Below are 121,896 nucleotides of genomic sequence, written 5' to 3'. Positions count from 1 at the left end.
ACTACCGAAAATGGCAGTAGTTCAAATATTATTCTATTATTTAACAGGAATATATTTACACATGAATTACATTCGATCTATCTATACAGGGTGTTTTCATATTAATTTATGTAGATTTTTTTAAAAGCCATCTATATACAAAACGACTATATTTTCAAAATGGCTGACATTAAATAAACGGTTTCCAACTGATTTGTGTTGTATTTAAGCAGTTACATCCACGTTGGAGCCATAAATAGCAGAGAATTATAAAATATGAGCTGTGGTCAACTACCAAACGATTGATTAATTCTCTTTGGATGCTACTAGTTCTGATTGCTGGCGTTTTTGGAATGAATTGCTTTTAGTAATGAAAATTTAAATCATTTAAAAATGATATTACATTTTCGATATATACTTATTCTGTTTCGACTCATCAATACATTTTTTTTTTTATATAAAATTAATGAGTAAAACACTAAAATATTAAGGAAATATAAAAGGTTTTTCATTTTTCAATTCAACTTTTATATTGAGGTAAATATTTGATTATTAAACATAAATATTTAAGAGCAGGTATGGCCTAGGTATAAAGGTGCATCTTAACTGATGATTGCGGTTTCAACCTAGGTAAGCACTACTGCATTTCGAATTCCTTAATTTGTTTTAAATTTATCCCGTGCCCGGCGGTGAAGGAAAACATCGTGAGGAAACCTGCATGTGTCTAATTTCAACGAAATTCTACCACATGTGTATCCGCTAACCCGCAATGGAGCAGCGTAGTGGAATTAGCTCCAAGTCTCCTCAAAGGGAGAGGAGGCCTTACCCCAGCAGTGGGGCATTTAGATGATGTTACTTTATTCTTACTATTATGTAAAATATGTTATTATTTTTGATTTAATCAAAATCAATATTAATATCAATGAAGATATAGTTGTATATCTCTTTTAATATGTCGAAGTTTGGTCGTTACAGAATTGGAATTTAGAGCGTTTATTCAAACTTTCATATAAGTTTGTTTCAAGTTATTACTTTGTTGAAACAACGAATGCTTAAGTTTCTCTTGTTCTAAGCCGTAAGTTTAACGAACTTCACTGGCCTAGCTTAATACGGGTCATTTAAATTTTTGATTTTATGTTTGTTGGAAACCGTTTTAAACAAACATTTTATTTAATATTGTCTTTATGTTCCACGAGAATCGTTTTAGAAACATATTCATTACCTAATGATTTATTTACAGTCTTCACAGTTTGCTTACAAATGAACAATGAAACATTTTTAATATCTATAAATAATTACGCGTGTTGTTTCGTTCGTCGATGTCTTTCAAGTCGTGTATCTTTTCGGATACGCGGTATCTGAAAGAACACGTATTTAGATCAAATGGAATGATTTATGGTAATGTCAATTTGAATAGTACTTTCGTACGGTCTGTTGTATGAGTTGTTCAAATTATCTATATTACATACTTTGAACGTTTTTTTCTTCTAACCGTATTCACTGGTGTTGCTTCGATACACAGCACGATTAGCCTCGTGCTGCACGGGTACCTGAATAGAAAGAAAATAAGGTTAGTTTTTTTTTTTTTTTTTAATAAAACTGCTTGTAGTAAAATATACAGTCCAAGACTGACACTCATTATTATATATATTTTTTTTAAATATTGCTTATTCATTCAATGTCAATTTAGAATTGTAGGCTTTAGCTTAATTGAAAATACATAATTATTTTTTTAAATGCAACAAAATTTTGTGTATATATATATATTTTTTTAGTTATGCATCGATAAATATATTGATATTATATGATTATATAATGTAAATGTTTTATGCGTCACAAACGTGATATTGTTTTAAATACTATTATAATATAAGTTGTTTAAAAAATAGCACGATCATCTTATACACAGACATTATGTCATTACAATTGTCATACAATATTTACTAAAAACCGTACAAAAATTTACAAATAGCTGAAAATTAACAAAATTCGAATCGAAACTATTATTACTCAAATCATATAAAACCTTACTCGCTTTCATGTTTCTATTACATAATGACAACTTTTCACGTTCGGTTGTGATTTTTGGTCGAGCCAGCCAGTGTATATATTCATAATACGTGACCGAAATCTAAGAGCGATCCCAAAGCGACTGCATACGAATGACTGTTATAATATTTCTTGAAGGAAGTCGTATTTATCGTGAAAATAACCATCAAGGAGTTGGTGTGTTTCAGTACAAGGTTATCAATTAGGCACAGGGGACATATTAACACCTCAAGTGAAATGGTCGGCACCATATTATCGCTGAAATAGATTATTTTATATGAATATGTATAAGGTGATTTAACCTGATAATGTCGGCCTAACCTTTGGCCAATCTCAAGAGAGACTCACTAACTACGCAAGACATATTACTGTAGTGTACAAGTGTTATACATCCTCATAATCCGATAGGACGGCGAATCCGACACGATCGGAAAAAGTTTAGGTGCAGGAACAACAACTTTAGATACATTGCAAAGTACAGGAGTGTGCACCCTTTCAGCTTATAGAATTTATGATTTTTCGACAGAAAATCTCTTGTCTGGTGTTTGAATCCACGATGAAGATTTACGGCCGAAGCAATGTTTTATAACTAGCAACAAAATCAATGAGATAGTCAAAGACATAATCCATAGGTACAATTAAAGAAGGTATGCGTTTTCATTGTAACTTTGGAAAAAAAAAGCAAAGGTAGACGAAGAAAACTCGTGTGGTCGACGTTGGAAGACGCGCAGAGCTAGTCAGTTCGCGACAATGACAAATGTGTTAAATCGATGAAAATAAAAATCTATGATCGTGATTTTACCGCAATTATAATACAGACAATTTGAAACGGTACTTTTGAATTGCATAATACTGCAAATCCTATTTAACCTACAAAAGAAAATGTTTCTATAGATAGAAAATCGTTTGAAAAGAGTCGCGGGCAGAACAGCTCGTGCAATAATAACACTCTAAAAAAACACAATACAGATTTATCGAATTAACGTAACCGAATATTTTCGATGTTCCAATTTCGAATTAAGAAATGAGAATAAAATTTTCGAGAGAGAATATTGTTTCATTGAGTTGAGCAAAAAATCAGATGACCTAAATACGACACAGGTCGCATTGAAGCCTCGTGGGTTATTTTTCTGTTATATAAGTCATGTCGTAAAGCTATGCCTTACGATCGTCTGCTTAAAGAGGAGGCAGTGTACATCGATTCAGCTATTTTTTTACGCAAACATTACTTAAACCCAATCGTTTTTTATGCTTTCAAATGTGCTTTGATAAACTCCTTTTGAGTTCCATTTTTTTTTTTAAATAGGCGATATATATTAGACGATAGAGTTAGAGAGATTTTAATAATACTTGAATCAATCATTAATTATAGTCTGCTACAATTATGTTACATGTCCTGTTTTATTTGAAATGAAATTCCATAATACGAAATATATATTTCGTAGTCCTTCTTATATTTGTAAATTTACTCACGTTTCTTGGTCCAGTAACTTATTCGAACGCAGTGAAGAGGCAAGTCCGAATTTACTCGGGTTGCTTGTGTGCCAAGCGTCACAGAACGCGTCCATAGCTGGTTCGCCCGTTGGATTCGCACCGTGCCACACCGCTTTTGTTGGCCTGTTTGAAACAATCGTTTTATATCATATTATTATAAAGAATCAGAATATATTTTCTAACACAGAAGTTTTTTCATGATTATTGCTATTGGAATTATTTTTTTACTCAGTGGTAGAGCTTTGTGCAAGCATATCTGAATAGATACAACCCACACATATTCTACCGCCAAACAACAATGCTCAGTATTGTTGTGTTCCGGTTTGAAGGGCGAATGAACAAGTGTAATCAGGATAATTTTTTTTAAAGTATAATATAATTTCTTTATAAAAATCTATTCGCTCGAAAATGAGTCAGAAATTATAGTAAATAAAAAAAGATATATTTTGAAATGAATAAAATTGTTCATAAATACATAATATCGATAACGATCGAAGGGTGAAACCACGACTGATTTTGTTCCAACTAGTTATTATAGTTTACGAGATATTAAATAAATATACGGTATACTCTCTGCTACAATGTTTATGTGGACAATAATTGATGCTTATATGTTTTTTTATGTTGACTGTGGTTTTAAATTATTTTCGTATCAAAAAAATATTTGTATCGATCTATCTACAAGTAAATTTACTAATATATTTGTTATAATCATTAATCAATGAATAATATAGTTATATTAATCGCATTTAACAGACAGCACCAAAATTAAAAAAGAAAGGGAATTTGGTACAAATAACACAATATTTGTAAATGTCGTAAATGTAGACGGAAGCATCACCCTATTTGAGGAATATGAATCTTTCAGCTATAAAAAATGAGATAAGTGATCACACCATCGAAATTGCAATACCTGGTTGATACCTGGACTATACCAGGATGAAAATCTTTGCTCGAGCCGTTAGAAGCAAATTTAAATAATAAACTTCTCAGGTAACTGTGCTGCAACCATATCGGAAATCATAAGGTCGTAAATGCTATTACTATAATAGAAATATTTATGAACCATTTTAAGGAATAACTAAGTGTCCTATTTATCCCTCCAATTATGCCTAAATTTTGTGTTCAGTTGTGTCCGTTATCCATTGAACTACTAACGACTACTTGTATGTTATCTGTATGTTGTAATAAAAGATAAATATATACCTAAAAGCTATCAATATTAACTTAAACAAAAAAGGAACACTTGGTCTGTGGAAATTAAAAATAAAAGTAATTTAAAATAAAAAAAATCTACTATTTTGCGTGATTGGCATACACAAATTGTTTAAAAAAAAAACCAATCCTATCTCTAACGGTGCTTATGTACATGAGCCTTTATATTATAGGAAGAGATAAACTGCAATCACAAAATAAACAATGAAATTTTAATAAATACAATATATCATTTCTATCCAACCGTTCTTTGTTATTCCACAACTAATTGAACACGTCACTGTACAACTTACCAATCTGGATCTGTCATCACGTTCTTGCCATTGAAGCTGTAAATCTTCGGCGCATGCGTGAACAGCGCACCTGATCCATCAAACATTTCACCCCAGGAATTGAACAACATGTCTCCTCTTATATTCATTACTGGCATTTCTCTATCCACCCAACTCACAATTGCGTCGATATTTTGAACCCTTAATAAAAATATACATAATACATTAAAAAATTAACATAATTTAACTAAATATCGTCGTGACGTCACGTGCTTGATATCCAAGTATTTTTGTTTTTATTTTTGATTACCTATTAAGCTGATTAAGAAACAAGCACATTTTAAATTTCCAATTTAGTACAAAAACATTTAAAGTTAGGTTGAGCGAGTATATAAATGTCTCTGATTCTTGTTGTATTGATATTACGAATACTTCGAAAGTTTCTACAAAACTAATTTCGAACAAAAATTAAAATAAGACCGTTGTATGAATTATTATAGAAAAAAAAACTACTATTATTTATATCACCAGTATAATTACGTAAAATGTTTTTACAATAAAGGTTGTAAAATAATTACTGTCGGACAGTAATACCGTCGTTTTAAGGACGATAAAACAAAAGGTCAAAACTAAGCCTTGGCATAAAAAAGTTAAAATAAATTAAAATCTTGAATTATATATGTAACTGAAATCATTTATACGAGATTTAAAGCAAGACCATGCCGTAGTAATATATAGTAAGATAAGACGGTAATATATTGAAATTTAGAATATATATTATAATACTTTAACGGGCATTTGAACTAAAACTTGTTACTAAAGCTACTAAAATGTACCGACTAAAAAACAAGTTAATGCAATATACACATTATATTATTAAAAAAAGTCTCTGTATTAAAATTTAAACAAAATAGCGGAAGGGGACTAACAACTGCGCTCTTTAAAAGGTTTCGTTCGGCGACTTCGGTTAAAACGTTTCAAGTAATTTTCGAGTAACTTCGAGGTTTTACATCGAGTACCATGAAAGTTCAAGTTGTCATTTCTATTGTGGGCTATCGCGAAATGGTTTTTACGGTGAAAATATATATACATAATATTCAAACTCAACCTGAAATGTAACTTTATATTATTATATAATTTTATATGTTCTTATGTTTAAATATTTAAGCGTAATGTAGTTCATTTGTTTTACTCTAAATAAATATTTACTAAGTTATATTCAAAATATATTTTTTAAAACTTTGTTGGTTAATATTCTATGTCAAGTTGACTTTAATCGTTTTGGGTGGTTTTTTATGTTGAATTTCAGAAGGTTTTATCATGTGATATTACTAACTTAGCTGTAATTAGCTTATATAATTTAGAAATGTATTTTTTTTTTATTTGATGTAATATTATATCTACTGTTGGTTGTCCGAATGAAAATAAATAATTAATAAATATCCAATATAAAAAAATCGAGTCGAAAGTCATAAGATTGAAAAATTTAGTTTATCTACATCTATAATGAATATCCTACATAATACTAGCAAAGTATCTATTTATTATATAAAATCTAAAAAATAAAAATTATCTTAAAAACCACTTAGAGATTTTCGTACTTATAAATTTTAAGCAAATAACTTTAAAATAACTCATGAGGGAACGAAATAATTTCACCGTTAGTAACATAGTTTACCCATTGACATGGGAACAACAAACAAACGTAATTCATTTCTACATTATATATGTAACTATTATATATATACATATATATACTATAAAATAAAAATTACCTCGAAGCAATAAATGCGTGAAAATTGCCCTCAAAGCCGGCTCTCTCAGCTTGTCTGTGACAATCGTAGTTCGTACTGCTTACTCCGTGTAAATCTCCCGTGTGAGGTTCATTTAATGCCACTAAACGTAACTGGTCAATAAAAAAAAACAATTATTAATAGGGCGAATGAGCCAGTGCAACTACAGGCACAAGAGACAGCAGAAGAAGAGGCAACATAATTCCCAAGGTTGGTGGCGCATTGGCCATATAATAAATGGTTAATATTTCCTATAACGCCAATACCTATGGGGCGCTGGTGACCACTTTCCATCAGTAGCCAATTTTCCCGTTTGCACCTATATCATTAAAGAAAAAGACCAATATTGTTTATGATTCTTTATGATGCAATTATGTTACATAGACTTAAATGATTTACATGAAATTCAAAATAATAAATAGTATATCATATAAATATAGAAATAACATTACACCCACATAACACTAAGTAGGCTTGGAATGGCAACTTTGATACACACTAAGATAATAATAAAAATTGCTGTATATATTACAGCGGTTGCAGTTGGTTGTTTTCACAATCATTCTTATCAAACACCAATGCCCAATTAAAAATACGATAATATTTCAATGTTAACAGTATCCTTTTAGACTTAATTTAGAGACTCAATTTGTTGGCCCAACACATTGGACCAACGTGAGGCTTTATAATACGTGGGAACAAAGTACTTATACTAACATGCTATTTAAATTAATATTTTATATATTGATAATCAAAAAAAAATAAGTTTAAAAAACTATCTCTAAAAAGTACAAAATATTTGATTAGACTGCAGTTAAAATAGCACGAGGTTGGGCACCATTTATAAATATTTTTATTATTAGTACGGATTAAACAAATATTTATATCAGATCAATAAGATTATACCAATATATAATGTGTAGTATTTCCATAAAATATATATTATTATTAACATTAAAAAAAATATATATATATTTTCTTACCACAGGACCTCCACCGCCAGAGTTCTTGTTATGAACTAGGCTAGACGTTTCTAGAATGCTCTGCAACGGCGTTAAGGTTGGACCTTTGCCGAGTGGACTCTGAACTTCCAGCAGCGATCCCATCTGTTTTGAAATAAAATTATGTATATTAATATGAATTAAGTAATGAATTTAGAACATATTTTTTCAATTATTATATTATTTCTTTTACTTAATATACAAAATATTTCCTTTAATGCGGTTGTCAAAGACAATATCTTTATTCAATATTAAATATATATAATTTTTTTAATGAATAAGTTCATGTTACACACGTATTAACTTGTTCAATATATTTATGACACCAGACGAAATACCAGATTTGAACCCGCTTCCTTCTATCGCGGTTACTTGATAAGGATAGAACAGGACAAATATATTTTTGTTATTTCATCATATATTTACCAATATTAAATGACAGACGAAAGAGCTCAGGCCCAGGTACAATGTCTTTACGGAATTTCCGAAGCATGGGAATGTACCAACTACTAATTCCTAGACTCCAAGCTGTTACTCAGTATTTTTAGCTAGAGACACTCAATAACCTTTTATAGGACTAAGCCGGCGTTTGAACTCAGTTTCTCGGGTTCTGCGGCCTTATAACGAGCAACTAAATCAACGAAGCAGTCAATTAAAAGTACAATAGGAGTAATAATAATCTTGTGTTATGATTGAGTTATAGAAATATTAAGACACATAACACACAAACACACTGCCACCAATTATGTGTATAAGTATAACAAGGAATTGTTAGTACGTATTTACAAATCAAGTAATTGTTTTCGGGTAAAGTACGCAATTTGCATTGCTTTCGCTTACCAAAATCACAAGGAAAAATATTATTTTCCTGTCAACTTAAAACCTCATTGCCATCACATTTTCGTTGAAACGTATCCTCAAAAGCTAAAGCGAATTTAAAATTTGAGATTCCCTATTCATAGCGTCGTATCCTCAAAATGAATTTTCTGTAACCAAAGCCGTAATAAAGAGAAACTTGGTAAAAATTACTATGGTATAACGTTTGAGGCTCTTTTAAAAGGAATCAAATAACACATTTTCTAAAGCATAACTTATTAATACAAGTACTTTATTTTTATATTTCCTTTGCAACTAATAATAACATTATAAGTAGATGTGCTTACGAAAATAATCTAAGAACATTCTCTAAGCTAGCCCTCTCTTTGCCCACTCAGGGTATCAGCTGCTCTATAAATATTCTATCACCATGCATCAATAAGATGGCCCAATGTTTAGAACGCGTATATCTTAACGGAGGACTACCGGTTCAAATAGAGTCAAGCAATGCTAAATTTTCTCGTGCTTAATTTGTGTTGATAAGTTCATCTCTTGCCCAGCGGTCAAGGAAAACTTATTGTAATTCGGATACATGTGTAATTAACTTAATTCACCAACCCGCATTGGAGACACGTGGTGGAATTAGCTCCAATTCATTCCGTCAAAGGGAAAGGCCTTAGTGTAGCACTGTGACATTAACAGGGTGTTTCTACAAACATCAATACTCAATATCTGATGTACCTGGTGTATCAAATTTTTGATCCTACATTTGGCTGTGAGTTGCTTGGTATAAGTAGTATATACATACTGCTCGGACACCCGCAAAAATAAATCCTTTAGTGTGGACGACGTAACGATAGAGTTAAATATGCGTGGTCACGAGTCTATTGAGAGTACGACGCGTCTTCCGCCGTTGATTATACGAGATTTTTTCTTTCTCTTTATTCCTATTAGATTATCCTTTTTCTACTATGATATTACACTATCATAACTCAATTGATCACATATATATCTTGGCATAGGACTTCACTTCTAAATATATATATAGTACATAATACGTTTTGTAATCAAAGTGTTGCTGTATGTTAATAACATTAAATCCTTTGCTACGATACCTTCAATGTTTCTTAATTTCCATCACTTACAACTCGACACTATTAGTGTTAATATTTTCCCTTAAGCATATTATCTTAATAGCGGTGAAACTATGAAAGGCACTATCGCGGTTAAATCTCGATTATATTCCACTAGATGCAATCGAGGCTTCGCGCAGGTAAAATAAATAAAAATAAACAAATTCGCTTTATTATTTAATTTTCATATACGTTGTGATTAATTATTATTATTATCAAACATTTATATTTTCTATTTAGGTGGGAAATTTTACAAATTTAGGCATTCCAATTAACATAACTTTCCAAGGTATTACGTATTCGGAAAGTTCCCTTTGTCAAACATGTCCACCCGTTGAACTACGAGTATCATGTCATTGAATTTCAGGGATTTACAATCGATATATGCCAATTTTACGAATTTTGTGGATATTAGTTGTCGAATAAAAATCATTATTTTTTAACGATCTATAGTTGTGGATACATCCGAGATAGCCCAGTGTTTAGAACGCGTACTCTTAACCGATGTTTGCGGGTTCAAATCCAGGCAAGCATCGCTAAATTTCATGTGCTTAATTTGTGTTTATAAATCATCTCGTGCTCGGCGGTGAAGGCATCGTGAGAAAACTTGAATGTGTCTAATTTCAACGAAATTCTGCCACATGTGAATCTACCAACACGCATTGGAGCAGCGTAGAGAGGAGGCCTTAGCCAAGCAGTAGGAAATTTACAGGCTGTACATGTGAATTACATTGTTGATAGGTTTCGACAGAGTCTTCGTAGACCTGCACGAAATTATTAACATATAAATTAATAGAGATAGAAATAAATATAATATTTACATAACGATCATAATATATCAGCTACTTCTCCAATACATCGTAACGTAAAATTAATAACAATCACGTAACAAACGCTCACGGCTCGTTTAGATAATAAACAATATTAATTAATGAAGCTTAGTTAACGAAAATGTTGCCATCGAAAAATATTTAATATTGAGATAATTAACTCAATTTTCCATGTTTCACCGGTATTCCAATTAACCGGCCACAATTGTGTATTATCTACATAGAAAACCACTGAAGCCGCGCGACGTTAGTGTAGGTACTAAAATTAATGTACATTACTCACAGCAACATATTGCCATCCCTTGTTGACTCGCAGGAGGAGAGCTTGCTCTCGTAATACATATGCCAAAGTTCCCCGAGGACTGTTTGTTCCCAACTATGCGGGACCAAAGAAAAAAATAACAGGTCTATATTTTGTAAGACAGTCTCGCTCATAAAGTTTATTACATGGATAGAAAAAATTTTGTTTGTTAGATAAATAACATATTAAAGATTGAAGATTAAGAAAATTTATAATCATATTTTAATGAAATCATTTTTATAATCTTTAATGTTATATTTATTACGTAAATAAACATTTATTGTATGAATAAAGTGTTTTACAGAAGAAATATTTATGTTTAAAACTCACTCACGAAGATCACTAATAAACGATCTTTTATAAATATATATATTTTTTTTTTATTATTATACTCACCCGTAGTAAAGATTCTGTTGATTTATACAGTATCGTACCGACGATAGTTCTTCCGTCATCTTCGTCATCGAATTCCATATTTTCAGAAAGGGGATCCAATGGGTCTCGAAAACCTGTATAATATGTTTTTAATTTTTGATAACTCATAAGATAACAAACTTGAATAAATAATACACATATATATATATATATTTCTAAGGACCTTGAAAGTTTCTTCGTCAAGTTGTTGACACACGAGCTAAACTATAAAGAATTTATAAACACGTATATTATTAAATAAGTAGAAAAGATTAAATACAAATTTTCTTGCCGGTTCTTCTCAGTAGAATCTAAAATACGAATCGATTTTATATTGTCGTTGAGAAACGACTATTCAAAGTATACGTAAGAGCCTACTTGAATGAAGTATTTTCGCATATAACATACATGTCACGTAACATACTGCTTATAGTACGAGATCCGGCTGCAGAATCAGTGTACCCTTTGAGTGTTTGCTAATAACCAAATTTTTACACATATTTATGATTAGGAGAATTTATATCTACCAGGTTGTCTGTCAATATGTGGCCGCTAGTATTTTTAATTAAATTATTAATAATTCTTATTGCGTCAAAAATTTCATTTACTTGTTTTTTCAATAAAATGTCGTTCACTTTACGGCAACACCTATACAGACTGAAAAATCATGCTTGCCGTTGCGCATCTGGCATCTCTTCGCAGCCAGGTTTACACAGGTATGATTTTGTTACGTTTATACATTCACAACGTATATTCATAATTTATATATCAAATTAAAGCTATTTTTTTTTCTATCAGAATAGGGGCCAACACCTAAATTTGCATCCAGAATGAGAAGCACAGATACAGAGTAAACACTATGAAAAAGTACTAATACTGGTACGTACATTCTAAGTCGGATAATGGTATTTTTTTCTAAGAAAAAGCAAAGATCCATTTACCAAAAGCCCAGAATAATCAATTATTTAAAAATTATTATCACAGTTGGGCAGTATCATTCTCCGTTCAAAGGATCGTAATTGCAATTAAATGCTTACGTTCTTGCAACTATTCCATTATTTGTACAGTAGCTATTTTTAATATTGATGTAAAATTTGAATGTAAGTAAAATATATTTTTTTAAATGAATATACTTCAAGCAATTTGGACAAAAGTGATGGAATTTAATTTAACTTATAATAAATATTCAGCATTCGTAAATAAAGACAGTTGAATAAAGCTACGGTCTTATTAGTTTTGTTCGAAACTTCGTACTTACCAAATTGTTGTTGCCTGAACTGCATCAAATTATTCAAGTTTCTCAGAATTTGTAACGAATCCCGCGGTTTGCCTATACAAAACAAACCTTCGTTAAAACTTTCTTTATGAAAAAGAATTGTGATCCAATCTCACGTATATCTTTAAGTAACAGTAATAATGAATACACATTTAAAACTATCATTATCTGATATTTATACTTTAAAACAAAAACATAACCACTTCGATGTATCATTTCAATGTAATAACAAAATAATATCACTCACCAGTGCCGGGCTCACGCCGGTTAATCCCTGGGCTATCGGTCAATGTGTCGCTTGGAAGTTCGTTAGTGTATGCACCTGGGGGCCCGGGCGGTCCCGGCGGCCCAGGTGGACCCGGCACGGGTAAATATTGCATGCTTGTAGTTGGCGGACCCGGTGCTCCCGGCGGTCCTCTCGGCCCGTCCTTCCCCGGCGGCCCCTGAGCCCCGTCATACCCACGATCGCCTTTCTCACCTTTTACCTTTCGAGAAATGAATAGCTATCGTAATTTATGTTCTTCCGCTATATAAACGTATTTTGATTTTAGATTTACCTTTTCGAGGTCCGTTGGCGTGATTCCAGAATCTCCCTTTTCACCTTTTGGCCCCGGAGGGCCCGGCTGACCTATGGCGCCCGGTGGACCCTATTAAGCCCAAAATATAAGACACTTTATTATTTTATATGGACTAAATGTTTTAATTTTATACCAATTAAATTTTAATAATTTATATGAGAACCTTGTTTTAATGAATATTATAAGTTTATGTTTCATATATTTTTACAATTGTAAAACTTTCGGAATGCTCATAATTTATTTTTGCTCGATTTGAAAACTCGAGATCGTCCTCCTTAAAAAACATTTATTAAATATTAAAATACTACTACACAATTATGAACAAAAATTTTAAATAATTACGAAAAAAGGCTGTTTTTAAAAATATATATTATATTTAGTCACATACCGTCCAGCCGGGCAGCCCTATGTCACCAGATAGTCCATTTGTACCAGGCAAACCAGGGGGACCGGGAAGACCTGGCGGCCCTCTTGGTCCAGGGGCCCCTGGATGACCTCGCTTTCCTCTGGGACCAGTTTCACCCTTATCGCCCTAGTAAGGTAAATTATAACAACTGAATGTCTTATACCAAACTAAAGCCAAATATCAAATAGAAGTAGTATTTGGCCGGATTTAAACTCATGATATATCAACCAGGCCATAGTAAAGTAAAGTAATATCCCACTGGTGGGCTAAAACCTCCTCTGCGTTTGAGTAGAAGGTGAGGAAATATAAATATTCCACCGCCTTGTTTCAATGTGTATTGGTGGACATACCAATGGCATATTTTTATCTGATAGTTATAAAATATAAAATAAAAATCACAAATCAAGCGCATGGAATTGTGCGAATTGAAGTCTTGACCTTCGGATTAGTCCCATCTATTATATCATCATCATCTTAATATAACTATACTGTATTACCTAATTGTTATTACTAGATATTATGACCACCATTATTTGAAAGACTATATTTCGAAACCAGATAATTATAAAATATTATTAGCAAAAATTCAAAATTTTCTTGCGGCAGTTTCTTATGAAAATCTCTGATGATATTAAAAAAATAGGTATGACTTATTTCGTTTCTGATATCATGAATAATGTTGCTAAAAATACAATATCAATGAACCTTAGTCATTATGGTAGCTTCTTCTCTTGATATTGCCACTGGTCCTGGCGGACCAGCCTCGCCTTTATCTCCTTTGGTGCCAGGTAGCCCTTGAGTTCCTTGGGTTCCAGGCAGCCCAGATGGTCCGATTTCCCCTCGATCGCCTGGCTTACCATCAGTGCCAGGAAAACCTTGAGGTCCTTCCATGCCTCGTAGGCCCTTTTCACCCTATTTCATAAGTGTTGTAATAAATTTCATATAAGAAATAAAGATATGATTTCAACTTTATTGAATTAATATAATGATAAAAAATGGTAAAATGTTTGTAAAACGAATTCTTCTAACTTTTTGAACAGGATATGCAGGTTTTTTTTTAAGTTGGAAAAGTGGCCAAAAAAAGAAATGTTCTACTTGCAATTTGGCCCTCCTACATTATATATAATATTCCACGTAATCAAGTTTAATTATGCAATTCTTTTTGCTCCAAATAAACAAGAGTAAAATAAATGACACACTATTTGTGTACAGATAAACTAAAACACACACTTATAGATTTCAAATTAAGAGGCCTCAAAATGTTTACCAATTTTTATAAGTTAGAAATATTTTTATAAAAAGGTCGTTTTTAAATAACACATGTAAACGAAAAATTTAAAAGTAATTTAATAGTCGTCTGTTCCAGATCAAAATATGCGATGGTAAAGCCTCCTCTTTATAAAGGATTTAGCCTATTTTAGCTACGAGCGGTAACGGGTTTTAAAACTTGATTGAAATATAATCCAAACCCCTAATAAATGACAAAAAAAAACCGTGTTATTTTATGAAAATAATGTTTTTTCACGTTACATTTATATGCGAACTCATTATTATGTATGGAAATTATCATTCCATTTCCCATCTCATCTCGCACCAGTTTTTAAATTGGAGGGAACAAGAAATTCTAGACGAAAAAATGTACCCAAACTGGTTTTCATATTTACATCGGCTTAGTAATTACCTTTTCACCCTTCTCTCCTCTATCGCCTTTCAACTTCGCGACGTCTCGTGGCCCTGAGAACGTAAGTCATTTATATTCTCAGTACATTATGGAAGACTCATAAAACAAAGGGTTATTAGTTATGCGAGTTCAGGCGGAATGGCAATACGTGTATTTTGTTACATATGTGCTTGTGTGAGGGTGCTTAACGTTGCGGTTACCAAAGTTTAATAAGGTGGAAGTAGAATAATGCGTATAAATTTTCCACTGCTGATCCAAGTCCTCATCTTTGAAAAGATTTGAGTGAAAATTCTCAAGATGTTTTCCTTCACCGCAGATAATGAATAATGTGATTAATTATAAACATAAATTAACCACAAGTGTATTTAGTGTATGAGTCCGCAATTTTCTGTGAAATTTCACGTGTTCTCGTCACTGAGCCATCTCCGTTGTCGAAATTTAATGCTTAGCTTATATTTATTGAAATTATAAATTATTACAAACGAAAGTTCATAACAAATGGATGTTCTTTGCGTCAGTTTGATGAATTAACTATTATAAATCTCACAAGCTGTTGCTCGAAGACAATGAATATTCAAATAATATATATATGTATTTTCAATATAGTTTGTCGTCTATCATTTTCAAAATGTATATTAATACTATAAATATTTCAATCAATTCATAATATTTTTTCAATGCAGAAACGAATCATACATTGATTGTTGATTGCAAAAACATCTTAGATTTAAGAGAAATTGCTAAAAGAAACTCGTCGAGTTATTTCTATATCATTTATTAAGATAATATATCAATTTACAAACGTAATAAATGGTTATATAACAGCCGTATTATTTTATTTATATAAAGAATAATATGATAAGATAGTAAATTGTAGCAATAATTAGCGAAGAGTAGAAAACAAAGCCTCGAAACTAATGTATTAATAATTCATGAATCTTGACCCCAATTCACGGCAAGTTTCTCGAAATTTCAACCGTATTTTATTATGTATGAAGTACTGTTTAGTTTGAGATTTTTTATAAGATGTGAGGTAAATAGTTAAGTTTGGGACTTGTTAGGGAAATAGACATCGAAACTTCAAGCAATCGCGGACGCTTTTTATATTTTATGTGGAGTCAATAAATTGACGATAAATAAATTTGTTAACTTGTGATGAAAAAAAAACGCAATCTTTACCTGTTTGAGAAATATCTGTTATTGAATTTTCAGCAATAGCCAGCACTGAAGTTCCGGGAGCACCTGGCAGTCCTCTAGCACCTAAAATAAAAGTGTCTTTAAAGTATATAATTATTATAAAGTGTTTTTAAAGACAAACAAAGTCATCTTCAATATTCCCGATATTTCGAATTTAATATAAAAGAGAAAAATTACGAATTTTATTCGAATAAAATTATCCATAATGTCGCAATACTAATAATGTTCTTAATAAAAAAAACGACGAGCGTAACTCGAAACTATAACATTAAATAATATTTGAACTGTATTTTTCGGAATTCGAAGGCACTGCAGAAATAATAAAGATTTGCCGAATCGTTGCCGTAAAGGCCTGAATACTTGCACGTTTCGCATAAATAAACGGTATAGTGAAACATAAAATTTGATGGCTGAGTTAGTTCGATACCCTTTTCGCCCTTTTCTGCGGGACGACCGTGCGCGCCAGGCAGGCCAGGTGTTCCATCCTTGCCCGTTTGGCCGCGTTCTCCTTTCGCGCCATGTGGTCCACGCATGCCCACATACCCCTAAAACATAGTTATAACCTAAGGTCGAACAAATAACATCACGTTACGAGGGTCGATTTGACGGTTATTGCGTTACTCAGTGTATTTTCCGCATTGCCACTTACTGAATGGAAACAGTTCGGAGCGCAGATTTTATTTTGAATTTGGAATGAGTTACGAGTTTTATAGGCTAGTGAAGATTGGTTCTCAGGTATTTTTATTAATAAAAAATAATGATCAAGCTATTTATTGCCATTTATATATCTTTATTAGAGTTATCTGTAGAAAAACACAACCACGTGAAGGAACGAATTGAATTCATAATATTAAATATCGAAGATGTAACTACTTTTAATGAGCGTGTATTTATAATATCTATTAATATATTTTAAACTAAAGCATAAACTGGATAATTAAGGTTAAAATAAGAAACATAATATTTATTTAAAATGGCTTTGAAAAGTAAAATCTAGAATATTTTTAGATTTTAAGTCGCCGCACTGATTTTGTATTTGACCTGGTATGCGGGTTTTTTATGACAATATATCATAATGAATAGAAAAAAATGTATGTTCCTAAGTGTGTGCTGCATAACAAATTAGCAATAAACATATTGTAGTAAAATTTACTCGTTCATTGTTTTTGGAGAATATAATTTAATTAACAGAGATATTATTTAGGTTAATTGATGTCATCCTCGTGACCGATTTCAGTCACGGTGTCGATTCTCAATTGAAAATTGCCAACTACGTCGTAAATATTTAAGTACTAAATTTTGTTAGCACAGGTAAGGTAGCACAGATAAACTCAATATTACCTCACTCATATATAATAGTCCAATGAGACATGGCCGGAGAGAGTTTAGGTCTGGGGTTTACGGCTTTACTTGTTTTCTGAGGCATTAGAGTTATTACTACCGACGTGTAATCTCCTAGCTGATCTAGCTGAGCATTTATTAACAGAAATCTGAAAAGGGACCTGAACCCAGAGCCTCGGGATTTGTACCCTTAAATCAACGAAACGAGAGGGTAGGTAATACAGAACTATCATCAAAATTTAATTTTCCATATAACCCTTATTATATAATCAGGAGCAACCAACGATCAGTCAAAAAGTCAGTGAAAAGTCAAACATTTGTTTAACAAATATCATTCTGGTGCAATTCGAAATTTAAATATGATATTTGAAATATCCCAAGTACTTTAATATAGAATTGACGTATATATTTTTTGCAAACTGGACCGAACAATATATTCTTTACTGAAATTATTTTTCGAATTGAGAATCGAATGACCATACAAATATTCATTAAAATATGAAAATCAAAAGAAACATTTGCAAAGTATCCGCAAATTTACAAAGTCAGACAAAAATATTCTGTTACGGAATTTCATCTGACTTACCCGTTCACCTTTATCGCCCTTAGCTCCGTGTAATCCTTTTTCACCTTTATTCCCGGGATAACCCCTTTCCCCTTGAGGCCCTGCGAGCCCCATTGGGCCTCTCTCGCCTGCGGGTCCAGAAATCCCACGATCGTTTGCGTATAATCCCGTTGATTCCTGTCAGAATTTTGTAATGAGAAATAGTTGGAAATTTATTGTGAATTTCGATTTGATGCTAGTAAAAGTTTACGATTTAAATGATATTTCGAATATATTTTGCAAATATTATTATAAGAAAATGTAGAAATATTTAACCTCCTTGTTTTATATTATTTTATAGCTATACCCTGTACAAGATAGCTTGATCTTTTTAACAGATGTAAATTTTTCTGATCGACATAACTTTGCAATGACGTACATATTATTTTGTTAATTTAATGATTTTAAAAATTGTAAAAATATTTTAAAGAAATACATATAATACAAAAGTTCCTAAAGATTTAAGTGTTATCCGAAAATTTCAATACTTTTTCTATATATTATTGTTTCAAAGTAAAATTTAAATAGAAACACTGATAATAATAATAGACGCTTGTACAATGTTACATCGGTCGGACGGTAGGGACGCGAATAACAGGCAGTAACTGCTTCAAATATCGATTACAAAAATCCTTATTAAAGATCATTGTTAAGTTATTATTACGAACATTTTGGTTGGGGTCTCTTTGGCTAGAGGTTGTCTTTTTAGAAAAATAAGTTAAAAAACAAATTGAATCCTAATTTGAATTACGCATTCCATCGTTCCATCGACTGTTATATTTTCTGTTTCTCATCACTAGCCCGTCTGTCAAAAAGATCAGTACAGGGTATAATGTCATATGTCACTCTCAAGAACAGTATACTTTTACTATGTAGAATAAAACCATCTACACGAGGTTTTATCTTATTACAGAAACAAAGACGAAGAAAAAATTTAAGCTTATTTTTCTGAAAAAAGTGTCAATTAAATATGACTTCTTTTTTTATATAGATAATGTAGGCAAATTATAAAGAGGGCCTCATCATTTTACACTGGCACTTTAAAAAATAGTAACCATCCCTTATTTCATCGCTGCTCCAACAACCTTAGGTTACACCCGTTCACTAATATTCCTATTTTCCTCCGATTAAGCACAAAGCTTATATTAGGGTTCGGAAAGACAATACCCTAAAGGGATTAGGATTTGAACTGCGAGTTTCACACCGTTACGTCATCCATTTAGCTTTAGACTGACTATATTGACTCTTTTTTAATTGTATTAAATCAAATACCTGATGGGCAAATCAGAAAAAGCATTTATTTTAATTTTCTACCCTCCTGTCTTTCGATAAGTATTATAAATATCAATTGGGCAAAATAAAATTAATTTGATTTAAGTGATTAAAACTCAAACAGAATAAGGACATCGTTGATTTCGTTTTTATTTCTCGAAATATAATATTCTTGACCTCGACTGTCGAGGTCAAGAATATTATATTTGGGAAACGAAGAAATAATTTCATTAAGTTTCAATTTTTTTGTATCAGATTTCAAAGTGTATATTGTAATGAAGAGATTTTATGATAAAGAAAATGAAAATGGCATGATAACTGATTACAAAGCAACTCATTTATTTAATCCTAAAAATCGTACAAGACCATATTTATTTTTTACATTATTCTTTAAGATGGAATTGAAAATTTAGGGGACGTCTCTTTTGAAAAGAATTGTTTGTAAGATCCTTTTTTGAGCATGAGAAGAAATCTTCGATCAACAATACGGCTAGATAGCGTGTCGTGTCAAAAACGACCGAGCAAATAACGTCTGACTTCGAACTGGGGTCTTATTTCAGTTTAGTTCACTTTAAATACTTTATTTAGATTAGTCTCTTTATAGTATAATTCATGCTGTGGATCTGTCAGTTAATTATGTTTCATCTCATTATAAATGGTCAAATCGAGTACGACCCAAATGCAAAAACTACAAGGATAGGTTATTGACTTTGTTTACTTTTTAAAGATAATTGTTTCTTTAAATTGATTGATAGTAGCTTTAATAATCATCTGAACAAATAACATATCATGCTTATAGGTACTTACGATTAGTGCAGATGCAACAGCCCCTGGGGGCCCCGGAGGTCCGGGTGGCCCTTGAAAGCCAGGTGTGCCATCAACACCTGGTTCTCCCTTTGGACCCATTTGTCCTTCAATCCCCGGTACGCCAGTATCACCTTTTTCTCCCCGGTCACCTTTAGGGCCTGGAGGTCCAACTGGACCCGGGTCTCCCATTTGTCCCTAAGGAGTAATTTTCATAAGTCAATAATTAAAAATATGTTGTAAATTAAACAATATATTATAACGTTAATTCTTATAACGTAATTATTTCTCAGCAAATATAATAAAAAATAAATAAAACACACAGGCATCACACTTACCGTTTTCCCTGGTACACCTGTTGTTCCATCAGCACCAGTAGGCCCCTGAGGTCCTGGGGGCCCTACTAATTCCGTCATAGACTCTAATATCCGGGATAGATCATTGACGCTGCACTGGCATTGAGAAGATAACGATACCTAAACCAGAAAATGTTATAAAAAATAAAGATAGTTTGTTGTAAAATTTCTGAGTCAGTGATACTATTAATTCTTTCAACGATTTATGTATTTGATATCGTTAAAATAATCAGAATATATAATTAAATCTTGTAAATAACGGATAACAATGAAACCAGCTACATTTCTGTGCGATACATAAAACATACATGTTCGTCTGTCCGGTCCTTTCCGGATGGGCTAATTTCTCCGAAACCCTAGCAAGACAATACAGTTTTAAAGGGTCACGTCATGTTATGTATTATGCGGAGGCGAATAAGCAGAGAGATTAAGTGTTCTTTATCTCTTGTGTTGATTTATTAAAATTAATTACTTTAGGCATGAAGGAAATTAGACTAATGATATGAGATACTAGTACCAACATTGGAAACTAAGATGTTATGTCTCTTTTTATTGTAGTTATACTGGCTCACTCTCCTTTCAAACCGGAACACGGCAATACTAAGTTATTGATGTTTGGCAGTAGAATATATGGGTGATTGGTATCTTTGGTACCCAGACGGAGATTAAGCCCTAACAAGTAAAAATCTACATTAAAAGTATTGCATAAGTGAGAACTCCAAATATTTATTCAGACATGCAATACTTATTATAAAATCAAGTAATCGATAATTTGGTGTTGTTTCATTATTTTACGCCTTGTTTTTGAATGGTTTGCGTTTAAAAGTATTTACAATGTAAATAATTCCGATTTTTTAACTAATTTCATTTCTTAAAATTGTACCATAATTATATAATTAAAAAAATTGAATATTACTTATGTGTATCTGTGTGCTGATGTATGTGTTGCAATGAACTAAACAATAATTTATTTATTCATTAAACAAAATTAATATAACGCGAATTGATGTCATTTCATAGAAATAAAGTGTTATTATATTGAGCCGCAGTATTAATCGTGATTATGACTTGATTATATATACATGTATGGAATTTGAACATTATTTTACTAATATAATAAATAAAAAAACATTATTATGTTTTCAATTACCTAATTACTATCGACAATATCATTATATTGTCATTTTCTTTGTGGTAGATCTTTGAGCAAGCCCGTCTGGGTAGGTACCGACCACTCATCAGATATTCTACCACCAAATAACAGTACTCTGTATTGTTGTGTTCCGGTTAGAAGGGTGAGTGAGCCAGTGTAATCACAGGTACGAGGGACGTAACATCTTAGTTCCCAAGGTTGGTGGCGCATCGGTGATGTAAGGAATGGTTTTAGCGCCTTTGTCTATGGGCGGTGGTGACCACTTACGATCAGGTGGCCCATATGCCATAAAAAAATATATATGATACGAGACTTGTTTTATACGTACGTATTTTATACAGTTGTTAATAGCACTTGCAAAGACCAGAAAACTTGCTCGTACGGTATTTAAAAGCGCGAATTATATCTGTATAATTGTTTATATCAAACAATGAAATAGGCATTGGAATGCATACTGATATTAGCATATAATTGTCTATAGAATATGAAACAGTAATAATAACAATTATTATGTCAGTAATACGAAGCGTTATCAATCGCTATGATTTACAAACGAACTAAATAATAAACAAATCAACACAACAGTTATAGGCAGAACAGTAGTGTGGAGCTAATACTTGTTGACTTCCAGGCTTATATTATATAAATATATAATTGTATTTAACTAACACAACTTTGTATTTTAAATGTTGGAATAGAGTAACTTCTATGCTTCTTGCCGGTTCTTCTCGGTAGAAAATTCCGAACCGGTGGTATCTCCACTTGATATAGTTTTGTTAAATGTCAATTTCAAAGTGCTATTTTGATTCTTTATTTTTAGATAATAAAAGTCGAATTCGAAATAAACATAATCTAGGCCTGCGCAATCTCAATTAAGCGCAATATTTTAATATGTATAGTAGGTACGTTTAATACTGTGTATATTATTGTATTAGAAAGAAGGTACCCTAGGTAGTCTCACATAATTTGACAAGGAATTAAAAATTGAACATTGTCATTGCCATTAGAACATTATCAAACTATTGAATTTACAAATGTGTCTACACTACTGTATGGGCGAATAATTCTTTACAAGGTAAATCGATTGTGATCATTATTTTTACGTTGGAAGTTTAAGGCGACGCTTCAAGCGTAGTATCGAGTATATTTCAAATATTTTGATGGAATTTTTGAAAATATTTTCAATGATTTTGATTTAATAAAACAGTGTTATTAAATATTTTGATGTCGTAGAAAATTGAACGATTAAATAATGTAATACTTACGATTTCATCTTTTCCTCCTTTATGGACGTCTGTAGAATATTGTTTTTATTAAAATCACTCGAAATATTATTAGTATTATGTACCAAATAAAAACCTTATTAAATATATTATTTAACTAATAATTTCATTGACACAGGTTAAGAATATATGTAGCCCAGTCAAGTTAGCCCAGAAAATTGGAACAAGGATGCCAAAATTCCAATAGATAACCTTGAACGTCTATTTTGACCTTTTGATTGTTGATTGTTGTTACTTAAACAATATTTACAAATCTTTGCACAAATATCAGGATAACGCGCACACAATTGTGTGTTATTTACTTATATTCCCATTCGCCTAAATAACTTAAGAGTTATTTGTGTTGGGAATGGGCGTGCCAATTTTCCAACGTATCAGAATCAAATATGCAACTGTTATAGCACTAAGCAACCTATTTACCGTCGAGCTGTTGATATATTAATTGGTTTTTAATAATTAATTTTACTTTAAATACTCACACGGTGATGAATGTGATATGACTGGTAATCTGTTTTCATCCGGATTTACCTGAAACAATTAAATATGTATTTTAAATGACAATAAAAATACTACTTCAACCATATTTAAAGAAATATTATCTGTTAAGGAAAAACTAATAAAATAATTACATACTGTATAATTAATAAAAGTCCTTTCTAAGAAACTTGTTTACACTTATTTGGCTTAAAAACTGGTACAATGCTGCAGGACAATCTTTTGGATGGTATATCTGTATATATGTTATTTTATTTCGTTTGTTATTATTATTTATGCATATTTTATAAGTTTAACTTTGTTAATAAATTTAATTAAACACCACAATACTGAGTATTCCTGCTTAGAATATCTGATGAGTGTGTGCTAGCCAGGCGGCCTTGCACTAGTCATAAATAAGAATTGTATCTTAATTTCTGATTAAGTTTCCTCGTGTGTATTTAATTGATATCTGATTTTCATGAAGTATTAAACTAAACAGGCAGGTAGGCGTTACGATCTGAAATGACTGTAATTATATCTAAATGTAGTCTTAGTTGGTAGAAAAAAAACCAAATTAATCGATAATAAAATTATAATAAATAATCGTTAACTTCATATTACGTTGAATAAATAATATCTCTAGCATAAATTTTAGTTATTCGTTAATGTATGTATATAAATAAAATTGATTGAAATACGTTTATTGAAGATGGCCTGATGAAATCAACTTTATATCGACTCAGGTTATAAATTAAAATTGAAGTAGAAACAGCAATTTTTTTCTTCTCTAAGAAAAAGGTTTAAGTTAATTTCAATATGCTGTCTCTGCTTGGAATACCTCATTCGACACATGCATGTTCCCGTACGATGTTTTCATTCGTTAAGTAACTATGTTAAAGAAAAATTAAATTCGTAAATAAAAACTCCACGGTTCTTTCCAAATGTAAACTCGTGAACTGTGGAGCTTACATTTGGCACTAAAAATGAATTTTCCATTAACTGATATTTGTTAATATAAAAAATTCTATTCGTATTTTACTTTTATTCTGATTAAAAATACATTATTGATTGACTATCATTGTCAAAAAATATTTTACAATATTGAAGTATGTAATTAATAAAAAAGTTGTGTAATGTTAAAATAATGTACCACAAAACTTTATTCTCTTAGCAGTACAAAATAAATAATTTATTAATAACGGTTTTAATTATAATTACGAGTGACGGCATGTAAGGTACAAAATAAACTTGTAAATTTTACAGTGCTTGGCATCGACTTCAAACTCTTTTGTCGTACATACAAAGCCTTTTAGTAATAATAATGTAATTAAATTATTTTCAACTTTATAGTGCATTTTGTGCTATTTATGAAGTGGGTGTATTTATATATTTAATTTTTCCATTTCTGTTCGAAACGAATCGAAAAATAAGCGTGGTCTTAAAAAACAGTTCTAAATAAAATGTAACTCAATAATACTTGCATCTGTATTTACGATATAAATGAAAATAACCCTATCCAAATCGATCCAGTCGTTTTCGATATTTACATAATAAACAATAATAAATATTAAAATATAATGTCAATTCTTAATTTGAAATTTCTATGAGGGATATGCTAGTAACTATTTAGTATAATTGAATTTAAGTATAACTTGAATATTTGATTGCAACATAAAGTAACACGCTGTATATTTCCCACAGCTGAGTTAAGGCTCCTCTCTCTTTAAAGCGAAGGTTTGTAGCTGTATCCAACAAGGTGCTCCAATAAGAGTTGGCGGATACACGCGTGAGAAGAATTTTATTATAATTAAAATTATGATGACTAAGTTTCCACACGATGTTTTCCTTTACTGCCTTAATTATACAAACAAATTAAGCACATGAAAATTAATTGGCGCACCCGCAATCATCGGTTGAAATTCGCGCTTAGCCATCTCGGCTGAAACGTGTCTGAAGAAAAAGTTCTAACTTAAGTTACTCGTGTTTTTAATTCGTTTCTTTGTTTATTCTAAAGAATAACGAAAATTTTATAATAACAATAAATCATATTATCGTAGTGTCTCAGTAACTCATCGGCATATTATCGTGGACACAATCTAACTAACGATAGTTTTTCGTGTTCTGGAACATTCATTTTTAGTGCCATAATTCGTTTTATATCCAATGATAAGTCAAAAGAAATTTGTTTTACAACCGTTTATAATTTATTCCGTCGTTGACAGAACTAAGTTAAACAAAAATGATTAAAAGTTATTTTTATTATTTCCTATTTGTAAACTTACAGAAATCACTTTCAAATTTCATTATTGTTATTGATTTTTATCGTAGTCTTTCATTCTTCTACCACAGTTAATAATAATATAAAATAAGTCTTTAATAAATAATTTGTTATTATAAATCAATATTTCGTTATTAATTTTTAACTTACAATAACATTTATAAAATATTATTGCCAAGATCTGTATCTTAACCGTAGGGTAAAGGCTCAAGGATCAAGATTAGTTAGCTAAATATTTTCTGTATCACTAAACGTTTATAGACGTCATACCAATTATATTACTAAAATAGTAAATAATAAATTCAAACTGTAGACAATAATTTTATCAGTGGTAAGGCAATGTGAAAGTCTGCTCAAATAGGTACGACACAGTCCTATACATATAATAAAATTGGAGTGTCTGTTTGTCTGTGTGTGTATGTAAACACGATACATGTACCAAAACATTTTTTTTTTTTCCATATTTTTGTCTGTCCGTCTGTTTGTTGCGGCTAATATCTGGAACGGCTGCACCGATTTTTAGGGGATTTTCACTGGCATATAGCTGATGTAGTAAGGACTAATTTAGGCAACAATAACTTTTTTGTTATATTCAAACGCGCACGCAGTCGCGGACACAGCTAGTCTTAATTATACAGTCATTCAGCAATACTTTGTAACAGTATGTGGGCTAAGAGAGTAAGTAACAATTGACACTATTTCATAGTTCCCAAAGTTTGTCAACCATTGACGGCATAATTATAGAACTATAGATAGATACATTATATAAAGACAGACTGGTTATTTTTGATGTAAGGACACAGTTTACAATTAATACATTGACAATTAATACACTCAGGCCAATTTTCATCTGACACAGGTATATTTCTTCAAGTTATTTTCCTTTACTGAGCACGAGATGAATCATTAACTCAAATGAATAACACATGAAAATTCAATTATGCTTGCGAAGGTTTGAACCCGCAACTATTGGGTTAGTTAAGGTTATTCACGTTTTTTAACCACTGGAGCATCTACGTTTTTCCTTATATTTAAATTGATTGTATTAGGTTTTCGTGTTTACGACAGAACACATTTCCATTTAGGATTGTCACCTTCGTTTAAAATTTTAATAATGCTGTAAACCGTTGACTACCTGTCAATTAACCGAGGTTTTGCGGTTTGGCAACCAACCGATCCTTTTATTGCTGTTTCACGTTAAGGCTTACATATAATTAAGTCAAAAAGGGACAGAAGAAGAAGGGTGAAGTTTATTTCTCTATGAAATATTAATGTTTATTTACATTTTTATGCAAATCTAAAAGGAAACATTTGCACAGTTTTTACGGAGGATAATTTTGCCTTCGTTCCTTGTAATTACTATGTAAAAGATTTTGTTGTTCTAAGGCCTTATTTTTTTACAATTGTTAACAATTATGTTTTATATCTTAATTAGTCGTTTGTTAAATTTTCATGTCTTTTATTTTAAGTGAGTACTTGAATTTATAATTTCAAAGTATTACATACCAATTATAACGCTAATGGACAAAATCTTGTGGAGCAGTGTGGTAGGTACCGTTGATGTATCGGCACGATCCCGCAGCCTCTCAGATCGTAAGGTAATAGTTAATATAATATTCAAAGTAATAGGTAAGGATCTCACATAACATTATTATATTCCTCTGTTCATGGAACAGCTACTTTAAGTAACTTTGAGTTGCTAGCTGATAAGGCAACCGATGCAGGGCATATCACATTTGGGTGCCTGTTATTTTCCGTCTTGCTTATTAGCGGATTTGCGATTTATTAAATTTGCGTACTATAAGAGCAGAATAATAGGAAGGTCAACTCTGATACTTGTGCATTATATCATGTATGTGATCGCTAGTATTCGAGGTTTGCTGTAAATTGTTCAGAAATATATACTGGCATATAAATGTAACTATTAGAGTATCCATTAGTGCGTACACGATCCACTTTCCATACTGATGGTGTTGGTTTCACAATTACATTTTCAAACGGACCGGATGAAAAATCTATTAAAAAAAATCTATTCGAATAAAGTAATTTCACAATTCATTCAAATTCCAAAATACCAAAGTTTAAACTTTAACCACAGTTACAAGTACGTTTCTTTCGTAACAACTGTCACGTTCGTTGTCATAAATATTTTTAATAGCTGCAAATTACTTTTACGACATTTTTCTCCATCATTTAAAAAAAGTATTTATAGCATAGAAACAACGAATTCTTTTCAAAAAGGCCTATTTCCATTTCCGTGACGGTGACAGTAGATTAATGAAATGAGACATGCAATGGAAGAACAAAAAATACGCCTTAAGAAAGTCACGACCAGACTTCGACGAAGTTTGTTTAGATATAAATAATTCATACAAGTGTTTTAGAACGAAAATTGCACACAATTATATATTTTATAAAAGCAATAGACGCATCATATCATGAGAAACGCTTCATTCATATTCGTCCTTGAGTATTGACACTTGACATTTGAAGTTATAGAGTATGTTCATGTCACAAAAAAAATCATAAAGAATATTATTATCCGTATTCAATTGATTTATTAATATCTAAGAGAGAGAATAAATACAATTTATTTATTAAATAAAAAAAAATCTGCATGCTCTTTGGTCTACCCGTACTCCAACATGTGGAATAAAACAAATAACTTATCCGAAGGTAGCGAGACTTAGCCCATCTGTGAGATATATACAGCTGCTACAAACATCAAACTATCCAGTGTAACTTCTTAAATAAAATCACAAGTAAACATCAAAAACATTTTCAAATCTAAAGTAATTTACCCTTACATCAGTAGACTGGAGTTAGTATATTGATTTCACGTAGAATATATAATTTAAATTGTTCTTAATTAAAATAATCACGTCATTTCATTGGTGGAAAAGAGTAACTACTGACTGTCTCATTGGCTCTTCTCAATAGAATTTTTATTCCCAGCCGTTTGCTTTACGGTTAATAATATTATAATAACGCTTGGTCTCAATCATTAAAAAGCAAAAGTAAAGATAGTTGGAATAAAATGTATAATTTTGTTACGCGTTAACTTCGTCTTTGTATAAGGTCATGCGAGTCCTCCGTTCATCTTAAAATCTCTTCTCATATATATTTTATTAATTGTGGGTTGAATCTTAGTGGTAGGGCTTAATGCAAGTTCGCCTGGGTAGGTACCATCAACTCATCGCGTATTCTATCACTCAAACAGCAATACTTAGTATTATTGTGGGTGCGAGTGTGAGGGTGATTGAACCAGCCAACCAACGTTGGCGCATTGGCGATATAAATAATTAGTAATGTACTTACAACGTAGTGGGCGATTATGATCATGTAACATCGGGTTGCCCATTTGCTCGATCTACTTATTTCATAAAAAATCCAATTTAATTTGTGTTTTACCTCTAAAATGGGTCCAATGTTTGGTACCCAAAGTTCAGATTTCTAAGTTTGGATTCCATTCTAGAACTACTGGTACTAGTGTCTTAGAAGCCCTTATCCTACATAACACAATGTACATACCTATTTGGTAAGTATGCTCGTAAATTCTCCAGGTATCTTTTTCCCCTGCTATGATTAAACCAGGAGAGTACCAGCGCATTTACTATTTCGGTATACTTGTTCAGGCTTTTTAGGAACAACGCCCTGTTATGTGATATTCATATTTACGTAACCTATGATTTACAACAAAGTTTTATTTTATTGTTAAGTCTCTTTTAATTTCAATTAATTTTGTTTTCAATTAAGTTTTATTCTTTTTTTTTCTTCTTATGTAACAATTTGATATAATATTATTTATAATCAAAGCGCCTTAAACACTTAAGGCTTTAATATTGTTTTAAACATTTAATTTAATATAAAAGTACAATAATACCCGTTAATATCCCATTGCTTAAGGGTTCAAGAAAGTTCCAGTTAAGGCTAAGGATTACGAGCTTAATCGAACTCTCAGCTGGAGTATGGATTGACGGATATACATTTCTTAGTCAAGAAACATCGAAGTTTCTTCTTAAATGTTCCCTTACCTTTCAATTGTGCTTATATATTATTAATTCTACGATGTTCAAAATTATTTGTAAATATAATATCGTATTTCTAAGAGTCAAAAAGGCCTAGTATTCTTCTAACGTCCCTTTATTAAGGATTGTAAGATAAATATGATGACAAAATAATTAAACAGATTTTCTCACCACCAAATACGATTCGATCCAAACACACAAAAAATATCCGTGATATTTGGTTAATAACCACGTGTTCAGTCCATTTCAACACGATAGTTTTAAACACGAAGGGTTCTGTACCATTATCTATAAAAACGGAAAAAAAATCAAGTTTGTTGTACGGGTGCCCCTTTAATTTTTTTTTAAATCTGCTTTTTAGTACTTGTTGTTATAGGGACAACAGAAATACATCATCTGTGAAAAATGCAACTGTCTAACTATCACGGATCATGAGATACAGCCTGGTGACAGACGGGCGGACAGCGGTGTCTTAGCGGAGTAATAGGGTCCCATTTTCCCCTTTGGGTACGGAATTCTATAAAAGACAGTGACATTATGTATGGTTGTACATTGGTAATTTATGTGAATGTATTTATATGTATGCCCTAGTTAAGGATTACAGCACAAAGCAATATCAATCCTTTATTGGCTAAGCATATCATAAAATTAAAAATTAAAGGTATACTTCAAATTGATATAAAATTGGAGCAGTTAATAAATCATCTAACAAATATTTACAAACTTATAAAAGTGATACAATCGAAGCATTTTATCGACGAAGAAACGAACATGGATTCCTTACTCAGAACATTATTATAAACGACATAAATATTTCCAATAATATAGTCGACTTATTTACCGTTACATGATTATCAAAATAACCCAATGCTAACGATTTTGGTCACGGAACTCGTTTCAGTTCGTCACGCTGATACTTATTAAATATTCATATGCAATGATTTTTAAGCATCAACGAAATTATGATTTATAATAGGAATATGCTCATAAATATTAATGTCCTCCCCCTAAAAGAAAAATAGTAACCCCTGTGTATGTGACTTAAGTTTCTGTAGCCTCACTGGCTAACTTGTATTCTTATTATTGTATCCCGGCTTGGAGGGTAGTGAGTGAGCAGAGAGTGAGAAGTAGCAATGTAAATACAGACATAAGTTACAAAGATTGGTCAAAACATATTTTTGCCCACCCTTTGGTACATGTATATGTTATACCCCTTCTGTCTGTATTTACATTGCTTCTTCTGTGTCACTGTCACTGTCTAGTATAGCCGGTCAGAAGTTATCAAAACATAATTCTGGCCAATCTTTGGAACAAATATGTTATGCCCCTTCTGTCTGTATTTATATTGCTTCTTCTGTGTCACTGTCACTGTCTAGTTTAGCCGGTGTGAATTCATAATTGCGGGAAGTACAAGCTGATTCTAAACTATTCATTCGATTATTTTAAAGAAAAACAACATAATATGTTGACATCGACAGTCTTATACTGTATATAATTCGACAGTGTCTATGGGCGACTGTAGCAATACGTAGCTCGTTTTGGCATGTCATACTAAAATAATTAAAAATGATGTATTAATCTTGTATTTTATCCACAAATTTCTCGGATAGTCGTTTCTGATTAAAAAGAAAATATTGTTAAAATTCAAGTCGTGAATAATTTTGTATATCTTTAATACAATCTCGAAGCAATTAGCGTCACTACCCGGCACACGCGATACGAACACAAAAAGATCTAAGGAAACACGCCTCAAAGTTTTTCGCCACTTTCAACTACACATTATAATATTATAACTACATCGTAGTAGTTAGCTTATGAGGCTGTAATCTCAAGGTTCTAGGTTCAAACCGTTCGAGCCGGTAAAAATATGAAGTCTTTCCGTCAGTAAATTCTCAGTAGAAGCCTGAAGGATACAAGCCTTCAGATTCAAATTGTCGTCCCATCGGATTATATATGTAATATAATATAAATTGTATCTGTGTGTGTATGTACCTATATGTATGTTTTCATTAATTCTATATTTTACTAATTTAGGTATAATATTTGTGAACAAATATATTTTTTTCTTTTAAAACAGCTTTGGAATTCGTCAAATTGACTTCTATAACTGACTTAGATTTGTCATTGTTGTTAATTAATGATTGAATCATAAATACCCAACTAGCTTCCGCCCACTTCTATCCCTACATGTGAGGCCAGATGTTGGTTTATTCCAAATTATAAGCAATGTCTATTCCAAATTTGTTCTGTAGTTATTGCGTGAAACAATAGCAAAGAAGCATCCATCCTCAGAAGCTTTCTCGTTTATAACATTAGTTTATACAGGATTAAGACTGTAACTTAGTAAATTTAATTGTTGTACTGGAACGAAGATCTTTTACGCGTCTCACAGTAGAGTGAACTGTCAGAAATGATCACGTAAGGAAAAGGTGTTATAATCCCTCCCGGCGACCTTCCCCTCTCTTTATCTTTCTATTTTATATAATATTGTTTAAACTAATTTTTTTTATTGCGATAACAATTTCGTCTCATTTAATTATTCTCAAACGCTGCCAATTTCATTTATTGTGTCTATTATTTAATACATTATATATATATATACATACATAGCGAAAGCTACTTCGTTCATTCAACTGGGTGTCCCACGAGACCACTAATTTTTTCAACGTTAAATATATTTAACAAAAATGAGAAACATAGATAAATAAAACTCGTACTATATAACATAACGAAGTAATTGAAAAAGTACTAAAAGTACCGACTTTCATAATTTATGAGTAATAAAATGTGTTTATTTTTCACTTTTACAACATTATTCATTAACATAAAAACTCAGTTATAAAAAGAGTAATAAAATGAAATGAAAACGAATTTTAAAAGACTAACGCTTTTAATAATTTCAGACAAAATAAAAAGCCTAAAATGTTTTATACGACCACGTTTGCCTGGTATGTAATTTCCATATTTGTATAAATTGCAATTGTGCAAGCCCGTCTGGATAGGTACCACCCACTCATTAGATATTCTAGCGCCAAACAGAATTACTCTGCCTTGTTGTATTCCGGTTTGAAGGGTGAGTGAGCTCATGTAACAACAGGCATAAGGCACAACATCTTAGTTCCCAAGGTTGGTAGCGAATTGGCGATGTAAGAAATGGTTAATATTTTTTACAGCGCCATTGTCTATGGACAGTGGTGACCACTTACCATCAGGTGGCCCATATGCTCGTTCGCCAAACTAAACTATAAAAAAATATACATTTTTGTATAATATATATATTATGTTTGTATAATCAAAATATACAAAATTAGATTAGTAAGAATTATTACAAGCTTCGGCGCCAGTTAATATTTAAAGGTAATGAGATTTATAGTTGAATCTACAATTTAATAATAATCACACAAGTTACATTGATAAAATATTGAGGATCCACCTTATTGAACTATATTAAACTATATTAAGAAATATATTTTTTGAAATTAAATTATTGAAATATCAATATATAATATTTTAATAATTTAATTATATATTTAAAGTAGTCAAGGTAATATAATAAATTATCAATAAAAGTATATTCTCAAGTTCGTTACTTTTAATTCTTTAAAAACCCAACCCATTTTACGGTATGCATACTAATTTTGCTTTTCGGATATGCAAATGAGGCCGGGAGAAAGTCTTGTTAAAGTGCTATACGTATTGACTTCGGCTTTACAGAACACGTATGACTTTTGATGTTGTTATATTATGTAAGGTTGTTTTTCAACTCCATGAACACGAGCACATGGGCCACTTGATGGTATGTGGTGACCACTGTCCATAGACATTGGCGATGTAATAATATGTTACGTCCCTTGTGCTCTTAGTTATAATGGCTAACTTTAGCTTGTTAAAGTATTGCTGTTAGACGGTAGAATGGCTTATGAATGGCTGCCTACCTAGATAGACATGCTCAAAACCTTAACCTCAAGCCAGTGCATGCTGTGGTTCTGTACTATTAAGGGCTCATAGACATATGTTCTCGTAGTTCTTAAGATATTACTGTAACAAAAACTTAATAAACCAAAAACATATCGATATCGACATTAACATCTTTTTAAATCTTTAGTGTAATATTATATAATAATATTGACTATGTTATTAAGGAGGTTAGTGCGGGCAGAACTCTCCAAACAATAGTATTCTTACGATCTTTAGAATTATTAATACATTGTCGCTATGATCGCGGTCTTGGTCCAATTTGGTTAATTTCGATGCGGTAATTCTTTGATCCGATTTTAGATATTATAGTACTAAGTATAAAAGTCACTAATTTTCTTATTTTTTTGTACGATCAATGGCATCTTAATCTGTTCAGTTTTTATTAATCAAGATATTACGTGTCACTGGAAAATTAAAAGATTTATTTGTAAAAATATTTTTGCTCGATTTTTGTTTGTTTATATCATAACTCTTCATTTCGTGCATTTATCGTTTGAAAATTATTATGATAACATATATGACATTATTATTCGCCATAAAAAATCGATTGTAGAACAGTCTATTATAATTCAGTAAATAAAAGTTAAACCCAATGTGTAGTGGTATAATTTTATTATATTATAAACACATATAGTAAAACTTAAAATTAAATCTTCAATAAAATAAGCTGAAGTATTGAAAATCTGACAAATAATAATTATAATAATACACAATCTTATATTAAGCCTGGTTTGGTCAAGATTTATTTTAGAATATAAAGTAAACAAGTTAAGACCAAATCCTAACACCTATTCCTATACGACGTAAGCCCGCAATAGAACAGTACAGCTCTATACATACCCACACTAAGACGTGGGTAAGGGTAGGGCTTAAGAGCTTTTATCGATTGATCACAAACAACAGATATTTCTCAGAAGTCAATACTCGGTCTGACTTCAAACTGTATAAATTTTACCTGAATGTAAAACGGTACTAGAATATTATCAAACACAAATTACTTTACAGCGAATTCATATAGCTTAATATTATAACTTGAATTTCCACTAAGCTTTGAATTTGTTGTTAAAATAATACCATAAGTAAAGTTTATAATTTTTGTAGATTTAACTCGGTAGCGTTCAATTTCGGAACCGGTAGTAGCTCTTGACGATTAAAACTTGCTATTATAAAATACACTGAATGTCTAAAAATCAAAATCAAAATATACTTTATTCAAGTAGGCTTTTACAAGCACTTTTGAATCGTCATTTAACAAACTATTTAAAGTAAAGTTACCACCGGTTCGGAATGTAGATTCTACCGAGAAGAACCGGCAAGAAACTCAGTAGTTACTCTTTTTCAACATCTAGAGAGAACAATATATTCATAAATTATTAAAATATTTTTGGCTGATCAATTGCAAACCTTTCACAAATTCTGAAGTCTATGAAAACTCGAACCAGTTTATGATGACGACAATAATTACACACAAACATATTAAATAAACATTAAACACATAAACGCCGCATACTTTATAATATAAATTTATTAATGAATTAAAAATTCGACATTGTTATTTCATATAAGAAGTCATTATGTACCTCACTCTGGAAATGATGATGTTTTATACGTGAATCCTTTAAATGTTATACTTAATAACGGATCGTATTTTGGCATTTGTGCGATGAGTTTAAGATTTTTTTTTTATGTGATATGGGGCAAACGAGCAGGGGGCTCACCTGATGGAAAGTGATTACCACCGCCCATGCACATCTGCAACACTGGGATGCTTGCAAGTGCGTTGACGTTGCTTTTTTTAATATCGACTAAATAGGTACTTATACTTTATCAAGAGCCGAGATGGCCCAGTGGTTAGAACGCGTGCATCTTAACCGATGATTTCGGGTTCAAACCCAGGCAGGCACCACTGAATTTTCATGTGCTTAATTTGTGTTTATAATTCATCTCGTGCTCGGCGGTGAAGGAAAACATCGTGAGGAAACCTGCATGTGTCTAATTTCAACGAAATTCTGCCACATGTGTATTCCACCAACCCGCATTGGAGCAGCGTGGTGGAATATGCTCCATACCTTCTCCTCAAAGGGAGAGGAGGCCTTAGCCCAGCAGTGGGAAATTTATAGGCTGTTTATGTATGTTATGTTTATGTATACTTTATCACTAATATATAAAAAAACAGTCTGTATTATGTGATATTATTGAAGATATGTTATGTTTTGTCAAAACATAAAATCGCAAAGACATGTGACAATTTTGTAACACTAACTACGGGTTGAAATATTATTTTTATAAACAATTTAAATAGCAGATTAAAACAGTTGTTCTAAACATATTCTGCTCTGAGTTGAATACAATATTGGGTACATTTTCGGCAAGAGTACCGCTTCAGCAAATCTTAGTAATTAGTATTCCACAAGTTTGACTAATGAAAATGCTTAAATGTTACGAAATTTGAATGGTTTAATTTAAATAATCATTTACATGCTTAGAATATAAAACAACTAGTTACTTTTAAAGCTGTAACGTTTAGGTATAACCTGAAACACGGCTGATGAAATTAAACGTTGCATCAGGTAGGCAACAATGTTACTTGTACTTATAAACAAACAAATATTGGACAACATCACATACATTACTCGGATCCCAATGTAAGTAGCAAAAGCACCTGTGTTATGGAAAATCAGAAGTAACGACGGTACCACAAACACCCAGACCTAAGACGACATAGAAAACTAATGAACTTTTTCTACATCGACTCGGCTGGGAATCGAACTCGGGACGTCGGAGTGCCGTACCCATGAAAACCGGTGTACACACTACTCGACCACGGAGGTCATCGTATGAGCTTTGTCTCTCATTCTATAGTATTAGTCAAACGCAGTTACAGTTACAAATAGTAAATTAATACTACCCGTTCCTTCTTGATCTTGTATATTTTACATACAAAAACCTTTAAAGGTTCCATTGTATCGTTAACATCAATATAATTAATTGCTAATAATATGAATTTATTTACATAATTGTATGGCTGTAATGCTATTTAGTGGTAGTTAAATAATATTATGAGTCCATTAATATAAATGTTATATGTTTCTCAAAGTGTATAGTTGTATTTTATTTATAATATAATAATTAATGTTATTTTAATGTGTCTGATGGTTTTACAATTTCAGTTTCTTAAACTAATTAAACCTAACTCTTATCATGTCTATATAATCTGAAACACGATGCAAGATGTAGTACTAAGTAAAAGTACGATGCAGTGGCTCTCAAATATATAGTTATTTATTATTTACTGTTGTTAACCTTAACGAGATATTTCCACTAAAAGCTCATACTAGTAAAATATTATACTCACAGCTCTATGAGTGACAAACGATGTCCTTCCTTGAAGTCTAGCGCTGATTTTCGCTGGTGTATCTTCATCTTCTCTCTTAGGATCGAACCAGCCGAAGGCTGCACCAACAACCAGAACAGCACCAAGTATCATCAGCGCTAAGAATCCGCCGATCGCAGCTTTAGTCGTTTGTGATATAACCATAGCCATACTGTTAGCACTTATCACCTTTTAATCATAATTAATCACAGGCTCACGCGTTGATACAATAAAACCTCCTTCTGTTTTTGTTAAATTATAAATTCTCACGAAGTTCGCTTCGTACATTTCAATTCCCACGTCATATTTTTTCTCCTATATTGGAGTCAAAGGGACTTTCACAGTTCGTCAGTTATTGGGTTATGAATTAGAACGTCAGTCGACCTAAGCTTTTTTTTTCCTATTATTAATAACGTAGGCTGATATTAATTTAACGGATTTAAGGATTGTTTCAGATTTGCTAATTATCCACTTAGTGGATATGTTTTAATTGAAAATAGACTTAATTTCGTATCAGAAAAAAAATAAAATCAAACGCACATTTACAGACAAGAAGAGCCGTTGCTCTACTTATCCGACCGCCATTATTATTACTCCTGGTGTAATCATTTTAAGATTCACAAATTTGTGACGTACATTTTATTTTGGAAACTAAAAATTAAAATCCCATACAAAATGAAAGTTATCCAAAATCTTAAAAAAATTTACAAATGGTAAATCTTGAAAATAAATTGGAGATATCTTGGACAAAAACTACGCATAGTATTATAACTGAAATCCGTTATTATTTTCATGTTAGTTTAATGGTAAGGATCGGTGAAATTTTTATTTAAATTTGGAACAAATACTCTCATACCCAAGATCCTAATCTTGGGTAACAATGTATTTAGTCTTATTCTAATTTAATTAAAAAAGTCGCCGAAAAAATAATTGAGCGTTGAAATAATTCATATTCTTGGCACTTCCTTTCTACTTATAGATGAGTAAATCCGCATAGTTATGCAAGAACAAATAGCAGTTGAAGCACAGTGATGGAGAGTTTTGTGTTTTGTTGCTTTATGATAAATTACGACGATAGCACAAGACAAGATTTTGCGCAAGCCCGTTTGGTTAGAGATCAATAACGAATCACATATTCTACCGGTGAACAGAAATACCTAAGTATTTCTGTTCACATTACTAAAATGTTATGTTCCGGTTTTAAGAGTGAATGAGTCAGTGTACTTCATTCTCAAAGGAGGTTTCAGATAAACCCATTCGCTCGTCCACCAACCAATTTTATAAAATAAAAATAAAAATATATGAAAATAAAATGAGCCAAGGGAATCATAACAATTCACCTATTTTCAAGATTCACACGAATAATTTTATAAAATTCAAATTAATATTTCGAACTAAACTTATCATTGTATCTATTGAACAAAAGGCCGTAATTTCAAATCGACGTTACTGCTGTTTATTTCGCTTAAAACTAGTAATACGCGAATTGTGGTATCTAATCGAAAATTCTCTACAGTAATTACATTCTGATATATTTACGAGAATAATAAGGTTTTGTGCATGATATATTTCTCCATTGTGATAAAACGTTATTGGATAAAAATAAATAATAAATAATAAATAACGATAAAATTTCCTATGGTTTATAAATGGGGAAAAAAGAAATTGCTACCTATTATTATTCAAAAGAATGATTACTGAACATCTTTACATAGTATAAAACAATGTCGCTTTCTCTGTCCCTATGTCCCTTTGTACGCTTAAATCTTTAAAACTACGCAATGGATTTTGATGCGGTTTTTTTTAATAGATAGAGTGATTCGAGAGGAAGGTTTTTGTATATAATACATAGACAATATATTTAAGTAACACTGATAATTTTAAAAGTTTCTAATGTGATGTCGTAAATTTATACATTTTTTTGCGCTTACATTGGAAACGCTGGCTGAACCCTACTAGATAGATCAAAATAATGTACTACAGAATTGTACACCTCAAAAATGTCTACAAAAAAGTCCGCGATGGTATATGTCTATCTCTTAAACATAGCCCACAATAACATTTTTTTGTCATTTATTTTTTACCACAAATATTGGCCAATTTTCGAAGCGATTTTAACCTATACAGCATTAATCCTTATCCAATTAGGTACCTTAAATAAATTGTGCATTCAATATAGATCAATATGGCCCTTTACAGCATATAATTTAAATGAATATTTTCGAAGATATTACAGTTTTAAAACGCAGGGACATAGCGGTTTGTATTTCCTAATGAGTGAAAACTGTGTGCGTTGTACCTATTTGTTATCACTATATAGTATAAAACAAAATTGTTCCCGCTGACTGTCTTTTCCTGTCTATGCTTAAATCTTTAAAACTATGCAACGGATTTTGATGCGGTTTTTTTTAATAGATAGAGTGATACGAGAGGAAGGTTTTTGTATATAATACATAGACAATATAGTTAAGTAACACTGATAATTTTAAAAGTTTCTAATGTGATGTCGTAAATTTATACATTTTTTTGCGCTTACATTGTAAACGCTGGCTGAACCCTACTAGATAGATCAAAATAATGTACTACAGAATTGTACACCTCAAAAATGTCTACAAAAAAGTCCGCGATGGTATATGTCTATCTCTTAAAGATAGCCCACAATAACATTTTTTTGTCATTTATTTTTTACCACAAATATTGGACAATTTTCGAAGCGATTTTAACCTATACAGCAATAATCCTTATCCAATTAGGTACCTTAAATAAATTGTGCATTCAATATAGATCAATATGGCCCTTTACAGCATGTAATTTAAATGAATATTTTCGAAGATATTACAGTTTTAAAAATTGCGGTACGTAGCGTTTGCGGTGGTACCGGCCGGCCGGTGCGGCGGGAGCGTGCTATAGGCGCGTCGGAGGCCACGGTTCTCCCTGTAGCACTTTGAATTTAGCAGCGATCGGACGCGGTTATTATCGGAGCTCTCTAGCGATTGAAATAACAATCCATACTTCCATACTAATATTATAAATGCGAAAGTAATTTTGTCTGTCTGACTGTCTGTCTCGCTTTCACGCCAAAACTACTGGACCGATTTAAATGAAATTTGGTACACAAATAGTCTAGAGCCTGAGAAAGGACATAGGCTTTTTATTTGGAAAAAGTGCTGTGAAGGGTTGAAAAGGGGGATGAAAGGTTGTAAGTTGTTGAAAGTATTGTCATGTTTAGAATTTTTAGAACTAGAAGCATAAAACTTATATTTTAGGCTGTACACTTATAAAATAACATAATATCATGACACCCACTCGGGAGGGAATTTTGGATATTCTACCCCTAAATGGGTGAAATAGGGGTTGAACGTTCGTATGGGTTTCTTTAAGTTAGAAACATGAAACTTTATTTTTGGGATACTGATTAAAAAGGAGTAGATACGTATTTAAGTGTTTCTAGATAATCTAACATTAAGGGGGTAAAATAAGGGTTGAAAGTTTTTATGGGAGTCAGCCATTTTTTAAGTAACAAACATGAAACTTTATTTTTGGGATACTGATTAAAAATGAGTAAATACGTATTTAAGTGTTTTTTGATATTCTACCAATAAGGGGATGAAATGAGGGTTGTAAGTTTTTATGGAAGTCGTCATTTTTTAAGCTAAACATATGAAACTTTATTTTTGGGATACTGATTAAAAATGAGTAAATACGTATTTAAGTGTTTTTTGATATTCTACCTCTAAGGGGTTTAATAGGGGTAGGACATTTTTTATATAGGTTAGTCTGGAAATCCGTCATTTTTTAAGTTAGAAGCATGAAACTTTATTTATGGGTTACTGGTTAAAAATGAGTAGATACGTATTTAAGCGTTTCTTAATATTTTACGCCTAAAGGGAAAAAGTAGGGGTTCACATTTCGTATACAGGTGTTAGTCTGGAAGTCCGTCATTTTTAAATTAGAAGCATGAAATTTTATTTTCGGGCTACCGACTAAAATGAGTTGATACGTATTTAAGCGTTTCTGGATATTTTACGCCAAAGTGGAGAAATAGAGTTTGACATTTCGTATATAGCATAGTTTGGAAGACCGTCATTTTTGAAGTTAGAAGCATAAAACTTTATTTTTGAGCTACTGATTAAAAATGAACAGATACGTATTTAAGCGTTTCTTGATATTTTAGACCTAAAGGGCAAAATAGTTGTTAACATTTCGTATTCAGGTTAGGTTAGTTAGTATATCATTTTGAAGTTAGAAGGTCGAAATTTTATTTTTGGGCTACCGATTAAATATGAGTTGATTCGCATTTAAGCGTTTCTGGATATTCTACCCTAAGGGTTGAAATTCACACCAATGTGGTATTCAAAGAGGTATTACATTAACGTAACATTTTAAGTTAATTTGTAAATATATTCATATTCTACGCGGGCAAAGCCGCGGGTAAAAGCTAGTTAGTTTATATTTCGATAATAAAAAAAAAATTTAATCATGTAAGATTATTTATTTTTCTTTAGATATTTCACCCTGAATACTTCATAACAGATAAATAAATATAGGTATTTTTAACTTATCAATAGAGTTGATTATAGACTATGTTTTTTTATGAATAGAAAAATCAACATTGAGAAAAATACTATATTATAATTTAAGCTCGCTTTAAAAATTTACTTAAAACTACATAATCACAGACGGATACATATTTCAATATTATTACGTTCTCTTGGACAAACAGACAAATAGAGTAAAATAATTTATAGGTATTATGTGCTCATGTATATTGGACATAAATTGAGCTGAAATAGCGCAGCGCTACAAACACATATGTATGTGCATACAATCTTACTACAATTGAATTTTCCTATGCTTAATTTGTGCTTATGATTCATCCCGTAATCGGTGCTCGAAGAAAACATTGTGAGAGAGCATGTAGTAGATAAAAAAACGCCACAAGTGCGACCAGATCACAGATAAACTTCCTCAAAAAGAGGAAAAGCCTTAGAGCCAATTTGCTACAAGGGAACTTAAACTTTAGGAAATATAAGTTATTATTTAAACCCTCAATTTACGATCAAAGCCAGGAGATTGATAATTCGAAAATATGTCATGATCACTAATGGTATATTAATAAAGTATACATAATATAATTTAAATCCCAAGAGCTTCATAAACATTGTCATTGACCAAGGACCAAAGGTGTAAGCTTACCTTCAAGTGACCTATTCATGATGTAAGCAAGCCGTAATAATACCATGTCAAACAAATTAATTTTGCCAAATACATGGAAAGATTATTACTTGATTGTAAGTGGTCGCCTGTGACTCTAGGCAGTCTTTTTAGCCCCATTCTTTTAACATGATAGAAAATTTACCCTTTATGTGGAACATTACAATCAACTTAATTTGTTAGGCTGTCTTGGCAGGTACCACCCACTATTTCACATATTGTACCGCCAAACAATACTTAGTATTTTTGTATTCCGAAAAGAAGGGTAAATGAACTATTTTAACTACAGGTAAATGGGACATTTGGTGGTGATTAGGCAATATAAAGGACATTTAATGTTTTTTATCAGCTTGCCTACTAATTTAAATTTCAAACAAATCTCTTATATGGTAAAAAAATTGATTGTGGTGATGTTAGTCTTAGTATAACTTTAACAAGAACGATATACTCGGTCACCTCTTATGATTCATACCATTGACTTGCTTTTATTTACTAAAGTACATAGAAGTCGTTTCATCGTTAAATACCGAAAGCTGCACTCAGATTTGACCCTGAATTTTTAATATAGGAGTTTAAATATAAATAAATATGAGATGTTACCATCAGTAAAAACATACACAGAAGTATATTCAGATATACTTGATTTGGATTGCATACATTATACGAAAATGTTGAATAAGAAGTAGGTATCCATACAAATTTATTACAGTCTGAATGTACGAGTACTGCTCAGCCCACTTTTTGCTTTCGAGTCTAGTGTGTTAAGTGGGATGATATGAGTGGAACGCGGTCGTGGAGTGAGAATTTTCTCGTCTCTAGTTAGCCATTGGGTTCTTTTATGAATACAAGCTATGTGTTCTGATTTTACACGTTAATAGTAAGTTTTTTTGAGGACTTGTTCTTAATAGACAGTAAATTTTACTGTGAAGGGTCAGATCCCAATTTTAACTTTATGAATAAAGTAGTTTATAACAAAGGAATACAATTTGAGGAAATCTGAATGTGACGGACAAATCTGCCATGTGTAACAAGTATTGGAGCAGCGTGGTGGAGTAAATTCCAAGCCTTCTCCCCAAAAAAGAAGATATTATAGCCCAGCAAAGGGATATATTTTTTTCATGTTAAAGATGGCAAACAAGCCGGAATCTCACCTGATGGAAAGTGATTACCACCGCCCATGGACATCTGCAATACCGGGTGTGCAGTTTTGCAGGTACGTTACCGGCCTTTAAGGAAGGTGCCCAAGTCGTATCGGTTCGGAAAAACCGCCGACGGAAGCTGGTTCCACAAAGTGGTTGTGCGAGGCAGAAAATGTCTTAAAAGTCGCGATATTGTGGATTTTTGGAAGCTTAGATGGTGCGAGTGAAACTTTGAATTTTTACGAGATATCCGAAGGTGAAATTCAGCAGCCGGGACTAATCCAAAAAATTTCTCGGAACATTCTCCGTGAAAAAATTGGTAGAAGATGCAGAGTGATCTAACATCTCCACGCAAACCCAAAGGCTCAAGTAAATCGGAAAGGGTTTGATCGTCGATAATTCGAGCCGCTCTGCGTTGAACACGGTCAAATGGAAGAAGCTGGTACTGGGGAGGACCCGTCCAGAGATGAGAGCAGTACTCCATGTGAGGCTGAATTTGCACCTTATATACTTTTAGGTGTTGAGCCGACGTGAAATACTGTCCTGCAATGCTGAGCACACCGAGCTTTTTTGATGCCAATTTAGCTTTACCTTCCAATGAAGAAGCTCACTGATATTTACAGGCTGTTATTATTAATTTACAATAAATACATTATATGGAGGAAAATATATAAACACATAGTTTCCTATTTTTTTCTTCTTTTTATTATTTATATTATAGTAACGCAGAATACAGTAAGAGTACCATGTACACAACTACATACATGATGATGGCTGACAGACTATCGTTAACCGTAACGGCTTACGATTCAGTCTCACAAGCTGTGCTAAAATATGTTTCATATAAAAAAACTAATGTTGTTATCATGTTTAATGAGACAAAATTTTCTGATAATAACTACTCTATCTTGTAATTGAAAATTGTTCGACATAATGGCTGTCAAAATTTATAACGATAAAACATTGTGAGCGGGTTAAGCTAATTAATCGCAATGCCTACGATAGTCATCACCGTTGGCCATCCTAATCGGCTTATGATAGATTGGCTTAATATGAACTTTCAAGAGGGGGGAATCCCCTGTTTTGAAAACGTAGAATATCATCTTCACTATCGAGCTTACGGAGTAACCATGAAAGTTACGTATTCGGACATTACATGCGGAACCAAAAATTGACTTCAATAAAATTTAATAACCCTTTTACAAAAGTATAGTTTATTCATTTATTTTTTATATACATTATTTACAACAAAAAAAACATGCACTTTAATTTCTTTATTCAATAAACTAGCATTATATTTACTTATTGACTAAGATCGGTTCGGAAAAGTAAATATCCTGCCCTCAGAAAAACCGGCGGAACAAACTCAGCGGAGTTTTGTATATGAGTCTTATAAATGATACCAGGTTAAGAATATCATTTTTAGCAGTAGTATTACTTGTACAGACAACTGTCTTTACCGTCTATACTAATATTATAAACTATAGCTATATAACTATAGCCGTCTCTTTGTCTGTCACTCTTACAACCAAACCAGCCAAACCATTGAGCGAAATTGTTCTAATTTGGTATGAAAGCATAATTTAACCTCATAGGCTACTTTTCATACCTAACACATGTTGAGTAAAATAACATCGATAAGCATAAAACTTTTATTACGTTTCATTGTATTGGTTGTTGTTGCTACCACTTATTATTCAGCAGAGAAATTTTATAAGAAAACTCGAAAAGTGTATTTTACCAAATAAGTATAATTTAAAGCAGTCTAGAGTCTGGAAGCTGAACTGTGTTTAAGCTGCGATGTCTCCGAGAGCCCGTGAAGTTCTAGAATCTGTGTTTAAACTGTTTCCGGCCGTGTCAAATTAGCTGTCCTATTTCATACTGAGAGTACGAAAATAGACAATGTTCATGTGTCATAGACACTCATATAGCATTTATTTGTAAATTTTGGTATATATTTTGTAAGAACAGTTTATATCTCATATCAAAGAGAGAATTCTATTTGAATGGACTTGGTAATTTTAACGTGGGTTGAATAAAAAATACGTAGGTACATCGTTATATAAATTATCACGCGTCGTACACAAAATCATTTCAAATTTTTAAAAATACACTCTGTTTCAATGGATTGAATTTAATTTAGATTTTTTACACAGTTAAATTAATTTTATTTATTTATGAACACTTTTAATGGACTAAGTGGTCGTGTTTCGTTTGTAACAGCGAAAATTGTCAATCATTTCGTATATACACTTTATAAAAATAAACGATGCTTGTTTTATCGAAAGGTGGCTGCAAATAATTTAATACATTTATCGAAAGGTCACCTTTCGATAAAACAATTTACACATTTATAAAAATCCTGACTGATAGATACGAGAGGGTTTCAAAATGTACTTATTTTTTTCATAAGATTTGTGAAAATCCTAAAACAACCATAGCTTGAAGTCAGCTTGTTTATCGTGACAAGCTGACACACTGAGGCAAGCTCAAGCTCAATACCTCACATGAATCTTTAAACCCACGTACTACTTCAATAATCACACAAACGTGGTAATATTATTCTATTGGCACTAAAATGAAATTGCTTTTGAAGGATGTAAAGTGTTATAAGACCTTACTATGTTGCATAACATAACATAATCAGCCTGTAAATTTCCCACTGCTGGGCTAAGGCCTCCTCTCCCGTTGAGGAGAAGGTATGGAACATATTCCACCACGCTGCTCCAATGCGGGTTGGTGGAATACACATGTGGCAGAATTTCGTTGAAATTAGACACATGTAGGTTTCCTCACGATGTTTTCCTTCACCGCCGAGCACGAGATGAATTATAAACACAAATTAAGCACATGAAAACTCAGTGGTGCCTGCCTGGGTTTGAACCCGAAATCATCGGTTAAGATGCACGCGTTCTAACCACTGGGCCATCTCGGCTCATATGTTGCAGGTTAGCATAAATTAAGATAGTAAAGAATATTTCATCTTCAAAATATTTTTACTCGTTTATCCAAAGTTATCTAATTATACAAGTAATAAAGAAAATTAAGTAAATCGTTTGAATGTCCTTTAAAACTTTAACCGTTAAAGTAATGGTAAATGGGAATGTTTTACTTTGAAGTAGTTTGGTCACAATCAATTACTTTCTAACAAACTTATTTTAAATACAATTATAAGGGAGAAAGCTAACGTATCGTGAGGGCTGACGCCATACGCCATACGGGCAGGGAGATACAAAAAGACATATTCGACCTACTTTTAGTTGTAATTTAGTTTTCGGTCATCACCGCATCTAACAGTTGTTCTGTTTACTAACCTCAGAACTTTGTAAATCTTAAATACTATTCATTTAGAAAATCCAATAGAAAATAATAAATATATATTACTGGAATATTTATTTAATAAAAAATAAATAAATAATAATAAATATTGGACAACATCACATACATTACTCTGATCCCAATGTAAATAGCTAAAGCACTTGTGTTATGGAAAATCAGAAGTAACGATGGTACCACAAACACCCAGACCCAAGACGACATAGAAAACAAATGAACTTTTTCTGCATAGACTCGAACCCGGGACCTCGGAGTGGCGTACCCATGAAAACCGGTGTACACACTACTCGACCACGGAGGTCGTTAAAACATCATGAAAAAAAAACTGTTTAAATAACACACAATATTATTTATTTATAGTATCTTTGACGCCTAATAAGTATAAAGCAATGTATATTTATTAATGCCCCATAAACAAGCAAAAGCAATAGCAACGCATCCCCTTGTTCCATAGGGGTTTGTTACCCTTATAAAACAAGGGGGTGTTATAAATATTATTGCACGCCCTCGAGACCACGAAGTCGATTCGATTAATTTTTTAATTTTTAATCTTCAAATTCATTTCACAAACCGTGAAATATCTTCACGATTCACGATTTGTTATCATCATGCTATTCTATTAATGTGTTTTATGGATGTGACGTTTTTTTATGGCGACAGTAGGTGTCACCTGATAACGAGTGACCACAAGCCCCACAGATATTAGAATTGTAAGAAATATTTACCATTCCTTACATCGCCAATGCGGCACCAACCTTGGAAACCAAGGTTGTCTTCTGTGCCTGTAGTTACGCTGAGTCACTCACCGTCAGTCATTGGTAGTAGAATATCTGAATATCTAATGTTATGCTTATGTTATGTTGGATTTGAACTGGTAACTTTTAGTTAAGATTCGGACTTTCTATCCATTAGACCATCGCGGCTATAACTTGCTTCCTTATCACTCTTTGTTTGGTAATATGACATATGAATAAACCTTTATAATTACATAGAGTATATCAATAGTCAAGACTTCCAGTATCCTGAGGTATACTACCTCCATCCTGCGTCTGTCTACATTTAAATAAAATAAAAGAGAAATCCACATTAAAAACACAACAGTCATTTTAAAAAGTGCTACTAATACTAATGAGTTAGAATTATAAATACTGTTTGCGAACAGTAGAAAACATGTTTGTACGTCAAAACAAATACGTACAAAGCGAGGTCGGAAAGGAAGGACAGCACTTGACGTGTATTGAATGTACAGGGAACTTGATAACCTAGATGTTATGAAAAGTTCTAATAAACAGCAACATGACATAGATATTCCTACACATTATACTACCAAGTATAATTGGTACTCCATTTTTAACGGTTTGATTGTGTAAAGGTTATTCAGAAATTGGCTATATTTAGGCACATATTATGTGAATGTGTGCGTCTTTTATTTTTACTCGTAAGAAATCCGTGCTTATAAAACATTAACACATTTTAATATTTTTAAGCGCGATTTTAACGGATTCGCCATTTACACGGGCGATCTTTTTTTTCTAAAGGGAATTGTTAACCTTGAATTGATATCTATATACACATATCAGTGACTTTAAAAAAATACAACATTAGCTTAGTCTCTTATTAACAGAAGCTATTGATACAATCAAAAATAAATATTACCGATATTTGCCTTTCTTCAAAAGAGTACAAATCTGTGTAATTTGCTTTTCTTAACCCTAAAAATGAGTCGTAAGTTATTTAAGTAATACAAATTAATATGAGCATATTATTTACTGAAAAAGCTATTTAATATATTTACATAATATCTATGAGAAAATAAGGAACGAAATTTGACTCCTACATAATTATATTGAAGGTTATTGCGTGAAATGAACGATTCATTTCTCGTTAACCAATCATAGCTTTTAAAAATACCTAATGATTAATATTCATAAAAATTCTGTATGAATTTCGCATAGATAATTAATATTTAGATGTATATTTTGCGCTCGTATAAAAACCACTTATGTCGTCACGCTTCGCCAAATTAATTAAAGAAATTATGATGTTTAATCCAATATTCTATAAATTTAAAGAATAGTTTTCATTTGTTTTTTTGTAAGTAAGGTATATTATGTTTAGTATTTATATAGTGATGGTGGTGTCGTCATGATCAATTTCGGTTAAGGCGGTTAGTCTCAAGGGAGACCAGCCAATTACGCAGGATATATAATATGTATCCAAACACATGGTCACTCCATTACCTCACTCTCATAATCTGACGGCGGATAACCTGGTACAAATACAAAGAGCTCAGACGCAGCACCAACTACAAGTGCTTACGAAAGTGTACTTACTTCCAACTTCTAGACTACGACTTTTCATTGGGCCGATCTGGGAGTTTTTTTTATTTTTTTTATTTTATGATCATAGGTCTACAATACAAGATGACATATATGCATATACTATATACAGTTCTAGTGTAGCTAGATAAGCTATGTAATTATCTACTTGTAGAATGTCTGTATAAACACAGCTGCTGTTGTTAAGGCAGTCTCAAACAATATTCAAATTTGAAATATAATATACGAGATTTGTAAAATGAAATATATTAAAATTTTAATATTCATTCGTTTGTAAACTAACTACTAAAATTAAATAGAACATAGATTTCAAGCAAAATTGGGTCAGACTTTTTTTTAATTTAATTTTTACTATAAAGTACATATTATGAAATTATGTTGAAAATATTTATTATCTAAAAATATATATTAACAGTATGAAAGTAAATATATAACTACATATATATATGTGATTGTGGTAAGTGAAAAGTTTTAAAAAGATCGATATTTGTTTAATAATTTCGGAATCAAAATCAACACGTCCTACATCGGGTTACATTCTATGACAGCTGTCTAGTTTCATCATACGTACAAAAAATAAATCCTCTATTAAGGAGGTGTAACATTACAATAATTAACCTATCTTGAGTGTTGTTGAGTTTGTTTGTCGAAATTGTTTAATGATTTTTCAAAAATAATGTAAATAAATAAATATATAAAAACATACATTATTTGAGTAAAAAGGAATTATAATAATAATATATGTATTAAACCAAAATTAAGTTACTTCGGGTATGCGTAACAACACTATTTCCATATCAAACGCCCATGAGATTGAAGTCGACCGAAGCTCTAAAATAAACCAGTTTAAAACAAATTAACCGTTACATGTAGAATATCTATCCTTTAATCTATCCCTGTTGGAAATGAACAAATGAATAAAACAACACAGTCGTTGAACGGACTTACGTTATCTCGAATTACTTTATTAGTAGTAGCTAGCACCTAGTGATGTAACGTTGACTTGTAATTCCGTCGGGTCGAGGTCAGACTTGCTTTATTGTGATTACATCTATTCCCAACTAGTAAATGTCGAACAAATCCTATCAGGATATATTGGACGTTTTAACATGTGTCTTGATCAGAATACATATTACCTTTTACACGTATTGTTGAATGAACTAATGAAGATGACGCAAATTAAATTTTGCCTTCTGATGAGTTTTACATTTAACAAACGTAAAAATAACTCATCTGTTCGATTGGGTTTATATGGTCTGAAGATGGTGCGAAAAAAAATATGGAACCTAATTTGACATGATAACGTTTAACCATCCAAAAAAGTTGTTACGTTTTCCAGCAACCAGAGAACAAAAAATACGCGTCAAAAATGTAACCATCGACGCTCTGGAGTATTTTTAAAGGTAAACTGGACGTGTATTTGTCTCCTAATTGGCGCGATGCACTATGCGATCAACACTAAAGCCCTACGGATTGCTTTGATCTTGATAAATATTTATATGAACTAGTAGAGTTTGTATGTTTTTTCAACTTACAAAGTTGTGTTTTTAGAATCTGCAGGAATATTCTATAAAATTGGTAAGAAAGAATTGAAAACATAAAAAAAATAAGATTCCGTATCCTCTGTATGCGTTGCATTCCATTATATCAAATATTAAGACACCATTCTTATAAGAAGACTTGTTCTATTCATTGTGTTTATTAATGGGTTGAGGTTGGCTCATTACAAGAAAAAAGTGTACAGTATCTCATTGAGCTACTGTAGTTGTATTTGAAAGTAAAGTGTGTGTGTGAGTTTGTGTGAGCTACAATGATCTAAAAATATTACAGCACTATCACAGCTAGAATGCTGTGTATAAAAATATATTCACATTATATGAGGATTACATAAAAATAGTCTATGAAATATATGGGGGGGGGGAGTGTAGACCTATAAGTAGTTATAGGTTGTTTAAGTTGTACTAATTGTGTTATATAAATATACTGTTGAAATCCTGAGAAGTGATTAGTGTAGAAACACGTAAAAAAAAAATGGTGATATTTTGATTGGTAACCTAACCAATTTTGTTAGCAACAATACAAACCAGTAATTATTCACACAAGAATCCTCTCATTTCAAAGACAAGGCTATCTGGCTACTCCACAACGCTTTTCAAAGCATTTTAGTGGCTTCTTCAGGATGATCGTTGTTCGTTAGATGAATTACAAACAAATTGGGCACATTAAAATTGAAAATATTTATTTTCCGGTTTTGAACTTGCAGACTTTTGCAAATCGTGCTATCTACTAGACCAACTTGGCTTAGTTGCTAATATTCGAATATATAAATGAACAAGCATATTGTACAATGAAGCCATAAACACTATTAGCACAGTGACGTAGCATTCCCGGAGTAATTTAACCGTCATTACTACATTTCTGAACAAGAAATAGGTTAGTGGACTCGTCCCATTATTACCGGACAACTTCCATTGACTTCAATTCGGCTTAATTTATGTTTATTCTACTCACTGGCTCGTTATTCTAGAGAATAGTTTATAAGGGTTTAAGTCTCGGGGCCCTGAATTTAAATCATGGGTCAGAACAACAAAAATATTGAGTTTTTGATTTGAACGTCTATTGGCGCGCCCTTAGTATTTTGTCATCATTCTTGCTTTCTGTGATGAATATGTGAATCTCTATGTATGTGTGAGTGTACAAAAGTTTTCATATGAGATGTTGAACAATAAATTTGGACCAATATATGTGCAAATATAACTTGGTGGTAGGGCTTTCGCCACTCATCAGATATTCTATCGCCAAATAACAGTACTCAGTACTGTTGTGTTCCGGTTTGAAGGGTGAGTGAGCCAGTGTAACTACAGGCACAAGGGCATGACATCATAGTTCACAAGGTTGGTGGTGCATAGGCAATGTAAGGAATGTGCTGTAAATGAGGTGTCATTATTGTAGATAAGGGTATTAAAAAGACAAGCTCTATTGGGACCGGATTCCTCTATGTGTATGGATATGTATATCCAGAAGATCAGACAAGAAGCTTCAATCATGTATTAGTAACAACGAATACTAACTTATAAGAAATTGGAACAACAAAGAATACGCCAAAATAGAAACAAGTGGTTTTATATACATATACAAAAGGTTAGTGTAATTTTTACACCAACAATAATATTGTGTATAAAATAATAGAATATACCGAGCAATTAATAAAAATAGGGTGTGACTGTACTGTGGGAGCCACTGCCATTAGGGAATGACATGAATACGCATTAAGTTTTTTCAATGAACGTAATTGTTAGATAAAATAATAGTATATTACAGTCAAACTGTTAATTCTAGTTTTTGAAACGCTGATCGAAGAAAATTACATAACAAATGTCACTTAAATCTAAAATGTAATTGGTACTCCTCTCTTCTCGAGGAGATTATATAGAGCTTGTATCTTGTATAATGCGTTGTTGGGTCCAAATGTGGTATAATTTAATCTGAAAATTGCAATCTTGTGAAATTTTTGAGTCACCAATATAATTATGTTTGTTGATGCGATGAAGTCTTTTTCAACAAATATAGTGTCATTGTTACTTATTTTGAAAACAGTATCTTAAAAGAAGGCATAAATTTGATACCTTTTTTTTGGCATAGCGAGCAACTTACTTAAGAAATTAACATAATATGGTCGACTTAGTAAATAAAATTAAACAGTAGTAAGTTCTGCCTGGAAATTTCTATTCCAATACATGGCTATGCATAAGTGTGACGGAGGGGGGGACATTGAGGAAAATTGACTCAGTACTAGAGCATTGTGCAAGACCGTCCGCGTAGGTATCACCCACTCATCAAAATATTAAATATTGTAAAACAGGCACAAATGAGTGTAATGGTGTAATCTATCGGCGGAGGTGGTCCATTTGCCAGAATGCCTAAATATTATCAATAAAATATGAAGACTAAAATCAATAAATGTAATTCAAATGTACATAATTAAATATCAATTACACAATCCTTTTAATCAAACTGTGTTACTACTCGCGATTACAAATCTTCGCCTGATCGCGTTGAAATGGCATTTTTGCGCCATAATTATTATACTCAATCGAAAATTGCTATCGACATGATAAACTCATGGTTGAGACAATTCATACTAGTTTTATTACGAGCGATCGTTGTTACGATCGGGACGCAATAATTTACTTTCTTATCCGTTAACCCGATCTGCTGAGTAAGATTCGATCCTACAAACTATAAGACGATGCTATATCTTGGGTAAAGGAATTCGAGACAAGCAGTGTTTGAATGATTGGACATTTTTTTTTTGTTTTAGGGTCAAATTTATAACTTGCTATAAAGAAACTATTAACTTTATCTATAGACAAGCTATAACCTGCCCCCCATGGTGAAAAATTAAGAGAAATGACCAAGTCACATATTTTGTCTATGATGTAGAGTTTGTGAAGTTAGGCCTTGTGTAGTGAGGGTGTGTAGAGTTTGTTGGCTCTACAAGAGATAGATAGAGCTGATAATGTTTTTGACAGAGCGAGTCATATGGTCTTGTCTTGGCAACATTTTATTGTGAAAATGTTTTTGTTGTCATGGATACATGATATCGGTGATGATATACGCGAATATCCCATATAATTTCCGATTTTGATTTTTTCGCTTCACTCTTTAAATGGTACTGTAAGCGGCTGGGATAAGGATCCTTCGCCTGTTAAATTGAAGAAGGCTTGAAGCTTATTTCACTAGGCGGCTCGAATAAGAAGACACACGTGTGACAGAATTTAATTCGTTATAGATTCCTTTACGATGTTTCCTTTTACCGTTTTAATGTATCACGCATATGAAAATTTTAATAGTAATTGTTGTGTGTGTGTGTTTGCTAGACATACTACATATTTCGATTTAATTATCTGTAAATATCTGTATATCTATTTATAAAAAAAGGTCACCCCGTCGTCTGTAGGCTTGGATCCTTTAAACTACGGAACGGATTTTAATACGGCTTTCATTAATAAATAATGTTTAGATGTATAAAACATGTATATTATATATAGAGAAAAACCTTTTTCTATTTGTTTTTCATACTAAAGGTTGATTATAGTTATATTAATAATAAAAAAATGTATTTATTTCGTCAATGAAACGCTTTGTTGTCGTTTATTTTACTTCATATAAATCCATATCATATCAACAAATAAACAATTGCGAAGTTTCGCATGCGTTGCCGAGCGTATGATAAATTAGTGCATGAATGCTATTCACAAATAATATCTAATACAGAAATACCCAATTCAGTCATTAGCCTCTCAAACTAGTGTCACTAAAAATATTTACGTTTATTATTTAAATGAACGTAAATTTAGAATTGATTCGTTTAGTAGACGAAACCTAATTGGTAGCACTTAAAACAACATTTAATGGAAATTAAAACGATACGATATAAAAATCGTTTCTTTGAAATCTCGTACTAAATGAATTTGACTATTTATACTTATATAACTTTATCTGACTGCAATTCTTTTAATTTTTTTAGCATTAGCAGCCTGTAAATTTCCCACTGCTGGGTTAAAGACCTCCTCTCCCTTTGAGGAGAAGGTTTGGAGCATATTCCACCACGCTGCTCCAATGCGGGTTGGCGGAATACACATGTGGCTGAATTTCGTTGAAATTAGACACATGCAGGTTTCCTCACGATGTTTTCCTTCACCGCCGAGCACGAGATGAATTATAAACATAAATTAAGCACATGAAAATTCAGTGGTGCCTGCCTGGGTTTGAACCCGAAATCATCGGTTAAGATGCACGCGTACTAACCACTGGGCCATCTCGGCTCCCACTGGGCCATCTCGGCATTCTTTTAATATTAATATATATTTTATTTACATTAAAGTACTCGCTTGTTATTGAAATATCGTTTTATTAAATGTTTAATAGAATAAATTAAATCATAAAACATATTCTTAATTTAAATATTTTGTTTTGTTCTGAATAAATAATTTTTATTACGTTACTCTTGTAAATAAATATAATTAAGGCCAATATCAAAATGTCATTATATCTGTTCGTAATAATTCATTTTGTAATTAATAAAATCAATTCTGTGTCTATATTAAATTAAAATTGGAGGCTTTGATTTTTCGCAATTATCTTTAATTGTAAGTTTCTGATGAAGAGAATGGGTTATGAACATAGATTCTGATTTCAGTTAAAGCAAACCGTAACACGTAAATTTGTTTATCACATTTTCCAATACCAATTGAGATTATTTGCTATTCCCTCACTCTCATACCTCGATTGGTCAACAATTCAACGCGACCGACGAGAGACGAGGTGAATGATGAACGGGTTTACGACGCACAGGACTTCAAACCTTGCCAACTTTCATCTGTTTTTCTATAAAAAAAAAAACTTTTTTTATAGAAAAAACGAATCCCTTTTTTGTCCTGATGTGGAGTTTCATCCCAGGTTTTTGGCTACGCATTCACATACGCTAGCTATTTGACGAACGAAGCAGTCGTGTAATTACAGGTACGAGAGCCATAACATGTTTGATCCCGTGGCTTGCGGCAAATTTCTGGTTGAGGATTTTTTTAGATCGATTTATAGCAGTGCCTTTATCTATAGGCGAATGTGACCACATAACTCATTTTTACTTGGTTTATTTGCCTTACAAAATCAATAATATTAAATTTTACATAGAAAACCTCCTTTTTGCGTAAAACTGTTAAATTTTCTTATCGTAAAACAAGATTTTAATGTCAAATTATACAGCAAATGAAAAACAACTTTATAAGGGTTACTGGGCCAAACTTACTTAAGTTATAACCGTTTTTTTATATTTCCACTTAATTCGTGTTAAATTCACATAAGTTATACTTAACCACTCTTTCAGACACTCGTATGCGTGTAAGTCGTTTATTTTAATCGTTTCCTAAGTCACTAAATATTAGGAAAACTGCCATACATTCTGTATTTTGTAATTTATTACAAGTTTTAGACCTGATGGGTCACTGATTAGAACAGGTTTTAATCGTGATTTATGGGTTAATGTTGTCGCTGATTTTCTTATCTATATATATTATTATCTTGAACTTAGTTGTTTTAAGTAATTACTAATAAAATATATAACCTTAAAATCTTCAGGTAAATAGTTGCACTCTATATTCTATCATTCTCATTGATCAGCTGAAGATATTTCAGGCGTAGTAGAATCATACTACGTCAATTGGAGTGTCAGCATTAGCAACATCCAAATATAAGGCTGTTAATAAGAATGTTCTGTCAGAAAAAAATCAATAGATTTTACCAATACCTAATACTGAGTTCGGACCTATAGTATACTGGGTAGTAGGAGTATGTGCAATCCTATCTGGATAGGTACCATCCACTGATAACATATTTTACCGCCAAGCAATACTTACTATTGCTGTGTTTCAGTTTGAAGTGTGAGTGAGCTAGTACTTAAAGGAAGTAACTAAATACTTAAAGGAAATAATATCTTAGTTCCCAAGGCACATTGGCAGTGTAAGGAATGATTTTTTTTTTTACGGTGCCATCGTCTGTATGTAGTGGTGATCACTTACCATTAGGTAGCCCATTTATCTGTACGCCGACCAATGTCATATCGAAAATTTCTGAAGTAGGTCAGTGTTAAATAAACACATTTATTTTAAAAGAACCGTTATAATATATACTTATCACTTAAATGGCCATCTCTAATTATAATCAGAGTATTCCAAATATATAGTTTAGTGTATACCTGTTGCAAAACTTTCCATGTTACGGGGAGAGTTTACATTGTGGATTATAATGAAAACAAAACATTCTTTAACATCCTGTTGAAGCACAGATAACAAATTATGCACCCCAACATTAACTCGCAAACAATGATTCGAATCCGTGGCAAAAAGTCGCCTCGTACGCAAAACAATGTATGGATAAAAAACAAAAATTGTCAAACACATTCAGTGTATTCCGACTACTGAGAAAGCGATTGATTTTAATTTATTTTACAACGCCAATGTGCCACCAATATTGGGAAATAAGATGTGTCTTACTGGCTAGTAGTTACACTGGCTTACTCACCCTTCAAATGGAAAACAACAATACTGGGTACGATTGTTTGGTGGTAGAATATAAGGTCTGATAAGTGGGTGGTACCTACCCAGACGGGCTTGCACAAAGCCGTACTAAGAAAATGTCTAGTGTAGTATCCCTTAAAGTTTTAAATCACCTCGAGTAATCAATTGAAACCAAAAAAATATATATATTACTAACAACTCAAAATAAAAATCGCTAAATATGTATTGATAATTTCATTTCAGAACTTAATTATTGCAAAATGTAAGAAAACCTTCTGATTTGAACGAAACTTGAATATGCAAAATAAATTGAGATCTAAAATAGCAATTTTTATGGTAAACGTGACCACAGATGGTTTACTCCGCTTTCTTAATAAAAATATTTAAGATTCCAGATTACGATTTTTAGAAGAAAAATCAAATTTATCTCGTAAAGGATCACCGTAATAGCACGGACCCTAATTGAATAACTTTTGAATAAAAATCATGTTACTGAATTTTATATGAAGTCTCCTTCGTGAGATTTATTCCGGATTTATTTAAAACGTATAAAATACTAACTGTTCATCTCGACTTTGTACGGTTTTTTACGTCGAAAGTCTTTATTTTTAAAGATTTCATCCCAAAGCATTTTATAACCCATTACTGAATAATTAAATTATACAACAAGTACTGAAATGTGAAAATTAAGGATCATATTATAGTATATGAAATAAAAGCAAACATCGCCGGGTCCCACTAAATCTAAAAACAATTCAAATGACGGTATAAGTATAAACAAATCATCAAGAGCCGAGATGGCCCAGTGGTCAGAACGCGTGCATCTTAATCGATGATTTCGGGTTCAAACCCAGGCAAGCACCACTGAATTTTCATTTGCATAATTTGTGTTTATAATTCATCTCGTACTCGGCGGTTAAGAAAAACATTGTGAGGAAACCTGCATGTGTCTAATTTCAAAGAAATTCTGCCACGTGTGTATTCCACCAATCCGCATTGGAGTAGCGTGGTAGAATATACTCCAAACCTTCTTCTCCTGGCTTTAGCTCAACAGTGGGAAATTTACAAGCAGTTAATGTTATGTTCAATCATCAACATCGGTCGAGTTATTTCGGAAGAGAAAAACGAACACACGCTCTCAAGAATTTAATGTAACTAAACGGAGTACACACAAGGAAAATAACAAAATCATAAAAGATTCATGGCTCAAATCAACATATGGTGATTCAAATGTAACATATTGTTATCTGTTCGTAATAAAAGTAATTTTCTTTCATGAATTTCGTTTGAATGTATGACGTAATATTACAAAAGTAACTCATTTATGTAGACTAATTTGTATGTAAATATACATGAAAAGATGTAACTATTACAAGTTTTGTAAGCTTAATTGTATGAAGCCAGCAAGTGGGTAGAACTTCAATGGCTACTCATTTCGGTTATTTAGTTTTTATTAGACTCTTATATTACGCGGCGTATTTCCTCGTTCATAAGGTGTCAGAAAAGTAAAGTTAAAGCCGGTAATTGCTCCTCTACTGTACGTTGACCTGATCTACTTTTAAGGAGAATGTTTTAAAAAAATAATCGCAATTATATTGGAGGACAAGAGGTCGTCATGTTAAAATTAACTTAATGGAAGTAAGAGATTTTAATGGTCGATGAATAAAACTGTAATCATTGAAATTATGAGAATACTAAACAATTTTCTTATGCCTCGATTGTTGTAGTCAGTTGTTTTTATTTATAAATAATTATTATGATTCATAACTACATTTTTATATAAAAAAAAAGTGTGACGTGTGATTTTATTTTTTTTCAAGTCCAATTAAAATTCGGACGAAACTCCGCTCCTGTGCCTCCAATTATGCGAGTAACAATGGATTTTTAATCGATTTTCAAATAACAAATATAGGCGTGTCACGATTTTTGATAACCGCTCTCATTTTTATATATATCGACTATAACGAACAAGCTCGAGTAATAACGGGAGGTTAATGATTAAAATACAAACATGGTTTTTCACAAGAGTTTTTTTTTTAAAACCTATATGGATGTTTGCGAAATTACTGGTGAAATATACTTACTATTGATGGGATACCTATCCATGAGGTGTCATTTGCCAGTCCGCTATTATTAATTTATAAACAAAAATCAGTGCAAATATCTTTTTCGGATTTCTTGACAGAAACACTGAATAATATACTATTGGTCCGACCTAGGATCCGAAACGAGGCGCTTGTTATTATATACTACTACACTAAGAAAAAAAAAACTCTCTGCATGTATTAAAATCGTTTTCATTCTTATACCAAGGATTAACTTTTTGGTAGTAGCAGAAAACTTTGAAATTATTCGTATTGTACTAACTGTATATAGATCACATATATTTTATGAAAATTAAATAAAAAAAGAGGCTTACTCACAGACTACAAAAAAATCTGTCTTATTGGTAATTCGACGTATTCCCGTTAGGGGGTAATAGGGGTGACTATTTGCGATAATTTTAACACCCCCATATGCATGATGCAAAAGTGAACCATTTTTGAGTTATGACGATTTTTAGCTTTTTTACCAAAAACCCTGTATAATAATTATATGGCTTTCTAAATATAATTACAAAGTACCATTGATTACAAATAGTACTGATATTATTAAAAACATATTATATAAACATTACGTAACATCTTATTTGACGTATAAAAAAAAAAGCCAGTAATGTTCAGTTACGAAATAGGCTTAAATGTATGATATTTACCTCAACTCAACGCCAAATGAACCCGTATCAAAAACATGTCAAAGAATATTCCAGAAGTTTCGTGTTCGTACTTACATTCGACTAAAGGGAAGAAAGAATGTATTTTTTTGTAAACATCTTAACATTTGATGACAATATTATAAATATTTATGTATATATGTATATATATCGACGTTGATATAATATAGGCTACCTATTAGAACAATAATTACATACATTATAACTCTCAATAAAATAGTCTAAGCCTTATAATTAAAAATAAAATAGTACAGAACAAATTTATATAACTGTTTTAAAATAGTTTTTATTAGCATTAAAACAGTATCAAGGCTGTAATAAAAGAACGAACGACGTATGTAACAGAGCTGGTGACAGGACACGTCGGAATAGGAAAAAGTTAACAGCAAAACTTGGACGATACAGGAAACGCTCAGGAGACATACGTTTGTCTGTCTAGAACACGAACTTTTATAAATTTTCATGAAACATTTGAACTAAGGAAGTTAATGAATTAATTCCGTTCAAAATTATATATTGGAAGTTGAATACCAAATATAATGACAATTTTAGAATATGATTCGTGTCATAGAATGTAGACAATATATTATTTATTAATCATAATGAAAGTACGTAAACTTTTCATGTCAATATCATTTTGACGTAAAAGCACGACGTACATGGTAAGCTGTCAGTCAAAGTGTACAAACTTTATTGTTCTATATGTTATGCAGTTTTTGATGCAATGTTGAAATGATTACAGACTTGCCGTAAAAATACTGCAACGTTGATATTTGATTTATATACACAAGCCAAAAGACCGAGAGATTTTCATTTATCTGACTGAGAAGTTTAATTACCGATTTACACATTTCTAACTTTTAAAAATGACGAAATCCTATATAAACTTTTATCCAAAGTTTTGTCTGCTTATTTGAATTTTGAAAGATGTTCTCTTTTTTTTTACTTTCCAAAACAAATCACTGTGAAAAATTTCATCCTATTAGATCTGTCGTATTTTGTGCGTTGTTGGTCAGTCAGATATATTAAAATTTTATTAAGGAAATATTATGCTATAACTTATGTTCCAGGCAATATATCACATAACAATTTTGTAGTGATAAATCACTGTAAACAGTTTTGTAATGTCAAAAAATATTGGGCCCTGTTTTATCATTAAAAATATTTCAAAAAAACTTATCTTAAATATATATAATTCAAGTAAAACACTTGAACTTCCATCGATTACATCTAGATCTAGAAATATTAAGAAGAACATTAGGTAGCTTAATATGTAACTATTAAAGTCATTGCTTGTATGAATAATGGATACTTGCACAGCGGCGACTACGAGTAATTTCAAAAAAATATAATAAAAGGAATGAATGATATAAGTAATCATAGTATCTTTTTCAATATTATTGAATTAAGTTACTATAGCTAATGTGTCACCTGATGACAACCTCCGTGGTCGAGTAGTGTGTACACCGGTTCTCATGGGTACGCCACTCCGAGTTCCCGGGTTCGATCCCCGGCTGAGTCGATATAGAAAAAGTTCATTAGTTTTCTATGATGTCTTGGGTCTGGGTGTTCGTGGTACCGTCGTTACTTATGATTTCCATAACACAAATGCTTTAGCTACTTACATTGGGATCAGAGTAATGATGAGATGTTGTCTAATATATATTTATATATATCATAGTCGAGATGGCAGGACAATGCTAACGTTAACGTTGATGATACGCAGTTATAACTGCCCTTAGATATTAGCGCTGTATTAAACACCTTTCACATACGCCACCAGTCTTGGGAGTTATAGCATCGTAGCTCCTGTCCCTTGTATATAGAATATCACCTTCAAGTAATGATCAAAGCCATATCACGAATATGAGTAAATATTTCATAGAGCATTAAAGGTATAATGCAATCTTAATTCTAGATTGAATACCATACAAGTCAAACTAATGTGTCAAAGGAAAAAGGAAATTTGTGAGAACTTCGTTCGCATCTTACTCGTGTGATGTTGAAAGCCGACTAACTGTGATACGCTCATTTGATATGTGTATATGCTATAATTATAACGATACTGAACTTTCATTTATCAATTTCTGAGATACATTCACGATTGTATTCTAAGGTGAAATAGTGATCAGGTAAAAAAAAAAAAATTACTAATTTTATAATTAATAAAAAAAAATTAGATATATTTATTAATGTCCCTTGCTTACTTTATTCGTCGAGTTATCCTGAACATGTTAAGGAAATATTCAATTCGACATAGTCACGTGACTTAAACGCTCATGATAACAATGAAACCGTAGTCTTTTTGATATATAATTATAAAACTATTCCATGAAACGCCTTAATTAAGGTTAACTACTTAAATAACGTAAGAGAATTTAGAACATTTAATTATTGAAACAATTATACGCTTAAAATCCTACAGGTACATTTAAATTGTCATTTTACACGTCTATTAAGTCGATTAAACTATAAAGTTACTTTCGGTTCGAAATATACATTCTATGTAGCATGAAACTTTCGTTACAATTTCGTATTAAATGCTCTAAATTTTTAGGTAACACAATCAAATATTTATATACTAGAATTATTGGTTACAAAACATTTTTATATTATTTAAAATCTTATTATTAATTAATTTCGAAAATATACTTTGTGAGTGAAAGATTTGTTTTTAAAATATATGTAACAGTGATCCACCAACCCGCATTGGAGCAGCGTGGTGGAATATGCTCCAAACCTTCTCCTCAAAAAAGGAGAGGAAGCCTTAGCCCAGCAGTGGGAAATTTACAGGATGTTAAATGTTAAATTAAATGGAAGTGAACCTGCGGCTTTACTCGCGCCAAATTTATAAAACACAAAATTCCAAGCCCCTTTTTACCCCCTTAGGAGTGGAGTTTCGTAAAATATTTTATTAGCGGATGTCTACATCCTGTAAGGAAACTACCGGCCAAATTTTAAGTTTGTAGATGTTATAGTTTCTGTGATTTCGTGATTAATCAGTGAGTGGTATTTTGCTTGTATATATATTTACCTATATACTTTTAATTATATGTTTTCTATATAATATTTTTATAAATTTGTTATATATTTTCTACATTATATTATATACTTTATATTGTATTATATTTTGTATTTGTATATTTTCATATTATATATTTTTAAATACGATAGATATAATTACGAAACATGAAAATAATCAAGTCATTATTTATGCGTGATTACATGCGTGTCAAATTCAAAAGACTACTGAGCTAACAAACCGATCGTTCTCACTCAGTGATCCTGGATTAAAGGCGATAATTATATTATTATACGTTGCACGCCAATCTTTAGTCACGACAAATGATGTAATTATTGCGATGTTTAACATTAGATTAATCCAAATTAAGTAGTGAATATTTTATGTATTCCGTTTTCTAATATAGACGCATTCACCTACCACGTAAGTAATAAAAAAAATCGTGGAAACATATTGATTATAAGGAACCGACTACTTAAACTTTAACTCGCAAGTGTCCGTTTTATGTTAACCATCTATTATAACGGTTAAATAAAAATGATGTTTTTTTTCCAAATATTTAAAAAATCTAAATTATATTTTATTAAATAGTCGTCAAACGCGCGAAATCACTTGATGGAAAGTGATTACCACCGCCCATAGACATCTCGAACAGATGAGTTTTCTCCGTATTTCAATTGCTTTTATTACCATCCATTTGTTTGCAATATATTTCGCTTGACATCCTCATAAGTGTCTATTTATTTTGCTATTGACATCAGTGGAGTTAATATCATCGTATTATTTTATTATTTTCGTATATGGCATACTATTGTATGTACATAAGATTGTATTGATTACAAAAATGCGTGGGGTCAGTATCCATTAATTTTCATGCAAGATATTTAAATATAATTATTGATTAATTCGCGTATATGGATATACAAACTGTTTGTTTCTGGTTCACAATGACTAAACAGAGCTGTAAATTTATAATTAAATTATAAAATGACCATTCAAAAGTTTTCGAAGTGTATAAATAATATAATATGAAATAATTCGATTTTCATTCGATTTAATAAACTCGGATTATGTCAATCTGTGAAGAACTGGATTAGCATCTCAATTACTTTAAAACCATTTAATTTTCCAAATTTTCGTTCAAAAATTTTGGTTAATTATTAGTTATTCCTTATATTAGTTATTATCGCCGTAAAATGTCTGGATTCGAATTTGGATTTAGAATCGATTTTATTTTATTAAGAATCGACTCTAACGAAATTATGTATTCATAATTATTTAATCTAAAACTCTTATTACTTATTGAAGCTAGTGGATGATTGACATCATAATACAAGTAAATAATATTTGACATTATCCTAATCAAGAAAAAAAGTCAATAAAATTGATAATAAATTATTATTAGTTTCATCAGCTACTTATATACACAATCACAAAATAGGTCAAGACACTAAACCAAGTCAATATCGAACATTATTCCACCAAGAATTCTTAAAGTGTAAAGGTATATTCACTTATTTTTAATGTATGTATTTACGTATAGATGCTGAATTACCATTGAAAAGCTTACGTGAGTAATGAGATAAGATCAAAGCTCCTTTTGAATCATGATTCTCTCGACATCGAGCTGAAATTTTTAACTCGACTGTTAAATTTACCGTGTAAGTATTAGGTAGCGCCTGGGTCTTTGTGCGCATGAATGTCTCGTTGTTTTATTTATTACTTAGTTTAATAACATTTAACCAATTTAAAGACGATAGTTATTACGTCCTAAAATACGCAATAAATCCGTAAGGTTTATTTTCGTTGTTTATTTTGTGATATAAGTATGTGGATAGTCAAATAGATAGTTTGATGGTAAGTGGTCACCACTGACCATAGTCATTGACACTTTAAGAAATATTAACCAATAACCATTCCTTACATCGCCTTTTTGCCACCAACCTTAGGAACTAAGATGGTACGTCCCATGTGCCTTGTATTACTCCCCCGGAATACAACAATACTAAATATTTCTATGTGGTGGTAGATATGATGTGTTCACATATTCTACCACCTTGGCTTTAATTAAATATTTCTGGTACCATTCACATTTAACATATTTTCGGGCTAAACAGAACTTTTTAGTATAGTTATTATCTGGTTTGGAGGGTGGGTTGAAGCCAGTGTAACAGTGCCAATGTCAAATAACCATGCACTACCAGATTGACTATCTGCCAGTCCATCTTTCAATATAAATTTTATGATATATATTTGATATATTTATTTATTTATTTAATATGGAACTCCAACACAGGTACATATGTAATACAAAAAATACAAGTTTAGACAATAAAATACTAAATGTACCTCCAATTATAGGAGAACACAACATAAATAAATATTATGATAGGAAATAATGAATTATACACAATTGTACTATTTGTATATGAATACTTTTATCAAAATATATGAATATATTTTTTAACAAAGAATTTTAATGTAGATTTTTTTCTAATTTGTAGGTAGGTCATTGAGACATTGAGATGGAGTCAAATATCCGATGAATAATGAAGAAAGATATCGACACTCGTTCCAACGGTCGTTTGATTCAGATAAAACTAAAATAAAATTCGTAATATTGCAGAAGCGATGTCACAATAAAAGCAGAATAGTAATATTATCACTGATGTATATATATATATGTATATATATATCGCAAATATGAAAATATAAGATGATCTAAGTGAGGTCGCCAAAATAGGTAAGTCGCCGGTCTGTATATTTTATTTGTATTCCATCTAATAGCTTTGAGAATTACAAAAATATTAGAAGTGTACTAGTTATATAATAGAAAGATAATATGAATTTCCTTTCACACAGAAGAGACTATTCGGCTCGAAAAATAGAAATGACGCTGTTAAAAATATAGTAAGCCAAAAAAATATTCAGCTTGGATTGACCGCATATCGGAAATGAAATAAAATATCACTTCAATTGCATCTGTTTATAAACGCTCCATCTTAATGTGAGCGTGAGTTATTTTACACACACATACAAACGACATTGTCGTATAATTTTGATGAAATAAAGATATCAGTTATCTTTAACTAAAGATATGACAGGAGTTAAACTATCACTCATTCATTCATTCATTCATTCATTAATATTGTTATTGGCATGTGTCCGTAACCAAGGTTTGAGAGAAACACTAAAATATGAACTAAATTTAAATTTGTTTAATATTGGTGCTTTTAATTCTATCCTTAGTAACCCTACGAGTGTTTCAGCAATTAAAATTTATGAATTTGTTAGTGATTCTCTCAAACTGATTTAGTCATAATTTTTGGACCAATTTTGATTTAATTTAGCGTGTAACGATGGGGCCGACATATAGGCTGCCTAAAAAGGCCCCTTAAAAGTACTAGAATTAAAAAAAAAAAAACTATCACTCATATTATATACTCAGTATATAAATAATTATGTTCCCATATACGTTATTAATACATAATAAAAATAAATATATTCGATGTTTGTTTAAAAAAAAAGGAAACAAATATTAAGCCCAATCTTAATAAAGGTAATACTAAAAAACACAATAAAATAAAGTAATTCCCATTTTGAAACAATTGTGAAACGAATCTTTTGTTAACTTAAGTAATAGCAAAAGTTTTAATTGTTGCTCGCAGTTGTTTGTTTTTATCACGAACATTTTTAAAGTAAATTTGAATGGTACGAAGTCTTTTTGATAGCTACTCTTTTTTCCTTATCAAATTTTAATTATTGTTTCTGAAGTAAGCTCTGTAACGTTTAAAAAATGTTATATATATTTAATTATTGTTTCTAAAGTAAGCCCTATAACGTTCAAAATCATCATATATATTATTATTAACGTGATAAGTTACATGTATAGAATAAGACATTTGATTAAAACTTGGAATTAATCTATTGACATCATTTGGAAATTGCCAAACACGCATAAATTATTTCGCCAAATTTATTCATAGTAAAATAAAAAAGATAGACATTTCGGCGTTAACAGCTAACTAGAACCGCTCAGGGTAAAATCGACTGACGTTATCTTAACACACCATTAGACCGAAACGCTTAACGTACCGTAGAATAAAACGAAATAAAATTGTGGGTACTGTTTCCTAACCATTTACGGCGCACTTTTTATGTCCGCATTACAGTTTACCTGTGCTATTATCCTCGCTATAACGTCCTTTTTTCGTTAAAAAAATAATAATTAATATAATTCACTGCAATTATTATAACACTGCACAATCACTGGGTACATTTTATTTTTTCGTTAAATAACGAGTTTTACGAGTCACTGTGGGACAGCTACGAGATCACGTAGCGCGTAGCGTACGTCTATCTCGCTACGATGCCGCGGTGGTACTGCCTACGGTGAACTACAATCCGACGCTACTCTTTAGTTTAGATTTCTCGTAGCACAGATTTCACAATCAATAGACTTACGAATTTTGAGTATATGATTACATTAATATTATAACATGACTTGTTCGTGTGTCATTGAATTATAGAAAATTGTTTTGGCTTTGATTAACAATTTACGATCAAAATACAATTGATACAAATAACAGGCTTCACTTACTTCAAGTAAATCTTATAAAATATTTTAGTTTTTGAAAGTTGCAATAATAATAAGTTATATATACTTTGCTCCGTAATCCTCCGTGCTACGCATATCCGTAATTGTGTAAATTACTTTTTAACATCTTATATACATATTATAATGTTTTGTGTATATATGTATATGATAATTACGATTATTTTCGATATCGTTTATGTTATTATATATAATATTGAAAAAGAAACAATTAGATCATGCGTATTTGATTATTGAAATACAAAAACTGTGTTTTGTCAAACAAACTTCAACCATGATAGTAACTTTATCAAAACTTATAGATAACCGGTTATTATAACAAAAAAAAATGTATTTCTATACTTTATGTCTTCAGAGCAATATTTCGAGACAGAACACATATTTGTTTATAGGTATCGTATCAAATTGTCTATTAATGTTTTCATTTGATGACGGACACGCGCGTTTGTGTTCATTTAAAATTTCTTGCAAGCTATAGGTGAAATAGGGCGTTTCAGTATTTTAAAATTTTAGCTTCATTAAAGGCAGAAATGTGAGCGGAAAATTGTAATGCTCGTATTTGTATTTATCATAAAGAGTCTTTTACTTTGTCATTGTTATTCGATATGCCTGTTTTGTTTGTAAATTGACAACGCACTCTACCAAGGTAGTAGATGCTTATTCACGTTCCTTATGATACAAAATATATCACTTTTAATAATGTCGACCTCATAAACAAAATATTAATTCTTCTTCTTATTATATTATATGAATTTGCTTTTAATTTTGATGGTTTCAATTTCTCTACCGCCAATTACAAAACTTAGTATTGTTGGTTTTCGTTTTTAAGGGTGAGTGGGCTAGTGTACCTACAGGCACAATGCACATAAAACTTAGATCTTTAGATTGATGGCGCAATGGTAACGTAAAGAATTATTAAAATTTCGTACAGTACCAATTCCTCGGGATACCAAGGACTCGCCTACCAAGGATATAAAAAATAGTATTATTTACAAAATTTGTCATCCATTTTGCTTTTCAATCGAGAAAATAATTTTGACGATCCGTAGATTAAAGATTTCAGAGGGTTGATTGTTTGATTTACTTCCGATGAAATTAAAATCCTTCAATTTTTTTTGTAGATTTTAGAGGAAATTATTGTAAAATGTATTGTATATATGTATGTATTTTATTACAACATTGAACCTAAGGTAACCAGATTACTATAAAATTGGAAATAAGATATATATTTGTACCTACATAAATGCTTTTATTTCGTTAAATAAACACATTTCTTTAAAATAATCTCAAAAATAACTTCAGAGATATAATAGCACGTATTTTAATAAAGTGACTAATCAATTATTTTTTATTTTGAAATCGTTACGAAAAACTCTAATGATAAAATGTTTGAATTCCAAGTTTTTATTTAGCAAACACTTAAAACATCGCACCGAGCCATCGATCGGTTCATAGTCAGCCAGACTTATTGTTAATGCCTACATCTTACTGCAAGTCGTAAAAGTAGTCTGCTGCGTTTCAACAACATTTAATGACAGTTACAGACTAAATATTTTTATTTTTTATCTTAAACTATAATAATGATAACGGAACTTTGAAAACTGGGTGAACACGTTTTTATACAAAGTTCAAACTGGAAGGGAGAAATAAGGCGAAAGACCAGCGGTGTTTACGCACTTTCCTAGGCACGGAAATGTAACGCTGAACTTTCTGAAAAGCTTTCAGGCTTCTACTTAGAAATTTTCATTGGAAAAAATCAATACATTTTATCGAATGATAAGCTCACTAGCCTCTCGGGTAACTAGTCTCGGCTTGAAAAAATAAGTTTATTAATTATTTACTCATAAGCACTATTCATGATTTTGTCCTCACCTTGTCATTTTAAGCAGAAGAGATCGCTGTAAGTAATAAGGCCACTTATTTTTTTTATGGCATAGGTTGGCGGACGAGCATATGGGCCACCTTATGGTAAGTGGTCGCCACCGCCCAAAGAATATGGCGCTGTAAGAAATATTAACCATTCCTTACATCGCCTATGCGCCACCAATCTGGGGAACTAATATGTTATGTCCCTTGTGCTGATGATGAATGATGCCAATCGTGATCCACCTTATGACGTAGAGCTTCTCCAGTCTCCCATAGCAATCTCCTTTTAGTTGAGTTCCCCGATATTAAATAAAGAGTAGAACTCAATACTCACGGCAAAGATAAGAGAAAAACATTAGCGACGGAAAAGTTTAATGCAAATTGAACCTTATTTTCATTATAAATTAAAACATGTCATAAAGATCAACTGTATGACTTCATAACTCGTACTAATACCATACAATACCTTTATATTACCAATCACGTAAATTATGTAAGTATGACCCGGGTATTATCTGTGTACAGTCAAAGCAGTGCAAAGTCTACGCAAAGACACGCAAATTTCTCTCGAACCAATTTCTGTAGCAAGGTCACAGTTAGACGGAAATGAAATAATTTCCTAATAAATTAAATTCGTTCGCCATTCGTCACTCCCACTTATACTTCCGTTGTGCAGAATACCAAAATGGCCGACATTTCAAAAACAATTAGCTGACAGACAATTGAATGTGAATCAAATACGAAACTCGTTTCGAATTTCCTTTATCGTTCGTACTTGTATGTATTTTCCGATGGAACTAAACGTGACATGAACGAACTTTTTTTTTTTAATTTTCAGCTATTATTATAAAGACCATGGTTGCAAGTCATTGGAACATAAACATAATTATGAACTATTTATTTATTGAATATATAAAAACATATATTATCAAATAATTAGAATTGTTTGTACGACATGTGTTTACTGCGAGTGTTCAATGGCTAGTTGGTATGGCTGAAGATTATATGGTCAAGGGTTGTAGTCTTGTTCTTTATTAGTATAATTACAACACCATACATCGGAAATTATTTTATGAACTGTTTGGCCCTTGTCTGGCACTCTGGTCGTGTTGAATTGTTGTCGCATTTAACTATGAAAAGAGAATGAACCAGTGCAAATGTGTCCCGTGACACGATGACATCTTATGATTAAATAAATATATATGACGCTTTACGATTATTTGTTTAACAAAACCTTGTCAAAATATCAACCTAATTATTCTGTTCAAAGTAATAAATGTTACATAGTAATGTTTTTCGATAATACAAAGCGTGGCCCTGTGGCGCAATGGATAACGCGTCTGACTACGGATCAGAAGATTCCAGGTTCGAATCCTGGCAGGGTCGTGATTATATTTATTTTACTATGAAATCATATCATTATTTTAAGCACATCGTTCCATTTAGTTTTCTTGTGTTTCTTAAAAGTAATGCGATAAGTAATTCAAAGATTTACTATCAATGCCATTTAATTAAACAAAAAAGTATCACAACAATTTTTTTGTGTAAAAATAATACCCTATTTTATTTTTTACATGTTATACGAGAAAAGAATATTTTGCTATTTTAAATCCACTTAAATGATCAAGAATATCGAAATATAATATTACTGTTGTCTGGACTGCCCTAGAGAACATTATGTTATGTTATTTTACATTTTCTAGTGCACACGGCCCTGAGGCGCAATGGATAACGCGTATTACTACTGATCAGAAGATTCCAGGTTCAAATCCTGGCTTCATATTTTTAGCAATAAAAACTATCAAAGTTGGTGTCGTCTTTAAAGCGATAAACTTATTCGTGCTCTCGTTATTATAAATTTATAAAATCCCTATATGTTTGCTCTAGTGGTTTGCTTGTTTGACGGCTTCAAATGCCTATCGTTAATGAAATATATTGATTTTTTTGACAATCGGCCGCGTTACCCTTCTGTGGTAAGCAGCAAAAACCATTGTCGCAGCTATTGGTCCAGCGCCTGTCAACTCTCCTGTCCTATCGGATTGTAATACTATCGTACTTTGAATATGAAGGAATAAAGATGGCACTTGTGTTTGCGCAAACGTTCATAAACCTGTATTTAGTTAATCTCCTTAATTAAGAAAGAAAAGCTTATATAGGACACGGCACAATTATAAAAAGTATATGAAAAAAAAAACAAAAACAAAAAAGGAAACAAAATATAAGAAAAAAAAGATTTGGTAATCAATTATAGTAATCGTGTCCTAAATAGGTGTACCATTCAACTTCCAAGTTGGGTTCCAAAAACCCAACGCTCTTTTTCAATGGTACCCTATGTGTAGCTATGACGGGCTGTGACAATCTATATTAATATTTAATACAAATACTTAAACATAAAATAACAATATACTAAATGGCAGTAATAGCCGAAATTAATTAGGAAGATGAATAATTTGACGCGCTGGTTTAAAAAAAAATGTGTTTTATTGAAAGTCGTAATAATATGCTACTATGATTTATTCGTTTAATAAACTAATTATGAATACAAACTATGGTGTGCTCAAAATTATGAAATGCGTAAATAATTAAATATTTTAATTTGAAAATTGAAATTACCAGGGACCTTGAATTGGTTTAGCTTTGCCTTAACTGGTTCATTTATTGTCTACGTCATTTCAATAGATAGTAAATTCTATATGATGGGTCTGGATCAAATATTATCAACAAGGCCCTGTGGCGCAATGGATAACGCGTCTGACTACGGATCAGAAGATTCCAGGTTCGAATCCTGGCAGGGTCGAATACAAGTTTTTTAATAAATGAATGAAAAATATATACTAAAATTAAATTTTAAACATTTTTAATTACTTTTTTCTAAAATGTTATTTTCTATATAATATTCAATTATCACATTCTTGAATTAGAGCTACGTCTCTTCTGAGTTGGACAAAAGCACGAAGTCCACCTTACATTTGCAGTCTGGTGTCGCCACTGTCTTTGTAAGTCGTTCCATCTAGCTGAAATCCTACTTCAATGCTTTTGTCCGTCCACGTGGACTTCACCACAGTACTTTTCCAATTTAAAAGCTATCACTCAAGCATATTATATAAAGTAAATGTTATTATAAAATACAATTTGACTAATATATATATTCTACAATGAAAATCAAAGGTTTTGATGAGATATATAATTAGTGTTTACACTTTATAAGATATGTTACCTACATATTATGTATAGAAGGCTGATTGTTTTAAAAAAAAATGAATTCCTTGTGTTACGGTTATAAACTTTGTGATAATCAATTTATATAATAATATATATAGTATCGTTTTACATAAGATGGATCATTGAGAACCGTTATCAACAAGGCCCTGTGGCGCAATGGATAACGCGTCTGACTACGGATCAGAAGATTCCAGGTTCGAATCCTGGCAGGGTCGAGTAAGAGTGTTTAGTATTTTTAAATAAAAATATGGTTTTTAAAATTATATTTTAATTATACTACACTAATTATGGGTAGATATAAAAATTTAATTAAAACATTGCTTGCGCTCAATAATATATTCAATCTTTATGTTGCTATGGCAACAGAAAGAATGCAGCTCTTTACTAAAAAATATCTACAATCAACAAACACTCTAAGTTGCCTATTTAATACTTAAAGCAATGTAAAAGTAACCGGTTAAATGGTTTACGTTAAATGGTGCTTTGTGTCAAGTTTACCGCACAGATCGTAACCCAAATGATCTTTACAAATATTTGTCAAGCCGAGAATCGAAAGCAAATGCTTAAATTTTTTTTAGCCCTTTATCAAAAAATTATAACAAGTAATATTCGTCCATCAACTAATCAATTTTGCACTTTTTAATTATTCAATATTTTTTATTAACTACTAAATATATATGTATCTTAGCTTTTTACATACATTACATTAACAGCCTGCAAATTTCCCACTGCTGGGCTAATGCCTTCTCTCCCTTTGAGGAGAAAGTTTTGGAGCATATTCCACCACGCTGCTCCAATGCGGGTTGGTGGAATACACATGTGGTAGAATTTCGTTGAAATAAGACACATGCAGGTTTCCTCGCGATGTTTTCCTTCACCGCCGAGCACGAGATGAATTATAAACACAAATTAAGCACATGAAAATTCAGTGGTGCTTGCCTGGGTTTGAACCCGAAATCATCGGTTAAGATGCACGCGTTCTAACCACTGGGCCATCTCGGCTCTCCTTAACCTCCTCATCTTAGCTTTATTTGGATTTTATAAATACATATAAAAAGTTGGACAAATGGACCATCGCCCATTGGCCTTGTAAGATATATTAGCCATTCCTTACATCACACCAATACACCACCAACCTTGGCAGCTAAGATGATATATCCCTTGTACCTGTTAGTTATACTAGCTCACTCACACTTCAAACCGGAACGAAACGATACTTATTGCTGTTGAGCGGTAGAATATCTCAAGAGTGTGTCATACTTACCAGACGGACTTGCAAAACCCCTACCTAATAATTGGTGTATTATACTATTTTATTTATAAAACGAACTTATACTAATCTTGTTTTAGGTAAGTCTTATACATAGGTGTGTCAGATATATATGATTCAAGTAAGCTTATATATATTTGTAATGTAATTAGACATTAATATATAATAATGTATTCTTTGTAAGATTAATTAATTAAATTGTTAATTCAATGTGTAGATAGATAGATATTTAGATAGTAGATATTGTCTCAGAATATTACATAGTCATATTTTTATAAGTGTAATTTTTGTTTTAACTTATTGATATAGATACAAAATATTGTTATTGATCTCATATGTTAGTCATAAAAAAATATTTAAATAATGTAACACCCCAATCGCTGGACCGGCCTGATATATTTTTGGGCAAAAGCAAAGGAGCTATTTTTACTTATCAAATAAGCCAACAATCGTCATAGCTGTTTAGAAATATTTACAAAAAATAAAAAATAAAGCCGAATCGATAAACTCCTGAAGTCTAAAAACACATCTTATAGCATGTATCCATTAATACTGTTTGGTAATCGTTAGCAAACTGTCACTATTTTTTTTTTAAATTATATGAATTATACTGACTATTAGTTGCAGTCAGTAAATGTCCCCACCTTTGAGGAGAAGAAATGGAGCTTATTACATCACGCTACTGTAATGCAGATACACATCTAACGATCTCATGGTGGATACACGTGTAGTAGAATTTCATTGAAATTAGACACATGTCGGTTTATTCACAATGTTTTCTTTCACGAAATGAATTAGAAACATAAGCACATAAAAAATGAGTGGTGCTTTACTCGGTTTGAATCCGCAATTATCGATTAAGATCACGTGTTCAAACCACTGAGCCTGAGAAAAAAGTGTAAATTAAAATATGTATTTTATGTTTCTATTTACACCATCAATATCCCATTAACAATAGGAGATGATGAGATCTGAGATGTTAAGACCCTCTTACTTATAATTATAATTCATGACAGATGCTAAGTACCGGACGAGACACTAGAATGTGAATGGTACCCACACCAATGCATTCGTTGTATATTAAGATAATAGAAAACAAATTCTCTACATTTTGCATGCAACTTGTCCAAACAGCTGTTTATGATTTATCTTCTACGTGCACTTGAATTTCAGTTTTATTCAATAATATCTAAAATATACGACAGAGCCATTTATAAAGTGGCTCAACCACTTAATTTTTCTACTTAAATTTATAAAATCAAATGAATTAGAAAAATCAATGAACACTTGAGCCATTAGTGGATAATCTATAAAAAAAAAAAACTCGATTCTAGAGGTAGAGTACGATCGTAATACAATAAAAGTGATATGTTATATTGAATACCATAATTATAATATTTAAATACTAGAGTCCCGCACCGGCTTCTCACGGATGCAATGCTGATACTAAATATGCTACAGAATGTCTTACAACGTTCAATTTAATATCTTCGAAAATATTAATTTAAATTACATGCTGTAAAGATATTGATCTATGTTATATATAAGATATTGATCTTAATTGGATAAGGATTAATGATGTATTGCTTAAAATCGCTTCGAAAATAAGCCGATATTTCTCTTAAAAAGTAAATGATAAAAATTGGTTGTTGTGAGTTATTCCTAAGAGATAGACATATATCATCGCGGACTTTATTGAAGACTTTTTTAAGATGTACAATACTGTACTACATTATTGACCTATCTCGTAGGGTTCAAACCGAGATGGCCCATTGGTTAGAACGCGTGCATCTTAACCGATGATTTCGGGTTCTAACCCAGGTAAGCACCACTGAATTTTCATGTGCTAAATTTGTGTTTATAATTCTTCTCGTGCTCGGCGGTGAAGGAAAACATCGTAGAGGAAACCTGCATGTGTCTAATTTCGACGAAATTCTGCCACATGTGTATTCCACCAACCCGCATTGGAGCAGCGTGATGGAATATGCTCCAAACCTCCTCAAAGGGAGAGGAGGCCTTAACCCAGCAGTGGGAAATTTACAGGCTGTTTATCTATGTATGTATGTATGTCGTAGGGTTCAGCCAGCGTTTGCAATGGAAGCGCAAAAAATGTGTTTATTTACGACATCAATTTAGAAACGTCTAAAATTATCAGTGTTTCTCTACTATATTGTGCATGTATCATACATGTAAACCTTCCTATTTAATCAATCTATCGTTTAAAAAATACCGCATCAAAATCCGTTTTACGTTTGGTTATCGAGTGTCAGCTGTTTTCTCTTGAATCTTCTAAATTATTATTATTTGCTTGCGTTCAATCGTAGTTGCTCTAAAGAACCCTTAGCATTTACCAAGAAAATGATTTTAATACTTCTAGTTATGGCTGATAGTATATAATAAGGTAATAGTGAAGAGGTTTTATTAAGAAATAATATTACCTACTATAAACGAGTGAAATCAATATTCAAACGGTGTTTTTCTCTGTATCACATAAACAAATAAGTATTTGAAAATTTATATCAGTAGCGAAGCATAAAGACGAATCTATATCATTCTTTTAAAAAGTAATTTGATTATTTTAATTAAAAAAAAAAATTGCACATCGGATGTTTTGTATGACGTCGTAAATAATTCACCGCGCGGTTCCGCGATGACATTTTATTTTAGTTTTATTTTCTGTTCAACGGACGATTTATTGAAAAATACAAATAGCGCCCGTAAAGGAATTATTAGAATAATTATTAAAATAATCAACTAGTCGTTCCGATTTTAAAATTAAATGCTATTAAAGAGCATATTTAGATTTGTTGGAATTTAATTTTATTATGACGTGACATTTGTTTGCTTTATGAAATTAAATGATTATTTAGAAAAAAACATTTGATGTAAAATCATGATGAGAAGAAAATAAACGTTACGACCCATTCCTAGAACTTGGACTCATACTTTACGCTGCAAAATTATAATATATAATTTCGTTAATATTAATGGGTTTTATATTTAATAAAATGTTTTTAAATAATTATTGGAATTATATATATATTATGTTACAGATGGCTAACGAGCAGGAGGCTCACCTTATGGAAAGTGACTACAACCGCTTATGGACATTGCATCACCGGGAGGTTTGAAGGTGCGTTGCCGGCTCTTAAGAAATGTGTACGCTCTTTTCGCGAATGTTCCCAAGCCGTATAAGAGAGAAACAACCGCCTTCAAAAGCTGGTTCCGCAGAGTGGTTGTGCGAGGTAGAAAGTCCCTTAAAAATCGTGCTGTTGTAAATTTTCGGACATATAGGTGGTGCGGATGAAATATCGAATTTTGACGCAATGTCCGAAGGTGAAATTAAGCAGCCGAGAATAATCCAAGCAATTCCTTGCAACATTCTCCTCGAAAAATGTGATAAAAGTTGCAGAATGATCCAACATCTCAACGCAAAGCCATGAGATCGTGCTAAGGTGCAGGTGCTTGATCGTCGATAATTCGAGCCGCTCTGCGTTAAATACGGTCAATTGGAAAAAGCTAGTACTGGGGCGCACTCGCCGAGAGGTGATAGCAGTACTCCATGTGAGGCCGAATTTAAAATTATGAAAATACAAAATATTTATAAGGGACTTAGGCCATCAAAACAAAAGACAACTGAACGTTTACAAAGTTGTAAATATACTAGAACTTTATTTGTATAATATTTAGTATAATTATATCTTACATACTGAATGTAAGATTGAAGGATAAACAGAAATCAGAAGAGATACGCAAAAAAACCAAAGTGATAGATGCTTTCCAACATATGAAATGACTGAAATGGAAATGGGCTGGTCACCTAGCAAGATCGACTGATGGAAGGTGGACAAAATTGGTCACAAGCCGGTCCGGTCCTAGTGGCATGAGAGCCAGAGGGCGCCCTAAAGAAAGATGGGTAGATGAAATTAAAAAAAATGCTGGAATAGACTGGATGAAGAACGCACAGGTAAGTAAAACCTGGAAACTGTCGGAGGAGGCCTATACCCGCTAGGGGCCTTAACAGAAGAAATGTATGTATTCTTATGTATTTTTTTTTACTTTTCTATGTATGTTAAGGGAATAAAAAGGGCTTTATTATTATTACTATATAATTATATCAGAACATTCGTTAAAATATATTGCTAATATTCATACATATACTTCGATAACATATTAATATATTGCTTACAAACATATAACAAGTGTGAGCCTTGCGGTAAACTTTAATTGTTTTATGGCAAAGTTGCTGTTGGGTTTTAGTTAGTTAGTATTATAACAACAGAGCAGTAAACGATCTGTTACATTTATTGGAGCTCTATTTTTATATATTTGTGTTATTTGTTATATACAATGTGTATTCATTGTATATAATAAATAAATCGGAAATTTGAAGTCTATCTTCATAACAAACTCTTTGGGTATAATATTACAATTTGTTGTAAGACTTACTTAAATATTTAGAATGTTTTTCGTGTTTATTTCACCTGTTCGTTTCCAAGTTTCGTCCTCGCTGATAACTTAATACCTCGGGCTTGAATACAAATAGATTTCCGGGAGTAGAGCGTTTCATGAATATTTTTATTCGTGAAAATGCTAGTTTCACAATCAAAAATTTTAATAAAATTATTTCATAGGGCATAAAGATTTAATTTTATAGCATAAAAGCTAAAAATCGATATTAGTGGACTTAAGGGTGATAGACGTAATAAAATAACCTAAAAGAAACATTATTAAATAAATAAATTATTATTAATGAAACGACAAGTTAAAACGTCATTTAAATCAATGGAAATAATAATCACAAGCTATTCGTAATATTTCGAGCGCCAGCTAAAACGCGGTTAAAAATAACATGTTATATTAAAACCACAGGCAATTTCAAGTCTGTTGTTGTAATTTACGCAGTTTGATTACTCATTCTAATTATAAAATACTTAAGTTCTACTTTTCATTAAATTATACATTTAAGGTGTAATTGATCTCCAATCATGTAGTTGGTATAAATGCTCCACTGCAAATAGTAATAATATTTAAAAAAAACAGCTTGTAAATGTCCCATACGTGGGCTAACGCCTCCTCTCCTTCTTATTAAGGAGATTCACTCTCAAAACGAATATGAAATTCGATCGAAATCAAAATATTCTCTTGTTCTCTAAAAACTGGAAGGAGAAATATTGCAGATGATAAACAAGTTACCGAACAAAAACTTTGGGCTGGTGATGTTGATGGCCAACAATGGTTGACGTTACAGTACATATATTAACACAAATTTTAAGATGTGCAAATAACCCTGCAAGAATTCTAGTACTATCACATAAAGACTGACTCTTTACTTTACTTCTTTCTCTTTGCCACTGGTTGCATGCGTTACCCTCCAAAAAATTTGGAGCATTTTTAGACAAATAATGTTTCCGCAATTCAATAAGTCGCCTTGGAATACTGTTTTGTTGTTATTATTCATTTACTAACTGATAATTGGAGGGCTGTTTAATGTCTTTCCATTGGATCGGAATTGCTGGCCACCCTTGCACGCGGGTTTTATTCTAATCAAATCAAAATATACTTTATACAAGCAGGCACTTTTGAATCGTCATTTTACATGATTAAATTAAATTAAAGCTAGCACCGGTTTGGATATAGATTCTACTGAGGTGAACCAGCAACTCAGTAGTTAATCTTTTCCAATATTCTGTTACATAGATTTTATTAAACACAATAATTAAATTATAGCTTATCCCGCATAAAAATCAACGATTTGTACATTTTTATTAAAAGCAAATAAAAGTTAGCAAATATTTTATATCAGAACTACTTGGTTCAACACATCGCAGAACATTCAATTATCTACCGTTCAACCGATCCCTAAATCTAATATAATATGTAACAGGCAACTAATTTAATTCGCGATTTAATTAACAGCCTAGCCTTTTTATTAAACAATGCTGTTCAATCAGTGGCTTTAATGACATTTGTCCAATACATCTTCCGTTCATAAAATTAGAAGAAATTTGTTTTAGGCCCTTATGAAATAGAGATGGGTAAACTAAAATGTGCTGAAATATCAATTTATACAATTTTATTTAATCAAATATTTACATATTTGGTAACATCATTTTATGTTGCCAAATATGCTAGAAATTATATAAATATGCAACATAATATGTCATGGTTTAACCAAAATAAATAATTTTATTTTCAGGAGAGTCTAAAGAACCTTATTCAATGAACGGACGAGTATTGCTTGATTGTCATTTAGGCCGCTGTTTGGACGGTGCCGCTTACTAAAATGCCTAGGCTATTAATTAAATGGCGAATTTAAACTGTAAATATATACAATGATAGTAGGATCTCTGCTGGTTTTAGTTAGTTTATTTATGTAAATGAATGTTTATTTTATCTCGTATGTGTTCCTTTACCATTCAGCAGATTAAGTTGAAACATTGTACTGTCGTTGTTTAATTTTGGAGGTTTTCCGACTTGTACCATCAATCTCTTAAAGGTGTCATGAGTAAATAAAAGAGCCATTACGATACATAACAGATATACATTTGTTCTTGATAAAACCAGATGCTTAAGTAATATTTAAAGAAACATCGTAAACTAAAAGGAAAATCTTAAAAGCCGATACGATATTCATGAGTATAATTCTTATTGTATACTAAGTTCACATTTAATATAGGATTGACAAAAAGGTACTCGGTCCGATAACAAATTCAATAAGACCATCCTTAAGAGTTTTCTTTAAATATTTCAGCCAAATATGCAAATGGAGGAGAAGTTATAATCTCTCCCTGAATAATGAAATTTTAATTAATGCCCGGTCAATAAAGAAGAAAAAGTTGATAAAAATTTACATTATAATTCCTTGTTCGTAAATTAGTTTTTGTCTTAAGGAAATAAGTTAGTATTTGATTGTAATATTTATTCGACTTTTGTATAAAGATTGCTCGAGAGGACAGGAAAAATCTAAGTAATAAATCTTTACAAAATATTTGCTTTGGATAAAACATCAAAGGTGTTTCAACAACGTCTAATTTTACTAAAATAAACATTATTTAATATTCCATGAAAACGAGATATGAAAATAGTTTCATCAAACTAAATCTGAACATACTAACCAATCGATAGGTTCCTCAAAACCTCAAACTACATATTATTATATTTTTGTTTGTACTGCCACCTTTTTATTTTAATAAACAAAAAGGCGGCAGTAATTAATTAGGAGGTCCATCATAATTCTATTCTATTTTTAAATTAAATTATATTTTCAGTTTTATATGATAAAATAGTCGAGATGAATCATAACTAAAAATTATACGTTCAAAGCCGGCAAGCGCCAATAAATAATATGTTTTCTTTGTTTCGTATTCACCGACATGCATTGCAACAGTGTGGTGTAATAAACTCTAAAACTTCTCAACTAGAAGAGATTTGCTTCATTATGTATTCTAAATATTACGTAATTGTTAATATGATTTATTTATTATTTAAAAGAACATTGTAAGATATATATTAACATATGGATTAATAATTTTTAAATTAAATCATTTTACAAATAATATTTTGTCAAACTTGCAGCCCAACTCGATCCCTAATTTTCGTATAATAATTTTGGACATCATTTTTTAAAAACTTTCGATTCATTCATCAAATTTTTCGTATAAATCATGCGCCACTGAGAGTCAGTATAATAAAGTTGACGGGGAAATCTTCGACAGAGAGCTTGAGGGAGTTTATAATGACATTAGGGCTTGATATCATTTTATGATCGATTTATTATTTGAGAACAAGTGAAAATTAGGCTGTGCTTCGCGTCATTTACGCCTAAGTGCCTTAGCTTGAACTGAATCATTATTATTTATTAATGCATTAGCGTCGAACTTCAAATTTAATATTTAATTCAATATGATTTAATGGCAATGTTTATATTTAAATTTCCCTAAATATTTTATTATGTTTACAACACATACAGTATGAGAAGTTGAGTCTTACTTGAATTGGAAGTGACATTATAAAATCTATGTTATCTTTAAATAAAGTTGTGTTTAACTAAAGTATAACATATATTTTACTTTCATAAATCAGTATTGAATCATTGATGTACGTTGTAATTGTTTTATTGTTATTAATATCAATACAATACTGATGTTACTTTCGTAAATATTACATGAAATAAATTATGAAATTAATAAAAAATACAAATTTCTTTGAATCTGACTTTAACGTAATCGAGATAGCTTATTTAGTTGAATATCCGTGACAATAAGTTTAACTTCAAAGGAAGAAAATCGTATGGTACAAAATGAAAACTATCTCAAAAATTAAATAATACTACATAATCAATTGGTTCTCGAAACGAATTAATATCAACACTTATATGTTAAAGCTAAAAAGTTTGTTTATTTAAGTGTATAGAATTCAAAATCTAATTATTGCGATTGGAAATAATCTGTCATTGTTCGATTTGCTATTTATTGAGAAATCTTATAGATTTTAATATTATTTCATCATTCATCAACTTGTGCTGATAGGTAACGAAAATTAAATAAGATCCTAAAAATAGAATAATTATTTTTTTAACCCTTAAGCCTTTGTTCTTAAACCTTTTTCAAACTAAAATTAGTTAATTACTTAATAAAACATTACCAAATATAGCTTTTTGAAGACATTTTTCAGTATTTTTTTCCTATTAAAAAAAGACTTAACTAACTTCATTAACCTGAACATAGTGCTGGACACACGGGTACAAGTTTTATTGCAATATTTATGGTTCGTTTGGGATGGAACAATGCTGCGTGTGCCAAGCCGTTGTAATAGTGACCGCTTAGGCGAGGGTCAGTGACGATAACACAATTTTGTGATACAGTTTTTTTTACCTTTCACCCTTTAGACATTCCATTTTGAAGTTTTTGTAATGCCTCTAATTGGAAATTTATCGATAAATAGTCGTTTCGAGATAAATAATACGTCAGTCTACGTTTTTTGGAAGGATTTTGTTAAATCTATATGTGAGGCATGAGAGGGCTGATAATTACACAAAGAAAACTACTAGCCTGTCATTATCCCACTGGCTGGGCTTGGTTGAGGCCTTCTTTATTTTTAAAGAGGCTTAGGTTAAGTTATGTATCTATATTTTATTGTATTCTGCATAATGTTGTTAACAAATAAATTCGTGCATAAATATTGAAAAAATAATATTTGTGTTATAAACCGAGCAAAACCGAAATAATTATTAAGCCCTGGAATAATATCCGCCACGCAGCCTTGTTTAGTATATCGTATATAAAAAATAATCTTCTGTATATATAAAATAACAAGTCCTGACTGACTGATTCATCATCGCCGAGCGTAAACTATTAAAGTTAGGGCCTTGAAATTTGGTGAGTAGGATCTTTTTATTGAGTAGACACCCACTAAGAAAGGAACTTTGGAAATTCAACCCCTAAGGGGGTGAAATGGAGGTTGAACGTTTGTATGGAAGTCTGTCATTTTTTAAGTTAGAAACATGGAACTTGATACACTGATTAAAAATGAGTAGACTACAACAGCGCGATTTTTAAGACATTTTCTGCCTCGCACAACCACTCTGTGGAACCAGCTTTCGCCGGCGGTTTTTCCGAACCGATACGACTTGGGCACCTTCAAGAAAAGAGCGTACTCTTTCCTGAAAGGCCGGCAACGCACCTGCAAGCCCCCCGGTGTTGCAGATGTCCATGGGCGGTGGTAGTCATTTTCCATCAGGTGAGCCTCCTGCTCGTTTGCCACCTCTAACATAAAAAAAAAAGATACGTATTTAAGCGTAAAATTAAACATTTGTCCAGTTAGTTCATGCAAATAAGTAGGTATTAAGAAATCGTTGCTCCCGTTGAGACTCAATGCTCTCCCGTATTGAGAGGTTCGAAGGCATAAAATTTATTGAAGTGAATTCTGAAGATATAAATGCAAAAATATACTTCGTTGAACTTAGAGTGACTATTATGATAGGTTTTACAGGCGACTTTTTTTGGATTTAATTAAATTAGAACTTTCTAGACTTATCAAACATCGTAAGTATTAGTTTATTGGTATGAAAAATATAATTGCTAATTTAATCAGTATATTTTGGTAGGACTTTTTGAAAGGTCATTGGGTTATATATCGGAAACTCTTCATATTATATACTATCACCGAATAGCAATATTCAGTACTTTTGGGTTCCAGTTTGAAGGATTTAATGCCAGTGTAACTATGTGTACAAGAGACACAGCATCCTAGTTTTCAAGATTTTTGGTGCATCATTAGTGTAAAGTGTATTAGTGTGGTGAAGGAAAACATCGTGAGGAAACCTGCATGTGTCTAATTTCAGCGGAATTCTGCCACATGTGTATTCCACCAACCCGCTTTGGAGCAGCGTGGTGGAATATGCTCCAAAAAACGTTCTCCTCAAAGGGAGAGGAGGCCTTAGCCCAGCAGTGGGAAATTTACAGCCTGCTAATAATGACAGAACTATGTCTTATAGCAAACCAAGCAATCACACAGACGCGCCGTCGTCAATATATAATTTATTAGAGCTTAATCACAATCGAAATAATTCTAACTTGCAAAGGTGACTTTACATGAAATGAGGTAAATGACCGACTCGGACGGTAGCTTTAGAAGTTAAGTTAAAGGTAGGTTAAGATACACGCGTTCTAACCACTGGGCCATCTCAGCTCTGTCATTATATACATTTGGAAATGCAAATAAACCGAGAAGCTGATTTATAGATATGTTGTAGGAGGGGCTTAGAAACGCTTAATTTGAAATAATTGACCTCGATTTCCTATGTGCGTTCACCGTCACTTTGAAAAAAAGATAAATTTAGTATTTTTTTTGCGATAACTTGGCTGTGCATCTTTGTTGTTGTCATTTACGATCAAAATTGGTTTTTGATCCAATACATTTTAACCATTGATGGTTATTGAGATATCGAACGCGAAAGTGACGATGCATTTTACTTTGCTTTATTAATAACTGTTAATGAACACGTATTTTTTATGGAAAAATATTAGTTTGTAATTTTTTTTAAACATACGTCTACAATAACTATGCTGCATTTTGACGACGGCTATGAATGTTTTAACATACAAACTATAAACAGACAGACTTATAATATATTTATATTCCGTATAGTAGAATACATTTTGATAGCTTACATGAGTTCATAGGCTGTATTATAAAATAACTTATTCTGACTCGTAAATAAATCCCCCGGGTATCCGTGAGCCAGATTCTGTAATTACGAGAAGACGTGTTATGTTACGATATTGGATATTTGACATGATAAAGGAAAATTGGATTAGTGATAAAACGATTAATATATCAATTTAAAGGCAACGACAGCGTCAGATACATTTTTGATTCAGTTCGACTGAATAATTATATAATCTATACTAAAATTATAAATTATGGGTTTGTTTGTTTGATTGAACGCGCTAATTTCAGAAACTACACTGGTGCGATTTGAAATATTATTTCAGTGTTAGATATTATCACGGCACAATTCAACCGAAACTACCGGCTACCAACAGGAGTGAAAAATGTAAAATGTTGCAAAAACGAGGAGAAAAATATTCCAATTTAAAGCTTCCGTTGAATGTAATTACAGTTTCTTAAAAATTATGTAGACAATATTGTTTCTTAAAAAAATTTTACGATTTTAAAATTATACCCAGTACTTTTACGTAACATTCTAAAGTTCAAATTTTAATGATAGCGTGATGTCCTAAAAATAGCTCTTTATGTACTAAGACTTTCCAAATTACATATATTTTCAACTTCTACACAAATTAAGACGCGTAAAATTTTGTTAAAAATAAGCGTAGAGCCATGTATAGAAACCGTTTTATTAATGAGATAATTCAAAACTAAACTATTGATGATGTGTACTGAGCTTTATATATAATTGTATTTAATTAAAATTATGTTTTAAATGTTGGAAAATAATAACTGCTGAGTTTTATGCCGGTTCTTCTCGATAGAATTTACATTAGGTAGCTTTACTTAATAAAGTTCTGTAAAGTGACGATCCAAAAGTATTATTTGAATAAAGTACGACTTAGAGCCATGATCAGGCCAATGACAAGGATTCAAAAGAAGAAGAAGAAGAAACGGCTAGAAAGTCGCGTAGTTGCTTTTCAAATGAACAGACTTACAATGCTGTTATTCACAATTCGTTCGTTCGTTCGTTCGTTCGTTTGATATAAAATTTCTATAATGGAAATCATCTACAGGAAGAAATAACCAAACATTATGTAGGAGAGTAAAAGAGTGCCCAAACCTAGACCGATAACTAGAAGATTAGCTAGACGCCTGGGTTTAGAACAGGAACCTTGAAGAATAATTTTGAGCAGCAAAATAAATAACTGGATTATAGAACTATACATTTGCAGCTATAACATAATGCAATTCACGCAACGATCTTCTTTAGCCACTGTGTCGAAGTTTGAAAATGACCTAAAACAAAAGCACCCGCATTGTCTAACAAATATTTGATATTAGTCGGAATTAAATGAAACAGTTGCAATGACTATTCCAATCAATCGTAAATATATTACACTTTATTAAATTTAACTGTATAACATTTTTAGGCGGATGAAATCGGTTAAATATCAAATATAATTTAAGTTCATCCACTTAGAAACTGACAAAATCAATGAAAACTGAAGGAAATCTTCACCAGAAACTTGTCTTAGTAATCGGGTCCGACTTAGTGTAAAGTTTTAAATGCAATATCTGTTTTAGGATAAATATCGATATAAAACCTCCTTTAAAAAATATTTACTTATTCAACAAAAAAAAAGTTACTGCGGAAAAAAGCAACGACTACATTTAAGCCAATGGTTGAAGTCATTCGCAGCCATCGGCATCAAATGTCTGTTATGACCTTTTTACGCCACTTTTTTTTTTATGGCCACGTATCTTTTGGAAGAAAATTTTCTTATAAAACTCAAGTTTATCTGAAGTAAGTAAGGACTTTTTTTTTCTTTAAAATCATAATTACGTTATTTCAGTTAGATAAAAGTTTCTTAAATAATATACACACAGACTAAAATATGAACTGATACAACGGTAAAGATATGGCACAAAAATGTTCGAGATTTAAATGACAACTCGTGTCATTACTGTAGGAATCAGATAACAAGTTGATAATAAAGGAACTCGGTGCTCGGTTACAGGTTTAATTAACAAACTTAGAGACGAACTGGACTGGAGCTGGACTCATTCAGGGATGTTGTATTATAGCTCTAATTAAGGGATTACACATAATCTTAACTGTCTCTCTTAAAAAGCAACATTTTTATACATTTAAAAGTTTTTCTTTTATGAGTTAAACTATCTTAAATTATTGTATAAGTTTAACATTCATTGAGTTCGATCCATTAAAGTTGTCATTTAAAAAGTATTTTTTCCTGCATTTTTTTTAAATTATCCTTATTGATGTAGCTCGCCAATAGATGGCAGTGTTGCACATCACTTTTATACCATACAACCGTTTCTCATAAAATATTAATATATATACACACTGGAACATGGTCTCTCTGTATAATGATTACAGATTATTTAATAATAACTAAGTTATACGTAATTAGAACGTAAAACCGACGAGCGTTGGGCCAAAAAAGTACTAAATAGTTTGCTTTCTAATTGCTTTCGTGTTTTAATCTTTATTATCAATTTAAAAAAGTCATACATCACTTTAAATATTTTATTTTGAAATGTGTTTCATATATGAGTATTGAAGTAAAAAATTATAAAAACAAAAGTTTCCGTGATCTATATTTTGATTCGTGCAATCATACATAGTTCGAAACTTTACTTGGTGTGTTGTGAAGTATCTACACAGACTTGATTAAAAGGATAAACTTTGTGAAACGAAAAACTACTTCGCTATTGTTATATTCCGAGTAATGTTGAAAGTTTGCGTTCATATTTTCTTTGTTGTTTACGTCCTTTGAATTTAAACAATGCATTGATATATTTAAATTTTATTTACAATTTTAACGCCTATCATCTGAATTTTATAACTGTAAGTATCTTCCAGTCATATAAAAAGGACGTTTCTTCACGATTTTTAATGAAGATATATTAAAAAAATATTTCAATCAAATTAATATATTACTATAAGATTTACCCGTGGTCCAGTCCAGTGGTGAGTTCAGTTCGGACTTTCCAAAAGTTATAGGATCTGTTAAGGATTTCTCAGTAGCAGCCCGGTGTCTGGAAATTGACACTGTTTTAACTAAACTCAGAAAGCATTACACTTGCATAGATTATTTTGCTCTTCAATTGTGGCGGATTAGACGTTGTATTAAAAGAGTTCACATAATTTTGCAGTATAATCATATGTCATGCGTATTTCGCTTGTCTATCTTGAGAATCACCTCCTTTGCCATAATCAGATAGGATGACATAGTTTTAATCATGTCTATATAATTCAATCAGTTATTTATGAATTCAACTTAAAATTTTGTTAACAAATACATACTGATTAGGAATGAGATACTCATTTGATTTGAAACTTTCATAAAGAAATAGTTTTTATATATGTATACTGAGGATATTATGAATATATAACTTGCTAAAAATGTAAAAAATAACAAATACAAACGTTTGAAGGTCTTTATTAGTAGAAGTTTTTAAAAAGTGATTTGTATGTTAATATTATTTATATAACCATTTCCTTTCAAGCTATCGCGTGACTATTCGACATTACCAATTAAAATACCGTAATTCAACGCTTGCAAGCTCTAACGCTAAATATTAAGAATTCAAAAAGACTATGTTTTAAAAATACATTTCGGTGATGAAATATTAACTAATGGTGTATTCAAAAAGAGAACGTAACAACTCATTTTTAATCTAGCAACTAGAAAATGATAGATTTAATTACAGATCCATGTTACTATGACATTCATAGAAGATTTATTAGTCACAATGAAAACAACCGTCAGTGGTTATTCTGAACCGATATGAGTCGGGAATCTTCCAGAATGAAAACTACTCATTCCACATACCCGGAAACGCACGCAAAGTGTTGCTGATGTCCATAGGCGGTTAGTAGTAATTTACCATGAGGTACACATATTCGTATTATACATATTCGTAATAAAAAAATAAAAAAATTAAAACTTTTATTTCTACTGATTGCCGTCGACTGATTTTTTGTAGTTGACGCAGTGTTAATTACATGAAAAGAATTTGACGTTATCTGCTCTATTGTTAGGCTCTTAAATGCTCAATTAATTAATGCGCCTAAAAATATCAATGACTCATATAATATCCACGAGTTGAGTGGCTCTTATTAACTGTACTGGAACGGGGTGGCGAACTACCTTACTAATTTAATTGAATAGTAAATAACCTTATGTTAAATATAACACAACAAAATTAAATTGTAAAAATCGTGGGTTTAACGCTACTGCAATCTCTACCGGTCAGTCTGAAAACCGTATATAAAAGGTTTTCAGTAGGCAAGTCGACTGTGATTAATTGTTTCAATTATCACTTCGTCTAAATTGAGTAGATATCATATACAATACATATACAATGGGTGGACAGTATACATAATGTCCGGATTTATTACTTTGGCTGTAACATATATATAAATAACATTAATAAAAAAAAAACACTTAAATAAATCTTTCAATAACATGAAAAAACTGTAAGGTGTTCGATATTGTAAAACCTTCGGTTACGGGTAACTTAATATAATTCAATCGTAAGATATTTTATTTTATTAATATATTTTTTTTTGAATAATTTTATTTTTTATTAACATTCGATGTCACTTTAGCATGCGAAGGCGATCAAGCGATACATTTCGCGTAAATATTTTTTCCAGTAAATTAAAAAAAGGATCAAACCCACCCTTAAAGCTATTTTCAAACTGTAATAGTATAACTGGATTATTTTATGCACACTTTCATTGGTCGGTTTATCACCAGTTGTGTGTAAATTCGAAAAGGAAATTATTATAAATCACTTGTTTCAAAGTTTTTATTGGTAATAAAAACTTAATGCAAGTAACATTCGATATCAACCAAAGTCGTTCCTCTAAATTCTGCCGTATAAGAAACTTTGAGAACAGCTGCTTGCTTCTTGGCAAGTAATTATCCGTATTTCTCTAGCCTACGACTTAAAAAGACCAAGTTTGTTCAAGACAGTTCACACAACCGAAATTAGCAGTAAGTGAGAAATTCTATCATGTAATGAAAACTGGCGTATGGATTGCCAGGGAAACTATTTATGATTTTATAATAAATTGATTCAAACTATAACTTTTTTGACAGTATATTATATCTATCTTTTATAGACAAGTCACAGTGATCATTAGTATGTTTAAAAAAAGAGGTGAAACGATATCTAAATAAGGACACGCCTTACTCAAAACTCGATTATATTAATGGTAAAAAAGCGTGGACTTAGCACTTTATTGACTCTGTCATTAAAATGGTAGAAAATACTTACAGAGTTTCTACTTTACGAACCGATAGCGGTAAAGCCGCTTTATTTTTTAATTCAATACAGTAACATGACGATTCAAATGTACTTTTATGAGCCTATATGAGTAAATAAGATTTTGATTTTAATTTTGGTTTTAATTTAAGTGTAGACACAGAGTATTAATCTTTATCGAAATGAAAAAATATACAATTTTCAAAGTTTTATCTATATAACTATTGCTTTTTGCAGTTTTCCGTGTATTATTTTTTACGGCCGAATAAATCGGTTCATGAATGTTTATATAAAATGTCATGATTGTTTAAATAAAAATACCTCCGAATTAAATTTTTATTTTACCTGCACTAGTCAGTCCAGATAGATTCTTATATAATTTCATACAATGTAATACAATATATGTTTATTTATTTTATACGACGCTTTTACCTATAAATTTTGCTAAGAAAGGGGATTTGTTTTACAATGCTTTGTCTTTGTCTTACGAATCACAGATTAGTTCTGGTAGAAAGAGAGGAAGCTATGTTTATCTAGATATTATCTAGATATTATATATATATTCTTGATTAATTCTCTTCTCAGAACTTCAAAGTTTGGCTGGTTGAAAGAAAATCTTATCGTTATAATTTTGTTTGTCTTCCGTACAAACCTATTTACTAGTTTAGTCAAGTTTATTGTTTGTAATATTGTTGGTACAAGAGAATTAAAGACAGGAAATCAATATTAATATTGTTGCTGTTGTTTTAAATTAAAAATTATACATCATATTTTTATCACAAAATTAAGTAAAAATCTGTTTAAGCTTGTGCCAATGAAGCCCTTTGATAAGATACTACACATGACACGGTTAACTCAATTCAAAATTTGGACCGCCGTTCCTGCCATAAAGACCCTGTTTTTATAATGATTTTATAATAAATTTAAAGCTTTCAGATTTTTTCCTATGCTTATATTGTAAGACGGTACCTATTACTTGTCAAATGTCATAGCTTACGGAACTTGCATTTTGATTCCCTTGAGAGTGTCTAAATATATGTTTTTTGCGGCAAAAAACGGAACCCTAAATATATAAATTATTTTTTTTTTTTTTTTAAATATTGGACAGTATCACATACATTACTCTGAACCTAATGTAAGTAGCTAAAGCACTTGTGTTATGGAAAATCAGAAGTAACGACGGTACCACAAACACCCAGACCCAAGACAACATAGAAAACTAATGAAATTTTTCTACATCGACTTGGTCGGGAATCGATCCCGGGACCTTAGAGTTGTGTACCCATAAAACCCGGTGTACACACTACTCGACAACGGAGGTCGTCAAATTGATACTTTTTCAAAACCTCTATTGCGTAAAGTATTTTATATTTCTTAACTGGGACATAGGCCCATTGATAATAATTCAGGAAAAGAATTCCGGAACTACGATAAGACAAACGAACTGACGATAGCAAAAAATACAATTTTATTGGCCTGCTAAAAATATGGCAAATAAATATCAAAATGCAATAATTTTAGGTAGAAATTTGGACCTACAGTACGTTATTCCAATGCGACCCGCATGGTTAAACATGTCGGCGAATTGAATACGAAGTATGGAGATTTCCTGACGATGCTCTCTTACAACAAAGAGCATAAGATAAATTATAAATATAAATGAAGCACATGCAATCTCAATGGAGCTTGAAGGATCTTTATCACTGGGCCATCTCAGTTCCTATATACTATCCTATACACACGTAACATTATAAATACGTTTACATTATAATCTATCTCGCGAGATTGTAAACTGACAGAAAATATTAACAATGATTCTTCTTACAATAAAATTACCCTTAGATTAGAATTTTTATATTTTTTTAAAGTATATTACAATGTACCGAAAAGTAATGCGTTAAATTGAAAGAAGTTTGTTACGTTTAACCTGGTTCCGACAGTTTACACTCTCTGAAAAAAAGGTATATTCTAACGGTATTTACAATTTAATAGTGACATACAAGTAGTATATTTTGTTCTACTTTGATAAATTATTGATATCGACTCTTATAATATTTTCGTGATGCGTTACAGAATAACGAACAGGTAATTTTTGACGTAAGAATCTATGGAGCGGTTATTGTTTTATTATATATAATTAAATTAAAATTTAATTTGTTAGTAGACCAAATTGCATCTAGACAACTTTTTCTTTCAACAAGAACTGTTCACGATAAAAAAATAAAAAAAAACTTATACTTATGTTAATCTGTTGCGAACAAAGTGAGCGACTTTTTTTTAAGTTCTCACAATGTTTCCGCTTAATCCAAGAAAGAACACTCAACTTGTCTGAAACTTATAAACCCGTGCAACGTAAAATTTTAAAGTTCTTTGCCTGAAATTTTCCATTCACTTTGTCCGGTCTGACCTAAATAAATTTACTAATTAGACATGTATGTGTTACGGCTTAGAGTTCGTGATTATATATTGTTACCTAATTATATTCAATATTAAGTACATTATATTATTATAATGAAAGTTATATGTTTAGAAAACATATATGATAACTTCAACCATAACAAATATTGTGAATTTAGTTATTTAGAAAGTTCGTTTTTTAAACCGATATCTTTGTATTGTTCAAAGCATGTACTATTTTGTATTGATGATATGTAGGTAGACTAGCAAAAGGGCCACCTGAAGGAAAGCAGAAACTACTCAAACTTGTGAACTGAGTTGTTATGACTCTTATACACCAGAGTTATATACTATACTTAGTATTTATAACTGTGGCCACTATATCATAAAATAAAAAATATGTATAGGTATTGATTTAAACAATAACCAGGAGATCAGGTAAACTGTTACGAGCTAATAAATAACAATCATTTTACAAAGTGTAATTTTCAAGAAATGAAAATCCATTTTTAAATAAATACCACAAACAATAACTTCAATGAACTGTACGAAACTAAGTTCGTCGACGCCTTTAATAATTACTAGCGGAGAAGCCGCTAACATCTGGTCTCCTAACTTTCTTATGCAGCTTGCAAAATGGAATAATTTTAATCTTTAATTTCACAAACATACTACTCTAATAATTAAATAATTATTATAACAAACAAATAAAGATTTTTTTATTACTATCCATTACACGATTAATAAAATGATAAAAATTGAAGGACAAAGTGTAAACTCTTAATTTTCATCATTCGTTTGTACTAATTCACTGTTATTTAGAGACAGACCGACATACGAACCTCCTCCATTCCTCTCTATAGCTTCTAATATCCTCGGGATCTTACAAATGATCATTCCCACATTCTACATTCTCAAATACATACATACCCGACACTTCCTTGTGATATTATTCATCGTATCACTGACATATTTAATTTGATTCCTTACAAATTTTCTGTCGCGTGAGAACCGAATTAAAATTATTTTTATGTACTCATTTCTGATTTTTACTTTATGTTTAATATGCCGTCTTCTTACGAATGCTGGCTGGAGCGATTTTTTATTACGATACTTTCTACATAATTGACCTCTTCTAACATCATTGGCAGATTTGGCTGTGTTCAGGCCCCTTTTGGCAAAATTCTCCTGCATTATTTACTATTATCTACTATTCTAAACTATCATTTACTCGCTTTGAACGAATTAATAGATTAATTTTACCATAGTAATGTATGAATTAACTAAAATAATGACGGAACAGATTGGGAAACGTCAATTAGAGTGCACAATTTCCAAGTGGATAAACTATTCGAAATGTAATTATAGAGGTAAGAATTTTACTATCATTGAAGATTTTAAATTTGATAGGTTTTAAAAACACGTTTCAATGTTACTTGACTATGTACAAGCCTGTACTATCCACTCATAACGGTCATATTCTAACGCCAAACAGAAATACTAGTACTATTGTGTTCCGGTTTGAATGTTGAATTAGCCAATGTAACTGCATGCACACGAAACATAACATCTTAGTTCCCAAGGTTGGCGGGAACATTATCGATATAAGGAATGGTTAATATTTCTTACAGTGCCAACGTCTATGGACGGTGGTAACCACTTACCATGAGATAGCCCATTTGACAATTCTAGGCGAAACTATTTTATAAAAAGTAATAATGAATTTCATTTAAATTTACTATTCATAATTAATTATTTTAATAATATTCAATGTTAATTAACGCGTTAAGCGCTGAATGAATCAAAATAAAAATATATTTCAAATGTTCATTACAGCTGTTGAACCACTGCCTTATAAGTTCTACAAAGTTCTACAAAGTACTACTGGTACTACGAATATATTTTTTTTATAGAAATTGCTAGTTTTAGAAACTGTTTAAACGTTTAATTTACTAAATAAGTTCTTGCCTGCTTTCATTTTCATCGTCCAATCTCTCTCAAACTTTTTCCATTTTCTTTCAACATAACTCTATTACTGGAAAGAGAATTGTTCTATGTTATAATTAAATTCTAAACGAAGCGACTCATAGCAACAAAATGGTAATAATTCAACATAATTTATAAATGAATACAATATTATAATTTATATGTTCATTACAAGCTAAAGTATTTACATGTTAAAATTATTTAAATAAAACATTGTAAGTAATTAAATATCATTGCTTTGAAGTATTAATAGACGATTTGTGATCACGAGTGTACTTACCATACAAATCTGGAATAGCTTTCTAGTTCTTTGTTCTGTGCTAAGCCCTAGTCAAGAGGAATTTCATGGATAAATGTTGGCATATCGGGACCGACTGAAACATCGGAATTGATAGTCATTGAAACAATTATTACTAAAAGAAAACCAATAATTATATATGGAGTCAATAGTAAAAAGGTTCTTTATTAATATAAATATATTTTCAATGACAATATTTTCGTGACAATTTATATTCGGTTCTGAGATATAATTAGCATAATTTAATGTGCACGAATGCAGATGTTTCATGGACTTTAAATATAACTTAATTACTTTAATTTATTTCCATTAATTCTAAAGTATTATTTAAATGAACTGATTAAGCATTTTAATGAGACAATGTAAACAATCACCAATATATTACTTATACAATGATTGTAAACCTATTCCTTAAGAAATATGGAAGTTTGGTCCATTTGTGCGACATGCATGGTATTCAGATTGTGTTACTCTCAATTTGGAATATCATTTTCTGTGTCTATTATAAAAATATATTAAACATGCAATTTATATGTAAAGTAAAAAGCAGTTTATAAATGTCTCAGTGCTGGTCCTGGGCCCCTTCCGTTTAGGAAGCAAGGTTGAAGCTTCGGGGCAAGCGGAGCAGGCATCATAAGGCAACCCCTACCACCCTCACTGTGGACTTCTGCAACATAAGAGGACTCAACTCCAACTTGAACGCCGTTCACTTTCATCTTGAGACGGCGAAGCCGGCTTTGCTCTTTCTTACCGAGACAGATATCCTGTCCTGCCGATACGACTTTTCTTTCCTATCCTGGGTATAAATTGAAACATTCCTTTGTACCACGAGCTGAGATGTGCGTTTACGTCAGAGATGATATCTGCTCTCAACGCCTCGGCAGCCTTGAAGGACAAGACCTATGGATTATCTGGCTGCGTGTAGATTGTGACGACCATCCGCGAATCTACGCGTGCCTTTATAGGTCCCATAGCGGTGACATCTGCAACCCCCCTGGTGTTGCAGATGTCCATGGGCGGTGGTAAGCACTTTCCAACAGGTGAGCCTCCTGCTCGTTTGCCCCCTAAAACACTAAGAAAAAAAAAAGAATGCCAATGATCAAATATGCGAATAAATTTTAATTGTACGGGGGTAATTTCTACGTACACAGTGTTTGTTCTACTAAAGGGATTAGCTAAGGATTTTTTTATCAAAACTTCGTGTATAAAATAATAATTCTATATACTTTATGAATACCGAGAAACTCCTTTTAGACATAACATGTGCACGGACGACGGTCTGATTGAACCTAATAATTATATATAATTTGTGTTCCAGTACACTTTTCATAATTAATATTATTAAGGCATAAAATTTTATTAAAGAATAATTAACATTAAGTCCTTAGATAAATACAAAATATAATTAAAAAAAATACTTTATAAATCACGACCGCGTGGAATGGTGGCAAGAATGCTAGCAGGATTTCCGTGTGCATTTTTTTTCAATTTCCAATATTAAATAAAACATGAATACCAAGCCAATGACGAAACACGTCATGTCAAACATTTCATTGGTTTTTTTTTTGTTATATTTCGAATTAAAGCTTTTTTTTATATTGGATTTGGTTGGATAGTAACTAGGATTTGTAAATGGATACCACTGCCCACTATAGATATTGGCGCCGTATGAAATTTCAGCCCTTTCTTACATCGCCAATGGGCCACCAACTTGTTATGTCCCTTGTGCCTGTAGTTACACTGGCTCACTCAGCCTTCAAACCAGAACACAACAATACAGCATTACTTTATTTGTCGGTTGAATATGTGACGGTTGTGCCTACCCAGACCTTTCCACCATTTTATTATTTTTATTAGCGAGTAATTACGGAGACCACTACCCGGCGACCACCAGTAATGATATAGAAATATTATGGTACAAGTTATATGAAAAAATAAACAAAACTCCGTGTAAATATTTTTATCACAAACAACGATTTCATGAGAAATAATTTTACTCGCTCAATAAAATAGGTTTCAGAATAAATATGACAAGATGAACGTTATTGTCGACCCATTTTCTTCGGTTCGCCGAAATCGCAGCGATGCAAAAATCGCTCCAATAATAGTCACTATAAATTCAGTCCTTTAACAGCTTCTGTGTGATGTCATTCCTGACTAAATAGTTTACTCGACATTTGTGACTAAAATTGTATGGTAAATATGATACATTTTTACAAATATCCGTTTCCTTTAGAATGTATTTCAATTTTTTTAACTGTAATTCTAAATATTTAGACAAAAGACATTTTTTTCGTTTGTTGAGTTGCTTTGGGTGTTTTAGTTACTCTTCTTATTAGGATACGTTGTGTTTAGGTCAGTAGAATATTGTGAGTAAGTCTTCGTGGAGATCAGTCTAAGTTAGTACTATTAATCCTATCGCAAATAGTGTTACATTGTGTTGCTGTGTTTCGGCTTAAAGGTCAGAGGAATTAAAGCACAATGTACATTGGTATATTCTTGTATGAAGGTGAACACTTACCATCGGTACCATACCATCATTTTTTAAATCATTATTTCATTGTCACAATAATATTACAATCATCATTATGTGATTATAAGTATGAAAATTTTCATTGAGTTCGATTTGTCAGTTTTTATTACTGACAGTCATCAAATTCCGAACAAATTTTACCTTCACATTTTTTTGTGTAGTAATCGAATATAAAATCCTTATAGTTAAAAATAAAGGTGTCAGTAGCATGGAACAATCAAGCAATTCGTTTTAAAACGTCAAAACACTACCAAATATAAATCAATGCGCTTTGAAGTGCTGTGAAAATTGTTTAATTCGATTTAAGCTGGTATATTATTCAAGCGAATAAAGTAAGCGTTTATTCAGACTGTTTTATTTAGATCATATAATCAATCATTATAAAAGTATTTTTTTTTGTTTACTCACGAACATGGAAAATACAAATATGGAAAATTTGACCTGTTAGTATTTACTAGCGACCCAGGCTTCACTACACTACAAATATTTGGTGGGTAAATTAATTTTATAATGTTTATTTATTAGATTATATAATTTATATAAGTATAGCATACCTACGGTTCGGATCATTATTAATTTATATCTAGGCAGGATATATAAAAAAATAACTGTACTCTAGTGACATATACATAATTTAAATGGTGGAAAAGAGTAATTACTGAGTTTCTGGCCGGTTCTTTTCAGCAGAATCTACTTTCCGAACCAGTGGTAGCTTTACATTTAATTCAACACAGTAAACATGACGATTCGAAAGAGCTTTTATGAACTTATTCGAATAAAAAATACTTTGATTTTGATTAATTATTATTTTAATCTGCCAAAGTTAAAAATATAAAAAATCTTTATTTACATTATTTGGAAACGTTGACAGCGTCCAAAGATTAATTTCAATCACATTGTTATAGATTATTTTAATCTGTATTAAATTCCCAAAGTAATTGACTTATTTATCTCAATAAGGATTATTAATGTATTAAGGAAAATGGTTTGGATTAAAAACCTTTGGTTGTACTAATTTGTAATAGTTGTAAATAGTTATGGATGTACCTTAAAATATACATGCTATTGAGACTTCTAAAGTCCTTTTTAAGGCCAACAATTTTTAGTAAATTATTTTGATTTATCTTTAAGTCAGCATTAGTTATTTGCGTACATAAAGAGTTTTTAAAATAAAACACCGTTAACGTTCAGCCTTTTCGTTCAAAATATATCGATCGAGTCTCTTAGAAGAAGTTAGCGGAGCTACACATATAAACAAGAAGTGACTTTTCTTTATTCTATTTACTGTAAAATATGAACACTAAAATAATAATAATAGCAGTACATTATATTATGTAACAAGAAAAAAAAAAAAATTCTGGCCCCACAGATAAGAATGAGACAAGTTTGATATAAAATAAAAGAGCGCCTCATGCGAAAGTTCTGAAAGTCATTAAACAAGATAATTTTTCATAGCACTGTTAACAACAAGAAGTTAGCAATATACCATTTTTAAGGAACAGAGTTTTATACTATTAAAAAGTTAACTAATCTAAGATACCATCTTCTCAGTACTTTTGTTACTTAAAATATATCTTATGTTTATTTAATTTTTAAACTTTCGTCTAATAGTGTTATTCAGAACTCATAGTATGTCTGATTTCTGAAATATTGTAAATATCCTGTATTGTGTATCCCTAATATGCTATACTAATATTGCTAGTAATAAATAAAATCAGTCACCGTAAAAACCTGACATCTCATAATCAACTTCAATGTATCTGGATGAACTTCGAGTTTGTTCTTTCAGAAAAGTTTTAAGGACAAAAAACGTATTAATAATCGAATATCTTTAATATTACTTTTTAAATTTAAAGTTTTTTCACTTTAAGTAAATCCATTTCAAACTAAAAGTCTATGATATATATTTTATGTGTTATAAAGTAAGTTGTTAATAAAGCCTGAAATAAAATAACGAGAAATAAGTATTCGTATTTAATTAATATATTATATTTCTCTGAAACAAGATGTTTTAAATAAATTACAAACTCAAAATGTCATTTAAATTTTAAAGTATAGGTTAATGTTAATTTTACTAATTTAAATATTTTATTTATAACAAAATAAATGCAAATCCGAGTGTGATACGAAATAAAATATAATAAAAGACAAACATCATATTTTAAGTGTATCATTATAGGACTTCAGACTGTCCAGATAGGCTTAATAAGGCTTAAATCCCTGTGCCATTGTTCTTACATGTCTGTTTCTATATGTATGGATTGTAAAGATTATTTGGTCACTTACATAATTTTAAAACCGTTGTATTATTAAAATCTCTATTCTTTCTCACATAACTGAATGGCATGTCTAATCCTGCACGCTCGGAAAGAGTTCAGGCGCACTGGAGTGTACACTTCCAACTTCCTGACTTTCTTAGAGACATCTTATTTTTGTCACCTGATTTTAGCCTAACTATTCGAAATTTGAGCATCACCTATACTTTTTTTTTTTTTTTAAATAGTATCAATGCCCCAGTTTAAATATTAATCATTAATATTCCTATTAACTCTCATTTTAAGCTTTAAACTTGTCATTGATATGGATGTCATAATTGACATCGCTAGGCGGTGCTAAACGCTAACGCTGTTAACGCTTAATACTGAATTTTATTTGAACATGGTTATATTTATGTATTGATTTTTTTACGTTTAACAATCGTGTCGCATTTCAGATTACTGAGATTTTTTATATTAATCACGAAAATAATGAAATAATTAAATCATCTTGTCATCAAATCAACATATCTAAGCTTCAGGATATCTCGTTCAATTATCATATTAGCTTACGCACTATCAGACAAGCTCGCTCTATTAATCTACCGGATATAATCAAGTTAATAGCTATCAGTCGATGAAGGAAGTCATTCGAATGAACTATTACTAATGAACGTTTAATGTTTTTTATGATAATTTAATGAACTGGACACAGTCTGTGCTCACTGTAATCGGTGGACACATTAATAGTCGTAAATTAAATATAACCTATTATAAATACTGTAATTCACGGAGTTTATCTATATTATGTTTTCGTATTTATAAGACAATTAAGTATTTTGAATGACATATTATTTCAGCGACGTTATTTAAAAGACATTTGTTTAAGAGGAACTTTATCAGTAGTACACGTCGAATTCGATTCGTGTCATTCGAGTTGTCGACGATTTTTTTCGTTGGTTCGTTCTACTCTTACTAGTTTTAAAAAATTGAAATGGATTTTGAATTGGGATTCGTGGTACATTTATATATTTTTTTATTTTTAAACAGACATTTACTGTCCACTACGATATGGAAAAGTTAATATAGAAAGGCTAAATCTAATAAAGCTCTTCGTATATTTATATATAACATAGTTATCTTGCAATTACTTAGACGATCACTATTACGAAACAGTTCAATAGTCGAGTGATGATGGAAACCTTTTAAAGTCTCTAGTTTGTGTTATGACAAAAAAAAAAACCGAGTCATATAAACGCAGCATTAAACATTGTATTGATTAACGCGTATCTTTACAAAGTATCTCCACATAGCTTACAAAAACAAATATTTGTAAATATTTAATGTCTAACATAAATATAAAAATGTATAACTGAATCTGAACTATCCAAACTGTTATTACACTATTGCGACTTTATTAATATTAAATTAAGGTATTTTATCACTAAAATTTTTATATAATAAAATAACAATAACTTCGATACATTGAAGTCAGTTTCTCAAACGTCAGTCACAGTTAAATTCACTATATTGACTAAACGAACGAACTTTATCTTTTAACTGGTGACTTATCATGTAATCGTCTGACACCCACCAATCGCCGAATTCCATTGGCCAATAACATTGGGTTTCAATATTAATATAAGGGCCATTAAAGAAAGGTAATTAATTTTAATTTCAAATTCAAACTTTAAGAGTAGAGGTTTTATACATAGCAATATTATGCTCTAAAAGCATAATTAGTATAAAACGCACGTTAACTAAGTCACAACAAAAATCTTACGTACATACACGTCAATCTTAATCATCACAGTTATGCTGTCCAAAGTGTTTGCAGACTATAACTTTATTATTTTTAAAAAATACAATAATTACCTAACTATTTACCTAATAATATAATTGATTCGTTCAATCATTGGAAAATTATTGAACAAGAACAGCTCGACATGTTTTTTGCTTTAATATATTGAACGACGAAAATAATATCAAACAAACAAAACTCAGAAAATAAATTAGTGTAACAATAAAAATCACCACGTGAACAAAGTTTCGTTGCTTTGGCATAAAATAGAAAATCACTTTGCGATGAAGTTAGCGGCGCGAATAGCACCGGTGGACCGCGAAATTAGTTCCAAGTTTTCCTATACGAGTAATCGTATGAATTGTGTACTTGCCTTTTGACTTTAGAAAATGTTGAACGATTGGAAATTTAGGATAGAATGATGGAATTTAAATTAGATTTAAAGATTTTAAAGCATACAGAAAAATTGTTTTACTTAGATCTATTTTATAGAGCATTTGAATGTATATCCGTGCTAATGGGCTACCTGCTTCTAAGAAGTGTTCTTCGTCTATAGACATTTTTACCTCAAGATATATAAAGCACACGCAACCAATGCGTCAAACTATCCAAACTGTTATTACACTGTTATCATTACCCTCATACCATCAAATCATAGAACCATCAAAAGTTTTGAATTGTGACTAAAACAATTATTGGTGCAATCAACGATCATGATATTTATATAAGATTACTAAATAGGATCTAAGAGGTTACAATAATCATTGCACCAGTTTCAACTGGACGAAAATGATCTCTTACTGATGACATTATTTATCTATCTACCTAGTTGCTAAAATACATATTTGATATATATTTGACCATTCCTAAGACTTGCTTTTTTACGTTGTCGTTATATTTATTTATCATAAAAAAGCATATTCAAGACATCAGTGTAAACATTTCTCGCGCGAGCGCAACGCGTTATTTTAAGAAGAAAAATTGTGTTTGGTTGTAACCACACATGAATTCTTGGACTATTACTCAAGATGTCAACTCGTTTCGGAAAGACGTAGGAGTACGGCGTGCTAGTTATGAGCATAAGATATAAGAGATTAGCGGTAACACGAACATAACAAAAAACAAAATATAGGCAGATGTAAAATTAACAAAAAAACATTCAATTTTTATTTTTTATTTTTTTATATTCCTAAGAGTTATATAAAGTAATAAGAAGTAGTATTCCCATGTTAATAATTAAAGATATTATTTAGAATTAATTTAAAAAGTGATGATCAATAATCAAGTTCTTGCGTCACAAGCGTTCGTGTAAGGGTATTATCAAGAGAAATTTGCTTTTTTCCTTGTTCGATGCTTTAAAAATTAATTTTAAATAGCATAAGTAATTTATCTTAAAGCATTTTTGAATCATTTTAAAGGATTAAATTGGTACTTTTTTATACTATAGGTGACAAACAAGCAGGAAGATCACGTGATGTAAAGTGACTGCCATTGCCCATGGACTTCTGCAACAAATATTTTCTAACAAACAAACTATATCGATTTAACACTATTTATTTTTAAGTACATAAATTTAAAGTTACAGGCTGTTGCTTTACATTTACATAAATTCATATTCACTTACAAATTCAGTTGTAAAAGTATTTTATAAAAGAATCGAAACCCAAAATGTCTTACCAAATGAAGGATGGATGATGGACTTTTTACTTCTGGTGTTATTCTATCATTGAAATCTAACTTCTATTAAAATAATCAATGTATTTATGGATATATATATTACTGTTATAAATATATATGAAGTGACAGTTGTCAATTTATAGTCAGTATATATTTAAAATATATATCTCATCCAGTATAACCTTAATAGCGCAATATTTATTACAACCTACTCGTAACATTTATTTACCAATAAATGTTCATATATATTGTAAAGCAGATTAAAGTCTTCTACGACACTGCACTAACAATATTATTTTTCTCACAATTGAGGCGAATCATTTAAAAATCACTTTAAAACTCAGGGGTGCTTATTTTCCGAATGAGATCTACACTTTACTAACTGGCTTCTTAGTCCAATGTTACTATTAAATGTATTGTCTCTTGTAACTTGTACGAGACAGAACTCATGCACAAAACAAGGACTACCTCGGATCTCGCCTGAATGTTGTAAATTAACTGACGGAAGTATTATTATGAGAACACCTGTTTCGTTACTACTTCATCCTCCTAGGATGCTTTGGGTAAACAGACACATTGCTTGTTCCCTTTTATAAATAATATTTTATTTAAATAGTATCGAATAAACTTATAATTTTAATTTGATTGTTTTTTTATGGTATCGGTAGGTGGACGAGCAAATGGGCCACCTGATGGTAAGTGGTTACATCCGCCCATAGACAATGGCGCTGTAAGAAATATTAACCATTCCTTACATCACCAATGCGCCACCAACCTTAGAAACTAAGATGTTATGTCCCTTGTGCCTGTAGTTACACTAGCTAACTCACCCTTCAAACCAGAACACAACAATAATGAGTATTGCTGTTTGGCGGTAGAATATCTGATTAGTGGGTGGTACCTACCCAGACAGGCTTGCACAAAGCCCTACCATCAAGTAAAAGTTTAATATATTATGTATATTGTAGCCGAGATGTTCCAGTAGAACACTGTATATATTTTTTTATAATAAAGGAAGACGGATTGGCATATGGATTATAGTCTGTTGGTAAGTAAATGCTATCGTTTATGTACATCACTATTTTTTTTTCTTTTATTTGCTTCACCAATAACTTATATCATTTGTATACATCTATGACAGTTTGAAACTTAAAAACTATTGAAAATAAATGATAAGCTAATTATAGGTAAACACCATATAATACGGATTTTAATAAAATTAACAACTAAATATGCATCTCCAAACACGAGTACTAAAATGTAATGACATTTAGGCCAGCAGTTACACCAGTTACCCATCCTTCAAACTAGAGCAGAATAAAGTATTGGCGGTAGAATATTTGAAGAGGGATTTGTTCCTACCCAGGAGCTTGCAAAAGTCAGCACTGAGTTTTAATGTACTTAATTTTTATTTATTATGTTTCATCGGTGAAGGAAAACGTCGTAAGGAAATCTACACGATAGCGTCAAATGACCATAAAGGGAATTGTTTTAAAGAAAATAAGTTTTAGTTCAAAAATGTTTCTAAATTCAGTTGTTCAGTGTCAAAGCAAGTAGGAAAAGAAAGGGTAACATTTAAGAAGGAGCTTGCCGCTATGGCTTGAAAGCTAAAGGTCAGTTTTTCTTTTGTACAAACCATAAATTAAATTAAATTTCAGTCTTAGTTATTTGAAAACATGAATATCAGAATTATTATTGTTTGAGTCAGTTTATGATAATATGATTAAACGTTGTAGCTCGAAATTACATCAAACAAATTTAGTTTCTCTGTATTTGTTCACTAATGAAGGGAAATTCTGCCTATATCTTTATCATCTCATACAATATCCACTAACGAAACATTTATGGAATAGAAAATAATAATTTTCACAGTATTACTTAGTAAGGCTTTTATTTGAAGACATTTAAATGTGTCTTTGAAGTGAAATTGTGCGCAGTGGTTATAATTTCGTTTGATACTAGTTTGATGTTGAAATTACGGTCATCAAACAAGAAGATACCGAAAAAAAAGATTACAATCATAAAACACTCTCTTCGCATCACAAGTCGTGCAATGTAATCTGATTGAAGCCGAACTATTTTAATCAACTTTAATTAGTGGCCGAACATTCAACATTCATTATAACTGTTTACAATTTTGGCTGCTTCTATAATAAAATAACAAAATATTCGTTTTAATTAATTATTTTAATAAGTCAAAATTACGTACGTTCTGCGTCAAGATATGTTATAATTTTAATTTTGTTAATATTCGAAATTCAATTTATATAAGATAAAAATGTGTTCACTGCTTTTTTTTTCGGTCAGCTGCAAAACTACATAGTTTTACGTTACGTGTTTTTTTGTAAAAAGATATATAATAAAAGTATCAATTTTTTTGCTTTCCCCTTATACATAACGTTGAATAATTAATTAATCCCATACAGATCATTGTAGTATTGATGATACAACTGTGCTGATCGCTAATGGCGTATAAATTGCTTAACAAATGTTATAATTGTTTAAAATACAGGTTGCAATAGAGCAGTGGGCTCACCTCTTTCACACTTAGACACTTTCTGCCTCGCACAACCACTCTGTGGAACCAGCTTTCGCCGGCGGTTTTTCCGAACCGATACGACTTAGGAACCTTCAAGAAAAGAGCGTACTCTTTCCTGAAAGGCTGGCAACGCACCTGCAAGCCCCCCGGTGTAGCAGATGTCCATGGGCGGTGGTAGTCACTCAGGTGAGCCTCCTGTTCGTTTGCCACCTGTACTAAAAAAAAAAAAACCTAATGGAATATCTCTACCACCGACCATGGCGTGTGCATAAAGTGCACCGGCTTTAAAGAAATAAGTAGGATATTTTCTAGAAAGTTCCCAAGTTACGTCAGTTTCTTAAAAAAAAAGGTTGTAGATTTCCGGACATGGAGGTGGTGTGGATAAACTATCGATTTTTTATGCAATTTCCGAAGGCTATTTTGAAATAATTTTAGTAGGTACAATTTAATACAAGTTGTACAAGTACCATTATCCATACAATTATTCATATATTTAGGTATAGGTCATCTATGATTTAGTATAAAATAGTTTTATTCGATATTATATGTTTAACGAGTATGGATAGTTTGTATTTAAATGTAAGCAGTTTCCATCAAATGATACAACAGCTCAAATTATATAAACGCGAGTAACCATTGATAAATTTAAATATAAAAAATCATCATTTCGTTGAAGAAGAAATGCATCTTCTGCAAAATCTAACGATCCGAATTCCCGAATTGAATTGCAAATGAGGTCTATCAACTAACAAAAGAATGCTCTTAGTAGCCGATCCGGTTCCAAATAATCGAAAACAGACCATTGAAATGGAAATCCGATTTTTTTCCCTCTCATTGAAACCTAAAAGGTAAAAAAATTATAATGTTTACATAAAAAAATATATTTACCATCGAAACAACAAATAATATTTCATATTATTTATTACTTATTTTTAATAGCTCGACATTTGGAATCCTTCAACGTGATTTGAACAATCTTCAAGATGTTGATATACTTGAAAATTGGCTTACGTACTCAATATCACAACGACGATTATATTAAAATAAGGCACCAATGAGCTGATCTGATATTGAAGCTCAATAGTAGGAGACGTAACCTTGGAATGTCTACTACTAAGCACTTTGTGTTTGAGATTAGTGAATGCATGGGCTGTTTCCTTCTACATTATAACAAAAATGCTAAACATTCTGAATTTCATTTATTTAAATGAGTAGTACTTCACCAGGTTACAGTAATATCTTACTAATATTATAAATGCGAAATTCTGTTTCAATCACACTAGAACAGCTGTACCCACTGACTTATATTTGGCACAGGGATAGATTAAAGCCTGGAAAATAGCTCATTGGTTACTTTTTATTCCAGCAAGATATACCTAATGTCTGACCAATCACATGCGAGCGCGGGTATAAACTAGTATTATATTTAGTTATAAACATGTCTTACTTTAAGGATCTGACGGGCAAAAAAAGACTGGCTGGATTTTTAGTTTGTTGGTTTTTTTTTTTACTCGGAGTATAATGCCAGGGACAACAGCCATTCATATTAAAAAAAAAACAATTAAAAATAAGTAAAAAGTAAATAAAATTCAATATTAAGACGGAGATGTTTCGTTTTTATTTTTTTCTGTTTTAAACCATGGAGTTCCCAAAGGTTGGCAGCATCGCTCATCTCGTTCCTTTCAACTGAAAAAACCTAAAAGCGTCAAGTGTGTGCCGACCTTTCTTATTAAGGGCTCCGTTAGGTTTACGCGCGAATGAATGCTCGTCTGTAGACTTCGAGAAGAGCTCTTTTAAATCATAATGAAAACCTAAAAAACATGAATGGGCGTTTCTTTTTTTTCTACTTACACTATTTTTACTACTAAGTTTGTATATTAAACCGACTTTACTATATATTCAGAGTTCAGTTCTAAATCAATGTATTCAAGTATAGTTATAGACTAATTTATTGGAATAAACTAAATAAATATAATCTAATTTCTGTTTTTTTTTTGTCTTTGTTCTTAGTCGTCTCACACACACTAAAGAATCTTCTATGGATGTGTGTCATTTACTCGTAGTTATACGTGGAGGTGTTTATACGTGTGAATACATTTGAATTGTGAAAAGTGTAAATTTCCTAATGTGGCACAATAATATTGGTAACGTATTTAATTATTTTATATTTCCCATTATAATAATTTCACTCTCTAAATATTTTATTGTCTATGTAACTTTTTTATTGGTTATTAATAGGTGTGACGTATTTTATTTCCAGCCAATGGCAAACTTTTGACAACAATGCAATAACCCTTCGTGTCTATTATAACAAGTGATAAATTAAATGTCGTTTATTTTTTTTCTGATTTTTTTTTCACACGCATCATCATACATCACACTTCTTTACTTGTAAACATTTTTGATGAAACAAAAAGATAATTCTTTAATTTTTACCTGAAATATTGGAATAATTCCCTGAATGTTTTAGGAAATATCGTTATCGCAATAAAATTAATATTATCTTATTTATTTAAGATACAACCAGTAAGAACGGACTAGTATCAGCTTAAAACGACTAGGTACCAATTTATTCATGTTACGACACTTTCTTACCTGAGGATCCCCAGTTTCTTTCGGCGGCCTGCCCGAAACAAAACTACTCTTTCTCGGGGCACTTCTTACACGGTTGGAGACAATGCCCCTTTGTTCTGTGATTATTAACAAGAAAAATAATAACAGCCCCGCGAATTACACGTGAGATTGTCCCATTGTTTACGTTTTGCACTTTTAAATAACTCTTTTATACAATATATATTTTTAATTCTGTCTCATTAATTCAAAGCGCTTTAAGATTATGAGTTTAATAAAATATTCTAACGACAATAATAGAAGGTTATCTTTAATGTCTGTCTGTTACGCTTTCAAGGCCAAACCTCTAAATAAAATTTTATGAAATTTGGGACGAAGCAAGCTTGAACCCCAGGGGAGGACGTAGGCTACTTTTTATACCTGGCACCTGACGACCGAACTCTAATGAAATAAATACCGACCTAGGCCACGGCTTATAACTAGTAATTACCATAACTTGAATGCTGATTTACTACAAAGATGATAAGGTAAATCTTATCAGATCATTATGACTATTCCATATTAGTTATATTATTAAGCATTTCAAACAAACGAATATAACTATCGGATTTGAATGAAACTATTCTTAGTTTGACGATTAATGTTATTTGAATATTAAAGATTCGTTTTAAAATTTTATACAGCCACAAGTGGAGACTGCTAGTTTATTATTTATGACACAACAAAGACACATTTATGGAAAATCAAATCGAGTTCGTCAAGGAATAAAAAACAACCGGAACAGTGGCAGTTCATTTATATTTTACGACTATTCGGGAGATTCAAAAATTTATGACCCCATTTGAAAAAATATGCCCTCATAAAATAAATACTCCAACTCAAAAACGTACCTAAATAAGCCTGAAATTACGAGTATTTATTAACATACTTAATTAAAGTATAAAATAATCAGAGCAAATTCGCAAAACCTGGGATTTATATAGTACCGGATAATATAATTAAATACGATGTTTGAACAATTATGCAAATGAGGGTAGGATGAAACTTTAGAAGGTCTCATTATCAAATGAGATACGTGTATGAATACGAAGAGCATGAGATTTTCACATCACTTGCGCTCTCATCTTTCATCGGTTATATTTATAATCACCGTCTTATAAATTAACTAGTATATTGTATTCTACCCAAAAATCTAAGTTACTATTTTTATTATAATATTTCTGACTTCAAGTACAATTAAAATCAATGAATGTTTTATACAAATTAGCATTAAAAACCCTAACTAAAAAAAAAATAAGCTACTACCGTTTCCAAGTACTTCAATGGAATACAAAGACTCTATCGCTGAAATGACAGGCTTTTTCTTATATACAAATAAGTCATTAAATTGTTACGTATTTTTTTATTTATTCAAACAAATGAACTCCTAACCAGTCTTACTTAGTCCCCGGTCCCACGTTGGGCACCATTATTATGTAATAGTAAAAAAGTATGACCTTGTTATAGTGAAACTAGTTTTTGCACATTTTAATGATAAATGACAGATATAGAACTTTTTTTATACATCTCCAGCAATCATAATCGCATTTCAGCCAACTTACACAAAACCATAAATATATTATACAACTAGACCCTCCTCGTGAAGCATTAATTGGTGGAAACCATATAAAACCCATTTGGTAGTTTTTGAGCTTATCGTGTTCAGACAGACAGATAGACTCGGGTGTGATTTTGTTTTATAATATATTGTGTTAATGAGCGTAATTTTCAGGAGACTAATCGTATAATTCAGTTTATCTCATTCGAAATTTGAATGCGATAATCCAGTTGACTTCACAAATAAATAAAATCGATGACAATGCTATTGTACTCTCTAACAAATGTTCATCTTTTAAAAACATAACAATGTTCTGGTAGCCTCTCTATATATATAATAATAATATATAAATATAAGTCTCTCGTTGCATTAAGATAGTCAAAAAAAAATTTATACACTAAAAAATGATTGCAATGATTGCATTTATTTTTACTTCAAAAATATTTTTATAACCAAAGCTGTAAGTGTCAACCTGTAAATTTTTCCCGCTGCTCGATAAATTCTACCTGAACTTTTGAGGAGCTATGAGTTTCTTTGCAGGGCACGTGATGAATTATAGAAACGAGTTCATGAAAATTCAACAGTGCTCATCTGGATTTGCATCGTGTAATCATCGATGTGATTCACGTGCTCTAACAACTGGGCCACCGCGGTCCTTCCATAGCAATATCAAAACAGAATTAGCAATAATTTAGATAAAAGTTATAACACCGGAAAGCGAAATGAATTTCATGAATCAAGCCTCACTGATCTTCCGAGTGACTGCTCTAATGGCGATTTTTACGTTTTATTCTCATTTACGTGTCTGATTTATGCGAGATATCTCTCAATTTTATTATTTCCCGAGTCGCTTTTTTCTAAGATAAAACTTGAATGTTCTCATTTCAAAATAAATGAATAGAAAAATGTATTACCGTCCACGATTTTTTATTAAAATGGTATAAAATGGAATTTTTTGTATGGTGTCATCCTGACTAATTTCTCAGCGGTCAATCGAAGATAGATCAGCTAACTGTGCAGGACATATTAATGTGCAAAAGTGTATTCCCAAACACATGTGTACTCAATTCCTTTACTCTCGTAGGCTGATTGGACGACAAATCCGAAGCGACCGGAAAGAGTTCAGGCACAGGATCAGTGCTTTTTCGTGCTTTCTGAGACAACGAGTGTTCACACTAATAATGTCCATACTTTACTAGTGCTTACATACTTGACGACCTCCGTGGTCGAGAAGTGTGTACACCGGGTTTTATGGGTACACAACTCTGAGGTCCCGGGTTCGATTCCCGTTCGAGTCGATGTAGAAAAATTTCATTAGTTTTCTATGTTGTCTCGGGTCTGGGTGTTTGTGGTACCGTCGTTACTTCTGATTTTCCATAACACGAGTGCTTTAGCTACTTACATTGGGATCCGAGTAATGTATGTGATGTTGTCCAATATTTATTATTTATTATTACTTACATTGCCATACACCTTTTGGCCACTAGACCAAAGTCAAGTCTTTGACTTTGGTCTAAAATTTTAACTGTGATAAAAGCAATGCTTGTGAATTGCAGTGAATTTAATAATCATCTTTAATAAAATATAAAAATTTATGACAGCATAATTAGTTGAGATTAAAAATCTTTGATACTATGTGACCGATCACTATAATAAGATGGTGAAAATATTTTTTATTTTATTTGTGGAGAAGTTATTACTACATAATACACAGTAAATCACTTCTAGCTATTACTTCTATTCTATTTAGACGGTCACTATGACAATTCGTAATTTGGCATGGAAAATTATAGCGCAATCCGTTTCGGATAATAGTCTACAAACAAATGTAATGAGGCACTGTGACACATTAGCTAGTAAACCTCATTAGGAAACCTACGTGTGTAAAATGAAAATCTACCGGAAGGGTTTCCACTAACCACCACCTGTAGGGTATTTAGAGTTCATTACTTTTATCCCTAAAAGAAAAAAACTCATCAAGACGGGTACCACAAAAATGTATCGTATTATAGTAATTTAAATATCTATTTGTCTTACAACTGGGCTTAAGATTGAAGTTTAAACTAAAAATCTATTTGTCAATAAATTTAATACCTGCATCTCGTGCAATTATTTAGAAAAAATTTTTCAAAAACGGTCGAAAAATGTTGTCTTTTATTGGCGGTTCGAACAAAGTAACGTGTAGCAGGAGTACAAAAAATCGAATTAAAAAAATGCGTTCCTTATTTAAAATCAAATGAAGCTAATATTTCAAAATTAATTTAAGTACGAGTCTTACATTAATCATTTTATAATAAAATATTTGTAGGAAAAATATTTCTCATCTAGTATTTATAGTCGAAGGGTGTATTCGTAGAAATTAAGTTAATTAGAAAATTCCGACATGTTATATGATTAGTTTTAAATATACGAAAGAAAATAAAACTCGACTGTCATGAGAAATATTAAAATTATACATTTTATAATTTTATTTTAATGAGTACTGAGCTAATTAACCGCACGCGCAAAGAAAGAACCACGTCCTAAGGTCTAGTATATAGCTGTCACACATACACAAATTCGCCTGTATACACACACATACACACATACTAATATCAATAGGACTCATTACCATCAAAATAAAAATTCTAAAAAATACTTTTTGTGAAACTATCGAGTATCGTACGAACAACCAATTACGAATCTCCCCTTATTCCAATTTTAACTCTTATTTTAATATAAAAAAATGACTCACTAGCACGAAGGCTTTAGCTCCGCAGCATACGTGGTTAAAAAAATGAAACGACTAATTGTAATTGACATTGTGCTTCATAGGCATATTGGTTACTTTCATACAATTTTATTTTACGGGATAATACTTTGGAACTACAATACAAACGAAACTGTTTTAAAAAGAAGAAAAGGAGACGTACCAGTTTTAAAATTGTTTATTCACATCAATATTTTGCTTTTTATCAGCATCATAGATTGTTTCGCGACAACCAATGGCAATTACAAAACATAATTGCCAGGGCAAGGTTTCTTTGAATTCCGCAAATATATTTGTCTTTGTCAAATATTTTTTTTATAATATACATACATGGGTGTGTTACCCATTACAAGACTGTATGGAGAAAAAGTGTGGAGTTATGATTTTATTGATTACAAATTATAAATTATTTGTATTTAATTAAGCTACGACTACAGCCTTTAAAAGATTGGGCGTGACCCTGGGGCCGTGGACCATGCGTCCAGGTTGGGACCTTGCGTTCCTATTTTGAACGGCTCCTAGGAGGATGTCAGACGGAATTTATGGTCTATGGCTTCGTGCCTGCCATTCGCACTAGCAAGGAGTTTTGGGCCGAGATGACCTGCGCCCCGTGCCACTACAATTCGTGTTGAAGACGGTCATCGCAGACTTTAGTTTTTGTGGGTAGGATTTCCACATAGACTCGGTTACCTTTCTCAAAGTTACCACTGACTGAAAAAAAAGAGTCGCTAACTATTATTATATATAAGGATAGCATTTCAAAATAATGCATTGATCTCCAAGAGGTAGCTGATGTTATTTTTGCGTCTAATTGAGAAAGTTCTGTACTTCCCTTTTTTATTGTCCCTGTTCATTGTTCACTATGAAGCAAAATTTTAGTATTCCCCCATCTTGACAATTATAAAAGTTTTAATTGTTCGTACTTTTCTAATTAGAAAAAAAAAACAGTCTCATGAGCGGACGAATTATGGAATCCTGAAACTTGTGACCATCACGTCCGAAAAACGATGAAACTTTGAAAATAAATGAAATAAACGGCCCATTGAAAAATTATGAAAGTTTTCGAAACAAAATGGTCCTGGTTAATGGTGATACATTTGTCGTTTATTGGAAATACTTGGGGTCATTTTGATGATGAAGTTACAAAAATTAAATAATATGTTTTTGTTTAATATATCGGTTAATTTAATTAAACAAAATTGAAGCGATGACGCATGAGGTTAAAACGAAGAAGTAACCTTATCTAACAGGTATGTAATCTTATTAATAAATTAGGTCCAAAAAAAATACTAAACCAATATACATAAAACTTATACCAGAAGAAGCAGCGTTAAGATACGATTTTAGTATATTATATTGTAAAATAGCCTCTTGCAGTTTCACCATTTTAAAATGTAGGCTATGGACACGAAAAGCACAAATTACTACAATAATAATATGATTTTGAGAACTAACCAAAAAATGTAATTGCCTTTAACGCTTCAACGTGTACATTAATTTTTAGGCGACTATCAACACCCCTTAAACCCTACTTCAGTTTTTCAGAGTAACAACATTTTAAACACGTTCTGTATTTAGGATGAGTGCCAACGATTGACAACTTATAAAATGACCGATTTAATTGTGACTAAATTTGGTTGAACTGGCATTTATTGTTGTATGATTTGGCATGGGTTCCAGCAACAAGATTCAATTGTTTGTAATACTTGGCAAAGCTTGTAAATGTAGGCTAACAAAGAACATGAATGAATCAATTAACGAAATAAACTTTGCACAATGTTGTTTAAAAATTTCATTTATAATGAATATTCCTGATACTCCGTAAGTAAGAATTTGTATAATTTTAAAAATTAAAATACAGGGTAACATGAAACTTATATGAAATTCAGTTCCGAGAATTGACCTACATTGAATACAATTGGCGAATTTGAATAAAAAAGTATTAATGCTTTTTGATATTATTTGTTTGTATTGATTGACTGCTCCTCAATAAATGGCTCATAATTTTCACTTTTTTATAATAAAGGTACATCAAAGGCATACGTGTCACACTTCTTGACATTGACATCTTTTTAAATGTCAAATTTTGAATAGAAACATATAGTACGACCATTGAATAATCCCGATCTTCCACTGAATACCGATGCTTTGACAAACGATAAATGAGAAGTAAATAAAATTAAATGTTAACTTTTGACTATTCGTGCCTGGAAGAAAATATAGTCTATGACATTGTTATTTAGAAACATAAATCGCCTATATGCTTTAGATAATTAAGACTTTTTAAGCAATACATTTTTCTTTTCAATTCCATAGTCAATAAGATGAGACATGGAGTCGACTTTACAGTGCCGTGTGACTCCTGTTTTTTTATATACGCCGATGTTTTAGGGTTTAGTCGGATTCTTACCACCTTCGTCAGGGTTCGGAAAAGTTCGGGATAATTTTCTAATACACAGCTGCTGTCTTGCTGCCTCCCGAACTGCCGTGCTCAATCAAATCAAAGTTCGTATAACAGCGCGTAGACATCCCGTCTATTGTCATCCTCGATGACAACAGGCTTCTATGCCGACAAGGCATGAGGTGGAGCTCGTAAATTCTAATCACGATTGTTTTGACAGCTTCGTACCCTCGATTAGAGATTGACTATAGTTCATGAAAGGTGAGGAGCTACAATCTATTCATAATTGTAAGACAAACGACTAATAATAGATCGTATTAAATTAAATTTCTATTTTTTAAAATAGATACGTATTTTAAATTTATGAATAACATAAATATTTATGTCTTTATTTCTCTTGCAAACGTTAAATATTTTTGTAATGTAAATTATCATAATATGATGATAGTTTTAAAAGAAAGTAACCAGTGGATGATCAGACTTTGGGATAGAAATTTGACAAGGTTATTCAAACACTTGTATCTGTAGTTGCAATCTCGAGCCTTCAAAGTAAGCATACACTCGGAACGTCCGTCAGAGACGATGTTATTCTGCTCGTATTCTTGAATTCTGTCTTAAATATTCATCTTTACACTTTCACTGTGAATCTTATTAATAATTTCTGTGAAAGAAATAGTTGACTCATTGAATACTTTAATTAGTATACAAGTTCTCATTTATTTAATATTAAAGTAATAATAGTCTTTGAATATCCCATCTCTATGCAAAAAATAGATTCCCTGAGGCAAATTTTAAATATCGGCTCTGTGTAAAAAAAAAAGAAGTCACTTATACCTTTTTTTAGCCTGGGGACGTTACTTAATGTCGATTAGCAGAAAGAACATACTTCCGTATATAAAAACAATATTAGCGAATTATTTTACTTGACTGCGTCTCTGAAATAGTAATTGTAAAAATAAAGTAAAAGCCAGTAAATATTCATAGCTTTAGGTTGTAGTGAACCGTGATGGCCCAGTGGTCAGAACGCTACATCGTATCCGATGATTGCGGGTTCAAACCCAGACAAACACCACTGAATTTTCATGCTTAATTTGTGTTTATGATTCATCTCGTGGTCGGTGGTGAAGGAAAACATCGCGATGAAACCTACATGTATATGAAATTAGTTCAACGAAATTCTGCCTCAGGTGTATCCACCAACCCGCATTGGAGCAGCGTTGTGGTATATGCTCAAACCTTCTCCTCAAAGAGAGAGGAGACCTTAGCTCAGTAGTGGGAAATTTATAGGCTGTTACTTTAGCTCAGCAGTGAGAAATTTATAGGTCGAAATTTATACTGTTAAGTCGTAGCGGCCTCCACTCTTCCTAAGGAAAATATTAGTTTGATAAAAATGAGACTGAGACTGAGAATGAGTTTTAACTGAAAAATGCATACTCCCATTACTGCTGGAAATGAAATTAATTATAACTTGATAATTAAATAATGAAAAAAAAACTAACTTTGGTTAGGACCTAAGTATTTTATCTAGTTCGGCACAGCGTCTCACAGCTGATATACTTCCTTTTTATTTCATAATCTTCAGTTAAAAATTGAAAGAGAAGAACTCGTAAGATTTGTGCACACCGAGCACAAGTTCTGAATAATTGCTACATTATATTACGCACAGAACATAATTTTCGCAGTCGTTATATTTCAAATCAATATGAAACTCAAATTTATACCCATTATAAAGCTCTGATATTGCAATCTCAAGAGGAATGTTCCAATATTTGTGGAAATGGACTCCCGAGCGCAATGGCTGCTTGTACGTGAATCACATTTTAAAATCAAACGCATCTTGCTTCGGTTGCCGTTTGAATATCAATAGTTTATAGATTCTTGAATTATTTGATAAGATAGTCTGTTAACACTTTATAAGAACTCGGTCAATATAACTAAACTTATTGAAAGCTATTTTATTCTTATAAAAGTCATTAGATTGGGATCTCATTACATATTCTAGGTTGACATGACAAATTGACTCTTTGAAGACTTATCTGAGTTATGTTATCCAGTCAACAGTTCTTATAGCACCATGTGTTCTGGTATAAATAGTGAGTGGTACTCTTACAGACACTACGGACATTACGCCTTGGTTCCGATGTTTCATTGCGCATTGATAGTTTAAGAAGTGATTTATATTCTTACACCATGATTTTAACTTGTTACTTTTCTGAAGTAAATAAAAAATACTGACTTGATTGAAATAATTCTCAATGAATATAAGGTTATCCATAATACAACACTATTCCATTTAAATATCCATTCCAATTTTACGTTATATTTTTCTGATAATAACTTCGCTTAAACGCTATTTTTTCGCGAATCCATAATGAATACATAGATTATTGTGAAATTATTTTGCGTCAATTCAATCTCAAATGTTAAAAAAAATCTCTCGTGGTTGAAATAGTCTTAAACTTAATTCATTATTTAAACTGAGTTAAAACTATAAATGTGTAATCAATATTTATCCAAGTGAAAGTTCATTGTAATCTGAATGCTATAATTAACTCTTCATAGATTTGATACTTTATATTAGTGTACAACTATAATTCAAGTTTGGAATAATTAAATTACATAATATCGAGTTCACTTGAATTGACTAAGCTTGTGCTAACAGCCTGTTTCTGCTGATACGTCCGTCTGTCACCGTAGCGACATGTGACAGGCGCACTGTCACAGAACAATTTGATTAGTGTTCTACATTCTATGCTAACTTATGTACGAACACGTTTCGTGTGTTATGTTCGGTCATAGCGACCGTCAAAGTTCATATGAAAAATTTATGAGGTCAGGTAGAGAAGTTATTGCGTTCATATTTCTTTAATGTGCAATCAAGTGGAATAATATCCAAGTACGTATGTATTTTTATTATTTACAATTTTAAACATTATTTTTGAAAATAATTAGAGCTATATACTACATAGAGCACGACATCAGAGGTTTGCATGTGGCGTTTTGTTTGTTATAATACTTCCTCTTCCTGTGTTCCGCACAACTTTCACAAGTGATAGCATCATGAATTTAAAATCAACTTCTTTACCTTTCAAATATCTTGGACTAATAATCAACTAATTACAATTAGATGGATAAAAATATTTATGATTAAATTGAATATAAAAATAAAACTTTTTTTTTGTAAATTATTCTTAAATGCAAGACAAATTAAACTTAGCAATTATGTTACGAATAGAAAGGCGTTAAAAAGTCAACCCATTTATTATTAATTTTGTGTATAATAGCAATAATTTAACCATTTAATTTTAATTACATTAACTTTAAAATTTAGCAACGAAAGCATCCTTAATTGCTAGAAAATTCCTGTCGCAAATTTGTCTCAAGTCTCTTTAAATACTGAAAATGTTCATCTGGATGCTCTTCGCCAGACGACTTTTGGCAAAGTAAGCATTTAATTTTAGATTTTTTTGAATACTTATTATATCTACTAGATAAACATAATATACAGTAAATCTTAAATAATTTATTTTCTCCGTGTTCTACCATGCAATATTTAATACGACAAAAAAAACTCTATCATTGAATATTCTACCGCCAAACAGCAGTACTCAGTATTGTTATGTTTTGGTTTGAAGAGGAAGTGAGCCAGTGCAACTACAGACACAAGGAACATAAAATCTTGGTTCCCAAGGTTGGTAACGCATTGGTAATGTAAGGAATGGTTAATATTTCTTACTTAATGGACGATGGGGACTACTTACCATCAGGTGGCCCAATAGCTCATCCCCTACCTATATCATAAAAAAAATATTGAGGTAGAGAAAAATATCTTTTATGGTAAGATTTTTTTCGAATATCAAAGGCAAAAAAACTCTATAGAGACAAAAGAATATATTTCTTGAAAATATAGCCAACATTGTCTAAAAGATTCTCAGAAAGGAAATGGAAAAGTTAATGAAGATCGATGTATAGAGAGATACGAGACACTTTTGGGTCATCCTTGTAGGTAGTCACACTAATTAATCGATTGTTAATTGATTATTGAGGGCTGTAGCAATTTTTCATCTAATTTTTTTTCAACTATTCTAACTAATTACTATTTAATATACGTCGAAGTCGATATATTTCTATTATATCTATATTGCTAAAATCGTATAATAGATTTGTGGAATTTACGGAACATGTCCTATGAAAATATTAGTTGTTTTATCTTAAATCAGAATTCAGGATCAAATTTAAAATTAAATAATTATTTCCCCAGGGACTTCGAGCTGTGTTCTTTGGTGGTTATCCTAGAAGTTTTTTCAGATTAATAATAATTTAAAAATAATTAATCAAAAACATAATAACATAAATAACATAAAAAATCTATAGAAACTTATTTTTTTCATCAACACATAATTCAAAATACTGAAAATATATTTACTATAAGATATATGTTTAGATTTACTATAAAATGAGCTGCACTACCGCCATCGATTCATTGTGATTTCGGTGGTCGTTGCGGCAAGTAGGAAGTGTGTTGATTGATTGTTCGTTCAGTGCTTTTATTATTGTAATTAGTCTTTATGTGATTTGAAGTGTAAATAAAGTGATAATTTAAATGATTAAGTTATTTTGTTTTCAAGAAAAGAATAAATAAATTGTAATTCACATATTTTTTTTATTTTTTTCTTTATTTTCGTTTCTAAACCTAAATTTACAATAATTTAATTTTATGACTTATTAGAGACACGAAATCCGAAAAATAATATTTATGGTGATGAAACTTCCGTTAAATATTGGAACATAGCTGTAAGCATAGTCATGATATTATATCACATAGTAAATGTAAATGGGTATTCACAAATACATGAGAAATATATTAAAAGCAGTACAAGTAGTATAAGATATAAACGAACCCATCACAAAGAAATCTGGAACTGTCAGTTTCGAGTTCTTTCACGTTTTATCACTGCGTTCATAAACTTAGAACAGAAATAGCAGTGAGAAATTGTAAAGTCGTAAATTTTTATATGATTATTCTATAGTTGGGTGCGCCAGCATTGTGTATTTCAATTATAGAAATAATTATTTAGTCACTTAACTATAATCACGTTAGATACTACTGGTTACTGTTCTACGACGTAATTGTATGTAGATAACGTGGATGATACAACACAATGACTTTTTAAGAATATATAAGGTACGAAAGTCCGAAAATAATATTCAATAATTAATCGATATTATTAAATATTGACGAGATTTTTGCAAATTATATAGAAGGAAATTTATTTTAGTTTTAAATAACATCAATTATCTCACGCGGAAGACCCGATGGGATCTATTCTTGGGCCATTTTTTTTCCTTGTAAGTGAACAATTACAAGAAAACTCACAATATTGTAAGTGATGTTTCTTCAATTGTTAAAAATAAATAACATAACTTAATGTATAACAATATGGCCAATTATGCTCTTTCTGAAATATAACATCGGCATAGTGCTAATAACGTACGGCTATGTAGTTAAAAGAGAAATGTATCTAATTGATTGCACTAACAATGCAGTTTCACAAAACCAGTATAGTTTGATATCAGAATCATCAGAATATCCTAGTGTATTATGATTGCTTCCATGGTACAGCATGTAACAATACTGTTGATACGAGTATCAATACCATTTTTGTCATGCAGAAGAGAGATTCGTATGAGGTATAATCTTCACCTTATAGCTTTATTCAGATGTAATTTAAAGACAAAATAACGACTTAAAGGTAAGGGACTTAGGTATAAAAGGTTTTTGAAGATATTTAGAAATTTATGAAATGAATACTAGGAACAAGCATACTAAGCTTTTTCCTAGTTTTCATTTAACAACTAAACTTAACATACGATAGGATTTTTAGAAAAAATTATAAGAAAAGAAATATATGACTGATGAGCTAGAAACTGATGTACTTATTTTTAAGCCGTAAGCTAATATTTGATGCTGAATTTTTTTATGTGTTGTACATAGAATTTGACCTTGAAAATGCTTCCTTCTATGCATTTTGGCTATTTATATATGTATAACACCTTTGTAATAGACGTTGTGTACACGCAGAACATAATCGTAATGTATACGTAGAACTAAAAAAAACTTTTTAAAAAGTAACTAAGTTGCTGGTTCCAAAAACCAAAATTTGAACCAATAGTTTCCATGTTCAACTAATTTTAAATGACTTTTCAAGAGTGCCTAACACGTTTTTTTTCGAATAAAGCACACATTAATTTTATATGTGATTTAAGTCGATGACATTTCTAATTATTTTATTATCTGTGGCAACGACAATATACCCTCACAAGATTCTTTGTATCATTCAATGTTTCAGTTACTTTGTT

The 121,896-nt window shown here is 31.4% G+C and overlaps 1 protein-coding gene and 3 non-coding genes across 10 annotated transcripts; 3 read left to right on the top strand and 1 right to left on the bottom strand.

Moving 5' to 3' along the window:
* Window positions 1-927: 927 nt before the first annotated feature.
* On the bottom strand, window positions 928-67,657 carry LOC113394008 (collagen alpha-1(XXIII) chain-like). Of its 7 annotated transcripts, none has more exons than XM_064217390.1 (24): window positions 67,379-67,657; window positions 37,365-37,766; window positions 23,728-23,776; window positions 23,231-23,259; window positions 21,121-21,168; window positions 20,795-20,932; window positions 20,460-20,654; window positions 18,363-18,518; window positions 16,863-16,980; window positions 16,418-16,498; window positions 15,239-15,291; window positions 14,263-14,469; window positions 13,540-13,683; window positions 13,131-13,220; window positions 12,821-13,058; window positions 12,556-12,627; window positions 11,280-11,392; window positions 10,866-10,958; window positions 7,786-7,908; window positions 6,785-6,915; window positions 5,031-5,210; window positions 3,502-3,645; window positions 1,449-1,529; window positions 928-1,337 (listed from the first exon to the last, which is right to left on the bottom strand). In XM_064217390.1, exons 2-24 carry the CDS (start codon window positions 37,551-37,553, stop codon window positions 1,265-1,267), a joined length of 2,745 nt encoding a protein of 914 aa, XP_064073460.1. In that variant the 5' UTR covers window positions 37,554-37,766; window positions 67,379-67,657; the 3' UTR covers window positions 928-1,264. The 7 variants fall into 7 exon arrangements, with proteins under 7 accessions (XP_064073460.1, XP_064073461.1, XP_064073462.1 ...); XM_064217391.1 differs by having other exon boundaries at window positions 37,365-37,717; window positions 67,422-67,657; XM_064217392.1 differs by having other exon boundaries at window positions 37,365-37,697; window positions 67,422-67,657.
* A 3,420-nt stretch (window positions 67,658-71,077) lies between these two features.
* Trnar-acg (transfer RNA arginine (anticodon ACG)) lies at window positions 71,078-71,150 on the top strand. The gene has a single exon. It is a non-coding gene; the product is annotated as a tRNA-Arg (tRNA).
* A 1,338-nt stretch (window positions 71,151-72,488) lies between these two features.
* Trnar-acg (transfer RNA arginine (anticodon ACG)) lies at window positions 72,489-72,561 on the top strand. The gene has a single exon. It is a non-coding gene; the product is annotated as a tRNA-Arg (tRNA).
* A 567-nt stretch (window positions 72,562-73,128) lies between these two features.
* Window positions 73,129-73,201, top strand: Trnar-acg (transfer RNA arginine (anticodon ACG)). Its single transcript has one exon. It is a non-coding gene; the product is annotated as a tRNA-Arg (tRNA).
* The last annotated feature ends 48,695 nt before the right edge of the window (window positions 73,202-121,896 follow it).

This window comes from Vanessa tameamea, chromosome 16 (genome assembly GCF_037043105.1).
Source record: "Vanessa tameamea isolate UH-Manoa-2023 chromosome 16, ilVanTame1 primary haplotype, whole genome shotgun sequence".
NCBI lineage: Eukaryota > Metazoa > Arthropoda > Insecta > Lepidoptera > Nymphalidae > Vanessa > Vanessa tameamea.
Note: the sequence above shows the minus strand (reverse complement) of the source record. Positions and strands in the feature narration are given on the sequence as shown.

What these genes read in the sequence shown, in the direction of transcription:
- LOC113394008 (XM_064217390.1), bottom strand. Translation starts at nt 37,553, where the DNA reads ATGGCTATGGTTATATCACAAACGACTAAAGCTGCGATCGGCGGATTC. An exon ending in AAGGAGGAAAAGATGAAATC is followed by an intron (nt 21,169 to 23,230) that starts GTAAGTATTACA and finishes TTGTCTTGCTAG; the next exon opens with GGTTTCGGAGAAATTAGCCC. An exon ending in CAACAGAATCTTTACTACGG is followed by an intron (nt 10,959 to 11,279) that starts GTGAGTATAATA and finishes GGTCCCGCATAG; the next exon opens with TTGGGAACAAACAGTCCTCG.